This window comes from Neoarius graeffei, chromosome 10, assembly GCF_027579695.1.
Source record: "Neoarius graeffei isolate fNeoGra1 chromosome 10, fNeoGra1.pri, whole genome shotgun sequence".
Taxonomy (NCBI): domain Eukaryota; kingdom Metazoa; phylum Chordata; class Actinopteri; order Siluriformes; family Ariidae; genus Neoarius; species Neoarius graeffei.
Window position 1 is genome coordinate 52,010,951 of NC_083578.1, and position 144,179 is coordinate 52,155,129.

General features: G+C 41.8%; 2 protein-coding genes across 9 annotated transcripts; one reads left to right on the forward strand and one right to left on the reverse strand.

Moving 5' to 3' along the window:
- The first annotated feature begins 22,785 nt into the window (after nt 1–22,785).
- On the forward strand, nt 22,786–69,923 carry lrrc2 (leucine rich repeat containing 2). Of its 7 annotated transcripts, XR_009655518.1 has the most exons (12): nt 48,855–49,160; nt 49,497–49,665; nt 49,946–50,073; nt 51,310–51,365; nt 51,471–51,627; nt 51,745–51,881; nt 51,981–52,126; nt 52,241–52,393; nt 52,497–52,624; nt 54,181–54,231; nt 68,851–69,300; nt 69,433–69,923. XR_009655518.1 is itself a non-coding variant. In XM_060931870.1 (11 exons), exons 1-11 carry the CDS (start codon nt 23,766–23,768, stop codon nt 69,111–69,113), a joined length of 1,434 nt encoding a protein of 477 aa, XP_060787853.1. In that variant the 5' UTR covers nt 22,786–23,765; the 3' UTR covers nt 69,114–69,923. The 7 variants fall into 7 exon arrangements, 6 of the variants coding, with proteins under 6 accessions (XP_060787853.1, XP_060787850.1, XP_060787851.1 ...); XM_060931870.1 differs by lacking the exon at nt 48,855–49,160 and adding an exon at nt 22,786–23,811 and having other exon boundaries at nt 68,851–69,923; XM_060931867.1 differs by having other exon boundaries at nt 68,851–69,923.
- On the reverse strand, nt 60,421–100,527 carry mfsd14bb (major facilitator superfamily domain containing 14Bb). 2 transcript variants are annotated; one of them, XM_060931873.1, is made up of 12 exons: nt 100,317–100,527; nt 97,491–97,583; nt 95,613–95,675; nt 95,286–95,413; nt 94,856–94,970; nt 94,007–94,225; nt 78,219–78,332; nt 77,966–78,037; nt 74,662–74,774; nt 74,472–74,569; nt 74,041–74,189; nt 60,421–63,050 (listed from the first exon to the last, which is right to left on the reverse strand). In XM_060931873.1, the coding sequence occupies exons 1-12, from the start codon at nt 100,389–100,391 to the stop codon at nt 62,841–62,843; spliced, it is 1,449 nt and encodes a 482-aa protein (XP_060787856.1). In that variant the 5' UTR covers nt 100,392–100,527; the 3' UTR covers nt 60,421–62,840. The 2 variants fall into 2 exon arrangements, with proteins under 2 accessions (XP_060787856.1, XP_060787858.1); XM_060931875.1 differs by lacking the exons at nt 77,966–78,037; nt 78,219–78,332.
- Nucleotides 100,528–144,179: the final 43,652 nt, after the last annotated feature.

The following is a 144,179-nucleotide window of genomic DNA, read 5'->3' on the forward strand; positions in this document are numbered from 1 at the left end:
TAAATAGGAACAGTATACAATTTGCACTGAGTGCAAGCAGGGACTCCGGCAAAACTATCTATGACAGCATAACTAAAATGGGAGAACCAGAAGGTAACACAGGCATGAGGGCACCCTGGGACATAAAGCAGCCAGCTACTACACCGTCAACAAACTCGAGTGAACAAGCGAGTGGGGGACTGACAGCATCCATACATCCCAATTTACCAAAACACTCTATGTCTGAGGACCCTCCAGATCTACTCCTGTGTGCACGGTGATATACAGAAATATCTGCTAATGCCCATCACTATTCATTTCCGGGGAGAAAAGCATAGTGTAGAGGCAGTGGTTACTCCAAGCCTCACCCATCCGCTGATGGGAACCAATTGGCCAGGGTTTAAAACGTTAATGAAACAGATAGTAGTGGGTGAGTCCTGCAGTAGCACATCATGGGGGAATCTCGCCGCAACTTTGGCTGGGGTGGCTGGGGAGGCAGTCCCAGGGCCGTCTGCGTCAGCTCCATGTCATGATTACAGAGAGCATGGGAAGAGCCCTCCTCCCTCTATGGGGAACCCCTTAGGGGATTTTCCATTGGAGCAGGTGTGTGATGAGGTTCTGAGACACACTTTTGACCAAGTGAAAATAACTGATGGCCAAATCCTCCAGTCTAACATTGTGCTTTCCTTCCCATACTTTTGTATTATTAAGGATAGGCTGTTGAGTGACACAGGACACTCAAATGTGACACAGTTGTTGGTCCGAAAGAGCCATAGGGAACTTTTATTCCATGTGGCTCATCATAATCCTATGATTGGGCATTTGGGGCAGGATAAGACACTAAATCATCTCAGGGCTCGTTTCTATTGGCCAGGGATTCGCGCCGATGTCTGCAGGTGGTGTGTAGCATGTCACAAATGCCAGCTGGTGAATCCAGCGGCCATGCCAAAAGCACCATTGCACCCCCTCCCATTAATTGGAACCTTGTTCGAAAGAATTGGCGTGGATCTCATCGGGCCATTAGATTGATCTGCATGCGGGCTTTGTGTTTATCATAGTGGATTATGCAACATGATATCCAGAAGCAGTGTCTCTCTACAATATGTCTGCACATAGTGTTGCAGAAGCACTCTTCCACGTTATCTCCCAAGTTGGGATTCCGAAAGCAATCCTAACTGATCAAGGCACTACTTTTTTGTCAGGCACACTGTGCAAATTGTATGAATAATTGGGAATTAAATCAATTCGTGCTCGTGTTTATCATCCGTAAACGGACGGGCTGGTTGAATGATTTAACCAAACCCTTAAAGGAGATACGCAGAACCTTTATTTTTAAATAAATACAATCTGAGTGGATAGTATCTCCATCTTTGACTATTGTATGCTGCATAAATGGGAATTTAAAAAAGTATATTTTTGAGAGTTAAAATCAACCACAAAGTTGGCATTTGAGCTGCCCCGCTGAGCTAGCCATCCCTGAGTGTGTGATGTCTCAGCGGTAACCGGTTTTAAGGCTGAGGCCTTTTACAGCTATAGACCAAAGTCATATAAATAAAAATTTATGGTGAAAGTAAGAAATACCGTTACCAACTTGCTCAACTAAGACTGATTTGACTTCATTGATTGTGGTTTGACTCTCATTGAAACAGGATAGGTGTTGTAACTTGTGCAACATACATGTACATGCATGCATTTTCACTGATAAAACATAAAAGGCTAATTAAGTAATCAGATGAACTGAGACAATTACATTCTGAAGCAAATTAAATAATCTTATACTGGTAACTTAAACATACAATACAAGTTACATGTATTAAGCTAAATGCAGGTAAACGTGTTGTTTTTGTTGTTTTTTTATCCAAATGAGAGGCGGAGCTTACCCGTCTATGTTCTCGCTTCTTGAAGGCCGATCTTGTGACCGATTGTTTTGAAACAATCTGACTTTCAGTTGTTCATTCAGTTCTCCGTTCATTTGCTTCTTCCACATAAGGGTGAGATGGCAGCAATATCCAGTTTAGAAATAAGATGGCTGGTCCACTCATTCGCTCCATACTGACTACTCTACCATTACTGCTTGGCTCAGGCAATTATTAAAACCCAGGACAGAATGAGATGTCACTGGTTTTAGCAACAACCACAGGGAGGTCACTGCCTGAGCAATATGTCCCGTCCTGTTCCGTCCCAGGTTTTATCAACAACCCTCAGCTCACTCCAGTAGAACTGGTGCAACTAAACTTACTTTCCTTTAAAAAAAAATAAATAAATAAATAATTTCCTTTTCTTGTAGTTTTATTTAATTGTTGATACTGCACCCTCTTTCAATACAGGCTTATAGCCAACGCTCCTCAACAGATCAGAGGTCTTATACGAGTCTTCAGTAAAATGTGCAGAGCAGAGGAGAGACCACTTCGTAGGCGCCAAATGTGTCTGTGAACTTCTTGCAAAATGCGTCCAAGTCTTTGCAGTTTGAACATTCTTGGACCTTTGAGGTCACGCGTAAATCCACCTTCTGTCATGTTGCTGCACCGGCCAGCAGCACATCAATGTGGTATGGCGATAAATTAGCTCAACATGGAGGATCGGAGTTGCAGTGGAAATGGCGATGAGACCGATAGACTTCCTGCTGTGACGTTATGGACGTCAAAGTCATTCACTCAGACCGCTACCTATATGAATCACTTTAATTGTAAAAATAACTATATTAGATTTATTGTTAATGCTTAAAACTATTCCTATGCCATTCTTGAGGTCTCAAGGCATTTATAAATGAAAGTGAGCCCATGGCTCTGCGTATATGCTTTAAGAACATGATTTGGAAGTTTGTTCACGAGGATGCTAAAAACTGGGACCGGTAGCTAGACCCTCTGTTCTTTGCAGTGCGCGAGGTCCCACAAGCCTCCACCGGGTTTCCCCCATATGAATTGCTATATGGGCACAAGCCCCGTGGTGTCTTAGACATCATTAGAGAAAACTGTGAGGAAGGACCTTCTCAAAGCAAAAACAAAATTCAATGCGTTCTTGACCTGAGAGCAAAACTCTTACATAACCCAGGAGAATTTGCAACAGGCCCAAGAACGTCAATCTTGCCTGTACAACAGAGGGGTACAACTAAGGGAATTTGCACTGGGAGATAAAGTCTTCATTTTACTGCCCAGTTCAAGTTCCAAATTGCTCGCCAAGTGGCAAGGGCCTTTTGAGGTCACGCGGTGAATTGGGAAGGTCAACTATGTGGTCAAGCATCCAGATAAATTTGACATGTGTCACCCCTGTCACCTCAATCTCCTGAAATCATGGAGAGAGGAGGTTCCTGTGGCTCTGGTGATGGCAGTTCTGGAGAGGGCAAAGCTGGGACTGGACGTAAGTCTAAAAAGTGCAGCCCAATTCACCCCAGTCCCCTGTTGGTGAGAGTCACCTCTCACCATCCCAGAGAGCACAGATCATTAGGTTGCAGGAGGAGTTCTCCGATGTGTTCTTGCCCCTCCCTGGTTGCACTGACCTCTTAGAACACCACATTGAGACTCCCCCAGGGGTGGTGGTGCGCTGCCACCCATATCAGCTCCCCAAACACAAGAAAAATGTGGTTCAGGACGAACCCCAGGCTATGCTGAAAATGGGGGTAATTGAGGAGTCACACAGAGACTGAAGCAGTCCGGTGATCTTAGTTCCCAAGGCTGAAGGGTTCTGTACAGACTATAGAAAAGTCAATGCAGTGTCTAAATTTGATGCATATCAAATGCCTCACATTGATTAACTACCCGATTGGTTAGGCGTGGCTTGCTTTTACTCAACACTGGATTTAATAAAGGGATATTGGCAGATCTCCTTGACTCCATTATCTTGGGAAAAAATGGCCTTTTCCACTCTGTTCAGTTTACACCACTTTGTTACCCTTCCTTTCGGGTTGTTTGGGGCCCCCGCAACATTTCAGTGTCTCATGGACAGAATTCTCCATCTCCGCAATGCATATGCGGCAGCCTACTTAGATGATATAATCATTTATAGTAATGATTGGGAGCAGCATCTACAGCATCTCAGGGTGGTCCTGAGCTCGCTGAGGCATGCGGGGCTCACAGCAAACCTGAAGAAGTTTGCAATTGGGTGGGTGGAAGTATAGTATCTGGGCTTCCACTTTGGTCATGGGCAGGTGCATCCCCAAATTGATAAGACTGCAGCAATTGTGGCCTACCCGAGACCTAAGACCAAAAAGGGGATGAGGCAGTTCCTGGGGCTGGCTGGCTATCATAGTCGGTTCATGCCTAATTTTTCAAACCTCACTAAAAAGGAAGTGCCAGATCCAGTCCAGTGGATGGAGCCCTGCCAACAGGCCTTTAACCAAGTAAAAGCTGCACTGTGTGGGTGGCCACTTTTATATTCCCCTGACTTCTCTCTCCCTTTTGTGTTGCAGACCAATGCATCAGACAGAGAGCTGGGGGCCATTTTGTCCTAAATGGTGGAGGGAGAGGAGCGCCCAGTGCTGTACATCAGCTGCAAGCTCTCCATGTGGGAGATGAAGTACAGCACCATCGAGAAGGAGTGCTTGGCCATCAAATGGGTGGTCCTCATGATCTGTTATTACCTACTGGGACACCCTTTCACCCTCTGCTCAGATCATGCCCCACTCCAGTGGCTCCACTGCATGAAGGATGCCAACGCCCAGATCACCTGTTGGTATCTGGCTCTGCAGTCTTTTAAGTTCAAGGTGGTCCACAGGCCGGGGGCACAGATGGTGGTAGCGGACTACCTCTCCCAACAAGTGGGAGGAGTCAGCTGCAAGCTAGACAGCTCCCTGGCCTGAGTTGGGTGGTGGGGGTACAGTGTCTTGCAAAAGTATTCATCCCCCTTTGTGTTTGTCCTGTTTTGTCACATTACAAGCTGGAATTAAAATGGATTTTTGGGAGCTAGCGCCATTTGATTTACACAACATGCCTACCACTTTAAAGGTGAAAATTGTTGTTTTATTGTGACACAAACAATAATAAAGATGAAAAAAAGAAATCTGGAGTGTGCATAGGAATTTACCCTTTTGTATGAAACCCCAAAATAAGATCCACCTGTGAGCAATCAAAGTATCACATGATCTGTCGTATGATGTCTGCATAAATCAACCTGTTCTGGAAGGACCCTGACCCTGCTACACTACTAAGCAAGCAACATGAGAACCAAGGAGCACTCCAAACAGGTCAGAGACAAAGCTCTGAAGAAGTACAGATCAGGGTTGGGTTATAAAAAATATCCCAAACTTTGAATATCCCAGGGAGCAGCAGGAAATCCATTATAGCAAAATGGAAAGAATATGTCACCATGACAAACCTGACAAGAGAAGGCTGCCCACCAAAACTCACAGACCAGGCAAGGAGGACATTAATCAGAGATGCAACAAAAACACCAAAGATAACAGTCAGTGCGTTTACATGCACATCCAAATCGAGCTACTGTCGGTAATCGAGCTAAGGGTCCCAGCAGGAGTGCCAGAGAAATCCAATCCTACATGCACACAAGGAAATCGAGCTATTGTGTGAGGTACATTGTGCACCTGAGCCACAGGTGGCGCTACACGCCCCATCGTGTTGGTACACTTCCAGTTGTCATCGTGAAGAAGAGCTATTCAAGAGTATAAACAAAGTTATCAGTTCCGTGTTCATGCATTTTAATATATTCAACTCCTTAAGCTGAATGAGCATGAACTCTGCCTCCTCATTGCTCCAGAAGTGCACGTTTCTGCTTGCCATTTTGTCTTCTTCGTTCGTTCGTTCTCCTTGTTCCTCCTGACCTCTTCTGCTGCTCGCTACTACTACTGTTGTCATGCTGACCGAGGTTGTTGTGTTTCCCGCTTGTGGTCTCGTCACTCATCACTTCCGGAAGGGGCAGTGCTGAAGTAAGTAGCTCAACTACATAGCTCGATAGGGTTTACATGCACTAAGTAGCTCGGCTACAATCACATAATCTAGGTCGCGTAGCTCGATTACGAGAAATCCAGTTCGGTTCGATTTCAGCCGAGCTAAGGTGTTTCCATGGCATTTAGAACTTCGATTTCAGTCGAGCTCCGGCAGAAATTCGATTTTCTCTATGTGTATGTAAACGCACTGACTGAAGGAGCTGCAAAGATCCACAGTGGAGATGGGAGTATCTATCCGTAGGACCACTTTAAGCAATACGCTCCACAGAGCAGGACTTTATGGAAGAGTGGCCAGAAAAAAAAGTCATTGCTTAAGAAAACACATTTGGAGTTTGCCCAACAGCATGTGGCAGACTCCCCAAACACATGGAAGAAGACTCTCTGGTCAAATGAGACTTAACTTTATCTTTGTGGCCATCATGGGAAATACCACATGTGGCACAAACCCAGCACCCTGAAAACACCATTCCTACAGTGAAGCATGGTGGTGGCAGCATCATGCTGTGGGGATGTTTTTCATCTGCAGGAACAGGAAAGCTGGTCAGGACTGAAGAAAAGATGGATGGCACTTAATACAGGGCAATTCTGGAGGAAAACCTGTTTGAGTCAGCCAGAGGTTTGAGACTGGGACGAAGGTTCATGTTCCAGCAGGGCAATGACCCTAAACATACTGCTAAAGGTACACTGGAGTGGTTTAAAGGGAAACATTTAAATGTCTTGGAATGGCCTAATCAAAGCCCAGACCTTAATCCAATTGAGAATCTGTGGCATAACTTGAAGATTGCTGTATACCAACGCAATCCATCTACTGTAACTTGAAGGAGTTGGAGCAGTTTTACCTTGAGGAATGGGCAAAAATCCCAGTGGCTAGATGTGCTAAGCTAATAGAGAGACCTGCAAGAGACCTGCAGCTGTAATTGCAGCAAAAGGTGGCTCTATAAAGTATTGAATTTGGGGGGTGAATACCTATGCACACTCCAGATTTCTCTTTCTTCATTTTAATTATTGTTTGTATCACAATAAAACAACAATTTTCACCTTTAAAGTTGTTGGCATGTTGTATAAATCAAATGGTGCTAAACCCCCCCCCCCCCCCCCCCCAAATCCATTTTAATTCCAGCTTGTAATGTGACAAAACAGAACAAAAACAAAGGGGGATGAATGCTTTTGCAAGATACTGTATGTGGCAGCGGGGGCATGGTCAATGGCCGGTTTGTGAATGGAAAGTGAAGCCGGGGAAGGTGAGTGGCAAAGTGAAAGCACTTGTTGTAGATTAATGTGCTGTTTGTGTGTTTGTGTGCAGTGAGAGGGAGCAGATAAAAGGGGGAGAGAAGCAGAAAGTGATGATCTTCCCCAGGCTGAAGTCACACTAGTGAATTACTCCCCAGTAATTTAGTTAACCCTGGAGAACCCAAACAATTTGGTCATTTTGGGTAGCGGCAATTAACAGGGGTCAAATTTGAACCCCCGTGGGTTCTCCAGGGTTAAGTCAGCTGAAAGCATGTTTTTTTTTTTATTTGTGGTTTTGAAATAAAACTGAAAGTGAACTTCGTCCTGCCTGCCTGTGATTCAGCGTCCACTGTAATCAGGGAAACATTACAGTTAGTTAGTTAGTTAGTTAGTTAGTTAGTTAGTTAGTTAGTTAGTTAGTTAGTTAGTAAGTAAGTAAGGAGAGACCTTTGAGTAAAAACCTCATGCTAATTCAAAATCTTTGTTTTGTCCTGAAGCTGGCAAGCTTTCTATAAACAACAACAAAACCAAAATACTCCTGCTTACTGTCCACATCTGTATTCATAGGAATGAGATGAAATATTTTTCAAGATAATGTGTGATTCTGTAGTGGAGCAAATGGGGAGCAGAAGGGGCAGCTGCACTGGGCACACAGTTCCTCCAGTTACAAAGGGACCTATCTTGGGCCCAATCTGCCTGACTGAACATTCATTTTTGTTTTGTGAATATTTTGAAAAAAGACCAGGTCTGTGTCTTCTGCAGAGCAGAGACAGGCCCCCAAGGGGTTCTTATCTTATGCAGCAAACAGCACCAACAGGGACACAGTGTTTGTATTGTCATTGATTTAATATCCTGTAGAACCAGAGCAGGTGGGTGGAGCACAGAAGCATGGCAGGCCAGAACTGAGTTCTCAGAAACTTTTATTTTTTTCTGTATATGTGGCTTTTCAGCTCATTCACTCTCTCACATGCTCACACACACATGCATTCTGGTCGGGAGAGAGCTCCCTTCCTCTGCTCTCTCTCTCCTTTTATAGGGCGTGGTCACTGGGGAAGACACACAAACACAGGTTAATTCACGTCAGGTGCAGTGATTCTGCCACTTACCTTCCCTGACTCCGCCCTCCATTCACAGACCGACGCTTGACCACGATCCCGCTGCCACATACCCCTTAGTACACCCTTAATAAGGCCTCCATTGCTCTGAGTCAATTTGGCTGCCCATGCTGTGCCAGCCTGTCTGCTGTATTTCTGTTTTCAAATGTAAAAAAAAAAAAAGGCCAGATCAGAGCACTTCTGAAATCAGTTTAAAATCAAGAGGTGATGTGACATCATTAATATCTCTCTCCCTCTCGCTCTCTCTCATGTGACCTCTGACTTTGAAGTACAGATACATGGTGTTGTCTTTGACTTGTATAGTGTGTAAGCTAGCTATTCTGTTTGTTGTGCTAAAATGGGGGAAAAGTGCAAATTGGGCTCACTAAAGCGTAAGTAAAGCAAATTTTAATCCACATTTCTCTGTATTCCACCCTTCCATCTCCATAAGTTTCCTCTTGGATCTGTCTTGTATCTACATACAGCCTATCATAGGCTGTATAAGGGCCCACTACGGGACCTTGCCCTCTATGCAACAAGCCATCAGCTCCACACCTGGTATGATTTAAAAAAAACTTGATCTAAATGTCAAGAAGTCTAAAGAAATTATTGTGGACTTTTGGCCCAGAGAAAGCCACACTTCATTTATCAATTGGACAGGAGAAGAAATAGCCAGCTGCTTCAGATTCCATGGCTTCCAGTAATCCCTCCTTCTCTTCTGGTGGGGCAGAAATGCCTGAACTTCATTCTGTTCTGAAAATCAGATGGGTGTAGTAAAGCAACCTCTAACTAGCATTAACCATACTAGTGGATTGCTGTATCAGCAGCAGTGGTTCAGTATACAGTATTACTTATTGAGGTTCTTGAATATTGAGATTACTAGTTTGCTAAATATAATGAGATGAGATGAATTGTCTGATGCAGTATTTGTCATAGTGGAGCTGTGGTTAGCACTATTTCCTCACAGCAAGAAAGTTCTGGGTTCAAATCTTGGACCCTTGATGTGTGGAGTCTGCATGTTCTCCCTGTGTCTGTGTGGGTTTCCTCCAGGTGCTCCAGTTTCATTTTGCAGTCCAAACACATGCGGATTAGGTCAGCTGGCTATTCTAAATAGCCCATAGGTGTGAATAGTTGTTCATCTCTGTGTTAGCCATGCATTATCTTGGGTTTCACATGATGCCACATCCGTCTCATTAGTTATTCAAAATTTTAGCTGGTGGTCAACCAAAGCTCAGTTGACAAAGCATTTGTACAAAGAAGGTGCATTGCTCGCATGAAAAATGCCTTAGTCTTGCATTGTATTAGGTTGTTTGAATAAATCAAACCATGAAACTGATAAAAGTTTCTTCAGGGTTCCCCGTGAATTAATAAAAAAGGGTGAATGAACACAGGATTTCACAAAAAGACATCGAGAAAGATGGCTTTTGAACCTCTCACTGAAATCAAAGGGAGCTGAGTCAAAGCATGCTCAAGTTTGCAGTGATCACTTTGCAAAAGGTTTGTATATCCCTCTCAGCTATGTCGTTAGTGTTTTCCCAAGTACAACCCCGATTCCAAAAAAGTTGGGACAAAGTACAAATTGTACATAAAAACGGAATGCAATAATTTACAAATCTCAAAAACTGATATTGTATTCACAATAGAACATAGACAACACATCAAATGTCGAAAGTGAGACATGTTGAAATTTCATGCCAAATATTGGCTCATTTGAAATTTCATGACAGCAACACATCTCAAAAAAGTTGGGACAGGGACAATAAGAGGCTGGAAAAGTTAAAGGTACAAAAAAGGAACAGCTGGAGGACCAAACTGCAACTCATTAGGTCAATTGGCAATAGGTCATTAACATGACTGGGTATAAAAAGAGCATCTTGGAGTGGCAGCGGCTCTCAGAAGTAAAGATGGGAAGAGGATCACCAATCCCCCTAATTCTGCACCGACAAATAGTGGAGCAATATCAGAAAGGAGTTCGACAGTGTAAAATTGCAAAGAGTTTGAACATATCATCATCTACAGTGCATAATATCATCAAAAGATTCAGAGAATCTGGAAGAATCTCTGTGCATAAGGGTCAAGGCCAGAAAACCATACTGGGTGCCCGTGATCTTCGGGCCCTTAGATGGCACTGCAACACATACACGCATGCTTCTGTATTGGAAATCACAAAATGGGCTCAGGAATATTTCCAGAGAACATTATCTGTGAACACAATTCACCGTGCCATCCGCCGTTGTCAGCTAAAACTCTGTAGTTCAAAGAAGAAGCCGTATCTAAACATGATCCAGAAGCGCAGACATCTTCTCTGGGCCAAGGCTCATTTAAAATGGACTGTGGCAAAGTGGAAAACTGTTCTGTGGTCAGACAAATCAAAATTTGAAGTTCTTTATGGAAATCAGGGACGCCGTGTCATTCGGACTAAAGAGGAGAAGGACGACCCAAGTTGTTATCGGCGCTCAGTTCAGAAGCTTGCATCTCTGATGGTATGGGGTTGCATTAGTGCATGTGGCATGGGCAGCTTACACATCTGGAAAGACACCATCAATGCTGAAAGGTATATCCAGGTTCTAGAGCAACATATGCTCCCATCCAGACGACGTCTCTTTCAGGGAAGACCTTGCATTTTCCAACATGACACTGCCAAACCACATACTGCATCAATTACAGCATCATGGCTGCGTAGAAGAAGGGTCCGGGTACTGAACTGGCCAGCCTGCAGTCCAGATCTTTCACCCATAGAAAACATTTGGCGCATCATAAAACGGAAGATACGACAAAAAAGACCTAAGACAGTTGAGCAACTAGAATCCTACATTAGACAAGAATGGGTTAGCATTCCTATCCCTAAACTTGAGCAATTTGTCTCCTCAGTCCCCAGATGTTTACAGACTGTTGTAAAGAGAAAAGGGGATGTCTCACAGTGGTAAACATGGCCTTGTCCCAACTTTTTTGAGATGTGTTGTTATGAAATTTAAAATCACCTAATTTTTCTCTTTAAATGATACATTTTCTCAGTTTAAACATTTGATATGTCATCTATGTTCTATTCTGAATAAAATATGGAATTTTGAAATTTCCACATCATTGCATTCCGTTTTTATTTACAATTTGTACTTTGTCCCAACTTTTTTGGAATCGGGGTTGTACTTTTCTTGCTGTGTGTCATTATTTTACAGTACTTTTTTTTAGTCACGAAGAGTTAAAGTCCCCAGCTGTTTCTTTGTTTACTCCTCACTCCTCACAAAGTCCATATGCATGAAGGTCGCCACAAAATTCTTACCCAGCCATACAGTTACAATGCGCCGTGATCACTTCTCTGCCTTGTTTAACTAAGATCCAGGTCTTTAAAGGGGTTTCTGATGATCTTTGTCAATGATTTACCTGAGAGGTAAGCGCGAACACAAGTGAGAATCAAGCGAATTGTTGTTTGCTTACACTTCAACTTGCAGTGCTTCGTTGTAAAGACACAGACGAAAAGCTTAAAAAAACATATTTACGTGGACAAAAACAACACAGGATTCATTCGGCAGCGACTTAATACCGAGGTCCTTTACCCAGCCACATACAAAAAAGTTGTAAGCCTCCATATTCTTCCACACTGTTATCTGTTTTGCGGTGTAGAAGGATGTCTGGAACACCAGATAGTTTGAGATGTCGGGGAACTCGACTGAAGGGTAGTTTTCAGTATCTTATGACAAATCCTTCTTTCCCAGATTGTAGGGGTTTATTCCATTGCACATAGCAATCTACTGAAAATATCTAAAGCAAGCAGTGGCTTCTAGATTACGAGCGTACTCTGATAAATTATCGCTATTTGTTTGTACTAAGGCAGCCATTTTGGTTTGCTAGACCAGTGGTTTTCAAAGTGGGGGCCACCAGGGGGGCCTCAGAAAGTTGGAGGGACGATAAAAAAATTGCGAAAAAATATATACTTTTTTAAAATAATAATTATTAAATATATTTTAATTAGTTTTTTAATCATTATAAAATATAATTATTAATAATAATACATCATATCGAAACGTTGTTTGCCATGCTCATCTCTCCGATTGCCTGTGATGTTGCGGTTTGCGCCATTTATCAAGCTGCTTTGCTCCTCAAGCTAGCGTATTGCTAGCGCAAAATGGACAGGTTTTTGAAGAAGAGACCGAAGGAACAAACCAACAGCCCTGCTGTGGAGGACACTGCTGCAAAAAAAACTAAGAAGTCCTGGCCAACTAAAATCCGAAAATATGAGGCAGCATACATTAAGTATGGCTTTACAGCCATACAGAAAAATGGCCATGATTGCCCGAAATGTGTCCTCTGTCTGGAGACCCTGTCAAATGAGTGCTTAAAACCTTCAAAACTTCAGCGTCACTTGGTACAAAAACATCCGACAGATGCCGAAAAAACAGTAGATTTCTTCAGATGCAAAGAAGAGCATTTGGTCAGGCAATCTGCTGCATTCACCCAGCAAGCTACCGTACTGTCCCCGAGCGGGCCCTGAAGGCATCATTTTTAGCCTCATACCACATTGCTTGTGCGAAAAAACCTCACTCAATTGGAGAAGACTTGATTTTACTAGCCACCAAAGACATTGTCCGAGAATTGCTTGGTGAGGATGCTGCCAAAAAAAATCAATGCTGTCCCACTCTCTGATAAAACCGTGAGCCGACAGATTGCTGACATGGCTCAAGACGTATCTGCTCAGCTGTTGGAGCAGGTGAGAGCCAGCGAATACTTCGCACTTCAGCTGGATGAGAGCACAGATTTATTCAATGAGGCCCAACTGCTTGTGTACATCAGATTTATTTCACAGGAAAGATTTGTGGAGGAAATACTATTTTGTAAAGCACTTGAAAGAAGAACTACTGGGAAAGACATTTTTCAAGTTTTGGATGATTACATCGAGTCTAACGGATTGGACTGGACCCGTTGTGTGGGGGTGTGTTCGGACAGAGCCGCGGCAATGACCGGGAAGATCAGTGGAGTGAACTGCTCTCATTAAGCAGAAGGCCCCGCATGTAGTGGCCACACACTGCATGCTCCATCACGAGGCACTGGTCGCAAAAAGGATGGATAACGAGTTGAATCAGGTACTACAGGAAGTTATACAGTTTATTGTTCAGTGTGAAAATATTTGTGTTGAAAACATGTTAGGCCCCGGTCACACCGCCCGAACTTTGCTGGAGCGTTCCTTGAACGGTAGGGAGGGGGGGCCGAATTTCGACAACGCTCGTCACCGCGCACAAAATGGGAAAAAAATCGAAAACACGGGCGTTGGCTTAGCGGTGCACCGCTGAAGCCGGCGTTGCTTTAGCGTTGGTTTAGCGGTAGCGAGCGTTGGTTTAGCGGTGACGCGAGCGTTGGTATAGCGGCGTTCTGCGCATGCGGGCTTTGGCTCGGCGGGGGTATAAAGTTGGTTTAGCGGCATACCGCTTGTGACTACGGAGCTGAACGGATCGTTTTAATACAAGTTCTGATAGATTTTTGATCGAAGCTCCACCATCAGCTTGTCATACAGTCCATGTTCAGGCCTTCTCAGTATCCACTGTCTGACCCACACAACTCTGTCTCTCCTTCTTCTCTCTCTTCTCCTTCTGTCAACAGCTTGTTGCAATCTGAGGAGGTTCTGATTCTGCTGCTGGACTAGTGCACCAATCATAGCAAGTCTCTCAGCATCCATGGTGATACAGTTTTACTGTAACTTTGAGCAAATTCGATATAAATGAGGTCTGAACTCAACGGCAGCTCGATTCCAAATGAGCTCCTGGTCCATTTCTCCCTGTATTTATAGCCAAATTCTGGTCCCGCTCTGACACCTCTATACCAACGCCAAACCAAAGTTCATTGCCGCCATGGATAGCTGCTTCAACGCCCGACACCGTTCCAGCAACCCCGTGTCCGCTTGTAAAACGCTTACAACCGCTCCGCCGAAGTTTGTGCAATGTTTAATCGCCGCCCGGGCAACGCTGGTGAAGCAGCGGTGGTCCAGCGTTCAAGATTTCTGCGTTGGCCTAGCGGACCCAAGCGTCCACGAACTTGCGTCTAGCGGTGCCAAACTTTGACTGGGCATTGGTGGAGCAGGGGTGAACTTTGCCGGGGCGGAAAATTGCCCCCTCCTCACCGCTCGCAATATTTTGTGCAGCTCAAAACTTTCGGAGCGGTAGGAGGGCCCCTCGAGAAACATCAGCGGTGGCCGAGCGTATACGGTGTTGCTTTAACGGGGGCCAACTTTTGTTAAACGGTGGTGAACGGTTACGAGCGGTGATGAATTTTTTTCACCGATCCAGGAACGCTCCAGCAAAGTTCGGGCGGTGTGACCGGGGCCTTAGTTAATAATATTCTTATGCTAAACAAATGTAACAATTATTGACTATTGAATAAAAGAGAAAACATTCTAAAAGTTGATGTTTCTTTACATATTTTGTAGCATTGTCTGTGGGTTTGCAAAGGGGGTCCCCGGCCAGAAGCTAATGCTGTTTGGGGGGCCTTGGCATGGAAAAGTTTGGGAACCCCTGTGCTAGACCACCAGCTGTTTTACCAGAAGTGAAATCACGAAGAAAAGTCACGTGACTGAAACCCAAGAATAGTTTGGCAACCTGCCCAGGATGTACCCCGCCTCTTACCCAAAGTCAGCTTGGATTGGTTCCAGCATCCCTGTGATCCTGCTGGATAAGTGGGATAGATAATGGATGGATATAATTGTCTGAGTGTATATAGATAAAGTAGTGATGTAACACAATGCTAGTATCTGTATTCAGATTTAAACCTGAGGTGGGCATGGCCTAAACCAGAAGGCTTTTTTCAATAGAATTTTTTTTAGAAATAGAGCGATTAGAAATCAAGGTCAAGGTATGTGCGAGACTGGTTTTTAATATTCCACTTGTGTGGTTATTATTTTTGTTTCTACAGTCTGCAGCACTTTCTAACAAATAGTTGGTTCAACTTCCCAAAATATAGGCCAAAATAAACTAGTAGCCTAATTTAAACCATCAAGGGTCTGATCAGGCACTTACTGTACTAACAACTGAAAGAATGCTGTAAATGCATTGCTGTAAATTCATTGCAATAAATGCATCATTCAGGTTTATGTCAACAAATGTGATCTTTCCTTGTCCCATGAGTTTCAAATCTGCCTATCCACTGGCACCCACAAGCTTGATATATGGTAGCATGACTGGTTGCATCCTGCATGATCCCAGTCCCAAATCACACCTTTAATCTCAACCAGATGCCACGTGAACCTTTCTGACAAACCTTCTAAAAAAGAAAAAAACACCAATAGTGCACTTCCTATTCATTTCTGTATTTGTATATGTTTAGAACACATTCTGAATAATGTATTTATATTTAGTTACATCTAACAGAAAGTAATTCAACCCTTGTAACTGAAGAATGAATGAATGAATGAATGAATGAATGAATGAATGAATTCATTCATTCATTCATTCATTCATTTGTTGTGCTTCCACATTTCCTGGTGAAGAATATGGTTGAAAGTTGAGCAGGTCAGTCTAGACTTCTGGAGCCCCAAGCATTCCAGCTCCTTCTGGGGGATCCCCAGATAGTCCCAAGTCAATTGTGGGTGGTAATCTCTCCACCATATCCTGGGTCTTTCCTGCCTGGGTCTCTCCCGAGGTCTCTGTCCAGTGGGACCTGCTTAGGATCTACCATACAAGCAGCATTGTAATAAGGGGCCCAAACCATCTTAACCTCTTTCAGTCCCTACTTATGATTTCATTTTCTATTACTCTTAAGAGCCCAGGTTCTGCATTCTTCCATGCATCAGTCCATGAAAAATCCTCTTAGTCATTAACCATTGTTGATGAAAATCTAATCTCTTGTGCCTTAACTAATAATTGGCCTTAAGCCAACTAATAATTAGTGAACTTGTCCCCTATGATTAATATTAATTATATATTGACTATTGGTATGCAGTTATAAGCATCAAGATCCTGTACCTGCCAATGGGAGTTTAAGGAGTTATCATGAAAATTAATCGAAGAAATGATAACAAGAAACCAGAGCTGCAACCACAATATTTCATTTTCTATCACAACCACAATTCCAAAAAATTTGAGATGCTGTGTAAAACATAAATAAAAATAGAATACAATGATTTGCAAATCATGCAAACCCTATATTTAATTGAAAATAGTACAAAGACAACATATTAAATGTTGAAAATGAGAAATTTTATTGGGTTTTGAAAAATATATGCTCATTTTGAATTTGATACCAGCAACATATTTCAAAAAAGTTAGGACAGGGGCATGTTTACCACTGTGTTGCACCACCTCTATGTTTAACAACACACTGTAAATGTTTGGATACTGAGCAGACCAACTGCTGTAGTTTTGAAAGTGAAATGTCATCCCACTCTTACCTGATATACAATTTCATGTATTCAACAGGGTTTCCTTTGTCATATTTTGCACTTCAAATTGCACCAAATATATTAAATGGAAGACAGGTGTGGACTGTAGGCAGGCCAGTTTAGCACCCAGACTTTTTCACTATGGAGCCATGCAGTTGTAATACGTGCAGAAAGCAGTTTGGCATTGTCTTGCTGAAATAATCAAGGATTTCCCTGAAAAAAATATCATCTGGATGGCAGCATATTTCTCCAAAACCTGTAAATATCATTCAGCATTAATGGTCCCTTCCCAGATGTGCAAGCTACCCATTCCACTAATGCCCCCACATACCATCACAGATGCTGGCTTTTGAACTGTGCATTGATAATAAGCCAGATGGTCCTGCTTATCTTTAGCGGACACAGTGTCTATGATTTCCAAAAAGAATTTCAAATTTCAAATCAGACTACAGGACTGTTTTCTAGTCCATCATAAATGAGCTCGGGCCCAAAGAAGGTGGCGGTGTTCCTGGATATTGTTTATATACTTGCATTTGTGGATGTAGTGACAAACTGTGTTCAGAGACAATGGGTTTTGGAAGTGTTCCTGAGCCCATGCAGCAATTTCCACTACAAAATCCTCATTATTTTAATGCAGCATCACCTGAGGGCCCGAAGATTATGGGAATCCAATGTCGATTTTCAGCCTTGTCCCTTTCATACAGAGATTTCTCTAGATTCTCTGAATCTTTTAATAATATATGTTATGTTGTAAATAAATGCTTTTTTCCCTGTCAACAGACTTCAGGTCTTCTCAAAAGACCAAAGTGTGCATGTGTGTAAGAGCAGGGCTGGTTAAAATGCCCTCATATCAGGAGATCTGTTTGCTTTTGTATGCTTAGTGTTGTTTGTCTGGTTATGAAAGCAACAAGTTGAAGAATCAATAAAAGAATAGGGCTCACTTCAGGTTTTTTGTTTGTTTGTTTGTTTGTGTTTTAAACATTTGTTTAATTCTATGAAATAGCTTTTCCAAAGGCATTTTGGCCAGAGTGAAATCCATTGGTCTTATAAACTTTAGATCATGCTTTCTCCTTAGAAACTGTTGTTCAGAAAAAAAAAGGTTATGCAAACTAAATATTATTCATGAATTGCTTGTGTTGTGATGACTGACACCAACAAGGTTAGCTAATCTGTGTAAAGGGATCTAATGAATAATTTGCCATTCTTTGTTTTGACCGGATCCATGTATCAAAGTTATGTGGCTAGGCTAGATAGCTAGGCTATACCATGCGTTTGATACCCTGCACTTTCAGGATCTTGTCATGTCAGTGTTAGAGTGGGCCCCTGATTTGGCTGGCAGGAGTGGAACCCAATGTGGTCTTCTGCTGTTGCATGCTGAGATGCTTTTCTGCTCACTATGGTTGTAAAGAGTTGCTATGAGTTGCTATAATCCTTCCTGGCAGCCACAGAATTGTCGCCACTCAATGTTTTTTGTACCATTCTGTGTAAACTCTACAGACTGTTGCGTGTGAAAACCCCAGGAGATCAGCAGTTTCTGAAATACTCAAACCAGCCCATCTGGCACCCACACCCATGCCACTGTGAAAGTCACAAAGTTCACAATTTTTCCCATTCTGATGTTTGAAGTGAACATTAACTGAAGCTCTTGATTTGTATCTGCATGATATTATGCATTGTGCTGCTGTCAAGGGATTGGCTGATTACAACCCCGATTCCAAAAAAGTTGGGACAAAGTACAAATTGTAAATAAAAACGGAATACAATAATTTACAAATCTCAAAAACTGATATTGTATTCACAGTAGAACATAGACAACATATCAAATGTTGAAAGTGAGACATTTTGAAATTTCATGCCAAATATTGGCTCATTTGAAATTTCATGACAGCAACACATCTCAAAAAAGTTGGGACAGGGACAATAAGAGGCTGGAAAAGTTAAAGGTACAAAAAAGGAACAGCTGGAGGACCAAATTGCAACTCATTAGGTCAATTGGCAATAGGTCATTAACATGACTGGGTATAAAAAGAGCATCTTGAAGTGGCAGCAGCTCTCAGAAGTAAAGATGGGAAGAGGATCACCAATCCCCCTAATTCTGTGCCGACAAATAGTGGAACAATATCAGAAAGGAGTTCGACAGTGTAAAATTGCAAAGAGTTTGAACATATCATCTATAGTGCATAATATCATCAAAAGATTCAGAGAATCTGGAAGAATCTCTATGCGTAAGGGTCAAGGCCAGAAAACCATACTGGGTGCCCGTGATCTTCGGGCCCTTAGACGGCACTGCATCACATACAGGCAAGCTTCTGTATTGGAAATCACAAAATGGGCTCAGGAATATTTCCAGAGAACATTATCTGTGAACACAATTCACCGTGCCATCCGCCGTTGCCAGCTAAAACTCTATAGTTCAAAGAAGAAGCCGTATCTAAACATGATCCAGAAGTGCAGACATCTTCTCTGGGCCAAGGCTCATTTAAAATGGACTGTGGCAAAGTGGAAAACTGTTCTGTGGTCAGATGAATCAAAATTTGAAGTTCTTTATGGGAATCAGGGATGCCGTGTCATTCGGACTAAAGAGGAGAAGGACGACCCAAATTGTTATCAGTGCTCAGTTCAGAAGCCTGCATCTCTGATGATATGGGGTTGTATTAGTGCTTGTGGCATGGGCAGCTTACACATCTGGAAAGACACCATCAATGCAGAAAGGTATATCCAGGTTCTAGAGCAACATATGCTCCCATCCAGACGACATCTCTTTCAGGGAAGACCTTGCATTTTCCAACATGACAATGCCAAACCACATACTGCATCAATTACAGCATCATGGCTGCATAGAAGAAGGGTCCGGGTACTGAACTGGCCAGCCTGCAGTCCAGATCTTTCACCCATAGAAAACATTTGGCGCATCATAAAACGGAAGATATGACAAAAAAGACCTAAGACAGCTGAGCAGCTAGAATCCTACATTAGACAAGAATGGGTTAACATTCCTATCCCTAAACCTGAGCAACTTGTCTCCTCAGTCCCCAGACGTTTACAGACTGTTGTAAAGAGAAAAGAGGATGTCTCACAGTGGTAAACATGGCCTTGTCCCAACTTTTTTGAGATGTGTTGTTGTCATGAAATTTAAAATCACCTAATTTTTCTCTTTAAATGATACATTTTCTCAGTTTAAATATTTTATATGTGTGATATCCCGAGAGGCTGCGTCATCGAGGGGTGCTATGTCACACGCAGATGGCTCCAACTTCTGGCAGCTATAACTCCATCTGGTGGTGGAGTTAGGAACTGCACCCCTCAGCACACAACACGGTAGCACACCTGTAGCCAATGAGGGCCTAATGCGCAAGAGGGCTTTGTGAGAGCTCAAAAGCTCTCAGCGTTAAGGTGGAGGGTAGTAGTCTGGCTAACACGACTTCAAAGCTCTGCGAGCATTTGGTCTGGCAAAGATATTAAGCCCAACCATTTCCCAAAGCATGTGGTTGACCCGCCTCCCTGAAATGCCTCAGTTTGCTACTGGTCGAAGTCAGAAAAGGCTGTGATGAAGCTTAAACCAATCACATCACTCTTTCCTCTGACGTATGTGATGTGACAGAAACTGCTTGAGTAACAGGAAGAAGATAAATACTTCCAGGGCTGTTCTTTGCTCCATTTTCAATGAGAACTTCCCGTTGAATGCTTTCAATACAGCATCTACCACTGTGTCAAAGGCTTGCCGCTGCTCCATGTTCGTGATGTGAATGAAGCGCTTCCGGCATAGATTCTGTAAACAATCTATGGCTTCCGGTCGCAGTTCTACTACGTCACTGCCTTGAACACGCCTCTACCCAGGGCCGTTGGAGATGCTCAAAGTTGATTGGCTCCCGATTTTTCGGGAGCTTGGAAGAGCTGTAGATAGCTTGCCTGGCCAGACTAATCTCGCAACAGGCCCTCGTGTTGCGTCATGCTTAGGATGGACAGGCCCAGGCTAGGAGGGTAGAGGAGTGAGGTTCATGGACTCTTGTTGCTGAGTGGAACCTGCTGGGCAGAGTATTTGTTGGAAAGCTCACCTGGACTTCTTACCTGAAGGATTTTACACTGAAATACTTCCCTGTGTTATGGATGCCTGCTACTGTCTGCCATCGGGCTAAAGACTACAGGGATTGTTAACTGGACTCAAAGTAAGGCAGAAGGTTTTGTTTGTTCTGGGAAAAGGATATTGGACTGAAGGAAACCTGTGTATAATTTCATTGTTCTAAAGCCAGAGACATTATTTGGGTTTGACTTTTGGGGATCTATTTTTGTTTGACCATTGGACTTTGAAATACCTTTCTGTTTAACTTCCTGGCATACCATTAAAAATCTTGATTTATCTTAACCTTTTGTGCCCTTGCACTGATTGAAGGGTCCTGCCGAGAGTCAGCCTGCCTCTTGTGATATCACATGTCCTCTGTGTTCTATTCTGAATAAAATATGGAATTTTGAAACTTCCACATCATTGCATTCTGTTTTTATTTACAATTTGTACTTTGTCCCAACTTTTTTGGAATTGGGGTTGTAGATAACTGCATACAATGCAGGTGTATGGGTGTACTTAAAATGGCCAGTGAGTGTATGTTTTCATTGGCTGCCATGTTGCTCTGCCAATAGCAAGATGCTGATTTAGATCTAAAACAAAAATGGAAGTGATCCCTATGCCTTCATGTCTCCTGGCCACCTGTGTTATTTAGTTAGTGGGTGGCACGGTGGTGTAAGTGATTAGCATAGTTGCTTCACAGCAAGAAGGTTCTGGGTTCAAGCCCAGTGGCCGGCGGAGGCCTTTCTGTGTGGAGTTTGCATGTTATCCTCCTGTCTGTGGGTTTCCTCTGGGTGCTCCGGTTTCCCCCACAGTTCAAAGACATGCAGTTAGGTTAATATGGGACGGCCTTGAGCGAGGCACCTAACTCCCAACTGCTCCCTGGGTGCTGTTAGCGTGGCTGCCCACTGCTCTGAGTATGTGTGTGTGCTCATTGCTCACGTGTGTGTGTTCATTGCTTCAGATGGGTTAAATGCAGTGAGGAATTTCACAAGTGTATGATGAATAAAGTTGTTCTTTCTTAGTTAGTTTGTTTTGTTGGTCAGAACAAGGCAGATCATGGGAAATGACAACTACTTTATTCATAAGAAAAGGTGCCACTGAAGTTGAGTATTGTTGAATACTTGTAAACTTGCTTAATTACAGTGCATTTCCAAGAAAAAAAGGCACCTTTTAACTCCTTACATTTTTGTTTAGTTCAAAGTACTGTTACAAAATCACAAGTATAGCACCCAATCAATATAGAAAAAAAAAAAATCAAGAATATGCCAAAATAGTCGAATCCTAGCTAATGGAGTGCTAATATAAAGAGGTTGACTAATGTTTTCAGGCAAAATTATGTAGTTGCTGTAAAAAAATCTGTTTCTAACAGTTTTAGATGAGTAACATTAGCCTCACAGTTTTTAAATGAAAACAGGACTAACTTTAATTTTATGTTAAACCATTTACTTAATACTTTGAAGCTTCTTTATTTCCTATATCTTTAGCTGAATACTTCCACTTTTATCTGAGTAACAGTTTAACACATTATCTGTACTTTTAACTTTTAGTATAATTTCTCTGTACTTTGCCCACCCCGACGACTACATACTGTAGATATGGGTGGACATCATAACAGGGTGGGAAAGTGAAGCCAAAATGTCACTGTCGCCCTCTAGTGGCTAGCTGTAGTAAAATTTATTTTAACCCCACGTATTCCCATGTAAATAAATGGAACAAGAGGCAAACATTTTAATTGCATTTTGGGAAGTGTTCTATTGTTTTTACAAGTTCAGTTGATCTCCCAGTATTTTTCTCCATGATAAATATTTTATAGGAGTTATTTGATGAGGGGGGGGAAAGGGGCATTGTTGATGTCCCTCCATCACGGACATTTATGGCCCTTTTCCACTACCCTTTTTCAGCTCACTTCAGCTCGCTTCAGCCCGACACGGCTCGCGTTTCGACTACCAAAAACCAGCACGACTCAGCTCGTTTCAGCCCTGCTTAGCCCCTAAAACTCGCACCGTTTTGGAGTGGGGCTGAAGCGAGCCAAACCGTGCTGACTGAGGTTGGGGGCGTGAGCAGACACTCCCCTGTGCACTGATTGGTGAGGAGGCGTGTCCTCACATGCCCACACACGCCCCGCGAGCGCGCTGGGATCTGTAAACACCATAAACCCGGAAGAAGAAGAATTACGAGAATTTCTGAAGCCTTATGCGCCTCGCCTCATCTATACGCTCTTGCCAGTATCTGTTGGCGTTGTCAAGCCACAGCACCAAGACCAGCAACACTAACGACTCCATGTCCTCCATGTTTATTGTTTACTATTCGGGTCGTGAGACTACTGCTTAAAAGCTCACTGAATCAGAGCATCGTGGACGAGTTCGCGGAGCGCAAGGCTCGTCGTATGTCCTTCAAATAATGCGCGCAGTAGGCTATTGATGTTTTATTATGACCCATGTACAGTATGTCGCCGAATGTTTTTTTGTTTCTGAGTTACATGTTCGTTTGAAGGACTTAATGTACAAAATAACATAGTTGCACCCCGTAGTGTTGAAATTGGTAAACACAGTGCATTCAGTGAGGTTTGCACCGCCCTCCTTTTATTTCTGACTCTTCCTGTCACTGCTGCAGCCTCTGAGCGCTCATTCGTATGCCCTTCAAATAATGTGCGCAGTATAGGCTATTGATGTTTTATTATGAGCCATGTACAGTATCCTAATGTTTTTTGTTTCTGAGTTACATGTTCGTTTGAAGGACTTGATGTACTAAATAACATAGTTGCACCCGGTAGTGTTGAAATTGGTAAACACCGCAGTTGCGGACATTTTGTAGCCTAAAATGATGTTATGATAAGCTTTAATAAAGGGCCCGGTCATTTGCCCCGCCCCCGGCTCTGACTTGTTCCGCCACTGTCACTGATGTCACTGTTTGCGCTGCTTAACGACATCACGTGACGTCCACCCACTTTCGCTAACTCCACCCAATGTGTCCACCCACTTCCAGCCAGCACGGTTCAGCGCGGTTGTAGTCGAAATGCAACTTCAACAGCCCCGCTCAGCCCGACTCAGCTCGACTCGGCACGGCACGGCTCAGCCGCGTTTGTAGTGGAAAAGCGGCATTACACCACACACTGCATCTGGAAAGCCACCAGCATTGTGGATGACCCCTCACACAATTTCTTCACCCTCCTGCCGTGTGGAAAAAGGTACCAAAGCATTCAGGCCTTCACAGCTAGACTCTAACAGTTTCTTCCCACATGTCATCAGACTCCTCAACTCTGAGGGACTGGACTGATACACATGGACTGTTGATCACACTGTTGATCGCACTTCCTGCTTCCTGAGTTGTTCGCGCCGAGTCCTTTTTCCCGCGAGTGCCGGCGTTAATTACTAATCCTTTTTTAACTTTTTTTTTCTAGAAATAAATTTCCAGTATCCTCTTCATTTTTATTGTACTGTCGCTTTCATTTTTGTACTTTTCACTTTCGCTTTCCTTTTTCCGGTTTTTTTCCCGGTTTTTAATCTTTCTTTTTTCGGAAGAACGCCGAGACCGGAAGCTTTCTTTTTCTCTCCTCCTGTGTAAAGTCCACAAGCGGAGGCCATCCACATCTGATCTGCTTTAATATCAGCAGATCTTCATTTAAGGTACGTGAATCTTTTCATCATGGCACACCTTCAGCCTGTTCAGTGTGCTGAGTGCAGGATGTTTAGTCATTCTTCCTCCGTCACTAGCGATAGCTCTATTAGCTTTACTTGTGATAAGTGCAGATTAGTTAGCTCTCTGACGGAGAAGATTACAGTGCTAGAAGCGCGTGTCCAGGCTTTAGAGCAGGTTAGTGAGCGTGAGAACAGTGTAGTTTCTGTTAGGGAAAGTCTGGATGCCCTAGGTGGAGTTAGTAATCCCCCAACTCCGGCATTAGAGCCCTTACAGCGGGGCGAATGGGTGACGGCTCGGCGGCATAAGCGTAGAGCCAAAGCTACCGCTGAGGCTCACCCACGGGAGCACCACTCCTCTCCGCGTCACGTGTCTAACAGGTTTGCTCTCCTAAGTGATGCACCCACTGAGAAACCTGAAAGAGCTCTGGTTATAGGGGACTCTATCATACGGCACGTGAAATTAGCTCAGCCTTTAGGGGCACCAGCAGCTTTAGTCAGGTGTATACCGGGAGCCAGGGCGCCGGACATAGCAGGTAATCTTAGGGTCCTAGGCAAGCACAGGTTCTCAAAGATAGTTATCCATGCAGGAGCTAATGATATACGCCTTCGTCAGTCTGAGGTTACTAAGCGTAACTTTGTAGAGGTGTTTAAATTAGCGAAGGCGATGTCCGATGCTGTAGTATGCTCTGGCCCCATCCCAATGCGGCGTGGCGATGTAGCTTACAGCAGGTTATGGTCGCTGAACTGCTGGCTGTCCAGGTGGTGCTCTGAAAACAGTGTGGGCTTTATAGATAATTGGGCTAATTTTGAGGGCACTGCTGCGGTATCCATCCCACTCGGGAAGGTGCTGCTCTCATTTCCTGCAGCATAGGTCATAGTCTCAGAACAGGCCTAGTTAATTCCTGACAATCCAGAGCCAAGGCCAGGGAGCAGACGAACAGGCTAAACCGACTGTCTGCTAGCTGCACAGAGTCGTCACTCAGGGCCCACTACATCGAGACTGTGTCTGTTCCCCGAGCTCAACAAAAAGGTAGAAATTTTCAGAGAGTTTGTTCCAGTAACCTAATCAATATAAAATTAGATCATACTGACTGTACAGCTGCTGCCAGCACCTTTGATCTAAAGGTGGGGCTATTAAATATTAGATCTCTTACATCTAAAGCGCTAATGGTTAATGAACTCATTACTGATCAGGAGTTTAATGTACTGTGTTTAACAGAAACATGGATTAAGCCAAATGAATATATAGCATTAAATGAAGCGAGTCCTCCTGGATACAGTTATACACACCAGCCTCGTCTAACTGGCAGAGGAGGAGGCGTCGCGGTTATTTATAACGATTATCTAGGTGTAACACACAAACCTGGTTATAAATTTAATACATTTGAAGTTCTTCATACTCATATAATGTATGTAGCCTCGAAAAATAAGTCTACCCAGTTAATTCCATTGCTTATTATTTACAGGCCCCCAGGGCCATATTCTGAGTTTCTTTCTGAATTTGCAGATTTTATCTCAGATCTGGTTATTTCCTTAGACAAAGCTTTAGTTGTCGGAGATTTTAATATTCACTTTGATAACCCAGAAGACCCTTTAAAAACAGCGTTTGTGTCCATCTTAGATTCAGTCGGGATTAAGCAGAATGTCATAGGACCGACCCATAATGGTGGTCACACCCTCGATCTAATATTAACATTCAGATTAAACATAGACAATATAGTCATACTTCCACAGTCTGAAGTTATCTCAGATCATTGTCTCATCTCATTCAAAATATGTCTGAGTAATAATATATGCACCTCACCACGCTACTGTATTAAACGTACTTTCACGTCAACTACTGCACAGAGCTTTATAAATGATCTCCCAGAGCTGTCAACTTTGATTGGGTCACTGTCAGCCCCTGCAGAACTTGATCAGGCAACTGAATGCTTAGAGTCAACATTCCGCCATACTTTAGATAATGTAGCACCTCTAAAAAGGAAAATGGTCAGAGACAAAAAATTAGCACCCTGGTATAATGATGACACTCGCACATTAAAACAGACCACTCGAAAATTGGAACGTAAATGGCGTCAAACAAAATTGGTAGTGTTCAAATTAGCTTGGAAGGAGAGCTTCCTGAAGTATAGAAAAGCTCTTAGTGCTGCGAGATCAACATATTTCTCCTCCCTAATAGAAGATAACAAAAATAATCCTAGATTCCTATTTAATACTGTAGCAAAATTAACCAGGAGTAAGTCCACTATCAACACATGCACACCTGCAGTATGTAGTAGCAACGACTTCATGAATTTTTTTAATGACAAAATTGAGAATATCCGACAAAAAATTCAAACTACTAATTTGAGGTTAGACAATGAAAGTGACCTTGTAGTTAACGATATAACTGTATCAGATCATCAGTTAGAATGTTTTACTCCCCTAAAAGAAACTGAATTACTTTCATTAATCTCTACATCAAAAGCCTCAACTTGCGTACTAGATCCCTTACCGACACATCTATTCAAACAGATAATGCCTGGAGTAATTGAACCGCTTCTAAAAATAATAAATTCTTCTCTTATGATTGGCTATGTACCCAAATCCTTTAAACTAGCAGTTATCAAACCCCTGATTAAAAAACCTGACCTTGATCCCTGTCAGCTGTCCAATTATCGGCCAATATCAAACCTCCCCTTTATCTCCAAGATCCTTGAAAAAGTTGTGGCACAGCAGTTATGCTCATATTTACATAGGAATAACATCCATGAAATGTATCAGTCAGGATTTAGACCTCATCATAGCACAGAGACAGCACTGGTTAAAGTAGTAAACGACCTACTGTTGGCGTCTGATCAGGGCTGTGTCTCGCTACTTGTGTTGCTTGACCTTAATGCAGCATTTGATACCATTGATCATTCCATTCTTCTGGATAGACTAGAAAATGTTGTGGGAGTTAAGGGAATGGCCCTCTCCTGGCTCAGGTCTTATCTAACTGATCGTTATCAGTATGTTGATATAAATGGTGATATTTCTAGACGTACCGAGGTAAAGTTTGGTGTTCCACAAGGTTCTGTCTTGGGTCCACTGCTTTTTTCTCTATACATGTTACCTCTGGGCGATATTATTCGTAAACATTGTATTAGTTTCCACTGTTATGCTGATGACACACAGTTGTATGTCTCTGCAAAACCTGATGAGAGACACCAGCTTAATAGAATTGAGGAATGTGTTAAGGACATTAGACACTGGATGCTTATAAATTTCCTTCTGCTTAACTCTGACAAGACTGAAGTACTTGTGCTAGGACCACATACAGCTAGAAGTAAGTTTTCTGATTACACAGTGACTCTGGATGGCCTTTCTGTTTCTTCACGTGCAGCAGTAAAAGACCTCGGAGTGATTATTGACCCCAGTCTTTCATTCGAAACTCACATTGATGATATCACCCGGATAGCTTTCTTTCATCTCAGAAATATTGCAAAGATAAGAAATTTAATGTCATTGCATGATGCAGAAAAACTAGTCCATGCTTTCGTTACCTCCAGGTTGGATTATTGTAATGCCTTACTGTATGGATGTTCCAATAAGTGCATAAACAAGCTCCAGTTAGTTCAAAATGCAGCAGCAAGAGTCCTTACTAGAACTAGAAAATATGACCACATCACGCCTGTCTTATCCACACTGCATTGGCTCCCAATCAAATTACGTATTGATTATAAAATACTACTATTGACCTTTAAAGCACTAAATGGTCTCGCACCACAGTACCTGAGTGAACTTCTGCTCCTCTATGACCCGCCACGCCTACTTAGATCAAAAGGTGCAGGCTATCTGCTGGTACCTCGTATAGTGAAGGCTACATCAGGGGGCAGAGCCTTTTCTTACAAAGCCCCACTGTTATGGAACAGCCTTCCAAGTAATGTTCGGGAATCAGACACAGTCTCAGCATTTAAGTCTAGGCTGAAAACATATCTGTTTAGTCAAGCCTTTTGTTAATGGTGTTTATGAGGTAAAGGAGTAGATCTGGAGGGTCCTCAGACATAGAGTGTTTTGGTAAACTGGGATGTATGGATGTTGTCAGTCCCCACTCACTTGCTCACTCGAGTTTGTTGACGGTGTAGTGGCTGGCTGCTTTATGTCCCGGGGCTCCCTCATGCCTGTGTTACCTTCTGGCTCTCTCCTTTTAGTTATGCTGTCATAGTTAGTTGCCGGAGTCCCTGCTTTTACTCGGTGCAATATGTATACTGTTCCTACTTATTCAGGTGACATTGGGCATACCTAACCACCTGTGTTTTCTTTCCCTCCCCCCCACCCCAAATCTGTCCCTCTGAGTTACATGGAGTCAACAGGAAATCTTTTGGTGGAGACGGTGGAGACCTCGACTGGCTATCATAGCCTGCAGGGAATCGGCCGTCAGACTTTCTGTCGCATGTCCCAGACCCGGTGAAATGTAACTGAATTGTCTTGGCCAGCCCTAAGGGTCCCATCTGCATCTCATCATTGCTGAGGAGTGTGCTCCCATCACCCAATCAAGCATCCAGCCAGAGCAGGTCATGATATATTTTACCATATTAACATGCCATTGTGTGTTATGCCTGATGTAAAGACTCTCGTCTCTGCGAGCCTACCACACAGATTTAATACTTGTCATTTTTAGGGCATACCTAACAACGTGTTTTCTTTCTCTCTCTCTTCCGCCCCCCCCCATCTGTCCCTCTGAGTTACATGTTGATCCTGGGATTGAGATGCTGGCCTCTTCTGCCCCTCGGACCTGCTTGATCCATCCTGGTGCCCTGTGTCTGGTCGGAGTTTTATCGCCCCACTCCTGTGAAGGACGGCCCCATGAGGACAGTTGAGGGTTATACCTGTTAAAACTGTTAATATTATAGTCAGGCTGTCTGTTGTTGCCCAAATGAGGATGGGTTCCCTTTTGAGTCTGGTTCCTCTCGAGGTTTCTTCCTCATGTCGTCTGAGGGAGTTTTTCCTTGCCACCATCGCCACAGGCTTGCTCATTGGGGATAGATTAGGGATAAAATTAGCTCATGTTTTAAGTCGTTCAAATTCTCTAAAGCTGCTTTGCGACAATGTTTATTGTTAAAAGCGCTGTACAAATAAACTTGATTTGATTTGATCACACCACTCCCACTGCAATCTTTGCACAGTGAAGAACAATACACTTGTGATTTTTACAGTGATTATCACTTGCACAATATTTACAATGTTTAATTTTAACTGTGTACTGTACCAACTGTATATGGTTGAAATGACAATTTAAAAAAAAAAAGCATTGACCTTAAGGTGATTGGAAGTTTTGGACAACGGCTTCAGAAGATGATTTATTTTGGAATGGCCCAGATCTAAATCCCATTGAAAACCAATGACTTGTAGAGGGCTGTGTACAGGAGATCCCCTCACAATTTGATAGATGTCGAGCATTTTTACAAAGAAGAGTGGAAATAAACTACCAAATCAAGATGTACTAAGCTGGTTTACACTTACCCAAAAAAGACTGAGTGCTGTATGACAAGTGTTTTTTAAAGTATTATTTAAGCTTGCACACACTTTTGCAACCAGTTTATTGTAAGTTCTTTTCTTTTCCCCCCCTAAAATATTTCTATTTGTTTTTCACTTGAATTTTGTTGGTTGCTATATCACATTAAAGGTGGGGGAAAAAGAGCTGATATGATTTATTTTGGTTTCATCACAAAATCCTGAAGGTTCAACAGAAATAAATCATATGAAGTTACTCACTATTTGAGTAATCATTTTATGAGATTCTTTTCTTTTTTCTACCTCATATTCAAGTTATTTTGATGAGTATTTTTACTTAAGTCATTATTGTTATAAAGTAATGATACTTTACTTGAGTACAGTTTTGGCTTATTTTACCCACCTCTGTAGCCAGCTAGCAAATAGTAGCTCAATCAATCATGGCTAAACACTCTAATATTGTTTCCTGACAATGGTAAAATTAATAAGTTGTGCAAATTATACCACAACTTAGCATGTACATATTAATCAATTAATTGATAAGGCTGTACTTACCTCAAGGCCATAGCCCTACAGTCAACATTGGGGGACCAAATTTGCATCCATGGACCCAGTCTGCATTGTATTAACCAGTCCAGGCTGGTAAAGGTGGTGTAATAGAGTAGGGAAGGTTTTCGTGGCCTACTTTGGGCCTGCTAACACCAATCAATCGTTGCTTGAATGTCACAGTCTATTTGACTATTGTTGCTGACCTTGTGCATGCCTTGATGGCCACAATGTACCAATTTTCTCATGGCTACCTCCAGAATTATAATAGACCATATCAAAAAGCAAATGTCATCACAAAGTGACAAAAACAAAGTCATTTCATGAACATGACAATAAGTTCAGTGGTCTTCCCAGTCACTACATCTAAATCCAATATAAAACCTTTGGGATATGGGAGATTTGCAGCATGAAAGTGCACCTGAAAAATCTGGAGAAACTGCATGATGCAATCATGTCAACATGGACCAGAATCTCAAAAGAATGTTTCCAACTGTTTCCAACATCTTGTGGAATCCATGCCATGAAGTATTGAGGCTGTTCTGAGAGCAAAAAGAGGCCCTACCCAATATTAGTATAATGTTATTAATAAAGTACTCAGTGTACACTCACCAGCCACTTTAATATGAACATGTTCTTGATTCTGAGATTTCTGTTCTTGGCCGGCAGGAGTGGAACCCAATGTGGTCTTGATTTGTATCTGCATGATTTTATGCATTGCGCTACTGTCAAGGGATTAGTTGATTAGATAACTGCATAAAACAGCAGGTGTATGGGTGTACTTAATAAAGTTGCCAGTGAGTGTATGTACAGTGGTGCTTGAAAGTTTGTAAGCCTTTTAGAATTTTCTATATTTCTGCATAAATATGGCCTAAAACATCATCAGATTTTCACACAAGTCCTAAAAGTAGATAAAGAGAACCCAGTTAAACAAATGAGACAAAAATATCATACTTGGTCATTTATTTATTGAGGAAAATGATCCAATATTATATATATATATGTGAGTGGCAAACGTATGTGAACCTTTGCTTTCAGTATCTGGTGTGACCCCCTTGTGCAGCAATAACTGCAACTAAACGTTTCTGGTAACTGTTGATCAGTCCTGCACACTGGCTTGGAGGAATTTTAGCCCATTCCTCTGTACACAACAGCTTCAACTCTGGGATGTTGGTGGGTTTCCTCACATGAACTGCCTACTTCAGGTCCTTCCACATCATTTCGAGTGGATTAAGGTCAGGACTTTGACTTGGCCATTCCAAAATATTAATTTTATTCTTCTTTACCCTTAGCAAAAAGTAGTATACTTAAAGTTCATTTTATTAAGTATGCTTCAGTGCAAGTATAGCAAGTATACTACAAAACATGTACTTTTAGTGTACTAGAAAGTATACAAATTTAATACTTTTTTGGACAAAATTGGAACATTTCAAGTTTATAAACGTATACTTTAAAGTTCATTTTACAACCCCAATTCCAAAAAAGTTAGGACAAAGTACAAATTGTAAATAAAAACGGAATGCAATAATTTACAAATCTCAAAAACTGATATTGTACTCACAATAGAATATAGACAACATATCAAATGTAGAAAGTGAGACATTTTGAAATTTCATGCCAAATATTGGCTCATTTGAAATTTCATGACAGCAACACATCTCAAAAAAGTTGGGACAGGGGCAATAAGAGGCTGGAAAAGTTAAAGGTACAAAAAAGGAACAGCTGGAGGACCAAATTGCAACTCATTAGGTCAATTGGCAATAGGTCATTAACATGACTGGGTATAAAAAGAGCATCTTGGAGTGGCAGCGGCTCTCAGAAGTAAAGATGGGAAGAGGATCACCAATCCCCCTAATTCTGCACTGACAAATAGTGGAGCAATATCAGAAAGGAGTTTGACAGTGTAAAATTGCAAAGAGTTTGAACATATCATCTACAGTGCATAATATCATCAAAAGATTCAGAGAATCTGGAAGAATCTCTGTGCGTAAGGGTCAAGGCCAGAAAACCATACTGGGTGCCCGTGATCTTCGGGCCCTTAGATGGCACTGCATCACATACAGGCATGCTTCTGTATTGGAAATCACAAAATGGGCTCAGGAATATTTCCAGAGAACATTATCTGTGAACACAATTCACCGTGCCATCCGCCGTTGCCAGCTAAAACTCTATAGTTCAAAGAAGAAGCCATATCTAAACGTGATCCAGAAGCGCAGACATCATCTCTGGGCCAGGACTCATTTAAAATGGACTGTGGCAAAGTGGAAAACTGTTCTGTGATCAGACAAAACAAAATTTGAAGTTCTTTACGGAAATCAGGGACGTCGTGTCATTCGGACTAAAGAGGAGAAGGATGACCCAAGTTGTTATCAGCGCTCAGTTCAGAAGCCTGCATCTCTGATGGTGTGGGGTTGCATTAGTGCGTGTGGCATGGGCAGCTTACACATCTGGAAAGACACCATCAATGCTGAAAGATATATCCAGGTTCTCGAGCAACATATGCTCCCATCCAGACGATGTCTCTTTCAGGGAAGACCTTGCATTTTCCAACATGACACTGCCAAACCACATACTACATCAATTACAGCATCATGGCTGCATAGAAGAAGGGTCCGGGTACTGAACTGGCCAGCCTGCAGTCCAGATCTTTCACCCATAGAAAACATTTGGCGCATCATAAAACGGAAGATACGACAAAAAAGACCTAAGACAGTTGAGCAACTAGAATCCTACATTAGACAAGAATGGGTTAACATTCCTATCCCTAAACTTGAGCAACTTGTCTCCTCAGTCCCCAGACGTTTACAGACTGTTGTAAAGAGAAAAGGGGATGTCTCACAGTGGTAAACATAGCCTTGTCCCAACTTTTTTGAGATGTGTTGTTGTCATGAAATTTAAAATCACCTAATTTTTCTCTTTAAATGATACATTTTCTCAGTTTAAACATTTGATATGTCATCTATGTTCTATTCTGAATAAAATATGGAATTTTGAAACTTCCACATCATTGCATTCCGTTTTTATTTACAATTTGTACTTTGTCCCAACTTTTTTGGAATCGGGGTTGTAAGTTTGCAAAAGTACACTTTAAAGTATACAACAAGTACACTCCTCTATATACTATCAATGTACTTGGTATATCCCTCTCGTATGCTTAAAGTATACCACAAGTACACATCGATATACTGCCATTGTACTAGTTATATACTTTGAGTCCCTATTTTTAGTTTATTATTGTATACTTTAAGTATACTGTTATAAACGTTGATTATTTCACTAGTTTACTTGTTATACTTTAAGTTTGCTTGGCATATTACTTGTAGCTTACTATTTATATACTGGAAATATACTCCTTAAAGTATTCTTAAAGTTTACTCATACTGTATGTACACAAGAGTGTGATGCATTTACAAAATCACAAGACAATGATGAAAACAAGTTTGATATATTTTCAAATATTTCAAAAACAAAGACCTATGAAATCAAGTCCTTCCTTACTGCAGAAAATGAAAGGAAAAAGTGTACATTTGCATGTAAAAATGTAAACATATTGGTCTCTTGATCAATAAAGTCAAGTCAAAAGTTTTTCTGTTTTTGTGTATGATTTTAAGGTACATAAAGATAATGCATTTGAGCACACATACTATATACTGTAAAGTTTTAAACTCCAGAATTATATTATATTAATATATAAATTAAATGTTAAGCATGAGTCAGTGACTTGACCTTATTATACACTTGGAGCAAGATATACTAAGTATTAGTACTTTGTGGCAGAAAAACGTAAAAAGTATACTAAAGTAAAAGTTTTAGTATTAAAGTATAAGTGTAAGTCTTAGTATTAACGTACTTAGTCTTAGACTTTTGTTTATACTTTTCAGTATAAGCCAAGTATGCTTCACTATACTATTCTTAAGTATATAAACTATAGTTTATAAAAAGTCAACTTCAAGTATACTTCCTCAGTTTTAGTAAAAAATAAAAGTGTACTCATAGTACACTTGAATAAACTTCTTTTTGCTAAGGGTAACCATTCTTTGGTAGAACGACTTGTGTGCTTAGGGTCGTTGTCTTGCTACATGACCCACCTTCTCTTGAGATTCAGTTCATGGACAGATGTCCTGACATGTTCCTTTAGAATTTGCTGGTATAATTCAGAATTCATTGTTCCATCAATGATGGCAAGCCATCCTGGCCCAGATACAGCAAAACAGGCCCAAACCATGATACTACCACCACCATGTTTCACAGATGGGATAAGGTTCTTATGCTGGAATGCAGTGTTTTACTTTCTCCAAACATAATGCTTCTCATTTAAACCAAAAAGTTCTATTTTGGTCTCATCCATGCACAAAACATTTTTCCAATAGCCTTCTGGCTTGTCCACGTGATCTTTAGCAAACTGCAGATGAGCAGCAATGTTCTTTTTGGAGAGCAGCGGCTTTCTCCTTGCAACCTTGCCATGCACACCATTGTTGTTCAGTGTTCTCCTGATGGTGGACTCATGAACATTAATATTAGCCAATGTGAGAGAGGCCTTCAGTTGCTTAGAAGTTACCCTGGGGTCCTTTGTGACCTCGCCGACTATTACATGCCTTGCTCTTGGAGTGATATTTGTTGGTCAACCACTCCTGGGGAAGCTAACAATGGTCCTGAATTTCCTCCATTTGTACACAATCTGCCTGACTGTGGATTGGTGGAGGCCAAACTTTTTAGAGATGGTTTTGTAACCTTTTCCAGCCTGATGAGCATCAACAACGCTTTTTCTGAGGTTCTCAGAAATCTCCTTTGTTCGTGCCATGATACACTTCCACAAACATGTGTTGTGAAGATCAGACTTTGATAGATCCCTGTTCTTTCAATAAAACAGGGTGCCCATTCACACTTGATTGTCATCCCATTGATTGAAAACACCTGACTCTAATTTCACCTTCAAATTAACTGCTAATCCTAGAGGTTCACATACTTTTGCCACTCACAGATATGTAATATTGGATCATTTTCCTCAATAAATAAATGACCAAGTATAATATTTTTGTCTCATTTGTTTAACTGGGTTCTCTTTATCTACTTTTAGGATTTGAGTGAAAATCTGATGATGTTTTAGGTCATATTTATGCAGAAATATAGAAAATTCTAAAGGGTTCACAAACTTTCAAGTATCACTGTATAGACATTAAAGTGTCCTGTGTATGTGCAAATATCCCAGGTGTGCCATATGTGACGTGTATGATCAGGTGCTATTTGTGTGCATGTTAATGTCATGTGCAGAGGGGCTGGAGGGTGTTGTGAGGGACGGGAGGGTATTGGTTGGTTCAGGACTCTTGGGTAACAAAGATCCTCTTTCCTCTCAGTCCTGGCCATGTGGTTGGAGAGGTGCTTTTCAGACCATCAAACAATTCATTGTTGGGGTGTGTGGAATCCTTTAAAACCTTTCCTGATCTTGTCCTGCACTGCCTAGTGTATATGACCTACAGGCTGGGTAGTGTTGGCCTGTCTCTTCAGCAAATCTCACTGACCTCTGCAGGGATTTGCAGTAAAAAGCACCGCAGTTCCCATACGAGGCAGTGATTTTCCCAGTGAGGATGCTTTCTGTCGTGGTGGTATAGAAGGACTTCTGGATAGCTGAGGAGATTTTGAACTTCTTCAGCTCATGTAGATGGTAAAGATGCTGTCTTGCCTTTCATATTATGGTCAAAGTATGCAGAGTCCTTCACAGGTCCTCACTGATGTGTATGTTGAGGCACCTGAAGCTGTTCACTCTCTCTACCAGTATCCCTTTTGATTGTGAAAGCTATGTACGTCCTCTGTTGCTCCCACAACTAGTCCACAACCAGATCCTTAGCCTTGTTGTTCATTTAGGAACAGGTTTATTGGCTGACACCACTGGGACAGCCTATGTCACCCATATAGGCCTTCTCATCATTCTTGATGACCAGATCTACCACAGCGGTGTTGTCACGATGGTGTTTGTTTTGTATTTCTACATAGTTGTGTGTGTACAGACAGTCCAGCACAGGACTTATGGCTCATCCTCGTGGAACTCCATTGTTGAGAATGAAGGTGTTGGCAGTGAAGCCTCCTAATTTCAACACCTGTGGCCAGACCAATTAAAAAGTTCAGAACCCAACTGCAGAGTGAGGATTACATGCCCATATCCCTAAACAGCCTGAGGGGGAATATGGTGATGAAGGCAGAACTGTAATCAACAAACAGTAGTTTCACAGCAGTTTCTCCCTTCCCATATCAAGATGAGATAGGGTATGTAGGACATGGGAGATGACATCTGTGGATCTGTTTGATTGGAAAGCAAACTGGAGTGTGACTAGCATGCTGGGTAGAGAGAAGCAGATGAGGTCTTTGTTAAGTTTCTCGAAGCACTTTATCACCACAGAGGTCAGGGCCACTGGACAGTTATCGTACAGATCAACTGAAGTTGATGACTTGGGCACAGGAATTATAGTGGCTCTATTGAAGCATGTAGCAGTGGTGCTTGAAAGTTTGCGAACCTTTTAGAATTTTCTACATTTCTGCATAAATATGACCTAAAACCTCATCAGATTTTCACACAAGTCCTAAAAGTAGATAAAGAGAACCCAGTTAAACAAATGAGACAAAAATATTATACTTGGTCATTTATTTATTGAGGAAAATGATCCAATATTACATATCTGTGAGTAGCAAAAGTATGTGAACCTCTAGGATTAGCAGTTAATTTGAAGGTGAAATTAGTCAGGTGTTTTCAATCAACGGGATGACAATCAGGTGTGAGTGGGCACCCTGTTTTATTTAAAGAACAGGGATCTATCAAAGTCTGATCTTCACAACACATGTTTGTGGAAGTGTATCATGGCACGAACAAAGTAGATTTCTGAGGGCCTCAGAAAAAGCATTGTTGATGCTCATCAGGCTGGAAAAGGTTACAAAATCATCTCTAAAGTGTTTGGACTCCACCAATCCCCAGTCAGACAGATTATGTACAAATGGAGGAAATTCAAGACCATTGTTACCCTCCCCAGGAGTGGTCGACTGTCACATGGGTTCTGTGACGAAATGATGATGCAGCCAAGAATTGCAACTTCGGTGCAAGGATGGTGGTTTATTTACAGTCCAGATTTTCCCAAAAGTGAGCAAGTGAGCAAAAATAAAAAAATAAAGTTGGAATTTCAAAATGTTACAAAGTAAGGTATGTCTATGAATTTAACAAAAAAAAGACAGAAAGGTAACTAGACTAAAATAGAAAGAAAGTTTCTAGTCTGAAGAGCAAAACACTGCACAGCTCAGGACTACAAACCAGACTGCAATGAAAATGGCCAGACAGTGAACTACCTCCTTCAGAGGGCTTAAATAGTCACTAGCCCCTCCCCCTACAATTAACACAAAACAGCTGTAGACAGACAAAACCCCATTTATCCTCCATTTCCATAACAATGGCAATATTTATACATAGCAAAAGTCTTACATTTCTCTCATACAAAACAACTATTTACATTACAAAACCTTGGCTTCACCACAATTCTTAATTTACTCTTAATTATCTTAATTGGATGAAATCATTAGCCTGTAATGAAACGGGCACTACAAAGACAGCCGGCTTCCACAGTTCGGGTCCTTAGATTTATATTTACCTAATTAGAGCAAGAATTGACTATGGGTGTTTGGCTTATGCATCTGCAGCAGCGACTGTACTGGCCAGGCTGGATGTAGTCCAAGCTGTTGCTTTGAGATTGTGTACCGGAGCCATACGTTCTTCCCCAGTATGTTCCTTGCAAGTTGTGGTAGGAGAAATGCCTCTTGGTTTGAGGAGAAAACAGCTGCAGGCCAATTATTGGGTAAATCTGATGGGACAAGGACCTGATCACCCTGTTAGGGGAATAATTGAGCCAAGCTGGGAGAAAGAGGTGGCAAATCTGTCAAGCTTTGGATGGACGGTAGAATCTGTGGCCCAGGACATGAAAATTCTCCATAGAACCTTTTGCCCAGGAGTATTGTGGCCATTGATTCCTGTGTAGCAGCTGGGGGTCCCAGACACTGACTTAATGATGCTAAAAATTAAGGAAAGGGATCCTGAAGCAGAGCTGGTATATAACTTTTATTGTCATGTAGAAAATAGGTATCAAGACTATGTCTTAATATTTACTGATGGGTCAAAGGATCAGGGCACAGGTGCTACTGGGGCAGCTTTTATTGTTCAGGGAATGAATGTGCAGGCCTTGAAGAGAACTTCTGATTTTTTAAGTGTGTTTTCAGTAGAGTTATATGCCATCCTGATGGCTGTGAGGTGGACTGAACAACTACAGAATAAGAAGGTATTAATATGCAGTGATTCAGTGTCAGCTATTAGAAGTCTTGGGAAGGGAATGTCCAAGGCAAGACAAGATTTGATACATGACATTTTACTGGTGATTAGAGATGTTGGAAGACATGGAGTGAAGGTATCATTTTTATGGGTACCTGCCCATGTAGGAGTCAGACTGAATGAAAAGGTGGATAAGTTAGCTAAGGAGGCAACTTAAAGGGAATCCATCGATGTCAGTGTGAGCCTATCAAAATCAGAAGGCAAGAGTATTGTGTGGCAGGAGTCTCTTTTGAGATGGCAACAACTGTGGGAGAATGACACAAAGGGAAGACATCTGTTCTCAATCACTAGTAGTGTTACTGACTCAGTTAAAGTTTGCAGTAGTGGTAGACGTAAGGAAGATGTAATCATTGCTAGTTTGAGAATAGGTCATACTGGCCTAAACAGTACTTTATTTATTTTAGGAAAACATCAAGACGGCTTATGCTCTTGCCAGGAGATGGAGACAGTTCAGCATGTTTTGCTGTCTTGTAGGAATTATGACAGCTATAGACAAGAATTGTTCAGTCACTTGAGACAGAATGGCATGACAGAGGTGTCTTTGAAAAGCGTGTTGGATATGGGGACAAGTGTGAAGTGCAAACGTCACTTCTTCAAGTTTTTACTGGACACTGGACTGTACAGAAGGATCTAGGCCAATGGCGTTTTAGTTCTATAGGTGGCAGCAATGCAACTTTTTGGATGCCGGCTGCCTTAAAACCACAAAGAAGAAGAAGAAGAAGTTCGGGTCCTTTGGTCACCCAGAAGTGCTGCAGGAGAGAACAGAAGCAAACAAACATGGCTCCCACTCACCAAGCTAAGATAAGTTAATAAAGATTGTATTGAAACCCATGTGTGTGTGATTATTTAACTATGAGGTACTTGTTATTAAACTATTGCTATAAACAACTTGTGTGTGCACCCACAGAGTTAGTTAGCTGGTAATTTAGCAGTAGCTCAACATAAATGATATGTATGGTATCAGGTGCTGGTATGTAGTGTGGTGCATTGGCGCCTGGTGCCGGTACTGAAAGAGCTTCGTGTGACATTACCACCCTCCTCTCCTAGGGTGGCAATACTGGGCAGCCTGGACAGGTAGTCAGCGACAACGTTCTGCTGGCCTCGCTTGTAATGGACACAGAACTGGAAAGGCTGCAACTCCAAGTACCATCTTGTCACCCGGGCATTCTTGTTCTTCATGGTGTTCATCCATATCAGTGCTCTGTGGTCTGTGTAAAGATCAAAATCCTGGCCCAACAGATAATACCTCAAACTATCTAATGCCCACTTAATTGCAAGGCATTCCTTCTCCACAGCTGAATACCTTGTTTCTCGTGGCAGCCGTTTCCTACTGAGGTATAGGACAGGCCGTTCTTCACCTCATTCTCCTTGTGCAAACACAGCTCCCAGGTCACATCTGGAAGCATCCACCTCGACAAGGAAGCGCTTTTTGAAGTCAGGGGTCTGGAGTACAGGAGAGGCACACAAACACTCCTTCAAAGAATTAAAGGCAGCTTCACATTCATCAGTCCAAACGACAGGGTTACTGGCAGCTTTCTTAGTAAGATCAGTTAATGGAGCAGCAATGGTAGCACACTGAGGAATAAATATTCGGTACCAGCCAATCATGCCGAGGAAAGATTTTACTTGGGTCTTGGTTGTTGGACGTGGACTATCCCTGATTGCTTGTACCTTTTCCCAACTGGTATCCCAGGTACCTTGTTTCTGTTCTTGCCAACTCGCACTTCTGCACATTCAGCGTCAGACCCGCTTGCTGGATCTTCTCAAGGACATTATGCAGGTGCTCCAGATGTTGCTGCCAGGTGTTACTAAAAATCACAACATCATCTAAATATGCAGCACTATAGTCAGAGCAATCTTTGAGTACTCGGTCCATTAACCGCTGAAAACTGGCAGGTGTGCCATGAAGGCCAAAGGGCATCATGCGGAACTGGAAAAGGCCCATAGGTGTGCGGAAAGCAGTGTAGGCTTTGGACTTCTCCTCTAAAGGGACCTGCCAATACCCTTTGCAGAGGTCTAAAGTTGTAATGAAATTGGCATGGCCTACCTTCTCCAGCAGCTCATCTATGTGTGGCATTGGATAGGCGTAGGAGTGAGAGATGGCATTCAATCTCCAGAAGTCAAGGCACACCCGTATGGACCCATCCTTCTTTGGCACGATCACGATCGGGCTGCTCCATTCACTGGCTGACGGCTCTATCACACCTAGGTCCAGCATGGCATGAACCTCTTTCTCTAGAGCCTCAACCAGCCTCTCAGGAATGCGATAAGGTGGCTGTCTGATGGGGATCTGGTCAGGTTTGAGATGGATGGTGTGTTCCAGGAGTGTGGTTTTCCCTGGCTTCTGCTGGAAGAGGGCAGGATAATGGCTGAACAGATCAAACAAGTTCATTTGTTTCTCACCATCCAGGTGTGGCAGGGTCACCTCCGTCTCACCACTCCACGCCTGCAACAGCTCCTCCAGCTCCGCCTCCTCCTCTACGTACTGGACAAACAGCGCCATCTTGTGGTCTTTGTGGTCTGCTCGCTCATGCCAGGCCCTGAGGAGATTCACATGGTAAGTTTGAAGAGGCTTACCCTTCTCTGGATGGTGGACTTCATACGTTGTCGGGCTGATCTTTCGCTGGATGGTGTATGGCCCTTGCCACTTGGCCAACAACTTGCTAGAAGAACAGGGCAACAGGAGCACTTTTTGGCCTACTTGAAACTCCCTCATCCATGCATGTTGGTCATACCACCTCTTCTGGTCATGTTGGGCTGCCTGAAGATTCTCCTGGGCTTCTTGCTGGTACTTCTCCAGCCGGTTCCGCATCTGGAGTACATACTGCACGATGCCTTGGCTGTTGGACTTGGTGGTGGTGGCACTTTCCCATGAACTCTTCAGGAGGTCTAGTGGCCCCCTCACTGACCACCCGTACAAGAGCTCGAACGGCGAAAAGCCGGTTGACGCTTGAGGTACTTCCCGATAAGCGAACAACAGGAAAGGCAGCCACTTGTCCCAATCCCGGCCTGTGTCATCCACAAACTTGCGGAGCATTGACTTCAAGGTTTGATTAAACCGCTCGACGAGCCCGTCGGTTTGGGGATGATACGGTGTGGTCTTCAGGGCCTTGATCCCCAGCTGCCGGTAGAGCTGCATCATCAGGCGTGAGGTGAAGTTGGTGCCTTGGTCAGTGATGATTTCATCAGGAATGCCAACTCTGGAAAACAACTGAACAAGAGCACTGATCACCTTGGGTGTAGTTATGCTTCGCAGTGGAAAGGCTTCTGGGAACCTGGTGGCATAATCGCACACCACCAGTATGTACCTGTACCCAGAACTGCTTGTCTCCAAGGGCCCCACAATGTCCATGGCAATTCTGCGGAAAGGAGAGGAGATGACGAGCAGTGTTGCCAGATTGGGCATTTTTAAGTGCATTTTGGCGGATTTGAACATATTTTGGGCTGGGAAACGTCAGCAGTATCTGGCAACACTGATGACGGGCAGTGGACACAACAGAGCTCTTTCAGACCTGCAGACACCAGAAGTTTTTTGACAGACAGGACATGTTTTACAGTAGTGTTGTGTGTCAGTGTACATTGTTGGCCAGAAGAATCTAGCACCTAACCTAAGATAGGTTTTCTGTTGCCCCAAATGCCCAGCCCATGGGACAGTGTGTGCTAGATGGAGAACAAGAGGTCTACAGGTAACTGGAATTACCAGTCGTTTCACACATGCATCTGACGGATTGTACAGAATACCATTTTCAATCAGGTACCTGTCTGGAGCAAACTTCTCAGTGATGTTAGACTCTGCTTTTTGGAACAGTGAGCTAAGTGTGGTGTTTGCCTGTTGCAGTTTAACAATGTCATGTGGCACACCCCAATCAACATTCAACCCCTCAGTGTCAACTTTCTGAAACAACCCCCCATGGCTATACTTCTCTAAGCGTCGCTGGCGACGCGACTTCCGGGGCCCTTTACCACCACCCTGGATCAGGTCATCAGACAGATTGGGTAATGGCTCCACAGCCTTCTGCGAGCGGGTTACCACAGGGCATGACACATTCACATAATTGGCAACAGATCCCAGTAAGTCATTCCACACTGGTACATCCCTCCCCAGGATAACATCAAAAGGTAAGTTTTCAACCACCACCATTTCCAATAAGTATTTCACCCCATCAATTTCAACAGTAAGCTCTGCTAGTAGATCTTGCTTTTTATCTCCATGTACACACTCAATTTCTTTCTGGTTCTGATAGTCAAGACAGTTTAAAGGTACATGACACATTTTGATTAAAGACACGGCACTACCAGTATCCATCATAGCATCAAGTGTAACCCCATTAACTTTTACTTTTTGGTTTACTGGTTCCATGTTATTAACCTCAGATCTGGCATCCCCCTCCCGTGGCACATAACGAAACCCAGACAGTTTTGGCTTCCTTAAGGGACAAACAGATGCCTTGTGGCCTTTCTGTTGACAGAAAAAAAACATATCAATTCAGACCTCCCATTACCCCCAACTGTGTGTGCAGTATTGTTACCTCCCATGGTGCGAGTAGCATCCCCACCCCCAGAGTTACCTGCACATGGCTTATAGCCCTGTGATGGCTTGTGAGGGAATGATGGGTGGTTGGTTGTCACCTTGTGGGCATTAATGTACTGCAACGCCAGCTTAGCAGCAGTCTTTCCATCTTCTGGCTCATGTTCACGGACCCAGGTCTGCTCCTCTGGGGACAGGACATTCAACAGCTGCTCCATTATCACCTTCTCGCTGATCTCCTCCTTGGTATGTTTCTCTGGTTGCACCCACCGACGGAAGAGATGCTTCAAGTGATGATAGGTCTTCATCGGTGTTTCTCCAGCTGGTACAGTGCTCCTCCTAAACCGCTGTCGATACGTCTCCTTGGTGATGTCAAATTTCAGCAGAAGGGCCTCCTTCAGCTTCTGGAAGTCATCTGCATGGTCCTCATCCATCGCCGAATATGCTTCCAGGGCCTTGCCAGTGAGCAGTGGAACCAGTCTGACTGCCCACTCCCGTTCTGGCCACTGCCATGTACGTGCGAGACGCTCAAACCTCAGCAGGAAATTCTCCATATTTTCTCCCTGCTGGTAAGGGTGCAGCTTTGGTTCGCGAGGTCGTCCTGGGTACATCGTCATCTGTGGGTATGCAGGGCTGGCTGGTGCTGGCGGCAGTTGTGCTGGGACGGCTGACAGGAACGCTGGTGCTACTGCATTGGACGCTGGACAAGTTGGTGAGTATGCTAGTGAGTCTTCTGGATTTGCTGCATGGGGCTGGGTAGTGGGGTCTGGCGCTGGCTTCTGGGGTCCTCCAGGTGGCTGGGACGGAGTTACTGGTGGCAGGTGGAGTCTTGGGCTTTCCTCTTCAAGCATGCTGGAAGATGCCAGTTGGTGTAAGAGAGGATGTTCTTGGTGAGGTCGCATTGCTGTGAGAAAATTGTGTAGTTCTTCCCGCATGGCCTCATCACATCGCATCTGTGCTTCCTGACGAACCTCATCTCGTATCTGCTGGGCTGTGAGGAAGTCTCGTACCAAGTCTGTTAGCGATGTGGCGACTACTGAGGAAGCTGGAACACCACCCTTTGTCTTCGGTCTGGCCCCCTTTGCATTTGTAGTCCTGGACGTCTGCTTCTGTTTGCTCTTGCTCTGTTCCCAACTGAGCTGTTTCCCAGGCCTCATCCTTCACTTGCCTGGAGGTAGCAGCTCGGGTGAGTGGCTTGTTGATGTTGCTTTTCTTTTGGGTTGTCCGAACTGGTTTTCTTCAGCTGGCCATCCCACTTCTGACACCATATGCCACATGGGTTCTGTGACAAAATGATGACGCAACCAAGAATTGCAACTTCAGTGCAAGGATGGTGGTTTATTTACAGTCCAGATTTTCCCCAAAAGTGAGCAAGTGAGCAAAAATAAAAAAAAAGTTGGAATTTCAAAATGTTACAAAGTAAGGTATGCCTATGAATTTAACACACAAAAAAAGACAAAGGTAACTAGACTAAAATAGAAAGAAAGTTTCCAGTCTGAAGAGCAAAACAGTCAGTGCATTTACATGCACATCCAAATCGAGCTACTGTCGGTAATCAAGGTAAGGGTCCCAGCAGGGGTGCCAGAGAAATCCAATCCTACATGCACACAAGGAAATTGAGCCATTGTGTGAGGTACATTGTGCACCCGAGCCACAGGTGGCGCTACATGCCCCATCGTGTTGGTACACTTCCGGTTGTCATCATGAAGAAGAGCTATTCAAGAGTATAAACAGTTATCAGCAGTGTTGCCAGATACTGCTGACGTTTTCCAGCCCAAAACATGTTCAAATCCGCCAAAATGCACTTAAAACCGCCCAATCTGGCAACACTGGCAGTTCTGTGTTCACAAGTTCCGTGTTCAAGCTGTTAGGCTTGCTCTAACAGACTGTATGGCTACAAACTGTCCTGCGCAGACCACTGTTTTGTAAGACAACTTATTTTGCACAATTGTATATTTTTCTAAAGTCCATTTTTTGCTTACAAAAATTTTTTTTTGCTTACAAAAAATATTTTTCTAAAGTCCATTTTTTGCTTACAATTTAACTTATGTCTTAATAAACACAAAAAGTTCAATTGTTTTGTTTTTATTGACATTCTTCAGATGTTGGACATCTATACACACACACACACAAATACAGTGACTTGTTTATGTACACAATTCACAGCTATGCAACAGCTGTACAGATGTATTTGGTGATACAGTAAGTGAGCTAAATTTTAACAGTGCAAACAATGCCACAGAAAGAAAAGATTCATGCCGTTGTCATGATTCGTTGTCATGCCGACCGAGGCTGTTGTGTTTCCCGCTTGTGGTCTCGTCACTTGTCACTTCCGGAAGGGGCAGTGCTGAAGTCAGTAGCTCGAATACGTAGCTCAATAGGGTATACATGCACTAAGTAGCTCGGCAGAAATCGCATAATCTAGGTCGTGTAGCTCGATTCCGAGAAATCAAGTTCGGTTCAATTTCAGTCGAATTAAGGTGTATACATGGCATTTTGAACTTCGATTTCAGTCGAGCAACGGCAGAAATTCTATTCTCTCTATGTGCATGTAAACGCAATGACTGCACAGCTCAGGACTACAAACCAGACTGCAATGAAAATGGCCAGACAATGAACTACCTCCTTCAGAGGGCTTCAGAGGGCACTAGCCCCTCCCCCTACAATAAACACAAAACAGCTGTAGACAGACAAAACCCCATTTATCCTCCATTTCCATAACAATGGAAATATTTATACATAGCAAAAGTCTTACATTTCTCTCATACAAAACAACTATTTACATTACAAAACCTTGGCTTCACCACAATTCTTAATTTACTCTTAATTATCTTAATTGGATGAAATCATTAGCTTGTAATGAAACGGGCACTACAAAGACAGCCGGCTTCCACAGTTCGGGTCCTTTGGTCACCCAGAAGTGCTGCAGGAGAGAACAGAAGCAAACAAACATGGCTCCCACTCACCACCCTAAGATAAGTTAATAAAGATTGTATTGAAACCCATGTGTGTGTGATTATTTAACTATGAGGTACTTGTTATTAAACTATTGCTATAAACAACTTGTGTGTGCACCCACAGAGTTAGTTAACTGGTAATTTAGCAGTAGCTCAAGGACCCCAGGGTAACTTCTAAGCAACTGAAGGCCTCTCTCACATTGGCTAATGTTAATGTTCATGAGTCCACCATCAGGAGAACACTGAACAACAATGGTGTGCATGGCAGGGTTGCAAGGAGAAAGCCACTGCTCTCCAAAAAGAACATTGCTGCTTATCTGCAGTTTGCTAAAGATCATGTGAATAAGCCAGAAGGCTATTGGAAAAATGTTTTGTGTATGGATGAGACCAAAATAGATTTTTTTTGTTTAAATGAGAAGCATTTTGTTTGGAGAAAGTAAAACACTGCTTTCCAGCATTTGAACCTTATCCCATCTGTGAATCATGGTGGTGGTGTTATCATGGTTTGGGCCTGTTTTGCTGCATCTGGGTCAGGACGGCTTGCCATCATTGATGGAACAAAGAATTCTGAATTATACCAGCTTTTCTAAAGGAAAATCTCAGGAGATCTGTCCATGAACTGAATCTAAGATAAGGTGGGTCATGCAGCAAGCCAACAACCCTAAGCACACAAGTCGTTCTACCAAAGAATGGTTAAAGAAGAATAAAGTTAACGTTTTGGAATGGCCAAGTCAAAGTCCTGACTTTAATCCAATCAAAATGTTGTGGAAGGACCTGAAGTGAGCAGTTCATGTGAGGAAACCCACCAACATCCCAGAGTTGAAGCTGTTCTGTACGGAGGAATGGGCTAAAATTCCTCCAAGACAGTGTGCAGGACTGATCAACAGTTACCAGAAATGTTTAGTTGCAGTTATTGCTGCACAAGGGGGTCACACCAGATACTGAAAGCAAAGGTTCACATACTTTTGCCACTCACAGATATGTAATATTGGATCATTTTCCTCAATAAATAAATGACCAAGGATAATATTTTTGTCTTATTTGTTTAACTGGGTTCTCTTTATCTACTTTTAGGATTTATGTGAAAATCTAATGATGTTTTAGGTCATATTTATGCAGAAATATAGCAAATTCTAAAGGGTTCACAAACTTTCAAGCTCCACTGTAGGGAAAATGGACCATCAGGAACAGAGTGAAAATAATCTAATTGATCAGAGCAGGCTTTCCAGGAATCCTTACAAGGGATTCCATCTTGTTGAATGGAAACTCAGTAAAGAATTTGATTAAATAAAAAAAATTATATAATTTTAAGCACTTTGCTCAGAAGCAATTTCCTTCTGTACTACCCCCACAACTCTGCTACAACAAGTATTGCAACTTTCAAGTGTCTGAGCTTAGAAGTTGTTTTAAAATATTACAGAGCCATAATATAGTTAAAACTGGGGTAACATGTGATGAGTCTCACCTGTTTCTCATCTGATTCTTCTTTGTTCGTCAGATGCAGGGTTTCCATCCATTTGTTGTGCTTGAGCAGTGCACTAAGCTCTATGCACCCTCGAGCAGCAGACGTAGGCAGGCCAACACCTAACTGCCCGGGAGCTGCCCGGCTTGAGGCAGGCGGTGATTGGCCAATAGGATATGATAGCCCATAGACTGACAACTTCCATGTTGTGTCCTCACTCTAGGGCAAGGCTGGAGTGGCCTCTCCAGGGTGCGAAGCCTGGGCAAAAGGTATGGAGATCCTGGGCTGCCCAAATGATAGAATCCCTCTCTTAGCCTTTATGGTGCTAATCCAAAGGAATGCAGAGCATGATGTTTGGTGCCATCTTGGCTGCAGGTTTGAAATCAGGATGCTTCCCCCTAGACAGACTGCCTTCCCAGGTGAACGAGCTCTGTCTACCCATGTGCTATTTACCTATAGTTGGGGGTCTGGTTCATGGGCATCAGGGCACGTCCACATGCCAGTGGGCCATGCATGCCACATGTTTGGGGGCCAGCCCTCCTTCTGGACAATTTAGCCTGGGGCCTTGCAGTGCTCAGTTTCTGTCTGTAGCCATGTGGAGGCACTGCATAGGACTTGCTGTGGGGAGGCTATGTACTGGCAGGAGAGACTTATGCACTTGGCTCTCTTTTCACAGTGCTACACAGCAACTCTGCTAGCCAGTGGTGAGGGCTGAAAGTGAGAGGTGGCAAGCACACAGGCGCTATGCCTACATACTAGATGCATCACACAGCCATTTACATACAATGGTTCATCTGATTACTGGAAATTTATTTATGTGTTTTTTGTGCATGTTTTCAGAGAGAAGCCAGTTGAGCAACCTAACACTGTGTGCGCGTGCATGTATGGTTAATGCAATAAAATTGCTGAAAAGTGAAAGAAAGTGAAAGTAAAATGCACATTTGAGCTGTAGCAAACCTGCCTCCTGTTTCCTCATTTCCCCTGAACCATGAGTGTTACAAACTGACTTTGTATCTCAGTGTACTTTTAGTATGTCAGAAGGTGGTATGGTGCTAAAAGTTCATAATAAAACTTACTGTAATTTAGGATCAGAGGTACTATACAGAACTCTGTCATTATAGTGACCTTGTCTTTAGTTTTAATTCAAATCTTATAAATAGTAACATTATTTTGTGTGTGTGTGTGTGTGTGTGGGGGGGGGGGGGGGGGGGTGACAAGGCTTGGAACTGTAATTTCTTAATGCTAGGAACCTTAATCTCATATTTGATATTTTCACACCTGAACAAAATGTTTATGGATTCTTGACCAACTGTTATACTTCCAGTGTGTATTATTCACTCCATTGTTGTCTATAAATGAGTCACTTGGGGAATTGGTATGTGTGAGGCTGTTAACATGTGACATCTCAGTGAGTGTGACATTGGGAGATAATATCTGTCATGGTGAAAAAATAGAACCTCACCCCATCATACTAATTATAGATGACTCCTAGATGTGGATTGCGTTTCACTCTGGTAAACAAACAGCTAAAGCTAGTAAGAACGAATACATAGAAAGAATACATACTGAAGGTAAGAATATGTAGTGCATGCTGATTTGAAATAGATGAATGGTGTCTTTAATTTTTTTTTAAATTTGTATCTTTGTATGACTTACAACAGTGGCAGGTTATGTAACATCTCTGTAATCTATACTGCAGTGTGCTAATTAATACAACTTATACAATGTATTTATTACATAGTATATATTGTATAATTGTATATTTTGTAAGTGATCAAATTCTCAATTTGCCCTAGTATTTTGCTGATAATATTTTCAGATATACAGTGTTTAACTATTATTACCCATTTAAAATATTTCTAAAGAAAATGTAAACATAAAATTGTATGGTGTGTTTTTGTTTTTAGAAGCTCTTTTTTATTCAGGAATAGTAAACATGAGGGTGGACAGGATTGGAAGTGACATTCCCGTGTATGACCTCTCAGTGATACGCAACCTTTGGGAGTGCCGAGTGAAAAAATACAAGCAGCGTCAGAAGAAAGAACAGGAAAGAATCAACAAAAGTGCCCTGGCCAAGTAAGAAGAAAAAAATGAACAGAGCTTTTGTGCTGAACACCAGACATTAGTAAAACTAAAATACTGTTTGTGCTTTTTCACACCAATAAAAGTGTTGTTGCATTGGAATATATAGGTTATTTTCTATGCATTTTATAAGTCTGAAAACATCAGTCAGTGAACTACCTTTTAGGTTTTTGTATAAACAAAAAGATAACAAGAATCCAGTAAATCAAAACTAGTTTTACAGACAACACCATAACTTAGGCTTTTTTGAAATTATTTTAATGTATTTTTTTAGGATAAATCAGGAATGGCAGTACCGCATAGTATGCAGGAAAATGAAGACCAAAGAAATCACTGCTCTCCAGTGTTATCTGGAAAGATCAGCTTTTGCAGAAATGGACATTTTACCCACAGTTCACACAAGTATGTTTATTGATAAAATAATGTCTATTAAGTGGAGACTACTTGTGCAACAGGATATACTATAGTACTGATAAAGGCATGGTATTTCACATTTTACATTTTCAATTTTTTTTTTAGTTAATATAATCATGAATCCTCTGAGATTCATGATTATATATTGGGTATTTCACTTTGGTTACATCTTAAATATAAAAACTTGTACAATCAATAGATTACATAACATTAGTCAGTTATATTTCATTTTTGCCAAGAGGGCTTTCTTTGAAGGCATATAACTTACTCACTGACACACCCAATATGGATGTGCTGAAGTCACCTGAGACATTTATACAGAAGGTGGTAGTGCACACTCAAAAGGCCATGTTCATCATGTACAAAAGAAATATCAAAAACTTTTTTTTTTTAAATTCACAGTTCCATTACATCAGTGGTGAGAAATCCATATAACAGAAATTAAACTTTATTGTCTGCACATTGTTGGGCCCTACACTACCGTTCAAAAGTTTGGGGTCACTTTGAAATTTCCTTATTTTTGAAAGAAAAGCACTGTTCTTTTCAATGAAGATCACTTTAAACTAATCAGAAATACACTCTATACATTGCTAATGTGGTAAATGACTATTCTAGCTGCAAATGTCTGGTTTTTGGTGCAATATCTACATAGGTGTATAGAGGCCCATTTCCAGCAACTATCACTCCAGTGTTCTAATGGTACAATGTGTTTGCTCATTGCCTCAGAAGGCTAATGGATGATTAGAAAACCCTTGTACAATCATGTTAGCACAGCTGAAAACAGTTTAGCTCTTTAGAGAAGCTATAAAACTGACCTTCCTTTGAGCAGATTGAGTTTCTGGAGCATCACATTTGTGGGGTCGATTAAATGCTCAAAATGGCCAGAAAAATGTCTTGACTATATTTTCTATTCATTTTACAACTTATGGTGGTAAATAAAAGTGTGACTTTTCATGGAAAACACAAAATTGTCTGGGTGACCCCAAACTTTTGAATGGTAGTGTATGAAAAGATTAGGGCTCTCGCATCACAGTTTAACACCTGTGAATGAATGATTGCTTGGTGATGTGAATGATTGCCTTGAATGGCCTACTGGCAGCCTTTGGTCCAACAAAACTAGCCTTGCCTAGTCTTGTTTATTAAACTGTAGCATAATGCAATTATTACAAATATTGCAATCAAATTTTAAAGTAACATTCACCTGAGTTTTTCTTTTTCATTCAGGCACTGACAGTGAAGACAAGAAATTCATTTTTGAGTTGAGTGGAGATAAATGGAGGGTAAATATCAGCATGAGCATAATTTTTACAGTTTCAAATAAACAAGATGTAAAATCACTCCAAATGTTTGAAAAGAAAACCCCTGTGATTTAATCTGCATTACAGAAACTACCAGAAGATCTTCAGTATATGACTTATCTACGAGAATGGCACATTCACAGAACACAAATTCAAAAGTTGCCTGAATACATTGAACAGTTTGTGGATTTGTGTGTCTTAGACATGCCTAAAAACAGATTCACACAGCTTCCAGCTGAGATAGGTCAGTTCCTCACTATATTATTTCACTCTTATGAATAATTACTATATACCAAGCATTCTTGAAAACATGTGTTTGATAATTTATGAACTTTGTAACTAAACTAATCCTCACTGACAGGAAAACTGGCAAACCTAAAAGAACTGAACATGAATTACAATAAGTTATCAAGCATTCCACCTGAGCTTGGAGAGTGTGAAAATCTGGAAAAGCTAGAAATGACAGCAAATTTAGACCTCAGTGAATTGCCTTTTGAGGTAATAGAAATGAAAGATCATAAATCTTGCATAAAAGTGCTTTTAACATACCAGATGTTTGTTGTTAATACATTTAACATAACTGTGTTTTTATGTTAGCTGAGCAACTTAAAAAAACTTAAACATCTCGACCTAGCAGAAAATAAATTTGCCACTATACCAGTCAGTGTACTTCGAATGTCAAGCCTTCAGTGGTTGGACATCAGTAAGAACAGTCTTCGTGATTTGCCAGAAGATATTGATAGGTATGTTTAACATAGATAGATACAGTGTGCAAATCCATATTTAATACTAGTTTATTGTTAACAAGGCACTTCATATTCACTGTTGGTTTGTTGATGTTTAAATTTGTATTTTAGGCTGGAAGAGTTACAGACATTGTTCCTGCATAAAAACAAATTGAAATATCTACCAATGTCAACAGCAAATATTGTCACCCTCAAAATGCTTGTTGTCAGTGGAGATGAACTGACTTGTATTCCTGCTGGCCTCACAGAAAATCCAGCTCTTAAGTAAGTATGAATTTAGCCAGCAAAATCTTTGTTCTTACTATAGCTGATTTGAAGCTAATAAATATTTATTTCTAAATTCTAAAAAAAATTATATAATTTTTAGATTCATAAAATTATTTGATAATCCAATAAGCTTGGATGTCAGTGAGGATAAGAAAGATAACACACTCGAGCAGACTGAGCATGACAAAGAGTTTATGCAGACCTATATTGAGACTCTCAAAGACAGAGGTAAGTTACATCTGATTTGTAGAAACCATGAAAGATATTATGAAAGTAATAAAACATGACATGGCATACTGTTGTAGGATCCCTGAAGTTGATTATTTTCCAATCACACCATATGCTGAGTGTTTTATTCCACTTGTACAACACCACTTTACATTTATCCAGCACGAACAATGTTTAACTTAAAGATCAACACATTTATCTGTTTCCATTAGTTTAAGAATGTCCATGAAACAAATTGCTTCCTGTTATAGCAGCTATAAATAGTAATTCCCTCCCCAGCCTTTTTTCCTCTCTCTTGAAGTTAAAACGATAGATAGATAGATAGATAGATAGATAGATAGATAGATAGATAGATAGATAGATAGATGCAGCTTATGTTACTGAACAAACACGAAGCACAAAATCACCTGTGTTTAAAGACTTTTAAAGAAACTTCCCTCCATCAACAATAGCACATTTTTTAAAAATACTCTTGAACTAATGAAGATTTTCTGATTGAGAATTCAAAAGTGCTTGGGTATAGGTTAATATACACCCCCATAATAATCTTTAAAATATATTATCTCAGCTCACCGATAAATGCTGTAGAGAAACTGAACTTTCGATAACAATTTAAAGCCAAAATGTTTCCAACATTATTAAGATTTTTTTTTTTACAACATACAAGCAAATGTATAGCATTACTAATATATATCTTGCTTATTAAACTCCTACAAGGCAATGTAGCAGAAAGCTGCCTTGGGTGTGTCAACAATGACACCTAGTGTTTCTACCAAGTTGTCATATAAGCAATGCACAGAATGAAGATAAAAACATTTATCATATGTAAATTATGAAATATAAATGGCCTTTAAGTAGCTAAGTAAGTAGTCAATGCAGCAGCAAAAAAAAAAAAGAAAATGTGTTTCAGAAAACATTAGTTACAAGCAAAATTGACGAAAGAGATCTGAAATTCACTTTCAAGTTTTGTTTGTTAATGGCAGCTTGAATAATACTCCAGTTTTGCATAAACTCATCAAATGTTAAAAATGACTATTGCTTTCTAGAAACAGCACCAACGTACACCACCAAAGTGTCTCTGAGTTGCCTTCTTTAGTCAGCCTGAAGATTCCAGAGCCAAATGAGAAATCGGCAATAGGAACACCACCATAATCAATGAAGACATTAAAATACTTCTGTGTGTTTTGGTGTTATATGCAAGACTTGTAATTTAAAAAAAAAAATCCCTCCTATTTCCCAGAAGCATGTCAACCAAAAAACTCCATTGTGTCCATGTAGCCTGGTTTACCTTTTACAAACTAATGTGTGTGTGTCTGAGTCTGATACTGAATGGGTTTTATATTTCACAAGATTTAGTTGAGGAAAATATCACACTCTAAGTTTAGTGAACTGACAAAACCAAACTCGTGTTGCTGGAGTTTGTTTTCTATAAGTTAGTTACTGTGAAATGTGAATATTAATTTATAGAACTGACATGCATTGAGCAGTGATTTGTATGATATTGATGATTTGTATGACTTTATATAAAGAGCACTCTGCTGTTGTCTGCTTTTTAGCCCACAGAATTAGTAAACAAGTACTGCACAAGGCTGATCTCACCTACAAAGGTTTGTAATTCAATACAAGGCCTCACTTTAACTATTAAACGAGAACAAATCATCAGCTACATGTTTTACTTGTGCAATTGTTATAAAACCACCAGAGGTGGACAAAGTACCCAACTTCATTACTTAAGTCAAAGTACAGATCTCACTGGTCAAATGTTACCCCAATACAAGTGAAAGTTGGACAGTCAAATTTTTACCCAAGTACTGAAGTACTTGCTTTTAAAAATACTTAAGTATTAAAAGTACATTTTCTGTCAATGCATTGTTGTATTACCACGGCGCTTACAAAACCTAATGCCTCTGAAGCAACCGACTGGATTCACTGACTAGATTATAGACCCTGTAGAATAAACACCTGGTAAAATGTTACAAAATGAAACACAACTGAACTGAAAAAGAGCCACTGTCTTTTTTTTATTTATTTATTTATTGTAACACTCCTCCCCACCCCCACAAAGCAGCATGGTAGTGTTCTGACACAGCTCTGGCAGTGTGTGCACACATGCATGTGTATGTTAATCAGGAAGACCATGGAATAGCTGTAAATGCAACTTGCTCAGAAAATAAAAATGACAATCCAACCTGCTTAAAACCCAGGTCCACACCTCTAGCTTAATAACTGCCCAACAGCAACACTGCTTTAAGGAAGACAAAAAAAAAAATGCAAGACCATCATCTGACATCAAAACAAAAAAATTCCAGCAATTTGTTGTGACTGACTAGTACAATACTGTCCATCTCACAGGTCTCATGTGTGCACGCGTAATTCTATGTATTCATGCACATATGAATCTGCCTGTGGAATCATGGTGGTTTAATGTTAAGCTAGTTGGTCAGTGAAGTTCCACCTGACATGCTAGCAAAGTCTTTTCATCTCATCATCTCTAGTCGCTTTAACCTGTTCTACAGGGTCATAGGCAAGCTGGAGCCCATCCCAGCTGACTACTGGCGAAAGGTGGGATACACCCTGGACAAGTCGCCAGGTCATTACAGGGCTGACAGACACAGACAACCATTCACACTCACATTCACACCTACGGTCGATTTAGAGTCACCAGTTAACCTAACCTGCACGTCTTTGGACTGTGGGGGAAACCGGAGCACCCGGAGGAAACCCACGCAGACACGGGGAGAACATGCAAACTCCACACAGAAAGGCCCTCGCCAGCCACGGGGCTCGAACCCGGACCTTCTTGCTGTGAGGCGACAGTGCTAACCACTACACCACCGTGCCGCCCTCTGCAAAGTCTTTTCAAACTCAAAATCATATTGGGTAGCTAATGCTTGTGTCACACATTGGCGTTTCAGCCTTGCGTATGTACGGTATATCAGGATATGTGGCAGTAGGAAAGGAATCGGCAGCTTACGTAGCTAATACTCTAGGATGCATAACACGATCTCCTTGTACACCAGGGTGTGGTGTATTTTTAAGTCCGCACTTAAAAATCTGTAGCACATACGTAGCAGCTTTGATACATCACATGTATGCTGTAAAAACGAAAGCTACGCAGCAGTGATGCAGCGGGAACGTTAATTGAACACCCATTATACCATGTGAATGCTTTAGTTGATGTGTCTGATGAGGGTGGCTCCGGGGCTGGCTGGGTGGACGCAGCTGATGTTTTCCCTCTTCCCTTGCCCTTCTTGGGTCCTGACTTCTTCGCTGGCATGATGCTTTCTTGACTGTGACCAATGACAACGAACACAGCGTGGGACCTCCTGTGAATGCCACAGATACGCAGCAGCAACATTACATGCAAGAATGAAACGCCACGCCAACAAAACGGTTACACCACGCATATGCCTCAGTACGCCATAACTTATGGGTTGTTTTACAATCAGGGTACACAAGCTAAAAATCACATTTAACACTTATCTTCAATATCAAAAGGCTTGATGAAATAAACTTGGTTGCTTATTATAGCCCTGTGATAGCTCTATTTACCATGCAAAAAAAAAAATTTGGTGATAACGTTATTTTTGGTGAATGTATGGCAATATATGTCACATTTAGCAAAATTACTCGTGTCATTTAGAAAAAGTGCTTTTTTGACCACAGGTAGCTCCAAAAGGGATGCACTTAAATCATTCTTTATACCATAAAACAAATATTTGGTTTCATATCATTGGAAACATAGTTAAAGTTTTAAAGGGCTGATGACACGAACATGACTCTATGCAATTTCTTAAATAAACTATACAACATGGCAAACATGTTAGATTTCTGTTATAATTACGTGAAAAGAAGCTGTTGTTACGCAAATATCCAACTTTTAATTGCACAGCGCAAGAAAACTGGGTCCGTGGCTCGCGGCCATGTTGTGACGTCAGCGGAAGAACACGCTGCAGTTCACTGGCTGTTCTACTCTGGTTCTACTCAATGGAAATGGCGCATGAAAACACAGGTGAACTCTCTAGTGCTAGCTCCTCCTCTTCTGGGAGTCTAGAATTGTGTTTATCTCTTCCGAATAGAATCTATGATAGCCTACCCTCTTTACCCTTTGCCTCTCGTTGCTAGGCGGCAGTTACATGAAAGCCGCAAGCTTTCACAAGCAAATACATGACTGATATCACGCCGACTTTATGATTACATTTATGATTATCATGTAGAACAGGGGTGTCAAACCTGATCCATAAAGGGCCTTGTGGCTGCAGGTTTTCATTCCAGCCATGCAGCAGCACACCTGACTTGGCTCATTCAATCAACTGAACTGTCTTCACACAGTCAAATACTTGCAGCCACACCCACCCTTGATTAAAGGGTGGGTGTGTCAGTTGATTGAATAAGCCAAATCAGGGTGCTGCTGCATGGCTGGAATGAAAACCTGCAGCCACACGGCCCTTTATGGATCAGGTTTGACACCCCTGATGTAGAATCTATAGCTCTACGTACCTTTATCTTATGTTGTTTCACAACACATGTTCTGACAGGAGGACTGTCTTTGGATCCGGCGTAGCTACTAGTAGACCCCCTCCGGAATACTGGCAGTGTTGCCAGATTGGGAGGAATCCCGCCCAGTTGGGCAGTTTCAAGTGCATTTTGGTGGGTTTTGAACATATTTTGGGCTGGAAAACTTCAGCAGTATCTGGCAACAGATACTGCTGACGTTTTCCAGCCCAAAATATGTTCAAAACCCACCAAAATGCACTTGAAACCGCTCAACTGGGCGGGAAACCTCCCAATCTGGCAACACTGTGTAGGCACTGCTGATGGTAGTAACACGTTTGTGCTGAACTGAACACCCAAGAGAGTCTTTTAAGCTGGGAAGGGTGTCAAAATAATCCAAATCGAAGTGTTCAGAGCACAGGACGGATGTTGGTGAGGGCTCCCACTTGTCACGAGTGCACCTGACTTGCTTCACCCACTTTGCATGCAGCTTGGGATCTCTGGGAAACTTGAATAAACTTACCCCATCCTTGTAGGTTTTGGAGCAAAAGCCGGCAACACAACGCGAAGGCATAATAACATATATATATATATATATATATATATATATATAAATGTACAATAATAATACTAATAATGACAAACTGAACACCTGTCGCATCAACAACAAACTGGTAAGTTGGGAGGAAGGTTCTTTCGCTGACGTCATATAGCTCCTCCTCCTCTTTCGTCTCCTGGGTGCTGCAGCCCCGTCAAATTTGCCCAAATAGCCGCGTTTATCATAACTTGTAAAATAGGTGCCTAAGTGAATTACTTTTTATGTTATAAAACATCGCCAAAGATGTCAAAAACGTGTCATCAGCACTTTAATGTTGACTGCCAGTAAGTTTTCAGACTATTTTGATCAAATTAGTATGTAATTGTGTCAAAAAAATGTCCTCTCCGAGAATTTTTCAATATAAAATAGCATATCTAAAATGATTATTTTCATCCTAAAATGTGGTCAAGATATTGGGACATAAATATTAGAGACAACTAACACAAAGCTTACAGCCTTATATTTAAAAGCACTATGGAAGTAGTGGATTCTGAATTGTCCAAAAAAAAAAAAAAAAGTCCTCTCCGAGAATCACTTCATTTGTTTCTCCCATCTGATAGCAGATTACACAAAACTACCATACACGTGTCAAAAAATTACCTGAAATCTATTTTTTAACTTGTCCTTCACTTAAAAACTGGTACAAGAACCAGTTTGAATCAATTTGAATTTTGGACCCGTGACACAAACTTTGTACTCTGATTGTAAAACAACCCTTGAACCCCATACAAACCCCCAGATACACAGTGTACGTCACAGTACTTTAATTTTGGACAAAATATGCCTCATTTCTTGGCGTTTGACCCACATGCCGCTTACGTGACAAGATACAAGACAGTGTGACACAAAGATTTCTACATTTTGTTATTTGGCAAGATTATACGAAAACATTTCTGAAAGGACTCCAAATAAGTTATTCATGTTAGCATAACTCTATTTTTACATGCCAACAGTGTCCAAGTTAATGAGCTACGTGTTATCGTTAGCCGTGGACAAGGCTATGGCAACTCGGCAGGCAAATCCATAGAAAGTCATTTGACTAACCAGACTGCATAGCTATTGCAACATTATCGCTCGCTCTAAAGCACAGACAACTTCATTACAAGCTTTCTCTTGGAACAAAATGTTTACATACAATATGTTTCCGCAGGTTGGACGGCAAGTTTTTGTAGGCTGTGATGTGGTTCATTTTAGGCAAACAAAGCAAACATTTAAAACAAAACAACTCTATTCCTTTCAGAAAACTGAAACATGATTCTACGTAAAGCCTTCAGGCATGCACTCCCCAGCTAGTCTGGTTAACACCAGACCGTATCACAAGTGAAATATGTCTTTTCAGATCGGAATGATTGTGCAAAGCAGCATGGGATTTCCCAGGCTACTCCCCAGCAGTACCGCCCCCTTCCATTCTGCCATCAACCGATCATGTTAAATAATGCTGCGGAGACATCACTGAACTTGATTTTATACAGTCTGTGGACATGACGTGACCCTACTGATTACTAATAGGCTGTCTCAGGGTCACCTGTTAAAAAAAAAAAGTTTTCAAAAAGAAAAGAAACCCATCCACTTTTAAAGCTGCTTCATAGTAATGATAGAAATGTAGTGGAGTGAAAAGTATGATATTTGTCTTTCAAAGGTAGTTAAGTTAAAGTCATAAGTTGCCAAAAAAAAAAAAAACCTCAAGTACAGATACTCAAAAAGTGTACTTAAGTACAGTACTCAATTAAATGTACTTTGTTACTGTCCACCTCTGAAAACCACACTGAACAAATGTCAAAGAACAGCATTCAGCAAAGACTTCATATGGAGAGTATCTGTAAACAATTAACGAAATCCACAAAATCGAGTTGTACAAGAACTACACCTCGTCAGCTGTAAGCTATGTACAATGAGTTTGAGTGGAATAATTGTTTGTCTATCCACATTCACTGTATTTTAAGAGCTTTTTTTTTTTTACAAATTTGATAACTTTATACAAACAATTGCTGCTTAACAAACCAGTGAAATGACAGCAGCAATTTGTGAAAAATGCTATAATTATTGGGGGAAAAAATTCTTACTGTCAAATGCTTTCATTCTATATTTTGTTGCTTTTTTTTGTGGTTTCATTTTCAAGTATTTTTTTTTTAATTTAGTCCTTGATTGGTTCAAGCAAAACATGCTGCCATTTTGTTTTTCTCTACTCATGGTCTCTGAGCCAATAGCTTAGTAGTAGAGTAGCCAACCAGAGCTCATATTCAATAAATGTGGATATAATAACTATCATCCATGCTACGTACAAAGTACACCAGTGCATGTTGCAAAGGTTTAAAGAGACACTGCCCTTTGTTTCTAAAACCTGTACATTTTAGAAGTATATACACATTCAGTTTGCACAAACCGCTGTGATAGTTTTATTAATGTAAACAATAACTGTATTCTTTGGCTTGCAACTCTATCAACTGAAACTACAGAGAGCCCCAAGCCACCCCCTATGTGATTTTGCAGGTCAAATATGCTACCAACACCAGTGGAAAAGATTATGGTATTGTAAATATGTACAGTGTTAAAGGTATATTCTGTATTAAATATTGTAAATGATTTAATATAGTAAAGATTAAGTAAAAAACATGGAAACAGAAATACAATTAGTGTGACTGAATTATGCTTCACAACTTTATACTGCTTGTTAGTGGCATGTATATTCCACAGCATCATAGAATAAAAGAAAATTGTATCTTTATTGATGTACTGTGAACTCTGAATAGATCTGACAGCATTGCTTCTAATAGTAGACAAAAAAATAAAGCATTGCACATAAAAATAAATACATGATCAGGAATGTACGGGTTGCATATGTAAAAGCCATAATGCGAAATTAGTTGCTGAGGTGGAGTGATAATATTGGACATCATCTCATTTGAACAGGGCATCAATTGGGTTTTAAAAAATTAGACAGGGTCGAGCTAGACCTAATGTTGCAGACTGAGGTAGCAGTTATTACTTGAGATGTGACCACAAGCAGAGGGTACACAAATGCAGTTAAAGGAGTCTTACATAGGGAAATAAATACCCCTTTTGCATATACATGCAATAGTTCAAGAATTTACAAATTGACAAACATCTTTAGGCCAGTTTGTGACAATTGTATGCCATATACTTTTCAGTTCTTATCTCAATACAACATTCTATTATATAAACTAAAGATATATGATAAGACCTTGTGCATATAGTTTGACCCATCAACTTAAAAGCTGCACTGAAGTCAGATAGTGGTTTTTAAATAACACCAACCTATGAACATGGACATTTCTTTAGCTCCATAGCTAATAAAACAAAACATATGAGGAACTGAATTACCATAGCTTCCATATAAAGATTGTCCTTCAGGTTCTTTAATAGAAGACTATTACAGTGCTACACATATAAAAATTAAAAGGCCACCCATGACCTATATGGTACATCCTATAAGGCCCTGGTCACACCGCCCGAACTTTGCTGGAGCGTTCCTTGAACGGTAGGGAGGGGGGGCCGAATTTCGACAACACTCGTCACCGCGCACAAAATGGGAAAAAAAAAAAATCGAAAACATGGGCGTTGGCTTAGCGGTAGAGAGCGGTGGTATAGCGGCGTTCTGCGCATGCGGGCTTTGGCTCGGCGGGGGTATAAAGTTGGTTTAACACTAATCATAGCAAGTCTCTCAGCATCCATGGTGATACAGTTTTACTGTAACTTTGAGCAAATTCGATATAGATGAGGTCTGAACTCAACGGCAGCTCGATTCCAAATGAGCTCCTGGTCCATTTCTCCCTGTATTCACGGGTGCAGATGGGGGGGGGGGGGGGGGGGGGGGAATTCGTCCCACCCAGATTTAAATTCACTTCGTTCGGTCCCCCCCACTTATAGGGAGGAAAAAACGTCTATGCTGTCTTTCTTTGCATAAGGCAAACCTCACAGAAAAATCAAAAGACTAATTACCATTCGGTTTATTGAGGTGCACAGCAGTGTATACATAGTTGCAACAACTCACATAAAACAAAACAAAGACTGATATTCGGTTGGTTGAGCTGCGCAGACTGCACAGGTTGCGAGCTTGAGCTTGGTTGCTATGGTAACCCACAACAAGCTTGACAGGCATATCGGGGTTGGGGTTGGTAGCTTTGTCCCCCCCAGTTTTTTGTCCCCCCCAGTTCAAAAAACGTATCTGCGCCCCTGCCCGTATTTATAGCCAAATTCTGGTCCCGCTCCGACACCTCTATACCAACGCCAAACCAAAGTTCATCGCCGCCATGGATAGCTGCTTCAACGCCCGACACCGTTCCAGCAACCCCGTGCCCGCTCGTAAAACCCTTACAACCGCTCCACCGAAGTTTGTGCAACCTTTAATCGCCGCCCGGGCAACGCTGGCGAAGCAGCGGTGGTCCAGCGTTCAAGATTTCTGTGTTGGCCTAGCGGACCCAAGCGTCCACGAACTTGCGTCTAGCGGTGCCAAACTTTGACTGGGCGTTGGTGGAGCGGGGGTGAACTTTGCCGGGGCGGAAAATTGCCCCCTCCTCACCGCTCGCAATATTTTGTGCAGCTCAAAACTTTTGGAGCGGTAGGAGGGCCCCTCGAGAAACATCAGCGGTGGCCGAGCGTATACGGCGTTGCTTTAACGGGGGCCAACTTTTGTTAAACGGTGGTGAACGGTTACGAGCGGTGATTAATTTTTTTCACCGCTCCAGGAACGCTCCAGCAAAGTTCGGGCGGTGTGACCGGGGCCTAATGTGCATTCAGCACAGACTGAATAACAAAAAAAAAAAAAAAAAAAAAACAAACTTTGCAAATGCATGGTGAAGGCACACTTTCAACTAAGAGCATAACATTAATATATATCGGCTGGCAAACATAAGCAAAGTTTACCTTATGTTACAACTTATTTAAAAAGTTCAAAAAGCTCATTTGAACAATACATTTTACTTAAATATACATCTCCGAACAAAATTCCCTAGACTATAGCTATTTCATGTCACTCCAAATCACATGTTTGCTTGAACCTGTATTATACTTCTTACATGTCTCCCCTCCCAAGAAAGGAGGGGGAGGAAAAAAAAAAAGCAAAAAAAAAAAAAAAAAGCAGAGGCTTCAGATAGTATCAATTGACTACATGCTGCTGTCTTGCAAGAGGGGCTCAATGTCCTCGTCACTCCCAGGAGCAGAACTATTACCATGCGTTCCACTAACAGGTGAAACCCGTATGCTGCAAGTTTTCACCAACACCCTGCGGTGTTCTGGGATGAAGCAGGCCACTAACAGAGCGAGAAGAACAGTACAGGCTCCAAACAGGAAGGGAGGGCCTGGAATGACTGATGTCTGAAAGGAAAGGGCATTTGATGTTAGTCCCTGTAACTGTATAAGATCAACTGCATAAACAATTACTTTATATGGATTGTTCACTGTACACAGTACATTTCCTGTCCTTATATTTACCATAAAACTGTAAAAGATTTTATATGGCTTTTAATTTTATTTCAGATTTTGTTGTTTAAATACTAGTATACAACAGGGCTCTACATTAACTTGTGAAACCACTTGTCCTGTCGGGCAAGTTGAAAGGAAATTTACTTGTCCGAAGAAATATTTGAGGGGGGGGGGGGGAACCCCACAAACTATTTGTAACCCAACAATCTTTATGGCATTTGTTTCCGAATTCACAACATATGCATAATATCTATGAATCAAAAGTAATCAATACTTGATATACTGAGGCAAAAGTTAAAAAAATATAGTAAAACAGACTGATTGATACCATAATTCACCAATTATTCTGCTGAAGTTCAGAAGCAATATATTCCAATAGAGTAGAAATTATGAACATAAAATTTTAAGAACAAAATAACTATACTATGAGATCCAGAAACACTAACCATTATACAGTATATACACAGATCAGTACTCTGCAGTTCAGTAACAAATATCACGAAAAGTAACATTATCATAAAATTTATGACTTGAGATATCACTAGTTTGGACAAGAGAAACAAACAACAACAACGCTACAAATAAAAACTGATAAAACTGACTGATTAATACTGTAAATGACTATTATAACTAGATTTCAGTGTATCAAATGACAAGATAATATATCTTATGAAAACCTCCACACCTCTACCACAGATGAATGGATAATAATAATAATAATAAAGTTTAAAACAAATAAAAAGTTTCTACTCATCTTCATCTATCAACCCTTGAGTTCTGCTCCATCAATTGGACTCCATCAATCATTCATTTATTTGAGAAATTGAAAGCCAGAAAATTAAAATATACATTTTCATTTTTAAATTATTAATTTTGAATATATATATATCCTTCACTGATTGTCGTCTAATTATTCAGTGTGGCTCCTGTATGGTATTTAATGGTTAAAAAAAATAAATAAAAATTTCAAATAATCCATAATTATATCTAAATTATAGAGCCCTATGTTTCAAATCCCTAAACTCCCATTACTAATTAGTTAATTAATACAGCCGGTAACCTAATTAGGAGCCATTTGACAGCTTGGTATTTCATAGATAACTTTCCCCACTCCTACCTCACTCCCTGTCAATCCACACGCATGCAGGCGCACATTCCAAGCCCAGCACACCCCGCCACACACGCTCGGCTATATAATACCACATACTCAACGTAAATATACAGTTGAATAATGATCCCGCCAACAGAAATGTCAACAAATCCACGTGTATGACACGATCAAAATCAAAACGACCGTTTACTTTTCAGCTCAAATACACGAAGCGGTATTGGCTGGTTTTGCAAGTGGAATATTGCGCATGTGCACATCGCTCTTTCCGAATAGAAACATCTGGCGATTCATCAAAACAATATGTCGAGTGAGATGCTTCGGAAATCATGTGAATAAACTGATAAATTTGATATATGTAACCCGAATATCGGCGTATTTTGGCACTTGTCCGATCGGACAAGTAACGGAGACGATTAACTTGTCCGACATTAAGTATCACTTGTCCCGGACAAGCGGACAACTGTTAATGTCGAGCCCTGTACAAGTACATTTAATTTATATAGAGAGGCCAGTACATGGTTGCGCAAAGATATGAAGTTTGAGTGGTGAATATATTCACAAGTGAGTGGAGCAAACGAGTGAAAGTATTTTCAACACGAGAAGATAAACTTTGTATCTTCGCACCACTGTGTAATGCTCTTTATATTATACAGTGCCTTGCAAAAGTATTCATCCCCCTTGGTGTTTATTCTGTTTTGTTGCATTACAAGCTGGAATGAAAGTTGATTTTTGGGGGGGTTCGCACCATTTGATTTACACAACATGCCTACCACTTTAAAAGGTGCACTTTTTTTGTGACACAAAACAATTAAGATTAGAAAACAAATCTGGAGTGTGCATAGGTATTCACCCCCTTTCATATGAAACCCCTAAATAAGACCTGGTCCAACCAATTCACTTCATAAGCCACATAATTAGTTGACTAAGATCCACCTGTGTGCAATCAAAGTGTCACATGATTTCTATAAAATCAACCCGTTCTGGAAGGACAGTGACTTTGCTACACTACTAAGCAAGCAACATGAAAACCAAGGAGCACTCCAAACAGGTCAGAGACAAAAGTTGTGGAGAAGTATAGATAAGGGTTGGGTCATTAAAAAAAAAAAAAATATTACACCAAACTTTGAATATCCCAGGGAGCACTATTAAATCCATTACAGCAAAATGGAAAGAATATGGCACCACTACAACCCTGACAAGAGAAGGCTGTCCACCAAAACTCACAGACCAGACAAGGAGGGCATTAATCAGAGACGCAACAAAGACACCAAAGATAACACTGAAGGAGCTGCAAAGATCCACAGTGGAGATGGGAGTATCTGTCCATAGGACCACCTTAAGCCATACACTCCACAGAGTGGGGCTTTATGGAAGAGTGGCCAGAAAAAAGAAAACCCTCATTGCTTTAATAAAACAAACAAACCACATTTGGAGTTTGTGCAACAGTATGTGGCAGACTCCCCAAATACATGGAAAATTCTTTGGTCAAACGAGACAAAAATGAAATTTTTTGGCCATCATGGGAAATGCCATGTGTGGTACAAACCCAACAACCTGAGAACAACATCCCTACAATGAAGCACGGTGGTGGCAGCATCATGCTGCAAGGATGTTTTTCATCTGCAGAGACAGGAAAGCTGGTCAGGACTGAAGGAAAGATGGATGGCACCAAATACAGGGCAATTCTGGAGGAAAACCTGTTTGAGCCTGCCAGAGGTTTGAGACTAGGATGAAGGTTCACAGTCTAGCAGCACAATGACCCTAAACATACTGCTAAAGCTACACTGGGATGGTTTAAAGGGAAACATTTAAATGTCTTGGAATGGCCTAATCAAAGCCCAAACCTCAATCCAATTGAGAATCTGACATAACTTGAAGATTGCTGTACACCAACGCAACCCATCTAACTTGAAGGAGTTGGAGCAGTTTTGCCTTGAGGAATAGGCAAAAATCCCAGTGGCTAGATCTGCTAAGCTAATAGAGACATACCCCAAGAGACTTGCAGCTGTAATTGTAGCAAAAGGTGGCTCTATAAAGTATTGACTTTGGTGGGGTGTGAATACCTATGCACACTCCAGAGTTCTCCCCCCCATCTTATTGTTTGGGTCACAATTTAAAAAAAAAAAAAAAAAAAAAAACCAGCACACCTTTAAAAGTAGTAGGCATTTTGTGCACATCAAAAATGGTACTAACCACCCAAAAATCCATTTTAATTCCAACTTGTAATGCAACAAGACAGGAAAACACCAAGGGGGATGAATACTTTTGCAAGGCACCGTATGGACGACTTCTTTCAGCTGCTCCTGTTAGAGGTTGCCACAGCAGATCTCATCTCATCTCATTATCTGTAGCCGCTTTATCCTGTTCTACAGGGTCGCAGGCAAGCTGGAGCCTATCCCAGCTGACTATGGGCAAAAGGCAGGGTACACCCTGGACAAGTCGCCAGGTCATCACAGGGCTGACACAGAGACACAGACAACCATTCACACTCACATTCACACCTACGGTCAATTTAGAGTCACCAGTTAACCTAACCTGCATGTCTTTGGACTGTGGGGGAAACCGGAGCACCCGGAGGAAACCCACGCAGACACGGGGAGAACATGCAAACTCCGCACAGAAAGGCCCTCGCCGGCCACGGGGCTCGAACCCGGACCTTCTTGCTGTGAGGCGACAGCGCTAACCACTACACCACCGTGCCGCCCCACAGCAGATCTGTTCCACATATTTGTTTGGCATAGGTTTTACACTGGATGCCCTTCCTGACGCAACCCTCCCCAATCTATCTGGGCTTGGGATCAGCACCAAGTGTATGTACTGGCTTGGACAATCCCAGTGGCTGGGAATTTTACCTAACCTACAAGTCTTTGAACTGTGGGAGGAAACCCACACAGACACAGGGAGAACATACAAACTCCACACAGAAAGGCCACCATCAGCTGCGAGGTTCAAACCCAGAACCTTCTCGCCGTGAGGTAACAGTGATAGCCACTGCACCACTGTGTTGCCCCTTCATATTATATGGGAGTGATGTCATCGGAGTGAAATATCGGGAATTATTATACAAACAGGGCACTTTTTCGATGGAATAAAAGCATGTATTATATTCCCTACTAGCGGATTTCATTCATTTGGTTTGATAGCATGCAATATTGTTAGCACATCACTTATCCTGTGTGTATTATACCCATGATTTTCAACCACTGTGCTGCGGCACACCAGCGTGCCGTGAGAGATCATCCAATTTCACTTAATCGGTCCAAAAAAAATTTAGTTGCTGCAAATAATTTGCCATTGTTGAGCATCTGTGCCTGCAATGTAGTGGCTGGCTAAGTAATTAAATACTCTTCCATGTCAGTGGGTGGCAGTAGGTAGCACAATCACCTTGTTAATTTAAGACAATAGAATTAAGTGATGTGTGCGAGAGGTGACGGTGACAAGAGGTACAACAGCAATGGATAAATATTTGAAAAGGAAAAATATAGACTCTGAACTGGGCCCTGGACAAAATTCTAACGCAGATGAAGAGCCTAGTATGAATGGTGGTCATAACAAGAAAGCAAAAAACAGTGAGCTCGAGGCAATACAGCAAAAGTTCTCTTTCACTTGGATCTATTTTCACCAGGGATCCAACTGCACAGACTCCGTTATGCTTGGTGCATGGGAGAAAGCTACCGTAAAATACCAAATAATAGTCGAGTTCCAATTAACCGCCGAGTTCCCTTTAACGGCCGGGTGTACGCGTGTGTTGTGACAAATAAAGGCCGGTTCCGAATACTCGCCGGGGTCTTAAAAAAGCATCCGAACGTTCTATCTAGAATCTTGAGGCTTCTTTCTTCAAAACATTCTTTTTACCTCAGATAGCATTGTGCTAGCTGTTTGAGACGTTCATCATGGCGCCGCCGCGAAAAAATAAGTAGTATGATATCAAATTTAAACTTTCAGTAGTAAAATATGCAGAGGACAACAGTGGAGAAGCGGCCGCAAGACATTTTTCTGTGGACCCCAAAAGAGTCAGGGAGTGGAGGAAGCAGAAAGATGACTTGCAACATCCTTCAACGCAGGAGGGCGGCAAAGCACGGCTACCAGGCGGGGGCAGGAAGAAGGCTAGCGAGGAGCTAGAGGTTAGCATAAGGGAGTGGGTGCTGGCCAAGAGGGCCCGTCACGAGAAAATTAATCAGAGAAAAGGCCAAAGAAGCGTACAACACCGTAAGCGATGGCCGAGAGGAGGGATTCACGGTGAGTGTTGGGTGGTTAAATCGCTTCCTCAAACGCAATAACTTCTCGTCCAGACGGCGCACTACAATTGCCCAGAAGGATGCGGAGGAATTGACCGAAAAGATCGTAAGGTTCGTGGCCTTTTCGTCTCATATTATTCTGAAAAAGAAGATTGTCCCCAATAATATCATTGTGATGGACGAAACTGCCGTGTGGTTTGATATGGTTGGGAACACGACCGTGGATGTACGAGGAGCTCGCAGCATCCCTCTAAGAACGTCAGGTCACGAAAAAAGTCATTTGACTGTGGTGCTGACCGCAAAGGCGGATGGAAGCAAGCTAAAACCCTTTGTGGTGTTCAAGGGAGGTGTGAGGGAAGTGAAGGCGATGCAGTCCATTGGTGGAGTCATGATAACCTCATAAAAAAACGGCTGGATGAACGACGACTTGACAGCAGAATGGCTACGGAGAGTCGTAGGAAAATTCAGTTTCAGCCCTCGCCTGCTCGTCTGGGACTCCTACAGATGCCACATCAGCCAGGCCACGAAAGAGGAGCTCAAGCGGGGCTACAATGTGTCAACAGCAGTGATACCAGGAGGGTGTACGAAGTACATCCAGGCACCTGACCTGGTTTGGAACCATCCATTCAAAGCCAGTCTGCGCAACTCCTACGATAGATGGATGGCCAGTGACGCTGACAAAACATACACTGCTGGAGGAAACATGAGAGCTCCATCTCGTCGCCTACTTGTCGCCTGGGTGCTTAAAGCATGGGAGGAGTTGGATATGGAGCTGGTGAAAAAATCATTCAAGGTGTGTGTGTGTGTGTGTGTGTGTGTGTGTGTGTGTGTGTGTGTGTGTGTGTGTTGAATGAAAAAAACGGGGGGTGTGGGGGTAGAGGAAGAATTTGAAATAATTAATGTTTTTACAATGTTTTCTTTTAAGGTGTGTGGCCTGACAGTAGTCCCCGATGGCAGTGAGGACCATTTGATCCACTGTTTCAAGGAAGGTGAGCCATGCGCAACAGGAAGAGAGATGTTGGCTCAAGTCAGACAAGGAGTGCGTGCGGATGATGGAGAAGATGAGCAACATGAAGATGATGAGGGTGAAGCGTTTGACAATGAACTGGTAGTTGAAGATGATGATGAGGAGGAAGATGACGAGGAGGAGGAGGAGGAGGAGTGAGGGAAGGATATGGACTTAACAGGCTATCGAATCAGTTTTGAGTTGAGTTGTTCTTTTGTTACGATGTGCTCACGTGTCTGAGTGTTTGTAGGCCCAGCACTTTTCTGGTTTTCTGGTGTTTAAACGATTTTGCATTGCATAGTTTTCTACCGAAACAATATGAATGAATGAATGCAAAATGAAATTATTTCTATAATACTGTTTACAACATTTTGTTACATGATAATAAACATGCCATTTCAATGTTATAATCTTGGTCTACCGTAATATTTCTTGAGGAATGCAACTCCGTAACTTTTGACAGATGTCTTAGCCAATTACGTTTGACATGGGTGTGTGGGATATCACTTACATCATCGAATGAGGAATACCCCTTTGGGTATACCCAACGAAAGCCAGCGTGTGTGGTGACATTGAGGACTGCGGGTTTCCAAGGTTGGACTGCTGCTTCTGTTAAACGACCTAAATTGCCGAATGCATGCGTCAAAGCACACACAGTTTTATTAAAAGACCTTATACCATTTCACTTGCCCTTACCCATTCGGATCTGGAAGACGCTTTACAAAAAAGGTGAGAGCGTTCTAACATGCATTTCAGTCTGCTCGCGGCCAATCTACACTGTAAAAAATGATTTGTTTTAACTTAAAGTTAGTGCAAGGGTTGCCTTAAGGGCTGCCTTAAAATTTTGAGTTCACTGAAATTAATATAGTAAGTTCACAACAATTTAACTTACTATGTGAATTCCAGTGAACTCAAAATTTTAAGGCAGCCCTTGCACTAACTAAGTTAAAACAACAAATATTTTTTTACAGTGTAATCCAAGGGGCCTTTTCAACAAGTAATCTGTCGTGCAAGTTGGGCAGAAGCACGCGTCAGGCAGGCAACATGTAGGCCTACAAGTCAGTAACCTATTCAACTAAATTTCATCTGAACTTTAAGTTTTCTACGGGGTCGAGCCACCGTACCAACTCACTCGGAGAATAGGCTCATATCGGCCAAATAGGGAGACGTCTTGGAGAGAAACGTGAGAATGCAAGATGACAGTATGTAGCCACTGCAGGTCACTTATTTTTCAGCATAAGAAAAAACCCTTTGGTTTGACACTTCGCACCCTAATTATGTTGCTTCAGCGTCGCGCCTTCCATGCAATTTCAGATTGACAGACATCGTGAAGCGCAAAGGGTGGAGGCTGCATGGGTGAGCGTGATCGCAAGTGACCATAACTTTGCAGAGTAATTAAATCACAGTGCTGCGCACAGACAATGGTGTAGTTTCTTGATTATTTTGTAAAGCATGCAGTTAACTAGTCATTAACAGGAAAAGGTGTGTGATTTATCCTTTATCCACCCCGACTGTGCCATGCGAAGATGCATTCTGCGTCTTCAAAATTCTCCGAAGTTGGCACCGTGCTATCTCTAATCTAACTCTAAACAAACTGTAAGTTATACTGGTTAAAAGTAGGCCTATCTGAGAATGATTTTTCCCCCCGTTTTGAGGTAGATTTTGGGGAAGGTGTTTGTGAAGAAGGAATTAATCGCCTGTTCCAAATAGCCGCCTAGTCTCTAATACGCGCCGGGTCTCTTACGTGATTGAGACAAATAATAGCCCGGGCTATTATTTGGTATTTTACGGTATCCAACAGTGCCATCATCCCAAGCAAGCTTAAACGTCATCCCCAAACAAAACACCCGCCACTTCAAAACGAGAACACAGGACTATTTCATTCGCCTGTGTGAACACACTGAGAAACCCGTCTTCGACTCATTCAATATCATGCTAGCTGAATGGGACATATCTGATAGACCACTCAATGCCAGCACCACAAGCTGACCTAGCGGTTAGCGTGTCCGCCTACTAGTTCTACTCATGGTTGGGTCATACCAAAGACCATCATAAAAATGGTACCTACTACTGTCTGGCAAGGCATGCTGCAATACAGATGCGAGTGGGGAGTCAAACTCTTGTGGTTACCAGAGGACTAGCCCCCCACTGTAACCCTAGCTGTATTGGCGAAAGGCCGAGGGCTACAGAAGTGGAGATCAGCACCGCCCAATGCACATCAAGGGCCTGGTTAGTACAGGGACGGGAGACTGCCTGGGAAGACCAGATCCTGGCACGGGAGGGACTTTGACTTTTGACTCAACACCAGCCAATATTATTTAAAATGTGTTACCCAGATCCGAGATGTATTTTGTATGAAAAAATGTATCAACATGAGAACAAACTTCATATCTTCAAGTGTGATTTACTATAAAACACACACACACACACACACACACACACACACACACACAATCAAAACAACTCACTGATTTCCTCATGAGTGGCATATAGAGATATCATGGTTTTGATTCTCCATGTCCTGGATGTAGCTCATACAAAAAAAAAATAAATTTGGGGGGGAATTGAGGCCATTTGCCCTGCAGGGCAAAAGGTGTCAAAACTTAACGCTGTGGCCTGCCATTCCAAAACATTTAAAAGTTTTCCTTTAAACCACTCCAGTGTAGCTTTAGGGTCACTGTCCTGCTGGAATGTGAACCTTTGTCCCATTCTCAAACCTCTGGCAGACTCAAACAGGTCCTCCTCCAGAATTGCCCTGCATTTAGTGCTATCCATCTTTCCTTCAATTCTGACCAGCTTTCCTGTCCCTGCAGATGAAAAACATCCCCACAGCATGATGCTGCCACCACCATGCTTCACGGTAAGAAGAGTGTTTTTAGGGTGTTGGGTTTGCGCCACACATGGCATTTCCCATGATGGCCAAAAAGATCAATTTTAATATCATTTGACCAGACAGACAGTTTTCTTCCATGTGTTTGGGGAGTCCACCACATGTTTGGCAAACTCCAAAAGTGTTTTCTTAAACAAGGACTCTTTCTGGCCACTCTTCCATAACGCCCCACTCTGTGGAATGTATGGCTTAAAGTGGTCCTATGGACAGATACTCCCATCTCTGCTGTGGATCTTTGCAGCTCCTTCAATGTTATCTTTGGTGTTTTTGTCGCATCTTTAATGCCCTCCTTGCCTGGTCCGAGTTTTGGTGGATGGCCTTCTCTTGTCAGGTTTGTCGTGGTGACATATATTCTTTCCATTTTGCTATAATGGATTTAAATATGCTCCCTGGGATATTTTTTTATAACCCAACCCGGATCCATACTTCACAACTTTGTCTTGGACATGTTTGGAGTGCTCCTTGGTTTTCATGTTGCCTGCTTAGTCGTATTGCAGAGTCAGGGTCCTCCCAGAACAGGTTGCTTTATACAGACATCATGTGACTGATCATGTGACACTTGGACTGCACACAGGTGGCTCTTAAATCAACTAATTGTGTGACTTATGAAGTGAATTGGTTGGACCAGCTCTTATGTAGGGGTTTCATACAAAAGGGGTGAATACCTACGCACACTCCAGAGTTCTGCTTTTTCATCTTAATTATTGTTTGTCTCACAAAACAATTTGCACCTTTAAAGTGGTAGGCATGTTGTATAAATCAAATGGTGCTAACCATCCAAAACTCCATTTCAATTCTATCTTGTAATGCAGCAAAACAGGACAAACACCAAGGGGATGAATACTTTTGCAAGGCACTGTACATATTCAGGTTAAATGCTTGCACCATACACAGCCGATATGTTTTTAAATGTCTTACAAACCTCATTACCCATGTGGGCCATGAAAACCGACAACTGTAAGAACTTTTGTTTTTTTATCGAACAGTTCATGCAATATTTCACTGGTTGCCTAGAGACACTCCAGCCAGTGTACAATTTTGTCCCTAACACACCTGGGCTTGGTACATTGCACTTCATAATTATTAAGACACACAAATCAATACATAAAATACAAACAACACTTGTGCATTGTTTTCCACAACAGGAGCAGGATAACCGAAAACATCCATGAACACATAGAATAATACACATTTTGTGAGGATTTATGAACAGCTTTTATTTTTCTATTATAAACTAACATTTCAGAATAAAGTGTAAATACTTATATGCTGAAAAATCAGCTGGTGTGCTGCATCTAGGGATGTCTAATATTTTATGTAATTGAAATTCAGGGACATGCAAAACAATAACATTACTTAATATAGGTAACAAACCATTGACAAAGATCTGTGTTCAGGACAAAGGTGGTGTGTGTGTGTACGTACACACTTGTGCACAAGTACATAAGTCTAGTTTGGATGGTGGTTTTGTAAAATGACACTTTTTTAATCTATATATTGAGTTCTCTGCTGCAGCACGCTCTCCCTCCATAAAATATGGATACAGTAAAGACCACATCACTGAGTATATTACATTTTATCAATAAATATAACTGAAGCTGTTATTAAAAAAAAATAAATAAAAAAATAATCCATACCTTATTACTGACAGCTGAAGCTGGATCATGAGCTATTGGCCCCATCTCATTCAGTTCCACATTGAAGAGAAAAAAGATAAATCCAAAGAGAGCTGGACCAAGCCCATTGCACAGACCCCTAATCCCAGTTATCATTCCCTGGACTGCACCTACATTAAAGACACCATTAAAATTGCTTGAAAAGCCTTGAAATTCACAGCTTAATAGAACATTATAGAACAAAAAGAAACACTTTAGGACAAATTATTTCTCTGGTATCTTGCTGGGTGTTTATGAACACAAAATAGTTAGTTTGTTTATTTACTGTTTATATTTTTAAGTATACTATCTACAAATGTATGAATTACATATAAAAGATATGGTTATAAAATAAATATGCATGATGCAACCACATGACTGAGGACAATAGTTATGGCCTGATCTTCTCTTACCCTGCTGGCCATGATCTGTGACGTGAGACACCAGGGCACTTATTGTCGGGAAAGTGATACTGGACATCGCAGCCACGGTGCCGGCTGTCCACATCATCCTACAATCATTTGTCAAAGAAATGTGGCAGTTTTACTTAAAACGATAAAAATGACTAATTTAACAGATATCACTTTCATAATCAAAACATACCATATGGCTGATCCAAAGCCATACCAGGCCAGCTGGAACAGCTGAAATCCAAGTCCCAATAACACAGTATTCTTATTACCGAGTTTTTTCATCAGCACACTTAGGAGCAAAGTCTGAAAAAAAGGCAATAGGTGAACTGTTAGAGCACATCATTAGCACAATGTACTTACATGAATACTATCAGACTAAAACCTGTCAGCACCACCTTATCCTATAGACTGTTTTACACTATTGTGCAAGACCCCATGTTAAGTTTGTCTTTACGTTCTTGATAATCAAGTTTGACTTTTCATTTAAAAATGCATGTTGTTACATTGTTATTGGCAGAAAAGCACAGACAGACAGCAGAGAAAAAAAAAACCAGTTTGGTAACTTGTCCTACAAAAATAGTTATTTTAAAAAAAAAAAAACACACAAGTTTACGATGTCAGAAATAAATACACCAACAGCATTTACCAACATTAAAGTATTTTACACATTTGGAAAACTAGTCAGCTCGATTTGTAATTCAGGCTCAGGGAGAACACAAATACCATCAAATACCAAGAATCTATCACTTCAGGTAAGTAACAGCTTTCAACTGAAACATTGTGCAAGATTTATTTTGGCTCCAGTACCAGCCAAAACAGGGCAGCATGGTGGTGTAGGGGTTAGCACTGTCACCTCACAGCAAGAAGGTTCTAGGTTCAAGCCCAGTGGCTGACGGGGGCCTTTCTGTGTGGAGTTTGCATATTCTCCCGTATCTGCATCAGTTTCCTCCAGGTGTTCTGGTTTCCCCCACAGTCCAAAAGACATGCAATTAGATCGACACTCATTTTTTTTTTATATATCTCGTGTAAATGAGTGAGTGAAAGGAACTGACCACCCTACTGCTGCCTCAAGCCTAGATTAGGGTTGACCGTGATGACCAGCCAAATGTTTGGACAAACCTTTGTGCTTCATGTCTTATAGTAATGATGGCTGTCATTTCTCTTTACATAGTTCAGTGGTTCTTGACATAATATGGATTACTCCAGCTGTAGAATAGAGCTATTTACTGTATTTCTATTATTTACTATCAACTGTTTAAGATCAAACATTAAGATGACAAGAAATTGCACTAATTAACATTTGACGAGGCACATGCTTTCATATTGGACCATACTGAAAAGCATTCCGGGTGACTCCCTCATGAAGCTGGTTAAAATAATGCTAATAGTGTGCAAAGCATCATCAAGGTAAACGCTGGCTACTTTAAAGAATCTAAAAATAAGGAAAAAAAAAAAAAAACCACACACCACACACACCACTTTGTTCACCACATAATTTTTTATATGTTATTTCATAGTTTTGATGTCTTCAGTATTGCTCTACAATGTAGAAAATAGCCAAAATACAGAAAAACCTATGACTGGATTAGGTATCCAAACGTTTGATTGAGATGGTATAAACACTGTACATTCTCAGTATACAAATGTTGAATTTACTTCATTTAAAAAAAAAAAAAAAAACCCACCACAACCAAACCCACCCCACACGCCAACTTAACTCAAACTAATACTATAGTACTAGGTGTTAATAGGCATCATCATGTGTGGACTATATACACAACTTCCACAGTGCATACAACGACCTGCATATAATTAAAATTGGAGACAGAACAATGAAATTTAGCACCCTGCTGAAATCTATGCAGAAAGCATAAACAGCAAAGTGCTGAAAAACCCACATTATAAACTGATGCTAATAATTCCAGTTCTATAAACAGGAATAATAACTTGTTAGGCCATTATTAAAAAATGTTCTGTTTCCGGTCCACCGGCTGGGTGAGTGCCGTTTGTGCGGTTGAAATTTATTTTTTTAAACGCCGGTTTTTCGACATTTTTTTCGGGTTCGTAAATCTAAAATCGAACTTGACATTTACGCATTCCCAGGGCTTTCCACTAAGGCTCATACTAGCCAGCCATGACAAATAAGTAGCCAGCTTGGGGGGGGAGTAAACACAAAAACTCCTGTGCATGCAGTTCCCAGGATTAAATGCATTTTCCACAGACCATTTATTTATTCACTTTACTCAAATACAAAGTAAAATGGCAGTAAATCTTTCTTTTCTTGCGTATTGCATCATGAGGCGTTCCTGGCTTGTAAATCTCTTATTTTCAGTGCATGACACATTCACGCAACTGAGCATGCTATGAATTAACAACGACAACAGCCTGCAGTGGTGGCTACACAAACACTCAGCGAACATTTCTCCATTTGTTTATGAAAATACACTCCAACGACTCAGTTTGGTTTCATTTACAACCAACGGTGTCTTTTGATGCCAGCACGTAATTGAACGAGAAAAGACTGGTTTACCAGAGACAAAATAGGCGTCATCTCTGCTTCTGTTCCCTCCAATGGCCCCGACACACTACTGCCTCCACTGAGTGCGCACGTACACACCACATGTCGGGGCCGCGGATGAGTTACTCTCCCTTGATCAACGAAGTCGGCGGGGAATTTGTGGTTATTATCGGTACAAACAGCGCGAATCACAACTTAAATGAGTGCGGTTCAGTTTGACATTGTCAGTCCGTTAGATAAACATTTAATTTTATTAAAATCGAAAATTAATATTTAGAGCCTGTGGGCTACAAAAATAAGTCATTAAAGTAGCCGGCTGGACTTAATTGTGTAGTCGGCTGTATGGCCGGCAGCCGGCGCTTGTGGAAAGCCCTGCATTCCGCGCAGAATATAGAATTGAATCAGCTCTGCGCATGCGGCACAAAAACAAACAAACAAACAAACAAAAAAAACAAACAAACAAAACGGCAGCCACTATGAAGGAAGGAGATCCGGAGTTTTCAAACATTTGCTTAAGTGTGAAATCGCAAAATGGTATTCTAGCGAACAACAAAATAGTAAAGATTCAGAAAAACAAAATCATTCAGTGATCATTTTAATAGTGTAATTTCATCCGAACTAGGCCCAACGGTCGATTTAGAACTACAAAAAGTCCGTGTGTCGGACATTTTAAGTACCTTTGTAAAAGTTTTGCAAATGTTGCAGTCAGCATTTAAAATGCTAACAAAGTTTTTGTACAAGTTTCAGTTGATTAAACTGTCATTTTATTAAATGTGTCTGCTTTTGTAATTGCGATTTCTTATCCATCCATCCATTAAAAAAAAAAATCCCTCCCTCCCTACTGAAATTTTTTTTTGCTCACCCGGTGGACAGAAAACGGATTTTTTTTTTAAGGATGGCCTTAGGTCAAGTAGATCAAACTAGATATTTACAAATGTACTACAGCTACAAACAATGCTTCAAAATGTGACAGTACCTGTGCTATAATAGACAGGATTCCAACCATTGCTATAAATGCTGCAATTGCTGCTGGTGAGAAGTTAATAACCTGAAAGCAGAAATTAAAAATTTCAACACGGTACACCTCAGGAAATAAAAACCCTTAAAAATAGTAATTCAAAACTGCATGAAGTAGAACTTTTAACATACATGTGTCAATTCCTCAAAACAACTGTGGTTCATAATTAAAACACTAAACAAATCTCAGCTGTAAATGAAATGCCACTTACCTGTCTCAAGTATAAGAAAAAGCTGGAATACTGTCCGGCTTCTGGTAGGTATGACAGAAAAACTGTGACACATATGAGAAGCACTGTGGTGTCCTTCCCCACTTTTCTTAAAGACTGTAAAAGCAAAGAGTAGGAACATTAATTCCCTAGACTCACATGCAGAACAATAACTCAAATCACACACACCAAAAAAAAAAAAAAAAAAAAAAAAACTCATTCGATATCAAAATCAACCACATTTAGAAAATATTCCTTGGTTGATTTGGCATGGAATGAGACACCCACAGTGTAAATATACACTGCCTGGCCAAATAAATAAATAAAAATTTGCACAGCCTAATATTACATTGGACCATATTTAGCCTTCACTGCAGGATGCATTCGCTGCAGCGTTGTTTCCAACAACCATACGTGAGGTCAACATTTATTTCCCGCCAGAGTTGCATTCATTTTTGCTAAGGTCTTGTCTTGACAACAGGAGAGTCAAACCACTGAAAAGTCTTCTCCAGCACCTCCCAAAGACTTTCAACGGGGTTAAGGTCAGGATACCGTGGTGGCCAATTCCTGTGTAAAAATGAGTCCTCATACTCTCTGAACCACTCTTTCACAATTTGAGCCTGATGTTCATCCTGGAATATACCTGTGACCTCATAAGAAGGAGGAAAAAAAAATTAATTCATCCACTGATGGGATAACCTGGTCATTCAGTACATTCAGCGGACTTCATTTTATTGCCACATAACATTGCAGAACCACGACCTGACCAATTGAAGCAACCCCAGATCATAACATTGCAGTTTTGGAAATTAGCACCTGCTACCTGCCAAATGTGGATGATTTTGCATAGTGACAGGGGAATTTGCTAAACCTACGTTGTCTTACAAAAGTATTCATCCCCCTTGGTGTTTGTCCTGTTTTGTCACATACAAGATGGAATTAAAATGGATTTTTCGAGGGTTAGCACCATTTGATTTACACAACATGCCTACCACTTTAAAGGTAGGCATTGTTGTTTTATTAGGACACAAACAATAATTAAAGATGAAAAAGCAGAAATCTGGAGTGTGCATCGGTATTCACCCCCTTTCATATGAAACCCCTAAATAAGACCTGGTTCAACCAATTCACTTCATAAGTCTCACAATTAGTTGATTAAAGATCCACCTGTGTGCAATCAAAGTATCACATGATCTGCCACGTCGTCTATAAAATCAACTTGTTTTGGAAGGACCATGACTCTGCTACACTACTAAGCAAGCAACATGAAAACCAAGGAGCACTCCAAACAGGTCAGAGACAAAGTTGTGGAGAAGCATAGATCAGGGTTGGGAAACAAACAAACAGACAAACAGACCCCAAACTTTGAATATCCCAGGGAGCGCCATTAAATCAATTATAGCAAAATGGAAAGAATATGGCACCACTACAAAAATGGCAAGAGAAGGCCGCCCACCAAAACTCTCAGACCGGGCAAGGAGGGCATTAATCAGATATGCAACAAAGACACCAAAGAGAACACTGACGGAGCTGCAAAGATCCAGAGTGGAGATGGGAGTATCTGTCCATAGGACCACTTTAAGCCATACACTCCACAGAGTGGGGCTTTATGGAAGAGTGGCCAGGGGGGGGAAAAAAAAAAAAAAAGTCATTGCTTAAAATAAATAAAAACATACGTTTGGAGTTTGCCCAACAGCATGTGGCAGAAACACATGGAAGAAGAGTCTCTGGTCAAATGACACAAAAATTGAACTTTCTGCCATCATGGGAAATGCCATGTGTGGTGCAAACCCAATACCCTGAGAACACCATCCTACAATGACGCATGATGGTGGCAACATCATGCTGTGAGGATGTTTTTCATCTGCAGAGACAGGAAAGCTGGTCAGGACTGAAGAAAAAAGATGGATGGCACTAAATACAGGGCAGTTCTGGAGGAAAACCTGTTTGAGTCTGCCAGAAGTTTGAGACTGGGATGAAGGTTCGCAGTCTTTAGCCGAACAATGACCCTAAACAAACCCTAAAGCTACACTGGAGTGGTTTAAAGGGAAACATTTAAATGTCTTGGAACGGCCTAATCAAAGCCCAGACCTTAATCCAATTGAGAATCTGACATAACTGGAAGATTACTGTGCACCAACGCAACCCATCTAACTTGAAGGAGTTGGAGCAGTTTTGCCTTGAGGAATGGGCAAAAATCCCAGTGGCTAGATCTGCGAAGCTAATAGAGACATACCCCAAGAAACTTGCAGCTGTAATTATAGAGCCACCTTTTGCTACAAAGTATTGACTTTGGTGGGGGTTGAATACCTACACACACTCCAGATTTCTGTTTTTTCATCTTATTGTTTGTGTCACAATAAAAAAAAAAAAAAAAAAAAAAAAAAGTAGTGCACCTTTAAAGTGGTAGGCATGTTGTGTACAACCCCGATTCCAAAAAAAAAAGTTGGGGCAAAGTACAAATTGTAAATAAAAATGAAATGCAATGATGTGGAAATTTCAAAATTCCATATTTTATTCAGAATAGAACATAGATGACATATCAAATGTTTAAACTGAGAAAATGAATAATTTAAAGAGAAAAATTAGGTGATTTAAAATTTCATGACAACAACACATCTGAAAAAAGTTGGGACAAGGCCATGTTTACCACTGTGAGACATCCCCTTTTCTCTTTACAACAGTCTGTAAACATCTGAGGACCGAGGAGACAAGTTGCTCAAGTTTAGGGATAGGAATGTTAACCCATTCTTGTCTAATGTAGGATTCTAGTTGCTCAGCTGTCTTAGGTCTTTTTTGTCGTATCTTCTGTTTATGATGCGCCAAATGTTTTCTATGGGTGAAAGATCTGGACTGCAGGCTGGCCAGTTCAGTACCCGGACCCTTCTTCTATACAGCCATGATGCTGTAACTGATGCAGTATGTGGTTTGGCATTGTCATGTTGGAAAATGCAAGGTCTTCCCTGAAAGAGACATCGTCTGGATGGGAGCATATGTTGCTCTAGAACCTGGATATACCTTTCAGCATTGATGGTGCCTTTCCAGATGTGCAACCTGCCCATGCCACACGCACTAATGCAACCCCATACCATCAGAGCTTCGTCTTTGAACTATAGAGTTTTAGCTGGCAACGGCAGATGGCACGGTGAATTGTGTTCACAGATAACGTTCTCTGGAAATATTCCTGAGCCCATTTTGGTGATTTCCAATAGAGAAGCATGCCTGTATGTGATGCAGTGCTGTCTAAGGGCCCGAAGATCACAGACACCCAGTATGGTTTTCCGGCCTTGACCCTTGCGCTCAGAGATTCTTCCAGATTCTCTGAATCTTTTGATGATATTATGCACTGTAGATGATGATATGTTCAAACTCTGCAATTTTATACTGTCAAACTCCTTTCTGATATTGCTCCGCTATTTGTCAGAGCAGAATTAGGGGGATTGGTGATCCTCTTCCCATCTTTACTTCTGAGGCCAAGTTTACATTAGACCGTATCTGTCTCGTTTTCTTCGCGGATGCACTGTCCGTTTACATTAAAACGCCCGGAAACGGGAATCCGCCAGGGTCCACGTATTCAATCCAGATCGTGTCTGGTCCGGTGCTGTGTAAACATTGAGAATACGCGGATACGCTGTGCTGAGCTCTAGCTGGCGTCATCATTGGACAACGTCACTGTGACATCCACCTTCCTGATTCGCTGGCGTTGGTCATGTGACGTGACTGCTGAAAAACGGCGCGGACTTCCACCTTGCATCACCTTTCATTAAAGAGTATAAAAGTATGAAAATACTGCAAATACTGCCCATTGTGTAGTTATGATTGTCTTTAGGCTTGCCATCCTTCCACTTGCAAGTGGTAAGTGATGCACATACCCGATATGCACTGGGATCACACACACAGCGGCTCAGTCCCGAATCACTGCTCGTGCGCTTCACTCGCGCGCTCTGTGAGCTGCGCAGGGCCGGAGTGCGCACCCTCTAGAGGGCACTCGCTGTTCAGGGCAGAGTGATTTGGAGCGCAGGATGCCTGCGGAGCCGAGCGTATCCGTGTATTGGCGTTGCTGTGTGCACGCGAATCGTGTATTGGCGTTGCTGTGTGCACGCGAATCGTTTTAAAAACGTTAATCTGATGATCCGCTGATACGGTCTAATGTAAACCCCACCTGAGAGCCGCTGCCACTCCAAGATGCTCTTTTTATACCCAGTCATGTTAATGACCTATTGCCAATTGACCAAATGAGTTGCAATTTGGTCCTCCAGCTGTTCCTTTTTTGTACCTTTAACTTTTCCAACCTCTTATTGCCCCTGTCCCAACTTTGAGATGTGTTGCAGTCATGAAATTTCAAATGAGCCAATATTTGGCATGAAATTTCAAAATGTCTCACTTCCGACATTTGATATGTTGTCTATGTTCTATTGTGAATACAATATCAGTTTTTGAGATTTGTAAATTATTGCATTCCATTTTTATTTATAATTTGTACTTTGTCCCAACTTTTTTGGAATCGGGGTTGTAAATCAAATGGTGCTAACCCTCCAAAAATCCATTTTAATTCCAGCTTGTAATCAGTGATGGGAATAACGGAGTTAGAAATAAACGGCGTTACTAACATTTTTTTTTTAGTAACGAGTAATCTAATTACTTTTTACATCGTTGTAATGCCGTTCCCGTTACTTACAATAAAATGCTACGCGTTACTTTATTAAAGCTGTTTTCATCTGGCACGCTGCTCGCTCAGCCTTTCTTTACTCTGCTTTAGTGTGAGCCAGGAGAGATGCGAGACAACGGCATCGTAAGCCAATCAGAGTAGATTTGGACAACATACATGGGTAGGCTAGGTCTACTGTACTACTGCGCCAGTGGCGGCTGGTAGTCTTTCAAACAGGGGAGGCTGGTCGGTTACGATATTTCCAGATTTTAAAAGAAAACACATCATCAATTTTGCCCATACTCTTGCCTTTGATCTGGCTGATTGTTGGCAGCGTCACAAACTGTGAAATAACAGGTTCTTTTGGCCCATTAGCCTACTGTCCAATATACATGATGGTGGTGTTGGGGGGGTATATTTTAACATTTTATATTTTAAAATTGTGGCATGTTGTTTAAAAATTGACCTCGGCTGTGTTTTTGTTTAAAAATGTTTTCCGAGACTTCCGGGTTGGGCCATGGAGTGAGAGGAGGTGTCTGAGAGTGGCTCTCCTTTTATTGTTTTAAAATTAGATCTACCTTCATACTACACACATTCGTTTGGACTCTGCCAATGCGCTTAGTGCAACGCTGTTTAGCACTACCAAAACGACAACTAAACTCAAAACTCAGAAATCGAAAACTGGTGGAAAAGATGAAGTCTTAACCAAAACGGAAAACATGGCGGCTGCCTCCCCTGATGCATTACCGGACGACCTGGGGAAACTCCGATTGATCCTCGTGAACGACATGACAAAAACAGTACAGTCTGCTCTTAAAAGCGAACTCGAAGCTGCGTTGACTCCAGTAAATGCTACGTTGGAACAAGTAAAGACATACTACGAATCACACGAGGAGCGCATTCGTGGAGTTGAGGATCACCTGAGTGAATACAGCGATCGTCTGGTGAGTGCAGAGACTGCCATCACTGTTTTACAAGATGAGAATGCATGGCTGAAAAAGAAACTAGATGACCTGGAGAACCGGTCGCGGAGATCCAACCTGAGAGTGGTCGGCATCCCTGAAAAACTGGAAGGTTCGGACCCTGTTAAATTCATGACTGATTTTTTTCTGGAGGTGCTGGGGGCTGAGTTCTTTTCGAGACCTCTGCTGCTCGACAGGGCACACTGAGTGGGAGCTAAACCAGCTGACGGTCAGCCGGCAAGACCAAGGGTATTCTTGGTCCGCTTTCACTACTACCATGACAAGCATAGCGTTAGTATGCTGAGGCAGGAGCTAGTCTTCCGTGGTCACCGAGTGTTTTTCCACAATGACTACAGTGTCGAGGTGGGGAGAAAGCGAGCAGCATTCAAGGATGTGAAGTCTTTGCTCTACCAGAAAAGGATCAAGTTTGCTTTACTATATCCAGCCCAGCTCCAGGTCACGCATGAAGGTAGAAAACACCGGTTTGACATGCCAGAGGCAGCTCAAAAGTTTTATGACTTGAACTGGGGACAACACGACGACTGACTGCAAAATCCACTGCCATGGCTAAGTTAATCTTCTTTTCTAGTGATAGCCCACTGTTTTAGTATGACCATAGAGTTTTTTTTTTCTCTTTCTCATCGGTTTCCTACAATCTAGTTAACTTTACCTTTTGACTATTTGTGGGTTATAATAATTATGTCTGTCAAACAGCGAATATTTCTTATATTTAAATAATGTTTTCTTAAGCTAGGACCTCACTTTGAAGGTGGTAAAACATAGCACACATCCCTTAACAGAGAGCCACTCTCAATCAGAATGTTTTTGTTGGTTAAGGATTGACTTTGGAAGTTTGTAATTGTGTGATGCCTGCGATCATCTTCAGTTGGGGAAGGATATCTAGGTTTGGGGGGTTCAGGGATGTTCAGGGAAATCACCTAGGCAGCTCATTTTTTTAATTTATTTTTTTAACCCATTATATGTTCCTAAAACAGTCTGCGCGTACATTGCTAAGTTCCAGGTCCTATGTGTCTTCTAAGTTTGTAAACATCGATGACTGATGATGACTACCATCCTGTGAGGTTCATATCTTGGAATGTTAAGGGGCTTAATGGTCCTGTTAAAAGGACCAAAGTTTTTTCTCATTTAAAGCAGTTCAAACCTCACATATTTTTACAAGAAACGCATCTCAGAATGGGGGACCATAACAGACTCCGTAGGAATTGGATTAGCCAGATCTTTCACTCTACATTCACAAATAGGTCCAGAGGTGTGGCTATATTAGTTGCAAAAAGCACTCAGTTCACTTCCTCTAGTGTAATCAGTGACCCTAATGGCCGTTTTCTCATAGTTTGTGGTTCCCTTTATCAGAAACCTGTTATATTGGTAAATGTATACGCCCCCAATTGGGACGATGTCGACTTTGCAAACAAGGTATTGTCCTTAATACCCAATTTAAATACTCACCAACTAATTTTTTCAGGAGACTTGAATTGTATTACTGACCCATTATTAGACAGGTCCAATCCCAAACAACTATCCTCGGGTATGGCCAAATCCTTTTCACTTTTCATGCAGCAAAATGGTTTTGTGGATCCCTGGAGGGTTGTGAACCCACACAGTAAACAATTTTCTTCCCCCCCCCCCATCGTTCCTTTTCCAGAATAGACTATTTCTTTATTGATGGTTCTTTTATTCCTATGATTAGACGGATTGAATATGCTGCCATCATTATATCCGATCACTCACCGGTAATATTAGACCTGGGCTTCCCTCTAAACATTAGAGAACGACCCCCATGGAGGCTTGACCCACTTCTACTCTCAAGTGAGGAATTCTGTAGGTTTATTAGATCTAATATAGATTTATTTTTGGCGATGAATGAAACTGAGTCTGTGTCATATTCTGTGCTGTGGGAGACCTTAAAAGCATATTTGAGAGGCATGATAATAACATATAGTTCATTTGTTCGTAAAGAATGCAAGAAAGAAACACAAGCTCTAATACAGTCTATTTCAGTACTAGATAAAAAATACTCAGAGAAGCCTTCTGCTGAACTATATAAGGAACGGGTTAATTTACAAGCAAAATTTAATTATCTCACTACCAAACAATCAGAACAACTCATTAAGACACGTGGTCTCTACTATGAATATGGTGACAAATCAAGTCGCTTGATGGCCCACCAATTGAGGCGTCAAGCTGCATCCAGGCATATTCCCCTGATAAAGGATACTAATCAATGCTCCACAAATAAGCCAAGAGAAATTAATAGTATTTTTAAAGAGTTTTACTCCTCTCTTTATACCTCTGAATTCCCCTCTGATACCACAGATATGGAATACTTTTTGGATAGTTTAGAAATACCTAGTCTTAGTTCTGAGGAATCAAAAAAATTAGACCAAAATTTCACAACAGAGGAGTTAACAAATGCCATCATCACAATGCAGAGTAATAAATCCCCAGGCCCGGACGGATACCCAGTAGAATTCTATAAGAAATTTAAGAAAGAGCTCACTCCAGTTCTCATGAAAATGTTTCAGGAATCCTTGGAATGTGGCTGTCTACCTCCCACCCTCTCACAGGCTTCCATATCTCTTCTTCTTAAAAAAGACAAAGATCCTACTCAGTGTGGTTCTTACCGCCCTGTTTCACTTTTGAATGTGGATGCCAAAATTCTGGCTAAAATATTAGCTCGTCGGCTGGAAAATCTCCTTCCTCAAATAATATCAGATGACCAAACAGGTTTTATTTAAAAAAAATAAATAAATTAAAAAAAAAAAAAAAAAAAAAAAAAAAATCGCCATTCTTTCTCTAATATTCGACGACTGACAGCTATAGTTTATTCACCTAGTGCCTCTCCGTCTCCTGAGGTAGTTGTATCCCTGGACGCGGAGAAGGCGTTTGATCGTGTGGAATGGCCTTACCTATTTGAAGTTTTGAAGAGATTTGGATTTGGGAGTACATTTGTGAAATGGGTACAGCTATTATATAATCCACCTGTAGCATGCATACAAAACAAACTACTCTAGGTCTGATTACTTTCCATTAAAACGTGGCACCCGTCAGGGTTGCCCTCTGTCTCCCCTCCTTTTTGCCATTGCAAGTGAGCCACTGTCTGTTGCACTTAAATCATTGCCTGTATTTCAGGGTGTTGAAAGGGGGGGCATGGAGCATCGAGTGTCTTTATATGCAGATGACCTTCTGCTCTATATCAATGATCCTATGAGTAGTGTTCCCAGAATTGTGTCACTTTTAAAAAGGTTTGGGACTTTCTCTGGGTATAAATTAAATTTTCAAAAAAGTTCATGCTTTCCCATCAATAATCTAGCTCTACACATTCAGTCTGGATCATTTCCCTTTCCTGTATCTCCAGATGGCTTCAAGTATCTAGGTATACATATTACTCGTTCCTTCTCCTCTTTGTTTCAAGCTAATTATGGCCCTCAGGTCAAACAAATGAAGGCTGATTTTGAGAGATGGTGCAGTTTACCACTTACTATGATAGGGAAAGTATGTTCAGTGAAGATGACAATACTTCCCAGATTTCTCTACTTATTTCAATGTCTACCAGTTTTTATACCCAAGTCTTTTTTTAAGACAATAGATCAATCTATAACAACTTCATTCATCTGGGGGAATAGGGTCCCAAGGGTTAATAAGACCACTCTCCAAAAACATCACAAGGATGGCGGATTGGGTCTTCCAAGCTTTATCCACTACTATTGGGCTTCAAACATTCAAAAGATATTATTCTGGCTCCATCAACCAGATATAAGCTGGTGTCTATTTGAAGCACAGTTCTGCCGTTCCACATCGTTTCGAGCCTTAGTATATTCCTCCTTACCAGTACAGCTCTCTAGATATACATCTAATCCAGTAGTACTATCCACTCTCCAAATTTTCAATCAATTTCGGCGTCACTATAAGCTGACATCAGCATCAGTTAATGGTCCTATTTATAAGAACCACCTTTTCCCTCCCTCCATAGTCAACTCAGCATTTAGACAATGGACTTTGAAGGGTCTCATATACATAAAGGATTTATATACAGATGACATATTTGATAGTTTTGACAATCTGTGTGGTCGACATGACCTCCCCCGCCGTTGTTTTTTTGAATATCTACAGATTCGCCACTTTGTTAAGAGTAAATTTCCTTTCCCTGACCTCCCAGCTGACACAGTATCGGAGAAACTCATGCAAAACTTTGTGAATAAAGGACTCATCTCATTGTTATATTCCCAACTGATGTCTCTTCAAAATCAAAGTCCAAATAAATCTAAAAGCAGGTGGGAGGAGGAACTGGGTATAGGCCTACCTGAGGAATATTGGGAAAAGGCACTGATGAGAGTCAATTTCTCATCTTCATGTGGTAGATTGGGACTTATACAATTCAAAGTTCTACATAGAGTTCACTTAAGCAAGGCGAGACTTGCAAACATATACCCTGGGACAGATGATAGTTGTAATAAGTGCTCTCTCTCTCCAGCCAACTTAACACATTCTTACTGGTCCTGTCCGCAACTTTCGCACTACTGGGGAATCGTTTTCAAAACACTTAGTGAGGTGCTTGGACTGAGGTTGGAACCCTCTGCTCTTGTAGCAATATTTGGTGAGGCAGATAAGGCTTTGAGTTTAAATACAAACCAGTCTGACATCATAGCTTTCACATCCCTTCTGGCCTGTAGGAGAATTTTGTTAGGTTGGAAATCCCCCTTTCCCCGTCAGCTTCTGCTTGGCTAGAAGATGTAATGTATTTCTTAAAGCTGGAAAAGATTAAATTTACATTGAGAGGGTCTGTGGAAAAGTTCTATTCCAAATGGGAACCATTTTTGTCATATTTTGACAATCTGAAAGAATTGCCCATGGACCGAGTATCCCTCATACCTGTTTATCTTTTCTTTACTCTTCTCTTTAATGTTTATTCTCATCTGGTTTTCTAATTCCTAGAACATATGCATGTATGTGTAGATATACTATGTATATATCTTTGAATGCCTCATGGGATGGCAATGACTGTCATTATACCACCTAGTTGGTTATGGACATATATGGACCCGTGCTTAAAATGAATATTGACACACGACTGTGAAAAAAATATATCTACATTTGGGAGATGGAACTGTACACAGTAATGTATACTGTACATTGTTTACCTTTTTTTTAAATGGGTTTTTTTTGTATTTGTATATATGTTGTATTTATTTTTGCTTCTATTACTATATTTGCTGCAAAAGGTGAATGGGGAGGGTGGGTGAGGGTTGTGTTCGTGTTTTGTCTGTTGTTTTAAAAGAAAAACCTGGAGGAAAAATATTTTCTGATATTACCTGTATTGTTTAAATCCTTCAATTAAAAAAAAAAAAAAAAATTGTTTTCCAAATTGTAGCAGTGTTTAATTCATATCCAGAAAAACATATATTCCAATATAATACCTCATCTCATTATCTCTAGCCACTTTATCCTTCTACAGGGTCGCAGGCAAGCTGGAGCCTATCCCAGCTGACTACGGGCGAAAGGCGGGGTACACCTGGACAAGTCGCCAGGTCATCACAGGGCTGACACAGACAACCATTCACACTCACATTCACACCTACGGTCAATTTAGAGTCACCAGTTAACATAACCTGCATGTCTTTGGACTGTGGGGGAAACCGGAGCACCCGGAGGAAACCCACGCAGACACGGGGAGAACATGCAAACTCCACACAGAAAGGCCCTCGCCGGCCCCGGGGCTCGAACCCAGGACCTTCTTGCTGTGAGGCGACAGCGCTAACCACTACACCACCGTGCCGCCCTCCAATATAATATACTCAGCATAAACATTTTAAATAGATTCTATATTTTTGGTCTATCCATGACATATTACTAAAGTAGCCTATTTACTGTTGTTGATGTGGGTCACTTGCTATTAGCCAATTCACTTTCTCGTACCAGGAGAGCTGAAAGGAACGAGTATTATTCCCTACCTTTTTCACCAAGTCAATTTGAGGCGTTAGTCTACCCTGCTCTTTAATTTTTTCCTCGAAAGGAAGACTGGCAAATGGTTTAGCCAAAATTAAATCAGCAATGCTCGGCATCCGTGCGCAGCTTTCTTGCTAGCTGACTAGCCCCCTCAAGTTCAGTCACTCAAATAAAAGAAATTTCTGGAACTAAGATAGCAAACTTGACAACACTATATTTACACTTTATTTACAATGAAAATATATATACAAACTAAAAAAGCTGGTAGAAACCGTATGTAATGAATGAAATCGAAATGTAAGCTGATCTCTTACAATACACCACAGCACTTGCGAATCCGCATGGGACTGAACTGATGTTGCCAGATACTGCTGACATTATCCAGCCCAAAATATGTTCAAAACCCGCCAAAATGCACTTAAAACCGCCCAATCTGGCAACACTGTACCACTGCCTGTCTATATTTGAAACGAGCTGTCAATCAAAGAAAATATCCGGCCGCTTTCACCAATCACCAGTCTCCTCGCAGAAACTGCCATGTCCCTCCCATGTGAGGCTCGGAGTCCGTGGGCGGGCATTTTCGCAGTATTTGTCCAATAACTGTCTTGCATTTTGAGATTGAAAAGCGCATAGCTCCCAAATGCCGTTGAAGTCCATTGAGGCTGGGAGTCCGTGAGACTCCGTGGGCGGGCGTTTTCGCAGTATTTGTCCAATAATGGTCTTGCATTTTGAGATTGACAAGCACATAGCTCCCAATCCACTGAGGCTGGGCTGCATCGCGCTGTCACGAGGGGGGAAAACTCACGCACACATTAGGCGAACTGGGGAAAGTTATAACGGAATGATTTCGCACTGTAGTTGGGTTGAGCACATATGATTCTGGATCTGAAATAGCAACGTTATAAGGTCGGCTATAACATAAGCCTAGCGCAATTCATCCTACACGATGTTCGTCATTTTTAGAGGAGGCTGAGCCTCCCTCATTGTCTTAGAGCAATCGCCCGTGTACTGCGCACACTTTCAAATCAGAAGACACAGCGATGGCGAGCGGTCAGCCCAAGACTGCGTTTTCAAATTGGAAATACAGCCATTACTTTTCATTACTTGAAATAAAAAGGCAAAAATGTCTACGTGCAATGCACATTACGTCGAGGAACAAAGCATTTGTCCTTGTCAGTGGCCAGTAATTCAAACCTTATGAAGCACCTCACCTCATCTCATGGCCAGTGATGGGAATAATGGTGCTGGAAATAAACGGCGTTACTAAGGGCGTCATTTTTTTTTTTTTAGTAATGAGTAATCTAAGTTGCATACCAGTTTGATTTATTTAATATGCACTATAAAGAGTCTATATACATATTTATTTTTGGTACATTGCTTGACATGCATAATTTCATTTTTGACTCGTGTGATAGCCAGTTGCAGCTCTTGTTTAAGTTAAGTGAATATCAAAAGTTCTAAAACATTTAGAAACTCAGTTTTATTCTATCACTAGTAACAATTTTAATAACTACAAAAATATTAAATTTGATAGCTGTCTTCTCACATTGTCCCACAAAAATATTATAGTGTAGATAACGTTACTAATTGGTTCTGTTAAGTGTCCATTTCAGTCATTAAAACACATTTAACATTCACTTTTATTATGATTACACTAATTGAATTTGATTGGGGGGGTAACAAAATATAACGGAATAATTACTTTCCCTGGTAATTGTTACTTTTATGACAAAGTAACTCAGTTATGTTTTGGGAAAAGTAACTAGTAACTATAATTACTCTTTGAACGTAATGTGCCCAACACTGCTTGGAATGCAACAAAACAAGAAACACCAAGGGGGATGAATACTTTTGCAAGGCACTGTACTAGCCATGGTGGCAGGTGAAGAAAAGTACCATATACAAACAAATAATGCATTTGTAACAGAGCAAACTGACAGCCCACAACACAGATTGACTCGCTAGTTTCACTCTGACACTTTAATGAGGAGACGCAGGGGGTTACCTAGGAAACTTCAGCATAGAACCACATACAGATCAGTGCATACAGAGGATTTTGACCCCATCCCTGCCATTCAGCTCCGGTATCAGGCTACCATCAAGCCTAGAAGTCCAGAATTCATAGAGGAATGCTCCAGAAAGCACCACTGAAACTTCAGAATTTGATTCTAACAGACTGGAACGACATTAAGCTGGGATTGGGGAGGAATGTTCTTGTTGAATCTGCCCAACTCATCAAATATAACTTCCTTTAGTTTATGGCTTGTGTGCATGTGTGCGCATGCATAAGAGAGAGAATGCCAGCATTTTCCTTAAGAGTTTAAATATTTACCCTATGAAATCAAATTATTTGCCTAAATCGTGCTTGAATATTGTAGATTGTGTTTTACTATTTTTTCACAGAGTTACACACTGCTGGTTTAAAAAAAAAAAAAAGGTAGCTAGTAGATTTTGGAATCCACCAGCCACAATGGCAGGTCAACACAAAAAAAGGCAATTTCCAACCCACTGTTAAACACTGCTTATACAGTGGCCATTATGAATGATGCTTCATGAGCTTCCCTTCTTACCCAGACACGCCCATCTCTCTGGAATCAGGTAAATCTGGACTCATCAGACCACATGACTTTTTTTCTATTGCTCCAGAGCCCAATCTTTATGCTCCCTAGTAAACTGAAGCCTTTTCTTCTGATTAGCCTTAACAAGTGGTTTTCTTATGGCCACACAGCTGTTTAGTCCTAATCCTGGCAGTTGTAGTCACATTGTGCATGTGGAAATGCTCTTTATTTCCACTATTAAACATAGCCATGAGTTCTACTGGTCAATTTTTTTTACCATTCAAATTCACAGTGTGTTTAAGTGATCTCTGATCAGACTGGAAATCACAAAGAAATGCAGAGAATTAATAGAATATATTAACACCTAAAAAAATGCCTGGAACTAAGATTAACCTCTACCAAGTGATGGAAAGGCCAAAATGTGAAGGAAAGGGGAAGAGGAAAAAAAAAAAAAAAAAAAAGAAAAAGAGATCTGCTCATGATCCAAAACATACAAGCTCGCTGGTCAAACACGATGGAGGTAGTGTCATGGCTTATATGGATGTTTTTGGATTTGGTTCACTAATCTTTATTGATGATATAACACATGATGGCAGCAGCAGAATGAATGAAGTCTACAGAAATACTCTGTCAATTTACAGAGAAATACATCCAATCTAATTGGCAAGAACTTCACCATGCAAGACAAAATGACCCAAAACACACTGCCAACACAACAAAGGACTTCATCGGGGGGAAAAAGTGGAAGGTAAGGCCAATTTATGCTGACAACGCAGTCCTCGCAGATGGCGTCTGCGTAGCCCCCCCCACCTTCGCAGACGCTCTGCGCGCACCTCCCAAAAATTGTGACCATCGCAAAGCCTCGCAGACAGCGGCGCAGACAAGAGGGCTCTGATTGGTCCACTCCAGGTCCACTCTACATCCGCTGTACACGCACTTCCGCTTCCCTACTTTCCCGGTTTGGTTTGTTTTCACTACCGCCATTTTTAAAAACATGAGCAAAGATGGAGCAGCACGAAGAGTGGTTGATTGAGGAAGTACGTACATCTATACGACTCCAGTTCTAGTCATTATAAGTAACCGGAGGATAAACACTCCACTAACCACACCCACCAACTACTCCTAGCGATTTCGTGACTTCGCGCCCCCTTGCGTTGTGGCGGTGAATAACATCGCACACGCCTATTACTCCCCGCTCAACGATAAATTACAACTGTCTGCGAAAAGCTATCTGCGAAAGCCTTGTCGCAAGAGCATGCAGAGGCCCTTAGCCTGGCCAAATCAATCCCCAGACCTAAGCCCAACCCATTGCATTTCACCTCATGAAAAGGAACCCCCCCCCCAAAAAAAAAAAAAAAGAAAAAAGCAGCAGCTGTGGTTACAAGCCTGGAAAAGCATCACAAAATTAAAAAAAAAAAAAAAAAAAAAGAATGCAACAGTTTGGTGAAGTCAGTGAGTCACCGGAATGATGCAGTTATTGCAAGCAAGGAATAGGTAACCAAATATTAAGCATTATTTACCTACTTTAAGACTCTTTGTTCCAAATACTATTGCTCACCTAAAAACTGGGTGGTTTACCACCAAAGGTGCACATTTAGATGCAAATATCAAGAAATGAACATCTTTTAAAGATATATATAGTAAATATTTATAACTCACAGCAAAAGGGTCTGCTTGCTCCCAAGAAATTGGAAAACCCCATGACGAAAGCCTCATTTTGTCTGGCAGAGACTCTGGTACAACGAGGAGTATGAAAAGAATGTCAGCTACAGCCACGATGGTGGCCATCAGTACCACAAGACTGTCTCCATAACTGGCAGATAGATAGGCTCCTATAGCAGGACTCGTAACTAAACTGGCAGCAAAAGTTGCTGATACCTGAGAGGAATGAAGTAATAGTGATTAGTGAATACACTGGTGCATATTACTTTTTAAAATCACAGCAGTATCACAGACAGAGATCAAAGAAATATTAGAAGATAAATATAATTGTACAATAAGTAGCTCTGACCACACACTTGTTTGGCTGAAGTGTTCTCGCTGTGCTGATGTACTGATACATCTTTTAGACTACTGGATGAAGAGTGGATTATTATTATTATTATTATTATTATTAAAAGCCTAAGGGATAACTGTCACTATTGGGTGGTTATAACTCACTTATCCTTGCCACCAGACAAGGGAAATTTCTCCCACATACTGTAAAGGCACCTGTGTCAATGCTAACTGCAAAGATTAGATGGTTAAATACTGTCTCGTATTAATACTATAAACTAAAGTGACCCTGACCAGAATAAAGCATTTACTGTAGATGCCTGAATAAATACAGTGCACACGTGCAAGCAATCCATCATGGCCAATACATTTCCATGTGATGTGTTTTGTTCAGCTCAAGTGGCTTTGATTTCACAAAAGTAATCTGTCCAAATGTATTGTATATGCAATCTCCGTTTTCCAGGTATATTTGGATTTCATGAGCTTTTTAATTAAATGTAAGTGTACTCTTACCAATCCATATGCTGTACTTCTTTCATTCTCTTCTGTAATATCTGCTACATATGCAAATATAACAGAGAAGGTGACTGAGAAGACTCCAGATACAGAGATGAGGGCAAAATACCACCTAGAATGAAGTACAGAAACAAGTAAATATGATTTGTTACAAGTAGCAAATATTTTTGTTCCCCCCTTGAGGTTTAGAGGTCATCACCATATGTAAAAATATTTTTGTATTGATTTGTATAACTTTGAGCAGATCTAAACTAAACCTTTCTACAGTGTGTTATTTAAAACACGTCCTCTCAGAGATTACAGCAGTCATGTCTCTCATCAAGAACAGACCTGCAGTGAGCAGTAATCTGTACAAAGGGATATGCTCACATGAGAGGCATGTGATAGCACACAAAGAGCTCAGTGTTGGCTGAGCCATAACGCCTACCATGGGCTTATTCTCATCAGAGGGATGGGGGCACAGGTGAAGAACACCGTCAACAGCAAGAAGGACTTCCTGCCCCATACATCCGACAAGGCACCAATCAGTGGGGCACTCATAAAAGACAACAATCCCTGTCACAGACCGCAAATACATTTTTTTTTTTTTATTGGAGTCGAATGGAGAAAAAGCATCAGATGACAGTCCAACTCATGCTTGCATACACTAATAAAGGACTATAAAGTTGTTGAAGACAACTAGCTTAGGCATTTATCTGCAAATATGCCTCTACCAGATCATGTGATGATAAACAACAGTAAAACATTTTTTCACCTTCACTCCTTGAATAAGCCCATTCATGAGGAATGTGTGCTGTGGAAATGTTTCATGTAACACCTGAGAAAAGGAAGAGAGCCAAAATGCCATGTTGGAAAAATACTAACTATCTGATCAAACATAGTTAAAGAAAGGATGCATAAAAAATAGCATAAATACAAACATGATAAATTATGCAAAAACAGTGACTACGTTTACATGCACATCCAAATCGAGCTGCTGTCGGTAATCGAGCTGAAGGTCCCAGCAGGGTGCCAGAGACATCCAATCGTACATGCACACAATGAAATCGGGCTATTGTGTGAGGTGCATTGTGCACCCGAGCCACAGGTGGCGCTACACGCCCCATCGTGTTGGTACACTTCCGGTTGTCGTCATGAAGAGCTATTCAAGAGTGTAAACAAAGTCATCAGTTCCGTGTTCTCCATTGCGCGTTTTTCTCCCGTCCATGAATTTTAATATATTCAACTCCTTAAGCTGAATGAGCATGAACTCTGTCTCCTCATTGCTCCAGAAGTGCACGTTTCTGCTTGCCTGTGGCAGTGGGGGCGTGGTCAAGCGCCGGTCTGTGACAGGAGGGCAGAGCCAGGGAAGGTGAGTGGCAGAACGACGGTACACCTGACGGTAATTAACCTGCGTTTGTGTGTCTTCCCAGTAACCGCACCCTGTTTAAGGAGGCAGAGCAGAGGGGACAGCTCTCATCCCGGGACTAGAACACAGCGCACGCGTGCGCTTCTCTCAAGAATAAAAGTAGGCTGTTAAACTGAAAAGCCTGACAATAAAAAGCTTATTAGTACCAGAAGCTTTGTCCTGCCGTCCTCTGTGCTCCACCCACACTTCAGAGAGCTCTACATCGCCATTTTCTCTTCTTCGTTTGTTCCTCCTGACCTCTTCTGCTGCTCGCTACTACTGTTGTCATGCCGACCGAGGCTGTTGTGTTTCCCGCTTGTGGTCTCGTCACTTCCGGAAGTAGCTCGACAACTAGTTCGATAGGGTATACATGCACAAAGTAGCTCGGCAGAAATCGCATAAACTAGGTCGTGTAGCTCGATTCTGAGAAATCAAGTTCGGTTCAATTTCAGCCGAATTAAGGTGTATACATGGCATTTTGAACTTCGATTTCAGTCGAGCAACAGCAGAAATTCGATTCTCTCTATGTGCATGTAAACGTAGTGAATGACACTACAGATATCAAAGAACATTATTTACTTGATCTGAATATTCTAAACTTAATACAAGTTAAAACAGTCTTTGGTAATACTTTATTTTGGCACAGTGGTCAGGTAAATACCAGGTAGAATTACTGGAGTAAGGATAAAGTGCATTTTCCCTTAAAAATGACAGGCACTCTATGTTAAAGAAAATGGTTCTTGACAAAGGAACTTAAATTACACTTTGTGCTCTACTGATATTCCATTTATATTCCACACGTTATTTAATTTACAAAACTATAGAGAATTTGCTTTTAAGAACCTGTTTCAAATGCTTTGTGGAGCATTTTCTCCATTAGTTAATGGAGTGTCCAGTAGTCTTATCTTGTGTGAACCCCTTACATGAAAGTACACATTATATACACAACAGTGGCTGGGTTAAAAATCCAAATTTACAAGTACATATCTTTATGTGGTGTCAGTCCAAAGACATGCAGGTTAGGTTAACTGGTGACTCCAAATTGACCGTAGGTGTGAATGTGAGTGTGAATGGTTGTCTGTGTCTATGTGTCAGCCCTGTGATGACCTGGCGACTTGTCCAGGGTGTACCCCGCCTTTCGCCCATAGTCAGCTGGGATAGGCTCCAGCTTGCCTGCGACCCTGTAGAAGGATAAAGCGGCTAGAGATAATGAGATGAGATATCTTTATGTGGTGTGTTACATACAGTCAACATTGGTGTTGTAAGAAGTCCCCAGGAAAAGAATTCCAAAAAGATGACCACAACTGCATGGGTAACCTTTGCCCGACCAACACTGCACTGTGAAGAAGAGCAATAGTTTAAATCATTACTTCGTTTTTCTCCCTCACATCCCTAACAGGGATGATCCAATATTGCATCAGTAGTAGATTTGATTTGACATTTTTTTTATTCAAAATGTGTCTTATGATCATATGTTTGTTGTGGACTGATAAGTCTTGCATGCAAATGCAGCACACAGCTTGCCTTTCAGCACAACATAACTGCACCATTATGTAAATCATGTTTTGTGTGATGTCAGGAGCAGAAAAGTACCCTTCATTCTCACTAGTAAATGAGAAATTGCCCATGACTCTTAGGTGGTGTTTACATTAGACCGTATCAGCGGATCATCAGATTAACGTTTTTAAAACGATTCGCGTGCACACAGCAACGCCAATACATGATTCGCGTGCACAGCAACGCCAATACAAGGATATGCTAATCACATGACTAATTAGACGGCACGTCACATGATCCCAGTGCATATCGGGCATGCGCAAGTCACTCACCACTTGCAAGTGGAAGGATGGCAAGCGAACACCTTCTCCAGCAGATAAACACACCTGGCTGTGATGTTCATGTTCTCACTGAGTTTAAGCGCCTGAAGGAGGTAAATAAGTTGAAATGTGTAAATAAACCTCAGTGCGGCTCAGCGCTTCCTCCTGTGCTCCAAATCACTCCGCCCTGAACAGCGAGTGCCCTCTGGAGGGTGCGCACTCCAGCCCTGCGCAGCTCACAGAGCTCGCGAGTGAAGCGCACGAGCAGTGATTTGGGACTGAGCCGCTGTGTGTCGTTTCCTGTAGTCCGCGCCGTTTTTCAGCAGTCGCGTCACATGACCAACGCCAGCGAATCAGGAAGGTGGACGTCACAGTGACGTTGTCCAATGACGACATCAGCTAGAGTTCAGCACTGCGTTTCCTCGTTCCTCAATGTTTACACAGCACCGGATCAGATATGAACTGGGTTGAATACGTGGGCCCTGGCGGATTCAAGTTGTTCCGCTTGTGGAGTCGTTTCCCGGCGTTTTAATGTGCACGGACAGTGCATCCGCGACGAAAACGAGACGGATACGGTCTAATGTAAACACCACCTTACAGTTTGTCTTTTGTGAGCATGTGGTGACCATTACTATTGCCACTTGTGGGTGTGGCCTGTCAAGGTTTTTTAAATTCTGATATGAATTGGCAGTATCCCAAATGTAAACTGTAAAACTCGTACAGTTTCTTGTATTAACATTACTGTTTAAACCGGATTTGCCACATTGCTGCATCATGTGTAATTTGTATAGAATTGAAAAAAAAAAAATCCCAAGTAAAAATGTTGCTCATCATTGTTCTCATGTATCTTGCTGCTGTTGCCAAAACCACAGCTCCATGTTGCACACAGGAAATGAACACTTGTTTTGTCACCTTCTAATGTGACCGCAGGACCTTACAAACAGAATGGAAACTAAAATCGCTACAGTATGTCTGGGTGTGTAGTATGCTGAGTGGTAAAAAGCATGTAGAGTTATTAAAAAAATAAACACTTCACAAAACGTTATGCAGGAAAAATAAAATGTAACTTTTAGAGCTGCAGCTAATCCATGGTGAGGTCTGAAAACGCTCCTAATCTGCACTCCTCACTGATGTGCTTTCCTGCAACCATGCTAGCCACACAGTTCATGATTACAATTAAGTATCAGTCAGTCAAATTATTCTAATTATTTGTGAATACTGAATATTTAGAAATATGGATAGATACCTAGATATTTATAAAGACAGACAGCCATACAAAACAAAGTGGCTGGACAATGAACGAATGTATCAATTTGTATCCAGCTGCAATTCCCAAAACATTTTTACAACCCCCTCCTTCTGGACTCTGAAGCCTAAATCAGCCTACAGAATCCTCAACTGAACTGAAACCTTTAAAATGTTTGTAAATGTATCATACACAATGCTTATGAAACACACAGAACAGCATAGTATTGATGACCACAACTAAATGATTTTTTTTTTTTTTTTTTGCACTTAGGGTCCCCCCTCACAGCCACTCTCTCAATGACATGATAAATACTGACAATGTAGGAGATTTTATGGAAAAGTTGTTCTCAAAATGTTTAAATGGTTGATTAATAGAATGTTATTTTAGATTCTTCTTACTTTTTATTCTATTTACTTAAAAAAGGCAAAACTAGTTATATAATCTATATTAACTGTTCAAGCACCAATCACCAAAGCAAATTCTTTGTATGCAAGAACGTATTTGACAAACTTGATTCTGATATTTTTATATCAAATTGTATTATCATAGACCATTTAAAACCGCAGCGCCCATAATTAACACCTTACAAAGTTGTTAAGCAACCTGACTGAATTCTGGGTATTCATGCAAAATTATGCTGTTAATTACATGACAGCTGGATACCAGCACTGCACAGTGAATACACACTTACTTGTGATGAAGACCAGATAAGTCTGTAACTCGCTAAACCCAGACATTTATCTGATTAGGTACCGAAAGTGGAAGAAAAACAAGGCGCCTGAACGTTCATCGCCCTTACATTCGCTAAAATTAAACTACCAAACAAAAATCTAGCACAATGTGAACTTACACGGTTATAGTTAGATGTCTCGGTGTGTTCCACTTCAAGAAACCAGGATTGCAAGTTAGCAAAGTGTTTACATACAGGAATCAGTGACTAGGTATCTATCTCGCTATTATTTACAACAGATACAGCATCACTATTACTGATAAACGAGCACTTACTGTAGCTGCATCCTTAATGTTTCTGACCAGCATAATGCCGTCAATGCCTTGTTGTTCTCGAAGACTCTCGTTCATCTCATGGTGTGCTATATATACCTGTGTAAAAAATCCATCTTGTACATTTTATCAAGTAGTTCGCCAAGCTTTTATTTAAAACCGGTGAACACAAACCCAACTTCAAACGCTAAAGTTGCTCCTCAAAGCATCGATACTTCCGCTTACGCCCGACCCATATATCCGGCTTTCTAAATAAAAGTCACTGCACATCTCCCATTTGCCACAAACTCAACATTTAAGGGGCTGACTCACCCTTTCCAGCGTCTAGTTCGGTGGTTTTGGTTTGAAATCGTGTGACTGCTAATACGTTGGCAGCAAGACTTCTGCAAATTCACTGAGTGAATTTGAAGTGATCTCTTCAAAATCTATCTTTAACTTTTTCTTCATCTACGTAAGTTCTGAACAGAATATCCCTGATGTTTTCTTTTCTTCATGGCTACCCACAAGATGGTCGAGGGTGATTCTGAGCCATTACAACAAAGACATAGCTGTTGAAGAAGAGGGTGCCTGTCCCCTCTGTCCCAATAAAGAATGTGTGACAAGTTTTGAAATGAAAAATATGACAATGACAACCCTGTACTGTTGCACACCTTAAGACCTGTTTGCAGGAAGAATGAGACAAAATAACACTTCATCACTTTGTATCTTCTGTCCCTAAACATATTTTAAGTGTTGTGAGAAGGACTGACAACATTACAAAGTGGTAAATCCTTTATTGTCCAAGCTTTCTTTGAAATGTGTTGCAAGAATCAAAATTGAAATGTTTATATACACAGTAGGTGTAACAATCCAAGGTGCAGAATGGCTGCATCAGAATAACAGAATAGATGCAAAACTACAACATGGTGCAGAATAACAGCAGCCCACATTCTCAACAGCCATCAAAAATCATGGTAATCCTATGCATATTGAAGTGTCTGCACGTATTGATTCTTATTCACTTGTTCTAAGAAGTTGGAGGTGCATCTCAGTGAGAAGAGATATGATGGAGTCTGATGGCAGCTGATAGAAATGACTCCCAACAGCACTTCCTTGAGCACCATAGTAGAATGAGCTGATGGGATAAAGGTGCTCCTGGAAAAAGCACCATGGAGAAGATGGGTAGAACTGTTCATGATGATTTCCAATTTTGCTACCATCCTCCTCTTTTCTGTGATTGTTTCTTATGAGTCTCGTGTCAGTCCTGTGATGAAGTTGGCTTTTCTGGACAGCTTATTGAGATGTTTGACATCTCCTGCAGTGATGCTGCTCCCCCAGCAGGCTACACCCTAGAAAAGAATGCTGGCCATAATCAACTAATAGACCCCTTGCACTAATGTTACATTTATGTTAGCAACTGTTGAGGGACAAGCAAACTTTGTTCACATACTGAAGCCAAGTGGAGATGTCTGATGTCTATTGCTGTTGTCCAAAGAAAACTACGGCTAAAAAAGTTCTACTACTGGATTACTTGGACTACTGGATCTTACTACTGGATTTCTTGGACTTCTTGAGTGCCTTCAACACCATCTAGCCCCTTTTGCTTCAGGACAAACTGAACAGGATGCGAGTGGACCCCTGCCTGGTCACCTGTGTAGGTAACACAGTCCGTCTAAGAACTACAACACAGTCCCTTTAAGGACTACAACTCCCATCACCAGCTTCCGCTTTGACCTGCGTCACGCCGGGGCGGGATCACCAATGTCACATCCACCATGAAAGAATAAGTAACCCGGAAACTTCCAACTCGGTCTCTTGGCGAGGGATGGAGAGAGGCGCTCGGTTTATTACGAGGATTGAACGATTTAAAGTTCTTTGAAAAGTAAACAAATTTTTTTTTTTGGTCCCTCAGTTGAATGCAGGGTGGGAGGGCTGGCTCTCAGTCATGGGGAGTCAGGAAGATGAGAGTCGGAGTATGGATGGTTCAGAAGAGGATGACGGTAGCTGGCAGTTAAGGAAAAAGCTTAAGGTGGTACGGCCGAGGGAAGTTAGAGACAGGGATGACAATTTTAGGGTTGTCGTGAGGTTTGAAGGGGATGGAGTAAAAAACATGGATCCAATAAAGCTGACGAATATTATCAAGAAGCAGGTTGGTGAGGTGAGATATGCTGGTGTGTTAAATGATGGCAATTTATTAATTGTTTGCACGTCTGAAGAGCAGGCAGAGAGAGCAGGAAAATTGCAGATCATTGGGAAGGAGAAGGTAGTACGAGTTGTGAGGGTTGGTACTTCTGGTAGTAAGGGTGTGATCTATGGCATTCCTTTGACCACGCAGATGAGCGAGCTTGTTAAAAATCTATGAGAGAACTGTGACTGTTCAAATTGCAAAACGGTTGACAAGGGGTGTTGAGAAGAAGGCAACGGAGTCAGTTTTGATTGAGTTTAACACAAAAGAGATGCCTAGAGAGCTTTACTATGGATTCATGAGATATAGAGTGAGGGAGTTCATCCATAAACCAATGAGATGTTTTAAATGTCAAAAGTTTGGTCATGCAGCCAAAGTTTGCAAAGGGCGACAGACTTGTGTTAAATGTGGTGGAGCTCATGCGTATGAAGATTGTGGTGAGGACACGAGACCTAAATGCTGTAACTGTGGAGGGTCACACAGTGCTGCATATTGAGGCTGTGAGGTTATGAGGAGAGAGACAGAGATACATAACGTGAAATTGAAGGGGAAAATCTCATATGCAGAAGCAGTTACAAGAGTGGATCAGTCCAGGAGTATGGGGAGACATAGGGGGGATGCAGTTACAGTGAAGGACCACCAGGTGGAGATACAAGACTCAGCTAAGGAAAAGGAAGTCAAGGAGAGAGAGAAGAGAGATCTGGTCATTTTTATTGCAGGAGTGATTAATGCTGCCTCTGAGGTTAGGTCAAAAACTGAGAGAATTCAAATTATCACAAAGGCAGCGATTCAGCATTTGGGGATGTTGGGTTTAAAGTGGGAGGAGGTCAGGGATGGCCTTAGTGTGGCACAACTGAGTCAGGAAGGAGGGGCAGGATGATCTCTTTATTATGTTCCTTTTTCAATGGAATGCAAGGAGTTTGTTAGCGAATGGACAGGAGTTTAAACAGGTAATAGATGGCATGGATGCAAAACCAGACGTTGTATGTATTCAAGAAACATGGCTTAATCCCAAATTAGATTTTGTTTTGTTTGACTATATAGTCATTAGAAGAGATAGAGAGGGGGGAAATGGAGGGGGCTGTGCTACCTTTATAAGACAGGGGATTCCATATAGGGTGCTGGGCATAGGCAGAGAGCAAGAATATGTGGTAGTTGAAGTATGGACAGCTACTAGAAGTGTGGTGGTTATAAACTACTACAGCCCTTGTAAGCAGCTTGAATTGGTTACTCTAGAGACTGTAGAAGGGCAAGATAGGGATAATGTTATATGGACTGGAGATTTTAACGCTCATAACACACTGTGGGGAGGGGATAAAACAGATAGCAATGGTCAAGTAATTGAAGAAGTGATGAATGACAGAAATTTAGGCTACATCCACACGACAATGGCAACGAGATGTTATTAAAAAAAATATCGCGTCCACATGGGCAACGGATCAGTAAAATATCAGGTCCATATGGCAACGCAACGCTTGCTGAAAACGATGCAATACACATGCCACACCTCTAGGGGCGCTGTAAGACGGTCCCTTCGGAGACACCAGAACAATAGAAGAAGTAAGGATGCATGCGCATAAACTATTATGCGCGAGACTTCATATTAGCCACAAAGTCAGAAAAATCTGTTCGTAAAATTACATTATAATGACCAAATACAATGAAAAGTATTTTTCCAGTCTCACCTGTGAAAGGTAATCCCATGTGATCTCGTTTGGACGGCAAACCTGTTGGTACAGTTAAACGCAGCACATGAATGAGGCATCTTTATTCTCCGCTTTGACCCATCCAATATGGCGGCGAAGATGACGTATGATTCTACGCGGAAGGCGGCATCTTTAATGGTCCGGAATAAATTGAATGCTACACGTTGATGGATTAATTTGTTCTTCTACGCCCTTTTTGAGGAATGTATTGTAGGACTTAAACCAACATCTGAAGAGGTGAGATCGCTCCTTTTTTTCCCTATTTTTGCTGGCGGGATTGACTCTGCCCTAAGAGCTATTCTCTCTCTCTCTCTCTCTCTCTCTCTCTCACTTTGCACCATTACACAATAAATATTCACAGTGAAAATATTTTGTAAGCGCGTTTCATGAACCAAGTTATAGGATTTGTTGACAACTCGCATCGAGTTCGTTACACTTCTACCCGGCGTGAAGCACATGTGGTTGTGACATCATCGTAAACAAATCCGTTCTACTCATCCAGACGACTTCGCAATGGCGCTGTTGCCAGATCTTTCCACTCTGGAACCCGTTCTCAAAAGATTTCGTTTTGGGGCACCCAAAACGCCGGTGCCGTGTGGACGCCAGGCCCAAACGATAAACAATTGTATCGGATTCACCTGAATCCGTTGCCGTGTGGACAGGGCCTCTGCTTAAACGATGGTAGTGGGACTAGGATTGATGTTAGGACAGGTAAAGAGTCAGTACTAGACCTAACTTTTTTGTCGAATAGGCTGGCCCCAAAGTGCGAATGGGAAGTGAATAGAGACAGCACTATTGGTAGTGATCACTATCCAGTGTTATGTAAAGTAGGCATTGATGTAAGGCTGAGCTCAGACGTTGGCCAAGGGAGGTGGATTTTTGGAAAAGCAGACTGGGAGGAGTATATGGTAACTGCTGACTTGAACATAAGCTCAGTTCAGGAGACAGGAGATGTTGAAAGCCATGAAATGGAACTGCGCCAGAGTATTACTATGGCTGCAGCAGCCACCATTCCTAAAAGCTCAGGAAGATTGGGTAGAAGAGCAGTCCCTTGGTGGAGTATTGAATGTGATGAGGCTGTGAGGGCAAGAAACAGAGCCTTTAGACAGCTAAAAAGGATGCATAACTTTCAACATTTAATTGCTTATAACCAGGCTCATGCAGTGGTGAGGAGGGTGATAAGACAGAGGAAAAGAGCATACTGGAGGGAGTACTGTAGCACCATTGGGAGTGATGTTGACATTAATGATGTGTGGGGAATGATTAGGAGAATGGAGGGTAATAGGAGAGAGTGGAGTTACCCGATCTTGTCAGATGGTGATCAGTTGGCTGTCACTAACATGGAAAAAGCAGAAATGATGGTGAACACATTGAGCATAGTACATAGTTCTAGGAACCTGACAGATGAAGAAAGAAGAAGTAAAGAGGAAACAAGGAGTTTGTATGCTGATGCTATTCAAAAGAAGGGAAAGCTGGAGGATAAATATAACGTTCCTTTTACTATTATGGCCCTTTTCCACTACCCTTTTTCAGCTCACTTCAGCTCGCTTCAGCTCACTTCAGCCCGACACGGCTCGCGTTTCGACTACCTCAAAACAGCACGACTCAGCTCGCTTCAGCCCTGCTTAGCACCCAAAACTCGCACGGTTTTGGAGTAGGGCTGAAGCGAGCCAAACCGAGCTGAGTGAGGCTGGGGGCGTGAGCAGACACTCCCCTGTGCACTGATTGGTGAGGAGGAGTGTCCTCACATGCCCCCACACGCCCCGCGAGCACGCTGGGATCTGTAAACACCGTAAACCCGGAAGAAGAAGAATTATGAGAATTTCTGAAGCCTTATGTGCCTCGCCTCATCTATACGCTCTTGCCAGTATCTGTTGGCGTTGTCAGTGACAACAAGCCACAGAACCAAGACCAGCAACACTAACGACTCCATGTCCTCCATGTTTATTGTTTACTATCCGGGTCGTGAGACTACCGCTTAAAAGATCACTGATGTCACTGTTTGCGCCGCTTAACGACATCACGTGACGTCCACCCACTTTCGCTAACTCCACCCAATGTGTCCACCCACTTCCAGCCAGCACGGTTCAGCGCGGTTGTAGTCGAAATGCAACTCCAACAGCCCCACTCAGCACGGCACGGCTCAGCCCGACTCAGCCGCGTTTGTAGTGGAAAAGCGGCATTAGAGAACTGAGAAATGCTTTGGAGCAGTGCAGAAACTCAGCCCCTGGTAAAGACGGCATTTGCTATAGAATGTTATCACATATGAGTGATACAAGTATTCAGAAAGTGTTGAATTTATATAATAAAGTTTGGGAGGAAGGCAAAATTCCTACAGGGTGGAAGGAGGCCATTATTGTACCAATTAAGAAGCCAGGAAAAGATGCTAGCAATCCAGCAAACTATAGACCAATAGCATTAACCTCTCAGTTTGGAAAATTGATGGAAAGGATGGTAAATTGTAGACTAATGCACTTCATTGAGGAAAAGGGGCTTATGGCTAGTTGTCAGAGTGGCTTTAGAAAGGGAAGAAGTACCACTGATTCCATAATTTGTTTAGAAGATGATATAAGGAAGGCACAGTTAAATAAGGAAACTGTGGTGGCAGTCTTCTTGGCTGTGAAGAAGGCGTATGATTTGCTGTGGTTTGATGGCCTTTTAATTAAAATGCACTTACTTGGGATTGGCGGGAACATGTTTAACTGGGTGTTAGATTTTTTGAATAACAGAAGCATTCAGGTTAAGATAGGGAATGATGTATCAAGAAAATGCTTGGTTGAAAATGGAACTCCTCAAGGAAGTGTGATAAGCCCACATTTGTTCAATATTATGATTAATGATGTCTTTAATAATGTTCAGCCAGGAATTGGAAAGTCGCTGTTTGCAGATGATGGTAGTCTGTGGAAGAGGGGGAAAAATGTAAAGTATGCTCTGAAGAAGGTCCAGGAATCTCTCAGTACAGTGGAGGACTGGGGTAGGAAATGGGGGTTTAGATTTTCAGTGGAAAAGACTAAAGTGGTGTTTTTTACAAAAAAGAAAATTGATGAGTGTTTGCGATTGTATTTGTATGGAAGTCCCCTAGAAAGGCAGAAAAGTTTTAAATTCCTTGGTGTTGTCTTTGATGAAAGGCTGACATGGAGGGAACATATATCAAAAGTGATAGATAAAAGTAAAAAGGTCCTCAACTTAATGAGATGTCTTTCTGGACTGGAATGGGGGGCTGATGTAGCCTCTCTGAAGCAAATTTATAGTTACTTAATCAGGGCAAGGACTGAGTATGGATGCATAGTCTATGGGTCTGCAGCCAAATCAGTGTTAGCTGGATTGGATGTTATCCAAGCTAAGGCTTTGAGGATTTGTACAGGAGCGGTGCGATCATCCCCAGTCTGTTCCTTGCAAGTGGAGACAGGTGAAATGCCATTTGAGTTGAGAAGGAAGCAGCTTCAAGCAAACTATTGGGTGAATTTGATGGGTCAGAGACCTGACCACCCAGTAAAAAGTGTAATTCAGCCAAGCTGGGAGAGAGAGGGGGCAAGATTATTAAGCTTTGGGTGGACTGGGGAAGCTGTAGCAAAGGAGTTGAAGGTCCTTGATAAGTCTTTTAGTTTAGGAGTAGTGTGGCCTTCTATACCTTTGTGGCAATTGGAGGCTCCAGAGACTGATCTAGGATTGTTTAGAATCAAGTGTGATAATCCTGAAGTGGATTTAGTACATGAGTTTCATTGTCATGTGGGTGAAAGATATAGGGATCATATTAGTATTCACTGATGGATCAAAAGACCAAGACACAGGTGTTACAGGCGCAGCTTTCATTGTTCAAAGGTTTAATATTCATGCTTGTAAGCGAACCTCAGACTTTTTAAGTGTTTTTACAGTAGAATTATATGCCATCCTGATGGCTGTGCAGTGGGCCGAACAACTCCAGAATAAGAAAGTGCTGATTTGTAGTGATAGTGTGTCAGCTATCAGTAGTCTTGGTAAGGGGTTGTCAAAGAGCCGGCAAGATTTGATTTATGAAGTCCTGATGGAAATTAGGGATGCCAAGAGGAGGGGCGCAGAGGTGTCATTTTTATGGGTCCCGGCACATGTGGGCATTTCATTAAATGAAAAGGCTGATAAGTTGGCCAAGAAGGCAGCCAAAAAAGACATAATTGATGTCCACATACACCTATCTAAGTCAGAGGGTAAAAGCATTGTATGGCAAGAGATAATTTTGAGTTGGCAGTCACGTTGGGAGCAAGAACAGAAGGGCAGACACCTTTTTTCACTTACTAGTAGAGTAACAGACTCAGTTCAGGTTTACAAAAGAGGAGAAGGCAAACGGAAGGAGAATGTTATTATTTCTAGATTGAGAATTGGACACACATTTCTGAACAGTACCTTATTTATTTTGGGAAAACATCAGACTGGATTATGCACCAATTGTTCCTGCCAGGAAATGGAGACTGTACATCATGTGTTACTCTCTTGTGGGAAATACGATTGCCAAAGGCAAGAACTGGTCAGATAGCTGATGGAGATTGGTCTGGAAGAGGTTTCTCTGAAAAGTGTGTTGGACATGGGGTCAAGTGGGAAGGGAAGAAGACCTTTTTTCCAGTTTTTAATGGACACTGGCCTATATGGTAGAATTTAGTGTGCTGCGTTTTTAGTTCAGTAGGTGGCAGCAATGCAACTTTTTAGGATGCCGGCTGCCTTAAAACCCCGAAGAAGAAGAAGAAGAACTCGGTCTCTTTTGTGCTGTGAAACTCGTCGTGACCGGCGTGTTTTGCAGAGATAAGGAGGCCCGCTCAGCAGAGCATCCAAGATAAAGACGTCTTTTCTTCTCTTTCTTGCAAGATCCACGATTTAACGCGATTTCTTTGTTTACCTTTGGCCACAGTAGACTCTAAGAGAGCGCGATTTTTAAACTCAGCTTGAGTTACAACCGGTTTTTATTTCTGTTATCAAGTACGTATAAACTGCAGCCCAAGCAGAAGTGACCGGATCCTTCTGATTTTAATTCTCTGTGCACATTGTCTGATCAGAGACTTTCTTTTTCATCACGAGCGACCACGCGTCAGACCAAGAAATTCTCTGCGCCTCACTGAGGCCTTCACAACGGTGAAAACTCCAAAAGTCTCGGAACATGTCTCCATAATCTTGCTATAAACAAGGTACTGGAGTAGATTGGCATTTGGGCATAAAAGCTAGTCTTAGGAATTTGCTTTTATTGAAGTAGTGTGAATTTAAACTCAGGAACTGTTTAAGTGTGCACACCAAGGCATGGAAACCCGATCGAAGCCCGTCGGGACCCATTGGGACCCGACGGGCTCGGTCGGACTCGAACAAATATTTAGAAATTATGCTCAGGCTTGGGTCAGGCTTGGACATACTGTATGCTCACGATAAGACTTTGTGTAAAATTAATGTGTAAATTTAAAAGCAGTCACTTTAAACCAGTTTCGCTTCATACGCGTCATAGCTGTGCGCGGGATTTGATGTAGCGACAAAGCATGGTCAGCGCAGTTGAGTGTGCATTTTGGGCTGGTGGAGAGATCAGCAACATAAATACCCGAAGCTCAGCGTTCTTGCCCGCGGCATCCTTGCTGTACCAGCCAGCAGTAGCAGCAGTGAGCGCAACTTCAGCGCTGCTGGCAGGACAATTGAGCAGAGGAGGACAGCCGTGAAGCCATCCACCATTGATGCAATCCTTTTTCTCCACAAGCATATGGATTAGCATAATCTTTGGATGGACTCATGTAAATGTAAATAATTCCCTGTTTGAACGGTGAGTGTTTTTGTTAATCCCCCTAAACCATTTATGTTTGGCCAATAGGCTATTGTTACCGTGCTGGGAGCAGAAGTTAATTTAATATACAGACCTAGGCCCATATAATATCTTGGTTAGGCCTATTTGTAGGCTATGTGATGGCTTTACGGCAATATTGTGACTATGTTATTTTGGTGCACACGCAATTGTGTGTTTATGATGTGTTCAGACAGACAGTGGGATTTTCATTTCAATTATTTGTTGAATTTCATTAAATGGCCTAGTGTTTATTAGGTCAACAGAACCCTTTGTCTAAATGTTGTGGATTTGTTCTGCTGTTCCATTATTTTTGGTTTGCTTAGGTTAAGTGAGTAGGCTACATGAGCCTGGCAGACTTGCTCCAAGCGTGCGCTTAAAGCACTCACCGGTGTTGATGACTCAAAATGCCCTTTTCAGTTTGTTGATAAAACCACACAAACTTTCCACACAAAATATCATACATGGGTCTTTAGTAGGCTAATGAAAATAGTGTGATTTAAATGGCTTCGGGCTTCGGTCGGGCTCGGGCACAAATATCTCAATTCCTTTCGGACTCAGGTCAGTTTCGAGCATCGCTCTGTTGGATGCGGGCCGGTCTCGGACAGAAAAAATCGGCCCGATCCACACTCTAGTGCACACTGATTTTTGTGTTCCATAATTGTTCTATGATCTCTCAGTTTTGTTTAATAGATAGGTTGCATGCTCTTTTTCTTTCTAACACTTTAATTTCATTAATTACACGTATCTTGACCGCATCAAGATTTCAGTGGATTTAGTACTGTTATAAGCTAGTGAAATTAGCCTATGGCTAATTCTTTTGTCCCATTAGCATCCAGAGCTAACTGCATTGTCTCAAGGGACTGTAAGGCCTTACCATGTGGTCACCCTCCCCCACACCTTAGATAACATTCTTTTGTCTTAACTCCACGAGATAGGATCCTTGGGCCTTAGCTAGCCACACGCCTAATTCTTTTGTCTCGTTAGCAAGCTAGGCTAACCTTTTTACCACAAACACACCTTAGCTAGCATTCCATGCTAACTTTTGCTTAGGCCACACACAAACACACCTTAGCTAGCATTCATTTGTCTTAGCTAGCGACACAAGGCTAATCTGTGTCTCCACGTGGTCAACACATCTCAATTAGCAACCAAAGCTAACTCTTTTGTGTTACTTAGAAACACGTGGTCACCAGGCCACACACACACACACAAACACACCTTAGCTAGCATTCCTTTGTCTTAGCTAGCGACACAAGGCTAATTCTGTGTCTCCACATGGTCAAACACACCTCAGTTAGCATCCCACGCTAGCCTTTCTTTTGCTAGGCCATAGGCCTTACCACGTGGTCACCAGGCCTTTCACACAAACACATGCTAGCTAGCATCCCTTTGTCTTAGCTAGCGACACAAGGCTAATCTGTGTCTCCACACATGGCCAACACATCTTAACTAACAACCAGAGCTAAATCCTTTGTTCTCAAACCCCACGTGGTGACACACTCTCCTTAGCTAGCAACACAAAGCTAATTCTTTTGTCTTACCAACCAAAGCTAACTCCCTTGTTTTCACTTAGAAACACGTGGTCAACTCACACACACACACACTACATGTTTCATGTTAAATTTCTTTTTTTTTTTTTACACACACAAACACACATGCTCACACACATACGCTCATCAAGGATATATCATATTTGTATATATTTCAACTGCTATTAGTCAATTTTTATCATTGTTATAATAAATTCATTTATTATTGAAACTGTGCATATATTTGTGTTCCAATACTTTTGAAGCCACACAGTCTCAAAGAATTCAAGGTGCATATGAGTTATGTAATATGGTAAGTGATCATAATAATTTGGAATATACCATAATTTAGCTGTTTGGTAATTTATTATTAAGCACCAAAATTAATGGTACTGATTAATGAGACTGATTCCATGAGTGATTTAATGATATGAGACTGATTCAATGAAAACGATTCAATGAGACTGATTCAATTTAATTATCTAATTTATTAACCTTCAGATTTAATGAGATTGATCACTCAATTACCCAAATGCACCTACACCTGGATCTCCAGCTACCTCACCAACAGGCCGCAGTACATCAGGCTGAAGGACATCACGTCTGACACTGTGATTAGCAGCACCGGAGCACCCCAGGGCATGGTGCTGGCCCCTCTTCTCTTCACCCTGTACACCACGGACTTCTACAACTCGGAGCTGTGTCACATTCAGAAGTTTGCCGATGACGCAGCCATCGTTGGGTGTATCAGTGACAACAGAGAGGAGGAGTATAGGAGCCTGGTGAGGGACTTTGCTGTGTGGTGCAACAGGAACCATCTGCAGCTCAACACCTCGAAGACCAAGGAGCTGGTCATTGACTTTGGGAGGTCCAGACCAAGGTCACGACCAGTTCTGATCGAGGGAGTCGAGGTGGAGGCTGTAGATTCCTACAAGTACCTCGGGCTGTGGCTGGACAACAAGCTGGACTGGACTTGCAACACCAATCACTTATACAGGAAGGGACAGAGCAGGCTATACTTCCTTAGGAGGCTGCGGTCCTTTAACATCTGCAGGAAACCCCTGTGGATGTTCTATCAGTCTGTGGTCGCCAGTGTCCTGTTTTACACCGTGGTGTGCTGGGGGGGCAGCACAACCAAGAAGGACACATCCAGGCTGGACAAACTGATCAGGTGGGCCGGCTCTGTGGTTGGCATGAAGCTGGACTCTCTGGTGATGGTGGCAGAGAAGAGGACTATGGACAAACTATTGAACATCATGGATGATGCCAGTCACCCTCTGCACACCGTCATCAGCAACCAGAGGAGCCTGTTCAGTGACAAAATGCTCCTTCCCAAGTGCAGGACGAACAGACTTAAAAACTCCTTTGTCCCTCACGCCATCAGACTGTACAACTCCTCTCTGGGGGGGAGGAGGGGTAACAGGAGGACAGAGGATGGGAAGGAGCAGTAGCCTAGCCTAATAATAAGCAATACTGGACAATGTATGTAAATATTTAATTTAATTTATCTCGAAGTTTTTTCTCTATTTTATATTCTCTGTTTATCCTGTGATGATGATGCTGGAATCTTAATTTCCCTGAGGGAACCCTCCCAAAGGGATCAATATCTATCTAATCTAATCTTAGTCAGAAAGAAGCAAAGGATATATATATATATATATATATATATATATATATATATATATATATATATATATATATATACAGGGCTCGAAATTAACTTTTTTTCTTTGTGTCCCCCAGTGGTCCCGAATTCTGTGTTGTATTGTCCCAAATGGAAGAAATAGTGTCCTCATTTTTTTCCTCTCTGAAATAACCAGTGGTTAATATTATCATATGAAGTTACTATTATATTTGTAACTATGTGATTTTGAACCCTTTATATCATTTTTACAATAAGTCACAAAACACAAGTGACACATGTCCTATACATCATCTACTTCAAAATTACAGTTATTGCATTTTCAGTTTATTAAACTTTGGCGATCTCACTGTATGAATAGATACCCGTTTATTTAAAGGGGCCAACTAGCTCATTCAGAAAATGTTTCAACTCACTACATCTGCAGTACACTTTAGTTGAAAATAAGACCCCTTTTATGTTCATTTCATCTACTTATACCTTGAATATCTGTTGGCACTTATAAGGCCGGGTGGCACGGTGGTGTAGTGGTTAGCGCTGTCGCCTCACAGCAAGAAGGTCCTGGGTTCGAGCCCCGGGGCCGGCGAGGGCCTTTCTGTGCGGAGTTTGCATGTTCTCCCCATGTCCGCGTGGGTTTCCTCTGGGTGCTCCGGTTTCCCCCACAGTCCAAAGACATGCAGGTTAGGTTAACTGGTGACTCTAAATTGACCGTAGGTGTGAATGTGAGTGTGAATGGTTGTCTGTGTCTATGTGTCAGCCCTGTGATGACCTGGCGACTTGTCCAGGGTGTACCCCGCCTTTCGCCCGTAGTCAGCTGGGATAGGCTCCAGCTTGCCTGCGACCCTGTAGAAGGATAAAGCGGCTAGAGATAATGAGATGAGATGAGACTTATAAGGCCAGCTTATCATTTTCACCATTACCGTTATCCATTTTTATGTAATATACCTGTTGCCCCATTCAGAGATGTTTTGAAAGCCATCAGCCATACCATCAATAGATGAAACGCCCTTGAGCAAGGCACCTACCCCAACATTGCTACAGGGACTTTAACACTGTAAAAAACCGTAAAGTCACTTTGGATAAAAGTGTCATATCATATAAGTGCAAACAAAGCAATGTAATGCAAGTTTTTTTTATTGTAACCTTTAGTCATAGAAATCATTTACATTATTTACAGTGCTTAATTTCATTTTCTTTGACCTAGATAAATTTCCCATTCATTTCTATGGAATTATTTGAAAAACTACACACATTTCAAACATCCGCTGCTCTGGCATGCTTTCACCTAGAGACATGATTCAAACTTTAAAACGTAGAGAAACTTCTCCTCTGTGGATCGGGCATTCAACTTTTTGCTAGGTTCTATACTTTTGGCTCAGACCCAGCTCAAACACCATGTGGGTTCCTGGAGAAATTCCGGCTTTATAATGGGTGTCTATTGCGTTACACACCAGTGCAGCTCGTTAAGTTAGAGTGTAGAGAGCTTGGAAAAATAGCTCAAACTTTCTCATTTAAACTGTGTTTTCAGCCCCAATTTTCACTCTACACACATAATTTTCTCAAAAGTAGTAGCCACACTTGTCCTGATTCACACAATGTGTCTACCTACACGATAGGACTTGCAGTTTTTGAATGAGAAGCCTGAAAGTGAGGAGAGGACAGGCGCGCAGCCCCATAGACTCCCATTATAAACGTGGCTGCGCTTTGATTGTTAAATCAGAAAAGTCACTCGTTTTTAACTCGCTCTAGTGTCCTCAATTTTAACACTACAGACAAAAAAAGTACATCAGTGTGTTCAGGAGACCCTTGTGGCACTCAATGTGAAATAATTTTGTGAATATCTCCTTCCGTTTTCGTGTAAACCCCCGTTGTTTGGAGGGAGCGCTCTGACGGAAAGCTGCCCTTTTTGTGTGCCCCTCCCCCACCCGCGCGCTGAGCAGAGAGAGACAAAAATACAGTCCAGCTCAGCTCCGGCAGCTGTGACTGCTACGCGCACTGCATCACTCTCACGATTTCCCCCGGGGGAATTGTCGTCTCTAGATCTATTTTTTTCCATTGTCCCGGGATTGTCCCAGATATGATAATTTTGTGTCCCGATGACATTTATTATGGTCCCCGGGACGTCGGGACACCGTTAGTTTCGAGCGCTGTATATATATATATATATATATATATATATATATATATATATATAATGCAGAAATTAGAGTTTATTAGCGGTTATGATCTGTACAGAATTCCTCGAAACGACTGGATTGACGGTGCAGATTTGTGGGTTAGCGTTAGCATCAGCTACGTGTTGGAATATACCTTCTTTTTCCCGAAGAGTCCTGACACAGAAGAACAGTTAAAAAACTACAAAAGCAAGAAAAATTATTTACACAAAGAAGGTTTTCCCATGGGGCGGCACGGTGGTGTAGTGGTTAGCGCTGTCGCCTCACAGCAAGAAGGTCCTGGGTTCAAGCCCTGGGGCCGGCGAGGGCCTTTCTGTGCGGAGTTTGCATGGTCTCCCCATGTCCGCGTGGGTTTCCTCCGGGTGCTCCGGTTTCCCCCACAGTCCAAAGACGTGCAGGTTAGGTTAACTGGTGACTCTAAATTGACCGTAGGTGTGAGTGTGAATGGTTGTCTGTGTCTATGTGTCAGCCCTGTGATGACCTGGCGACTTGTCCAGGGTGTACCCCGCCTTTCGCCCGTAGTCAGCTGGGATAGGCTCCAGCTTGCCTGCGACCCTGTAGAAGGATAAAGCAGCTAGAGATAATGAGATGAGATGAGGTTTTCCCATTATCAGCTTTTGAAAACAGAATGTTGTGAAAGCCAAAGCATTTACTATCAAAGGACTCCTGGTTAGATGGTATTCTGGCTCTCCATGTCTCAACAACCCCAAGGACATCTAGGTACACAGCTATTTGCAGTCTATGATTTATACATGGATACTTGTTGTTAAAACAATATCTGAAGTGTTATTCTCATCTCTCTCTCATTATCTCTAGCTGCTTTATCCTGTTTGAAGTGTTATTTGTAAAATAACAAAACATCTTGCTTTAGACTTTCAAACAATATTGTAAGATTTTATTTTCATTTTATCTACTAGTGGATGGTCCAATAATTACAAACGCGAACAGAATCAGGACATTCCAGTTGTAGCTATAGTCATATAGTAACTATAATCACCCTTGTAATAATAATTTCAATAAACGGTTAATGTTCAGTTCCCTCTTCATTTATTCTCTATTCAAAAGGCACAACTGAGTCCCACAGGTTGATAAGTATGTAACAGACAGTAACAGTTTTATCCGGAATAGTTTTTCCTGCCTTAGTTGATTTATTTCCATTTCATATGCATGCAACTGTTGTAAAGTTCAGTCTGTTTGTGTAGATCTCTCTCGAACTGTAGGGTCATTACTACACTCTGACTCCATGGTGACATTTTGCACAGGACTGGGTTCCTCTGATAACAGAAACAAAGCTCCAGCACTTGCTGCTCTTAATCTTTTCTGTTCTTTCAGGATATATCGTGCATGTCACTCCTTGTTGTTGTTTTTTTACTGAGTTATATCCAAGTTGTTTGAAACCAATCTGGGTTTTCCGTGTGGAATAAGGAAGCTGTTTCACCTGGAAGAAAATCAAACACTTTAATGAAAAAGCTAACTCGACTGCAAGCAGAAAAAATAAAAATATATTGTTAAGGATTACTCCTCCATACTCACTTCCAACTTTATTTTTGAAATATAATCGCAAATTTCAGTGGAGTTTTCAGGCTTAGCTCCTCTTGTTGTATTCTCTTTAACCACCCATTTTTTCATTGTTCTTGAAGCATTTGCTTCTCTTTGTTAACATTTTTCTTGATAGCGAGGAGACAGTAATACCTTTTATCCATTTCCCGATTTGAACAACCAAAAACAGCGCAAAAATGAACCATATTTATGACGGATTAAGCCTTGCTTACATGAAAGACAGTATCTGTCTGACCTCCAGGTGAAATTATCATGTGATGCGTGACGTCATGCAGACGTCTATAGAACAGTCCTACACACAAGCTGAGCTTTTTTGCGGAAAAGAGCGTACTCTGGCCTTTCTTGTATAGTGCATTGGTATTGTCTGACCAGTCCAATCTGCAGTAAACCTGGCAGGAATTTGAATGATTTTGTGTAGTTTAGTGTAGATTTTCTGTAAGACATAAATAGATGCATGGGAAATAGACTAAAATTATTTTGATAATCTACCTTAGGTGCATTAATTAATTATTTTTATTTTTTTTACACGCTGTTTGCACTGTTATTGGAGTTGCTTTTAATCTCATTGTACATGGGTATAGTGACAATAAAGGCATTCTATTCTATTAATCAAACCTTCAGGCATTGCACAGGACAATTATATTCCATCTTTTTCCCAGTGCAACATCTGAAGCAAAGGATCATTTCATTTCCAGAACAAACATTAAGGCACAAAAGTGAAATATGGTTTTCAATATTAACTTGACATTGAATAATATTTCATTGGAAATGTTCAACATAGAGTCAAAAGTTTCAAAATAGGTTGATTTACTAGAACAAATACTAAATTATATACTAATTAATTTTGTACAAATACAAAATATAACTGGCTTAAAAATAAGGACAACCAATGTAAGGAAAAAATATATAATTTTATATGCTTCATGCCGGTGGCATGGTGGTGCAGTGGTTAGCGCTGTTGCCTCCTAGCAAGAGGGTCTGAGTTCGAGCCCCGTGGCCAACGAGGGCCTTTCTGTGCAGAGTTTGCATGTTGTCCGCGTGGGTTTCCTCCAGGTGCTCCGGTTTCCCCCACAGTCCAAAGACATGCAGGTTAGGTTAACTGGTGACTCTAAATTGACTGTGAGTATGAATGGTTGTTTGTGTCTATGTGTCAGCCCTGTGACATACATGTCAACCTATACGGAATGTCCATATTTTATACGGATTTGATTCAATAAACGTAGTATACGGGCGTACAAATAAAGTTATACGGATTCTTTAAAAAACCTTCAATATTTATTTAGAGCTATAATCAATTCCCACGATGATAAAAGAGCACATAACATTTACAAACATACTGTACACCACAGAAAGCACTGACAGCCAGTAAAGAGTCTTATGAAATCGCGCATTATCTTGTGGTAGCGAGACTTCGTTCCACTTTTGATCATGCGCACACCGCATTGCGAGAATCCCGCCAACCGGGAAGTAACATTTTGTTTGAAAAGCGTATTTCCACCTGAGCGACTTTCAATAGCGACTGAAAAGATTCTGAATGGGCACTCCGGCAAGATCAACACAGACACTTGCTGTGACATGCAGCCTAGTGAGGTATTGGTGCAGACTGCTAAAAAAAAGCTGTCATGGAGTACAATTCAGAACATTAGAGTGACACTTTGTGTTTTTGTCAAACATTGGAGCTTTGTATTCATTCTGAAAGTTTGTTATTAATATTGTAGGTACATTCCACTAAGGAAACTACATTTCCCATCAGCCCACTTCCGCGTTGACCTGCGTCACGCCGGGGCGGGATCATCTACGTCATCCTCCAGGAAGGCATAAACCGCCTGGAATTCCTCAGCCCTTTGTCTTTCGCATCCGGATTCCAAGGAATCTAGACGCATAAAGAGATGCTCTCAAACCCGAAAACACCTCTTTCTTGCAAGATCCATCATTCAGCGCGATTTCTTACCCTTGGCCAAGGTAAACTCTAGAGTCGCGCGATCTTTAAACTCAACCTGAGTTACAACCAGTTTATTTGTATTAGAAGTGACGTCACGACTGCCGCTCAAACGCAGTTTTAATTTATAATTAGGAGCAACCAGATTCCTCCTGATTAAAGTGCTGTGCATATTATTCTGATCAGAGACTTTTCCTCACGAACGCTGAAGTTCGGACCAAGAAACCTCTGCCTTCACGGAAACGACCCAAGTGATCCGCTGGACCAGGAAGCTCTCCGCGCTTTCTACACGAGCGGCACACGTGCTTCATGAACAGCGAAGCTCTGCAACGGCGAACATCTTCTCAGAACTTTGCTAGAGGCAAGATATTGAGTAAAATATATTTGGGCATAAATTAAGATAGTCTTAGGAATTTGCTTTTATTGAAATAGTGTGAATTTAAACCCAGGTTTATCTGTTACACTGTTAAACACGCAGCGTGTTGAATTGATCTGTTTTGTTTTAATATCTCAGTTAGATAGGCTGTGCATGTCTCTCTCTCTTATTCCTTACTAATATCCTCAATTTCATTCTTATTATACATTTTGACCTTATCAAGATTTCAGTGAGTTTGATAATGTTATAAAGTAGGTGGAATTCCTTTGTCTCAAGGCAAATCATGGGGGGGGGGGGGACTCACCTTCCCCCCAACACCTCAGATAACATTCCACACACACCCTGGCTCCCCTTTTCACAGATAACATTCCAAACTTTTATAGCCCTCTCACACCACACACACACACACACACACACTTGCTCTCCCTTTCACAGATAACATTCCAAACTTCACACACACACGCTCTTACACACATATATGACCATCATCATATTTGAATATGTCTGCTGACATTATTCATTTTATTTTTATCTTTGTTATAATAAATTCATTTATTATCAAAGATGTGTGTATTCATCTTGTTGGTGTTCCAATATATCTGAAGTCCCCAATCTCTCAAAGAATTCAAAAAGGTGCAGATGATTTATGTAATATGGTAAGTGATCAATAATAATTTGGAATATACCATAATTTAGCTGTTTGGTAATTTATCCAGGATTAATGAAACGATTCACTGAATGATTCACTGAATGATTCAGTTCAAACGATTCAATGAGACTGATTCTATGGTATGATTCAATTCAAATGAGTCAAATTAAATGATTCAATGGGATTGATTCAATATAATTATTAACCTTCAAATTTAATGAGACTGATTTAATGAGATTGATCACTTAATATTAATAGTAACTGTGATTGTGATTTTATTGAATAAAAAGTAACTTGGATATATCATTGTTATCATTCAAATTTTAGGTAAATTATTTTAATTTGCATCTTATACGGATTTTATAAGGGAAATATGGATTTTGGAGGTTGGTTATACAGGTTTGATTGACCAAAGGTTGACATGTATGCTGTGATGACCTGGCGACTTGTCCAGGGTGTACCCTGCCTTTTGCTCATAGTCAGCTGGGATAGGCTCCAGCTTGCCTGTGACCCTGTAGAACAGGATAAAGCGGATAGAGATAATGAGATGAAATGAGATGCTTCATGCCTTCTGCATGTGTTTTAAACTTTCATACATTCTTTCATCAGCAACACATGAACACTTGACATGAGCATCATGAGTGTTAATGTTAATCCTATCCTGGATGGGATTTCAGGACACCATACATACATACATACATACATACATACATATTATTGAAACATTTATTCAAATTTAGGTGCAATTTAGAGTAGCCAGTCCATCTGTCTGTATGTTTTTGGACAGCAGGAAGAAACAGGAGCACCCAGAAAAAAACTCATGTAGATACAGAAAGAACATGCAGAAATACTTACAGATAGTAACCTGAGCTTAGGATCAACCTAGAGAATCCTGGAGCTATGAGGTGGCACTGCGACCCACTGCATCACCAACCCATCTTACGAACATGCTTAGTGCTTTAGTATTTTGTATCATATTATGTTATATATTATTCCTGAAACATACCTAAGTATGTTTCAGGAATAATATAATACTATTATTATATTATATTATATTATATTATATTATTAATAATACTATTAATGAAAAGTACATTCACACTACCGTAGTAACCATGGCAAACAAGGAAGTGTAATTTTACATGCAGAACACAGATGAGTGGAGTGATACGCACAGTAAATGTCCCAGTGCCATTATGTGAAATATCAGCACACTTGGAACTCCACTCGCCAATTAAATTAGTGGACTGGAACAAACTGCATTGTGTTATCATCCATTATCCATAATCACTTATCCTGTGCAGGGTCGCGGGCAAGCTGGAGCCTATCACAGCTGACTATTATATGGGCGAGCGGCGGGGTACACCCTGGACAAGTTGCCAGGTCATCGCAGGGCTGACACATAGAGATAAGCAACCTTTCACACTCACACCTACAGTCAATTTAGAGCCACCAATTAACCTAACCTGCATGTCTTTGGACTGTGGGGGAAACTGGAGCACCCAGAGGAAACCCACACAGACATGGGGAGAACATGCAAACTCTACATAGAAAGGCCCCCATCAGCCACTGGGCTCAAACCCAGAATCTTCTTGTTGTGAGGCAACAGTGCTAACAACTACAACTGCCCACATTGTGTTATATTACTATACAGGCGGTGGTGCAGTGGTTAGCACTGTTGCCTCACAGCAAAAATGTTCTAGGTTTGAACCTTGCAGCTGATTGGGGTCTTTTTGCATGTTCTCCTCGTACCTGTGTGGGGTTACTCCGGGTGCTCTGGTTTTGTAGCACAGTCCAAAGACGTGAATTATGTCAGCTGGCTACTCTAAATTGGCCATAGGTGTGTGTGTGTGTGTGTGTGTGTACAAATGGTTATTTATACAATTATATACAATGGTTTTAGCCCTGCAATAAATTGGCAACCTGCCTAGGGTGTACTGACTCCAGCTTCCCCCGCAACCCTGACATATAAGCAGTATACATGTCTGAGTAAGGATGGATGGATGGATGCATGCATATTAATATGCTGTTTATGGTTTGTAGTCAGTTTCATGGATTTATAGACAATTCATTATTGTAATAACATAATATATTTATAAGGATTCAAATTACTTATGGCTTTATGAACTCAGTCCTCCATCTTGTAGGGTGTTGAGTTCGCTCAGAGAATAAGAAAACGAGACACACAATAGTTATTGGGCTTTACTCAGCCAAAAGTTTAATGATCAATGACCAGTACTTATACAAAGATTCTCACACAAAGAACAGAAATGGGAGGGAAGAAAGAGGAACAGATAAGGGTTGTTTAGACCAGAATGTCTTGTTCATCCTTATCAGAAGAAACAATGTATTAAATGAACGCAAGATTAAACAGACATATAAACACACAAACAAAATATTGGGCCTGCTAAGCTGTCACAGAGGTTTTATTCCTTTTTGAGCCCCTTGAGGGCAGCTTGATGGTAGTTACTTTTGCAGCGGTTATTGGAACTTTCTTAAAGGATATGGGACATGGATTTTTACCTGGGCATAATTATGTATAAAGGACATAAGAAATGCCATCTAAATCACTGCAGGGCATCAAAAATGTGAAAATCATCACATTATTCATTTTTTTTTTATACATCAGCGTAAAACAAGGATTCGTTAATGAGCTAGGTGGTCACGTGACCCGTGACGTCACAAAAACTTTCCAAGGAGCCAGCGCTTGGGAATCTAATGTAAACAGGTTACCGAAATGGACACCATCGACAGTGATATTCCCGATGTTTCACAGAGATGTGAAGTTAGACCCTATCAATTCGAACCGATAGCTGGAAATTCACATGAACATAGATCTTGTCTTTACTCTGATGGGTCAGATGATTCTGAGAGTGAGAGTTCATTCAGCCCTCATGAAACTGAAAGCGGTCGGCTCGATAACACTTCCTGGTAAGTTAAAAACAATTCTGCTCAAAGGCTAATGATCTGTTGAAAGAAGTATTATTTTTGTATCATACATTGAAAGTTCATCATAGATCTAGCTAAAGTCCGTTGCAAGCTAGTTTTTTTTTTTTTGCTGATATTTTTCGAGATTGATTGAGATACAATGCTTCCAGAGTCCGAGATGAAAACATTCAAAATGGCGAAACGAGTCAGAATTATGATAATCAATAATTGATACACCCAAAATTATAATACTAATCCTTACCTCGGCTTTCAGTCGCTTAGCGCAGAGGTCTTCAACAGGGGGGTCGCGAAATCGCACCAGATCACTCATATCAACAAAAATATTCCTGGCCTGTCCCCTGGCCTCCGTGCAGGGATGCAAACAGCGCGCCTTTCGGCGGATGCCGCCTTTTTCACGGCTGAATCGCGCAGATCCGATTTAAAAAAAAAATAGCGATGTTGGTTCATGGAGCATGAGGCATGAAGTGTAAGGATGAGAGAGAGGCGGTTTGGGTCGGGAAGCTGCGCGCATTTGTGCAGCCTGGCGCAGGTGTGCGCGGCTTCCCGATTTGAACTGTTTTTTTTCTCATCCTTATGCTTCCTGTTTCATGTTTCATGAATTAATATCGCTCAGTACCTGAGTATTAATGTTGAAAGAATCGTCAGTGAAATGGTCTGAATACAGTTTGTGGGAAACAGTAGGTGCAAAGTTTTTTCAACAGGTGTTCTGTAAAGTTGTCCTACCAAGCCTACTGCGCATGCGCGAAGCCTACTGCGCATGCGCAGGTGAGCCCACACTTTCCTCAGCTTCGGGTCCTTGGGGAATGCAAAAAAACTTACTCCAGGGCATTTCCCATTGGAATTATTGCAACCATAAGCAGCACAATACACCATGATGTCCAATGTATGATGTCTAATGTACTTTAAAGACTATAAAAACAATTTTCTTGTCATCCACTTCTCCATTCATCTACCCGCTTGTGCTGTGCCCGAAAGTTTTTGTGACGTATGATCACATGACAGCGGCTCTTCCGGTTGCAAAAAATACATATCGGAAGTCGAGCAGAAATGCCATATAATCATCACGAATATAACGATTTTGCTGAATTTAATAGATGATTTTGTATTTGTTGATGCAATTAATTCATATTTTTAATGGAAAGAAACTGATATAGCGTGCTTTTATGTTTCATGTCCCATATCCTTTAAGTTGACTAGCATGGATCCATTGTGGCTGGTGCAGTTCTTGTGACACCAATGACTTTCGTTGGAGAGGTGTAGGCAGCCTCACCTACTTTTCGGGGATTCAAGGACTTCACCAGCACTTGGTCACCTGGAACAAAAGGATGAGTGGGCTTTTCTGTGAGCATAGGGAGAGAACAGGACATGTTACCATGAAGACTGTTCAATTTCGCAATCAAACTTGGGTGTAATCACCAACTGCAACATTCAAATCACCTGTAAAGGAAATGCCAGGGTGAGCTTTTACCCATGGTGTGGGGTGGTTCCTTCCCATGATAATCTTGAAGGGTGACAGTTTAGTAGTGGCACTCGTGTCATTTGGATGTCACATAGAGCAATAGGTAACAAGTCTACCCATGACTTTCCAGATTCTATAATGGCCTTGGTCAAACATTCTTTCAGCATTCTATTCATTCTCTCAACTACCTTTTCTTTTCTTTTATTGAGATTAAAGTTATAAATGACATACGTCTTAATACTGATGCAGGCAGAACATCGGTCCTGGTATTACTGGACCTCAGTGCAGCTTTTGATACTGTTGATCACAACATACTGCTATATCGACTTGAACACTGGGTTGGATTGACTGGTAAAGTTATCAATTGGTTAAAATCATACTTAAAAGATAGAAGCTTCTTTGTTACCCTGGGAAATTGTTCCTCAACGTCAATGCCCTTGACCTGTGGTGTCCCCCAGGGGTCGATTCTTGGACCATTACTTTTCAACCTTTATATGCTCCCACTTGGGCAAATTATCAATAAAAATTCAATTTTGTATCACTGCTATGCAGATGATACCCAAATTTATTTTGCTCTATCACCAAATGACTATGCCCCCCTTGAATGTCTCTACCAGTGCATCGATCAAATCAATAGCTGGATGTCACAAAATTTTCTCCAGTTGAACACAGGTAAAACAGAAGTAATTCTATTTGGAAAAAAAGATGAAAGACTCAGGATTACCACTATTCTTGACACAAAAGGGATTAAAACTAAAGAAATGGTTAAAAATCTTGGTGTTTTCATTGACAGCGAGCTAAACTTTGACAGTCACATGAAAGCAATCACTAAAACGGCATTTTATCACCTAAAAAACATTTCCAAACTAGGAGGACTTATGTCAAAAAATGATCTGGAAAAACTAATACATGCCTTCATCTCTAGTAGGGTTGATTACTGCAATGGCCTTTTCACAGGCTTGCCAAAAAAGACCATCAAACGACTTCAGCTGGTTCAAAATGCAGCGGCGAGGGTTCTCACACGAACAAAAAGAACAGAGCACATTACCCCAATTCTAAGGTCCCTTCACTGGCTTCCAGTAAGCTACAGAATTGACTTTAAAGTATTGCTGCTGGTGTATAAATCTCTAAATGGTACAGGGCCCAATTACCTCTCTGATATGTTGCAGCGGCCTAACCCAATCAGATCTACCAGATCGCAACAGAAAAATTTACTATTAAAACCAGTTGTTAAAACAAAGTGTGGTGAAGCAGCTTTTAGCTACTATGCAGTACATCTATGGAACCAACTGCCAGAGGACATTAAAAATGCTCCTGCTGTTGGCAGCTTCAAATCTAGGTTAAAGACCAAGCTGTTCTCAGATGCTTTCTGTTAAATAATTAATATTTTTACATTTTTTATAATCTTTACTTTCTCTGCATGTTTTAAATTTACTTTAATTTTATTCTATTTTATTCCGCTGGTTTCTTTTTCTTTTTCTCCTTTTTTCTTTTTGGCATTTTATTATTTTATTTCTACTATTGTTTAATTCTTATTATTTTCTTTTAATTCTTTTAATTAATTATTTTAGATTAAAAATAAAATTATTTTATGTAATTTTATTTCTCTATTGTTTACTGTTTTTGTTTTTGCTTCTGTAAAGCACATTGAACTGCCATTGTGTATGAAATGTGCTATATAAATAAACTCGCCTTGCCTTGCCACAATAAATACATAAATAGCAAAAGTGGCAGGAGAAGAATACAGGGCAAAGCCCCAATTAACATTCAACCCCTTAACAAAATACAAAACATTATAAAACATGTTTAGATGATTAAAAACAAGAAAAACTATAAATATAAAAAATAATTATCAATTGACTAAATAACAAAAATATCCAAGTTAATAAATATAGGTCATGGTGCCCGGTATGAGTACAATCTTGAATTATAATGGCTACGAAGTAGTTTTTTGAACTCAGGAACTGACGTAGACTTCTTTATATAACTAGGGAGACTGTTCCATAATTTTATAGTTCGAGGAAAATATGAGTTAGTGAAATAATCTTGCTTATGCATAACCCCTGATAACTGTGGGTGGTAGGGAATGTGATATTTCCAGTTAATGCTTAAATAATGACACAGCTTCTGTGTAAACTTAGAAACAAAAGGTGTACCTTGATCACTGTTAATGGCAGATGGAATGCCATAACAAGGGTGTGACAGCAGCACCTCATGCACCATTTATTGCTCCTCACCTCACTGCACTGCTGGTGCTGAACAGACAGCACCCCTTCAGCATGTTTTAGAGAACAGAGTGGTGTGTGGCTGTGGGGTGGAGCCACATAAACAGTCCCAGATGATGCCAGTTAAGTGGCACCTCTCTTCACCCTCCTGCAAAACTCAGGGGAGTATAAGAAGGTGCTGTCAACAACCACATAGGTCAGTTGAGTTTTGGCACAGCTTCATAACTTCTGTGACTCTCTCCTCCTCTTCTCCCAGGCCACAAAGCTGACATTGAAAACCACGAAGACAGCAAGCCTCAAGCACCACCAAGAACCCCATGGGAATTCCTATTTACATCAACAAGGAACTGAAGAGCCTCAAGGAACTCTTCAGTGCTCTCCATGGTCTTCCTGTGGCCTACAGTCCAACTAACGCCTCACATACAGTGGGGCAAAAAAGTATTTAGTCACCAATTGTGCAAGTTCTACCACTTAAAAAGATGAGAGAGGCCTGTAATTTTCATCATAGGTTTTCCTCAACTATGAGAGACAAAATGAGAAAAAAAATTCAGAAAATCACATTGGCTGATTTTTAAAGAATTTATTTGCAAATTATGGTGGAAAATAAGTATTTGGTCAATAACAAAAGTTCATCTCAATACTTTGTTATATACCCTTTGTTGGCAATGACAGAGGTCAAACGTTTTCTGTAAGTCTTCACAAGGTTTTCACACACTGTTGCTGGTATTTTGGCCCATTCCTCCATGCAGATCTCCTCTGGAGCAGTGATGTTTTGGGGCTGTCGCTGGGCAACACGGACTTTCAACTCCCTCCAAAGATTTTCTATGGGGTTGAGATCTGGAGACTGGCTAGGCCACTCCAGGACCTTGAACTGCTTCTTACAAAGCCACTCCTTTGTTGCCCGGGTGGTGTGTTTGGGATCATTGTCATGCTGAAAGACCCAGCCACGTTTCATCTTCAATGCCCTTGCTGATGGAAGGAGGTTTTCGCTCAAAATCTCATGATACATGGCTCTATTCATTCTTTCCTTTACACGGATCAGTCGTCCTGGTCCCTTTGCAGAAAAACAGCCCCAAAGCATGATGTTTCCACCCCCATGCTTCACAGTAGGTATGGTGTTCTTTGGATGCAACTCAGCATTCTTTCTCCTCCAAACACGACAAGTTGAGTTTTTACCAAAAAGTTCTATTTTGGTTTCATCTGACCATATGACATTCTCCCAATCCTCTAGCCTAGTAAATTAGACCCACCCGCCTAGCGGCCAAAAATATTTTTGCCTACGAGTGGGTCTAGCCTCGGACCATATCAACAACACACCCTGGGCATCAAATCGTGCCCGCCAATCACAATGCAAAGTTTTTGTTTGGATTCTTTGGGTGGACTTTTGCGGGAGTGACGACAAGGCTGTGCGACGCTGGAGAAAGCACAACAGGAAAGATGGCTACGGCTATTGAACAGCGCTCATTTGACTCTGCTTTGGAATCAGTTTTAGAAGAATTAGACTTGGAGTTTTCATTGAAATATGAGCAGGAAGAGGCTCTCCGCTCATTCCTTTTCAAGAAGGACGTTTTCGCTGTTTTGCCGACCGGCTATGGCAAAAGTCTGATCTACCAGCTGGCTCCCCCACTGCTTTCTGTCGCTCTGACTACGTCACAGTCACTGTTGCACTGATTGGTCAGAGCGTTGGCCTATATGCACAGAGACAGTTTTAAAGACAACGGGTTGTTCCTACCCACACCCTTCGGAAATGTCTATGACCGAGACCAGACTAAATATTCATATTTAGTCTGGCTTGCCAGGCTACCAATCCTCTTCTGGATCATCCAAATGCTCTCTACCAAACTTCAGACGGGCCTGGACATGTACTGGCTTAAACAGGGGGACACGTCTGGCACTGCAGGATTTGAGTCCCTGGCGGCATAGTGTGTTACTGATGGTAGCCTTTGTTACTTTGGTCCCAGCTCTCTGCAGGTCATTCACTAGGTCCCCCCATGTGGTTCTGGGATTTTTGCTCACCGTTCTTGTGATCATTTTGACCCCACGGGGTGAAATCTTGCGTGGAGCCCCAGATCGAGGGAGATTATCAGTGGTCTTGTATGTCCTCCATTTTCTAATAATTGCTCCCACAGTTGATTTCTTCACACCAAGCTGCTTACCTATTGCAGATTCAGTCTTCCCAGCCTGGTGCAGGTCTACAATTTTGTTTATGGTGTCGTTTGACAGCTCTTTGGTCTTGGCCATAGTGGAGTTCGGAGTGTGACTGTTTGAGGTTGTGGACAGGTGTCTTTTATACTGATAACGAGTTCAAACAGGTGCCATTAATACAGGTAATGAGTGGAGGACAGAGGAGCCTCTTAAAGAAGAAGTTACAGGTCTGTGAGAGCCAGAAATCTTGTTTGTTTGTAGGTGACCAAATACTTATTTTACCGAGGAATTTACCAATTAATTCATTAAAAATCCTACAATGTGATTTCCTGGATTCTTTCCCCCCATTCTGTCTCTCATAGTTGAAGTGTACCTATGATGAAAATTACAGGCCTCTCTCATCTTTTTAAGTGGGAGAACTTGCACAATTGGTGGCTGACTAAATACTTTTTTGCCCCACTGTAGCAGCACAGTGAACCTGCCTTACCATCACTGCCCCTTCCCCTTACATTTTAATAAATAAAAGAGCACTTTTCTTTCACCGAAGCTTCTGGGTCAGTGTCTGTGTTCTGTCTCACCAAGCATCTCATTACAAAAGGATAATTTTTTTAGCAAGAATTTTTTGAGCAAGCTTCTACCCATTTGGAAAATCTGTCAACAATTACCAGCATGCCTTTCAATGGCCCTGCAGCAGGCATATGTGTGAAATCAACAGGCAGATACTGAAAAGGAAACAGCAGGGGTAGTAATGAGTTATGTGCAGATGTCTGTGCTTTTGAGTTATTTCTGGCACAAACAAGACATGAGTTGTTCACAGTTTTAATAGTTTAATCGTTTTGTGTGTTTCACATTGATGCAAAAGTTTTTGGCAATATTTTGCTGCACCCTGCTTTGTGAGACGTGTAATATTGTGAAAATGGCACACAAGAAAGGGTAAGACATGACCCTTAACCTTAATAATAGCGAACTGTTTGGGGAAGGAACAAGCCTACAGCAGGTCATAGACCAAGGTGGAATTAGAGATGGGCTTACCATCAGCACAGTGGAAGTCACAAGAATGGCAAATCTTCCCAAAATCGTGTGCAACACAAAAGACATACCTAGAGTCAGTATAAAGAGTCACAACCTGATCTGCAAAGAGAGAGGATATGTGTGAGAGCAACCAGCTCAGCTGCCTGCAGAGAATAAAAATGTAGTGAGTGAACTTTCCAGACAGTGTTGGAAAGAAAGCAGACAGAGTAACCACAATGAAAAGTAGAGTCATCAGGTTTTTTATACAATGACCCTGACCCACACATGAGCACAAATTGGAAAAAAAAAGATAAAATGTTACTGTAGCAACTCGGATGGGTGGGTGGAGCACAGAAGGACGGCAGGCCAGAACTGGGTTCACAAACATGTTTATTCCAGCTTTTCAGCCTTCACTATACTTTGATCAACATATATACACATACGCCACACACACACACGTGTTCTGGTCGGGAGAGCCCGCTCTGCTCTCGCTCTCCTCCTTAAATAGGGCGCAGTCACTGGGGAAGACACACAAACACAGGTTAATTCACATCAGGTGTAGTGATTCTGCCACTTACCTTCCCTGACTTGCCCTCTGGTCACAGACCGACGCTTGACCATGCCCCCACTGCCACATACCCCCACTGCCTCAGGCCGGGCAGCCGTCCAGCCCGCAGCCGACTCCCCCACCCACCCCTTGACGGGAGAGGAAGTCCGCCACGACCATCTGCGCCCCCGGCCTGTGGACCACCTTGAAGTTAAAGGGTTGGAGTGCCAGATACCAATGGGTGATCTGCAAGTTGGCAGCCTTCATGCGGTGGAGCCACTGGAGGGGCGCGTGGTCCGAACAGAGGGTGAAAGGGCGTCCCAGCAGGTAGTAATGGAGGGCGAGGACCATCCACTTGATAGCCAGGCACTCCTTCTCTATGGTGCTGTAGCGCCCCTCACGCACTGACAGCTTTCCACTTATATACAGTACTGGGTGATCCTCCACCTCCTGGGACAAAACAGCCCCCAGCCCTCTGTCCGACGCGTCCGTCTGCAATATAAAAGGGAGAGAAAAGTCAGGGGAGTGTAACAGTGGCCCCCCACACAGTGCAGCCTTTACCTCAGAAAAAGCGTGCTGGCATTGCTCCATCCACTGGACCGGATCTGGTGCCCCCTTTTTAGTGAGATCAGTCAGCGGGCTGGTGACGTCCGAATAATTAGGTATAAACCTGCGATAATAGCCAGCCAGCCCCAGGAACTGTCTCACCCCCTTTATGGTCTTGGGCCTCGGGCAGGCCGCAATCGCTGCAGTCTTGTTAATTTGGGGACCCACCTGCCCATTGCCCAAGTGGAAGCCCAGATACCATACTTCCACACGCCCAATCGCACACTTCTTCAGGTTGGCTGAGAGACCCGCCCGCCTCAGCGACCTAAGGACGGCCCTCAGGTGTTGTAGGTGCCGCGGCCAGTCATTACTATAAATAATGATGTCGTCAAGGTACGTGGCAGCATAGGTGGTGTGGGGGCGGAGGACCCTATCCATCAGCCGCTGAAATGTGGCGGGCGCCCCAAACAGCCCAAAAGGAAGTGTGACAAACTGGTGTAAGCCAAACGGTGTGGAAAAGGCCGTTTTTTCTCGGGATAATGGAGTCAAGGGGATCTGCCAATAACCCTTTGTTAAATCCAGTGTCGAGTAAAAGCGCGCCGTGCCTAGTCGATCGAGCAACTCATCAATACGAGGCATTGGGTACTCATCGAATTTAGACACCACGTTGACTTTTCTATAGTCCACACAGAACCGGACCGACCCGTCGGCCTTGGGTACCAAGACCACCAGACTGCTCCAGTCACTGTGGGACTCCTCGACAATGCCCATTTCGAGCATGGTCTCGAGTTCTTCCCGAACCACCTTTTTCTTGTGTTCAGGCGGCTACGCACTACCACCCCCGGGGGTGTCTCAATGTAGTGTTCTATGAGGTGGGTGCGGCTGGGCAGGGGTGAGAACACATCAGAAAATTCTGTTTGCAACCGGGCGACCTCCGTGAGCTGGGTCGGTGAGAGGTGGGCTCCACAGGGGACCGGAGCGGTGGGTGATGCCAACTTTCCCTTTTGAACCTCCAGCCCCAGCTCCGCCTTCTCAGGAACCACCGACACCAGCGCCACGGGGACCTCCTCGGTCCAACGTTTTAACAGATTGAGGTGGTATACCTGTAATGCCCCACCCCTGTCCATTTGCCTCACCTCATAGTCGGCGTCCCCGACTCGCTGTGTGACCTCAAAGGGTCCTTGGCACCTGGCGATTAATTTAGAGCTCGATGTGGGCAACAGTACGAGTACTTTATCTCCCGGTGCGAACTCCCTGAGGCACGTACCCTTATTGTACAGGCGGGTTTGTCGTTCCTGGGCCTGCCGCAAATTCTCCTGGGTTAGGTGGGTGAGTGTGTGGAGTTTTGCGTGCAGATCAATAACGTATTGGATTTCATTTTTACTTTGTGAAGGTCCCTCCTCCCAATTTTCCCGCAGCACATCTAGAATGCCGCGCGGCTTATGCCCATATAACAATTCAAATGGGGAGATCCCCATGGAGGCTTGTGGGACCTCTCTCACTGAAAACAACAAGGGTTCGAGCCACTTATCCCAATTACGTGCGTCCTCACTTACGAATTTTTTAATTATATTTTTGAGGGTGCGATTGAACCGTTCAACTAAACCGTCCATTTGTGGGTGATAAACGCTGGTGCGGATCGGCTTAATACCCAACAACCTCTACAGTTCTTTTAGTGTATGTGACATAAACGCTGTGCCTTGGTCAGTCAGAATCTCTTTCGGGATTCCAACTCGGGAGATGACGCAGAACAGCGCCTCCACAATACTGCGTGCTGAGATATTGCGAAGAGGCACTGCTTCTGGGTATCGCGTTGCATAGTCCACCAGAACTAATATAAAGCGGTACCCTCGTGTTGACCGATCTAATGGCCCGACGAGATCCATCCCAATTCTTTCGAACGGGGTCTCGATTAATGGGAGAGGGCGCAAAGGCGCTTTTGGAATGGCCGCTGGATTTACTAACTGGCATTCGCGGCACGCCGTACACCACCTACGGACATCGCCGCGAATCCCCGGCCAATAGAATCGGGCCATTATTCGGGCTAGTGTCTTATCCTGCCCCAAGTGTCCAGCCATGGGATTAAAGTGAGCCACCTGGAATACCAATTCCCGGTGGCTCTTCGGAATCAAAAGCTGCGTGATTTGCTCTTTAGTTTGAGTGTCCTGTGTCACTCGGTATAATCTATCCTTCAAAATCGCGAAGTAGGGGAAGGACGGGGTGGCACTTGGCTGGAGCGTTTGACCATCGATTACTTTCACTTGGTCAAACGCATGCCTCAGAGTCTCATCTTGCGACTGCTCTAACGGGAAATCCGTGAGGGATTCCCCAAGAGAGAGAGGAGGGGCCGGTGACTCCTCACTCTGACGCGGAGCTGACGTAGATGGCTCAGTGACAGCTGCTCCCGCCAACGCGACACCGGGACCTCCCCTTATTAAACAGGACCCACTCTTCACTAGATGATTCATTAAATCCCGAAATCCCGGCCAATCAGTCCCCAAAATTATAGAGTGGGTGACGCGAGGATTAACCGCCGCCTTTACTATAAATTTCTCCCCTTGAAACAGAATGTGAACTGACACTAAAGGGTAGCTGTGAACATCCCCGTGCACACACAACACCTTCACCAATTGTGCTCCCCCCAATGCCTCGTCTTGCACCAGGCTTTGGTGGATTGAGGTCTGATTATAGCTGGAATCCACCAAAGCCTGATATGTATCCCCTTGGATACTCACCGGTATGCGATACGCTCTGGCCCGATCGAGGGCAGCTCCTGGCGCATCGGGGATCCGAACCACCGCGCCCACCTCCATTACCGAGCACTGCTGTTGGAGGTGGCCCGGCTCCCCGCAGCGCCAGCAAACCGGCCCGGGCTCCCTCTCTGCACTGGTGCTCTGGGGCTCACTCACCTGAAGGGGGGAAGAGACAGACACAGACGGGAGGAATGGGAGGGCACCATGGGTCGGCTGGGGTGGGGCCGGCCCCCGCCTCCGCGGTGGGGGAACGGGGCGAGGACGAGACACAGGAGGAGAGGGGGAGAGAGAGAGAGAGAGGAGAGGGGAGAAGAGGTTGTTTGCTGTCCTGCCGTCAGGACAGCCGCCAAATGGTCCTCCGCCAGCTCGATTGCCTGATCCAGCGACGCCGGGTGGTGGCACTGGACCCACTCTGCAGCTCCGGCTGGTAGACGCACGATGAACTGCTCCAGTGCCACCTGGTCGATGATCCCCTCGGCATTGCGGTTATCGGCCCTCAACCACCGCCCGCAGGCATCCCGGAGTTGCTGGCCAAACGCGAACGGCCAGCCGACTTCCTCCAAGCGCAAAGCGCGGAAGCGCTGCCGTTGTTGCTTGGGGGTGCATCCCACACGCTGGAGGACGGCCCGGCGAAGGTCCGCGTAGGCCAGCCGGCGGTCGGCGGGGAGCTGTAGTGTGGCCAGCTGCGCCTCTCCCATGAGCAGGGGGAGGAGGCGTGCCGCGTGCTGTTCCATTGGCCACCCCGAGGTCTCTGCAACCTGTTCAAAGAGCATGAGGAAGGCCTCGGGGTCGTCCTGCGGGCCCATCTTCGTCAGGGTGAAGGGGGCCAGTCCCGCAGCAGTGGACCCCGCCGACGCGAGGAGGTGCCGGAACGCCTGTCGCTCCTCCTGCTGAGCCAGCATCAGGGCCTCGAATCGCTGTTCCTGTTCCCTCCGGAGGGCGACTAGTGCCTGGTGCTGGCTTTGCTGGGCTGTGGCGAGGGCGTGGACCACCTCAGCGAAAGGGGAGGACTCCATGGGGCTGTTTTCTCCTGCGCTCCGTTCCGGGTTTCAGCACCACTGTAGCAACTCGGATGGGTGGGTGGAGCACAGAAGGACGCCAGGCCAGAACTGGGTTCACAAACACGTTTATTACAGCTTTTCAGCCTTCACTATACTTTGATCAACTTATATACACATACGCCACACACATGCATGTTCTGGTCGGGAGAGCCCGCTCTGCTCTCGCTCTCCTCCTTAAATAGGGCGCAGTCACTGGGGAAGACACACAAACACAGGTTAATTCACATCAGGTGTAGTGATTCTGCCACTTACTTTCCCTGACTCCGCCCTCTGGTCATAGACCGACGCTTGACCACGCCCCCACTGCCACAGTTACAAAAAAACAAAAAACACAGCTACAAGGAGGAGGACATTCTTTTCTCTAACAGCAAAGTATACTCAATGAAAAGTGTGCAGGAAAACACCACTGCAAAATATAGGTCAGACTATGTCACACTTATTCATAATGAAAATGAAACTCCAGAAATGCACACCACAAGTGAGAGACAATGAATAATAAAAATGGGAAAATCCTGTCTACTCACTCCATGTGTGTATCCTGGATGAGCCCCTATTAGTAGTAGGAATTCAAATCACTTATGGCTCTGTAAAGTCAGTCCTCCATCTTGTAGGGTGTCAAGTGCGCTCAGAGAATGAGAAATCATGACACACAACAGTTGTAATGCTTTACTCAGCCTAAGGTTTAATGATCATTGAGTAACACTTATACAAAGATTCTCACACAAAGAACAGAAAAGGGAGGGGAGAAAGGGGAACAGATAAGGGTCAATTAGACCAAAACATATTGTTCCTTCTTATTGCTCCAGGCACTCTGCTCATGTAAGAAGGAACAAAGAAATCTCTGTGTTCAAAGATCATGAGTTTGTTCACATGAAATGTAAAGGGGAGAGGGGGATGTTGGGGAAGTATGCAAGTACAACAGTCAAAACATTATGTACAATACAAAGAGTATAAAGAGAACAAGACATTCTAACAATATTTTACATGTTATCAAGATTCTAGAACACATCTTTTGAGATAAGTTACCGAAGTATTCTTTGATCATTAGTTATTTACCTTCCTTTTCTGTGACTTAAAGATAAAATATTTTTCATAATGTAAGCCTATATTTGTGTTACTTGTGCAAGTTTCTTGATGTAACAATATGTTTGTCTAGATTTAAGAAGGACTGCATTTCCTGGCATCTGGTCTCCCTGAAAATGCATTCCTCATATAACATACTTTCTGGTTGCCCAAAAGTCATGACTGAGATTTTAGCTGTTTAGCTACTGACTGTTAGCCTATGCCAAAAATTGATATGAATGGTAGTTATATCTGTGGTACCAAAACACACTGAAGTAGCATGCCTTCTCTCTTAGTGTATTCGTGTGTCTCAATTTGTGTACTTCCATACTTACACTTTCTATTTTGAGTGCTTAAGTGCTTTGACACTGACAAGTATGGCAACATGCAGTGCACTATAAGTACCCAGATGGTGTACCCAAAAAGGTCAAAATGTTGAGTGTGCAACGCTGCACATGTCTCACCTTGAGCAACAATGGTTGCTACGTAGCGGAAGGGGAGGGACCACCAACCTATTTTTAGTTGGAAGAGGGTATTTCATCGACATCAACCTGATTTCCACATTGCGAGAAATATCTATGTGCACTAGCAAGTAAAATTAAAAATGCATTTATTTTTAAGAGGTGAGCAAAAAATTCTGGCAAATATTTTTTGGTGGGTGATGTGACAATTGCGGTCAAATGTTGTAATCATCATTTTCGTGCACAACTTGCCATTTTCAATTTGAGACGACACTACTCTGACAAAATTCACACATTATGCAAGTAAGTACATAGTGTGCACAGTGCACTACATGGAAGTGTATTAACGGAAGTATGTGAATTGAGGCACAGCTTATGATAGGTGGCCCACCAGTGTTCTGAAACTTTTTCCTGCCTAAATCATTTTCCTACCCGTAGCGTAAATTTGTAACCATATATGTTATTTTGTCCTACCTTGAGAGAATATCCTACCAGTGTAAATATGTAGGTCCCTTAGTGTTTAAGGTGGTAGTATATTATTATAGCTACTCAAACCTAAATCAACACGCCATGGCAAGGTCACATCTACGATGTACAGGCTGCACATCTTACATATAGAGCAATAAAGCATAATTAATAATTGCATGAATATTACAAAGTATTGGAAAATGAACCTGGTTTCTTTGTCTAAAGCAGTGTTTCTCAACCACTTGGCCATGAAGCGCCATCTAGTGGGCCGTGAATTTTTTTTCAAGTTGAAGCTAATTTTTACTCATAGCAGGGTACAACTGCTGGGTTGCATCTGACGTCACATCCGCCTCATTAAATGATGGTCACACTACAGCTCGCTATGCTTTGCGATGGGTTATTGATGAAAATGAGGCATTTTGGTGGCGATATACACGTGAGCTAAAAGTTGTGGTCACACAGCAGGTGAACACTTGACTGTCGTGACTTTGCGTGCTTGAGTCTGGTGCAGCTCGAGCGGCCATGCGCTCTCACAGAGAGTTGTGCACGCGCTTGGGACCCAGTCGTGATGGGAAACACCTGACGCTGATTTGAGTGCAATCAACATGCACAGATATGGAAGCTGTTTTCACAGAGGCTTTGCGAAGCATTATCATTATCACTGTCACATTTGTTTCTAGCCATGTTTATAACACTGTTTAAATACTCTGCTTTCTGTTTTGCTTTTGCAAAAAAGAAAAAAACACTTGGAAGATGGATCTGGACACTTACAGTAATGCATTTATGTCTGAGGACTACAGTCAACTTGCTCACTTTAGGACTGCAGTTGTCATGAACAGTTTTGCACTCAAATTTCCATCAATGAACAGTTTATAACTTAAAAAAAACAGATTTCATGTTAAAACTATAATGAATTTCCTGGTTAGACAGTTATACTTTGTGACTATATAGGACACAGTTATAGAAGCGAGTTATTTATAATCATGTTATCTGTCATCACCCAAATGAGGATGGGTTCCCTTTTGAGTCTGGTTTCTCTCGAGGTTTCTTCCTCATGTCGTCTGAGGAAGTTTTTCCTTGCCACCATCACCACAGGCTTGCTCATTGGGGATAAATTAGGGATAAAATAGTTCATGTTTAAAGTCTTTAATTCTCTGTAAAGCTGCTTTGCAACAATGTCTATCATTAAAAGCGCTGTAAAAATAAACTTGACTTGACTTAAATATCATGCCTGCTAATAAACACTCTTCCTGCACTTGGATCCATCTATTGCTGTCTATCTTGTAGTGTCCTGATCCCCAGATCTTTAACCCAGCCACATATAAAAAGTTGTACACCTCCATGCACTTCCAGGTTTTCATCTGTTTGTCAGTGTAGAATGACGTCTGCAGCACCAGATAGTTTGAGATGTCGGGGAACTCAACAGATGGATAATTTTCCAACTCTTAGGAAAAATCCTTCTTTGTTAGTGTGTAAGGATCTATCCCATTGAGTGGTTTCTATATCCATTACTTCTGAGTGTAGTTCTTGGTTTTAATAACTTGCTTGTTTGCTGTACACAAACATGGCAATAAGTTCTTGTGTTAATCAACCAGACTCCACTTTTGGATCATTAATCCCATTTGACCGAGAATGCCCTGCATGCATAGCTTTATGTTGGCTTCTGGCACATCCATACAGTTTTAAATACAATACCTACAATTAAAAAAAATGTTGCATTCCATTAATACACTTTACAGTAGATTATTAGATTCTAATAGAATAGATAAGCCAAGATAATTGGGGATCTGTTTTAATGAGCCCCGACTTCTTACAAGTATGAATAGGTGGGCCTCAAAGCAGAAAAGGTTGAGAATCCCTGGTCAAAAGGTAGTAAACCAACAGTCATTCAATTCACTGGATGGCAACATAAGGGGTGTATATGAAACAGCAAATGATGCACTTGTGCAGTTAACATGGTTAGGACATTTTCATAGGCAGGAAGAAATTTTAAAACACTGGCCAACATGATGCACTTCTTCCATATTAATACAGCTAAAATTCAGGAGCATATTTATTTCTCTGATGACAGCTGTAAATTCCATCCATCCATTATCTGTAGCCACTTATCTTGTTCTACAGGGTCGCAGGCAAGCTGGAGCCTATCCCAGCTGACTATGGGCGAGAGGCGGGGTACACCCTGGACAAGTCGCCAGGTTATCGCAGAGCTGATACACATAGACAAACAACCATTCACACTCACATTCACACCTATGGTCGATTTAGAGCCACCAGTTAGCCTAACCTGCATGTCTTTGGACTGTGGGGGAAACCGGAGCCCCCGGAGGAAACCCACGCAGACATGGGGAGAACATGCAAACTCCACACAAAAAGGCCCTCGTTGGCTGCTGGGCTCGAACCCAGGACCTTCTTGCTGTTAGGCGACAGTGCTAACCACTACACCACCTTGCCTCCCCAGCTGTAAATTAATTTACAAAATGCTATTTAGTCATGGCAACAGACAAAAAGACTGTTAACAGTGAGAAGTGGTGATTTTATTTAAGCAACATTTAAAGTGACACAACATCAGTCCACCATTCAAATAAACAAATAATTATATAAATAATTAAGTATTAAATAATTATTCATACAAAAATTAGGATATGAATGGACAGGAGGGTGAGTGTCAGCAGCCATTCTCAAGATGACAATCATTTCATTTCAGTTTTGTGACAAGTAGCCTATATTTCTTTTCTTTTTCTTTTTTTTAATTTCAATTCCAACCTTGGTAATGAAGTAATACTTTTCACCATCTTGTCCACATTTATATAGCCTAGCCAGCCTGAAACAACATGGTAAGAATGTGCAGGACAAATACACTTTTTGTAGTCCATTTTCAGAACTTTGTAGTTTCACACAGCGGACTTGTATCAATTTATATGCATAATTGTGTAACCTAGTGCAAGTGCTGTTAGATTCTCTTTGAACTGCAGTTTTCTTTTTTTAAATCCTTATGAATTCTTCTTCATATCTTTGCATGAGATTAAGAGTACTTCACATTTATTTATTTTTTCCCCCTGTATGCACTCCCAAGCATTCTGGGAGGATATGCATGACTGGTTAATTAGGCTACTAATATCCCCCCCCCCCCATTTTTTTTAAAGAATCTTTTGCTATTTGGTAAATTTTTTGTTCACAAATGCAAATGTATAAAAACTATGCCTCTTTTGTCAGTCTTCCAAGGAGACACAAATTGTAATTTCTTTCAATCTTTAAAGTTCTTCAAGGATAAAAATGGAAAGAAACTGTTGACCTTGTGTCGCAATTTTAATATTGTCCAATGTTGACCCCATCCTTTTATTTTGTGCTTTGTTTTTATTACCATCAGTGTGCCTTGATATACATATTGCCAGGGCTCGACATTAACGGTTGTCCGCTTGTCCGGGACAAGTGATCCTTTATGTCGGACAAATTCATCGTCTCAGTTACTTGTCCGATTGGACAAGTGCCAAAATACGCCGATATTCGGGTTACATATCAAATTGATCAATTTATTCACATGATTTCTGAAGCATCTCACTCGACATATTGTTTTGATGAATTGCCGGATGTTTCTCTTCGGAAAGAGCGATGTGCGCATGTGCAATATTCCGCTTGCGAAACCGGTAGTTTACCAGACTCTCTAGGATTTCGCGATGTTGCGATTTGCAACATCAACACAAATTCAACCAATCCCCGCGAATTCAGGCCGGTGTTGCAATTATATCCAATCACCGCAACTTTCCTGCAAATTTGACCAATCGTTGGCGTCGTCTTGAGGTGACGTCGACAAACTACCTTCCGCCTTACTTCTGTGTATACGTTCAAGAGAAGCAGCATGTGCGAGTCAGTGTTTATATAGGCTTAAATTCTGTTACTGAAATTGTATGTTTACAGTGAAGGACTGTGTGCACTTTACATTATTTTTTACTTAATACAAGAAATTAATGGCTGCCAACATTTTTGCCAAAATGGTATTTTATTTTCCATTGTTTAGGCAGCTTCAGCATCATACTGTGAGATTCTGTTCAAATTGTTTTTTTTCTTCTATGAAGCCTGAGCCGTTTATAATTATTGTTTAATTTAGTCTTCAGGAGAGACTGCCTGCACACAGTACTAGTATTAATAGTTTTTTTTCTTACATGAAAGTTGAGGCATTTATATTATATTTTAAGGTAACTTCATGTTGTGCTGTGGGGTTCTATGCACTTTAACTTTTGAACCAACAGGTGCATTTGGGTAAGTAAAGCCTATTTTTCTGCATTTTTGTAGTCCTGGTAATCTTTTATATTGGAAAAGTTGTTTATAGGACCATTTCTCAGTGTCTTTGTTTTTTTAATCAATAATTTTTCAGTAATAACTTAATATTTAACATACTCAATTTTAATCACAAAAAGAGAAAATCGCAACAATTTCTCGCAACTTTCACTTCCTCCCGCAATGTAATCGCAACAAAAACCTAAAAAACACTGCAACTTTCATTGCAACCATTAAATACCATACAGGAGCCACACTGAATAATTAGACAACAACAATTAATCAGTGGAGGATATATATTCAAAGTCAATAATTAAAAAATGAAAATATATATAATTTTAATTTTCTGGTTTTCAATTTCTCATAAATAAATTAATGATTGATGGAGTCGTTTTTTTCTGCAGTGAATAGATTTTTGTGTTAAAGTAATTCTAGTGAAATTAGTTTATTACAAATAGTTTATTTGTGGTTTTTTTTCTCAAATTTTTCTTTGGACAAGTCAACTTCACATTCGAACAAGTAAATTTCCTTTCAACTTGCCCGACAGGACAAGTGGTTTCAAAAGTTAATGTAGAGCCCTGATTGCCTCTGTTATTTAAAGCCAAACTGTTTGCATATTACAATTTCATAATTTAAATCAAGGAAAGATTTTTTTAATTGTGAAAAAAAAAATTTAATTAGGAATGGACAGGAAGGACTAACATAGGTTAGGAAAGCACATAGGAAGGACTATTGGAACACTGCTCAGGGCTTGGGGAAATGTGCACGTGCATTATCACATGTCGGGAAGCCACTTTATTTGTTGAGATTGTGCATGTGCAAATTCAACATTGCATAGCATTTGTTTAAAAATGGAAAAGGAGTGAAAATCGCTAGGTGGAGTTTTGAGAACTATTTACTCCCTGCTCAGCATTTGTAACTAAAGTTTCATTTTGAACTGATTTGTGCAGGTGGACAAGGTACATTGTTGTGCATGTGGATCATTGATGTAAACTTATCTTTTGCATGAGCATGCCATTTGGTTTGGTGATATTGGGAAATGTAGTCTAACGTAAAGACACAGTGAAAACATTGTATGGCCGCCACAGACTAGCTACGTGCTGGATTTCACATATGTATAATTTCTTTCTTTTGAAAGAAAAGTTTGAGGTGCAGTAACTGGGGCGTTCCAGCAAAGATATAGATTTAATCTGGATTAAATCAAAATTTATCTATTGTCTATCTGTTTAGATGCAACACATTGTGCTGTTATTTTAATGCATATGTAACCACACATACATGTTATTTACCAGCTGGGAGGTCCGTATTGTGAAATATCGTGACCGAGGTCTTGAAAGTACCGACCGAGGCCCTCTGGGCCGAGGTCAGTATTCAAGGCCAAGGTCACGGTATTTCACCATACGGACCGACCTTAAAGGAACAGTCCACCGTACTTCCATAATGAAATATGCTCTTATCTGAATTGAGACGAGCTGCTCCGTACCTGTCCGAGCTTTGCGCGACCTCCCAGTCAGTCAGATGCAGTCAGACACGCTGTCACTCCTGTTAGCAATGTAGCTAGGCTCAGCATGGCCAATGGTATTTTTTGGGGCTGTAGTTAGATGCAACCAAACTCTTCTGCGTTTTTCCTGTTTACATAGGTTTATATGACCAGTGATATGAAACAAGTTCAGTTAAAAAAATTGAAACGTAGCGATTTTCTATGCTATGGAAAGTCCGCACTATAATGACAGGTGTACTAACACCTTCTGCGCGCTTCGGCAGCGCATTGATACGGAGCTCCGTATCAATGCGCTGCCGAAGCGCGCACAAGGTGTTAGTACGCCTGTCATTATAGTGCGGACTTTCCATAGCATAGAAAATCGCTACGTTTCAATTTTTTTAACTGAACTTGTTTCATATCACTGGTCATATAAACCTATGTAAACAGGAAAAACACGGAAGAGTTTGGTTGCATCTAACTACAGCCCCCAAAAATACCATTGGCCATGCTGAGCCTAGCTACATTGCTAACAGGAGTGACAGCGTGTCTGACTGCGTCTGACTGACTGGGAGGTCGTGCAAAGCTCGGACAGGTACGGAGCAGCTCGTCTCAATTCAGATAAGAGCATATTTCATTATGGAAGTACGGTGGACTGTTCCATTAAGCTGGTAAATAATATATTTATTTTTTTCTTTACCAAATTCTAACAGAAAATGAGAGCGCCCGAAAGGGAAAACCGAGCCGAGCCGCCATTTTGAATCCTCATTCACGGCTGTAATGCAAATGGCTTCCTCCTCGGTATACAAGTGCACTTCCATAGCAGGAAAAAAAAATACATTTTGCCGCCTATGTAGTCCACTATTTATACAAAATTGAATCATTCAGGATTCAGCCATGTTTTTGCTCGGCGTTAGCAACATCTCATCTCATCTCATTATCTCTAGCTGCTTTATCCTTCTATAGGGTCGCAGGCAAGCTGGAGCCTATCCCAGCTGACTACGGGCGAAAGGTGGGGTACACCCTGGACAAGTCGCCAGGTCATCACAGGGCTGACACATAGACACAGACAACCATTCACACTCACATTCACACCTACGGTCAATTTAGAGTCACCAGTTAACCTAACCTGCATGTCTTTGGACTGTGGGGGAAACCGGAGCACCCGGAGGAAACCCACGCGGACACGGGGAGAACATGCAAACTCCACACAGAAAGGCCCTCGCCAGCCACAGGGCTCGAACCCGGACCTTCTTGCTGCGAGGCGACAGCGCTAACCACTACACCACCATGCCACCGCGTTAGCAACAGTTACAGGTTTTTAGCTTTCTCCTGAAATATTTTCTTTTATTCTTCTTCCTCAGGGTAGTGAAACTCGCTTTCACTGTGAAGATTGTCGTTATCACTATCCATGATGTAAAATTAATACTATTCTCCTGAGAAATGCTGGCAAAAATTTATAAGATTTTTGATGACCTTATAAATAAATCTTGTAAAAAAAGATAAATGTTGACAAAAAATGCTACTATGTTTGTTGTTGTTGTGAACAAGCGAGTCGCCAGAGGTCCATAACCAGGGTCCATAACTGGGGTCCGTATTGTAGGATACTGACCCGCTTGCCAGCCAATCAGAGCGCAGGATTTGATGGAAACCAGACCGCGAAAAAAATAAATTGATGTAATCACACACAAACATCAGAATATGAGATTAATGAGCTCCAAGAAGTGCAGCCCATTTCAGAGCATTATAGGGATATGGTACTGATCAGTATGGCTTGGCATGTCTCCATCTTATTCGCAAACCCAATAACTCTCCCAAAATACATAGATGTTCTGGTGTTTTTCATATATAATCATGTACGTAATCATGTTCATTAACTATTTGCATTAAACAAAAA

Coding starts and splice junctions, on each gene's coding strand:
- lrrc2 (XM_060931867.1), top strand. CDS start 49,082: ATGTGGATTGCGTTTCACTCTGGTAAACAAACAGCTAAAGCTAGTAAG. Junction 49,666..49,945: donor AACAAAAGTGCCCTGGCCAA/GTAAGAAGAAAA, acceptor GTATTTTTTTAG/GATAAATCAGGAATGGCAGT. Junction 52,127..52,240: donor TTGCCAGAAGATATTGATAG/GTATGTTTAACA, acceptor TTTGTATTTTAG/GCTGGAAGAGTTACAGACAT.
- mfsd14bb (XM_060931873.1), bottom strand. CDS start 100,391: ATGAACGAGAGTCTTCGAGAACAACAAGGCATTGACGGCATTATGCTG. Junction 74,775..77,965: donor TCCTGTCTATTATAGCACAG/GTACTGTCACAT, acceptor CCTTTTTTTCAG/ACTTTGCTCCTAAGTGTGCT. Junction 74,190..74,471: donor CACAGATCATGGCCAGCAGG/GTAAGAGAAGAT, acceptor TCTTTAATGTAG/GTGCAGTCCAGGGAATGATA.